This window comes from Chelonus insularis, unplaced genomic scaffold, assembly GCF_013357705.1.
Source record: "Chelonus insularis isolate UGA/USDA-ARS -01 unplaced genomic scaffold, ASM1335770v1 contig_401_pilon, whole genome shotgun sequence".
Classification (NCBI taxonomy): domain Eukaryota; kingdom Metazoa; phylum Arthropoda; class Insecta; order Hymenoptera; family Braconidae; genus Chelonus; species Chelonus insularis.
In genome coordinates this window covers 176,621-294,630 of record NW_023276558.1, presented here as the reverse complement: position 1 = coordinate 294,630, position 118,010 = coordinate 176,621, and the positions used below count along the sequence as shown (strand labels likewise).

At 27.3% G+C, this 118,010-nt stretch overlaps 1 protein-coding gene across 1 annotated transcript; it reads right to left on the bottom strand.

Moving 5' to 3' along the window:
* Positions 1-7,111: 7,111 nt before the first annotated feature.
* Sema1a (semaphorin 1a) lies at positions 7,112-115,922 on the bottom strand. Its single transcript, XM_035086527.1, has 10 exons — positions 115,596-115,922; positions 84,852-85,897; positions 17,988-18,084; positions 14,633-15,042; positions 13,082-13,170; positions 12,851-12,992; positions 11,785-12,133; positions 10,325-10,941; positions 9,977-10,187; positions 7,112-9,881 (listed from the first exon to the last, which is right to left on the bottom strand). The coding sequence occupies exons 2-10, from the start codon at positions 84,961-84,963 to the stop codon at positions 9,611-9,613; spliced, it is 2,298 nt and encodes a 765-aa protein (XP_034942418.1). The 5' UTR covers positions 84,964-85,897; positions 115,596-115,922; the 3' UTR covers positions 7,112-9,610.
* Between the last annotated feature and the right edge of the window lie 2,088 nt (positions 115,923-118,010).

Here is a 118,010-nt window from a genome sequence, read left to right as displayed (position 1 = left end):
AGAAAGATTGTTGCTCCAAAAATAATGAAACTTATGAGTAAATTAAGGAAAAATATTGAAATTAAAATGGTAATGTCTACAAATGTGTAATATTTGATACATTAATCGTAACACTGAGATATTTAAGTCGGTAGATTCTTTTCTGTAGCAAATATTGCATAAAATCAACAAGTAATGCCTAAAACAAATGATGAATAAATAAATGAGAATTATTTAAAGTTTAGTATAAAATTATTATTTAATATGTCCAACAAAAAGTTATCTATCGATTTTTAAATCTTAGCGTTACAATATATTTACTCCAAAAATGTATTTATCCATAATTGGAGAAAAACTATTTAAAGATTTTTAAAAATAAGCCTATTAAAATGACAATATTTTCAAGGTTATTAGTTACTGCGTACAATTAAGTGCAAAAAGAAAAGGGGGGAGGGAGATCAAATGCATAGTTAATCGATTTCATAATCGATGCAATTCTAGTAGAGTTGAGCTTTCACAATATTTTTTTTTTGTTAAATTGTTAAATATTTTGCTTCAATTATTAAGTGGTGTGTATAGTATTTTATATATAGATAAACTATTTAGTAAACTTGTGTTACTATACATTTAAACTTTAGTGAAATCCATTTTGAATAATTGTTTTAAAAGTTTGGTGTCATTATTAATTTACGTGAACCTAGTTTTGTTCAGTATGGTGTTTTTGTTTTTGTGTAATTATGTGCAAAGTCATTGGAATGGACTAGGCTGTTCAATATACAAGTTAACAAAACAAATTATGAGCGGTGAGTACTGATTATTGATTAAAGCTAATTAATAAATAAATATTATTAGACGTTTAATAATTAAATGAAAAAATATATTGCTTATCTAAATGACGATAGGATAGGTAATAGAGGTCAATATTAAATGATTTCGTAAATAATTTTATTACCTAATCAAATTTATTTTGACTTAATATTTCATAGTACAATCTATATTCTATATTGATTTTTATAAAATAACATCATAGTAAAATGCATAATGGGTACAAAACAAATGCAAGTTATCGCATGAAATAGCGATTAAAATATGAAAATTAATGAGAGATAAAAGGCAATTGTATGATGATTGAATTTGTGAATAATGCTAAATTATAAAACATAGTGATGCAAGAGTATGATTGGTAATGTATATATATTTGTATATAAAGTCTAATGAATTAATTGTATATATTGTACTTAATTCATTAATACGATAGCAGCCTCACTCTCTAATAGTACTAAATATAATAATGGTATAATGCAGTAATTATTGTTAATACAGGTTATTAACATTATAAATAATAAATGTCGTAATAATTGATAAACAATACTACAGGTATTTTTTGTTGTTTTACTTTTTTCTTTTTTTTTAAATGTTTATCATATAGTAATAATCACAATAGCGTATTCTGAAAAATAGAATAGGATTCCGTAGGCAGAGGGCTGAGAACTCAATGATTGAAAATTTTTTAATAACTACAGCATGTCTAAATAACATCGAAGATCAAAAGAACAAACGAGTCCAAGCAATGTATTCATGATAGAAATATGATATCTCGTGTAATTCATTTAACAAACTCGTATAGAGATTTTGGTTCTAATAACTTTTGATTATTAAACCAATTTATTACGATTTCTATTACACGTCTAATCATTTTCATTTTTTATTACATTTCTAAAAATTGGCTCGGTTCGCTCGTTCATTGTAATCAGCATCAAATACTCTAGGTGATGGACGAAAACATTTAAATTCATTCTTCTCTGCATCTCTGCCCAGGGAACCCGCTATAACAGGGCACTATAAACAGCAGTTCGTCGGTAAAATTATTTTATCCGACTTTTACAATCATTCCATTTTATTTTTAAATCACTATCGCTTTCGTACTTTTTTTTAAATTCCCTCTCGCTCTCATAACTTGCTTACTGCTCTCTCTTGCGATTACACACACGCCGTACTTTTTGGTAGAACCTTATTCAAGTAAAAACTCGCCCTAAAAATTAATACCAACTCTATAAGTACCAAGCGCACCATTATGATTATACAATGAATCATTGAAATCGTCAATGGTTAGCTTAAAATGTCATATTTTCATTTGTAGTGATGTGCGCATTTTTTGTATATTTCATTCATTTTTGGTATTTCTTTTTTGTTTACTATGATTTCAAATAGTTTTGTTGTCAAACAAAAAATTGATGTTACAATAATTGTTTGCAATATATAAATGTTCGGTCAAGCAGAGGCAGTATTACATCACGAGTCGAATGATTATGATGAAAATATGAAATATAAATTGTTATCATTTAAAAAATGAAGCATAAATAACTATAGAGTAGAGAAATATTATTTGACATTTTTTTCTATTAAAAATATCAGCTTGTGATATATAAAATGAGTTATTTCCGAAGGTATTTTTTAAATTGGAATGTTTCGCAAAAATTCATTTGATTATGAATTATGTGAAAAGATTTAAAATTATCATCATGAGTAGTATTGATTTTTTCTTTTATTGTTTATTACTTTTAAATAAATATATTCATTTAAATTCGGAAATAATAATTTCATATATAAAGCAACCCTGAAGCGATTTTAGCACTCTCATGTCCCACTATGCCTTGTCAATATGCTTCCTATGTCAGCATTCACTCTATATCAGCCACAGTAAATCACTACTGTATTCTTTCGCATATGATATTTTTACTGTATTTATTTAATTATTTTTTTTTGTATTAGTAATAAACGTGCCATGTCTCTACCTCAGCCTACTGCCAACTACTTGTTTTGCGTCGTTTTTTCGTTTTACCTCGTGTTTATAAATAGTACTGTATAATATAATTTTTACGTCATTATATGTAATATAATTAGCGGCAATCATTATATACTTCCATAAATGGATTTATTTAATCTTTTTTCTTTAATGTCACGCCACTATTTAATACGATCATCAGACGTATAAACGAACAAGTCAACATGCGAACACATAATTGTGCACGTTGGAATTTTTGTTAATTAAAATTTATATTTTTTTTTTTTAGTTTTTGAATGCGAAATACACGCACTTTATGCTCAATTCAAGGCCCCAAATAGCGGCTCTGAACTTTTATATTTGCAATCAAACCTTACAATGATTTACTGGCTAAGTAGAATACAAATTATTGTTATTAATAAAATAGTACATTTGTTTAATCCATTTATTTCAATCTAATTTTATGACTAATTAATAAAAAACAATTCCTAACTTATTAAATAGAAACATTTTTTTAAAAATTATACCATTGTAAGGTTTATCGGATTTATATTATTTGTTCAGAGTCGAATTCGAGATATCATTCATTAATTACACATGGCTGATCTTTCAACATTATATAACACATGTAGCTAGGACTTAATCAGTCCGGTCTAATAGTTACAGTAAAAAATAGCATAAACGGCACTGTATTAGGAAGAAGCAAAATACACATTACATTCTCATTATTTATCGTTGACGAATGATTTACTATTTTTTAAAAATTCTTTTATCATTTTTTCTTTGCTCCTCATCCATATTATTACCAGTAAAGTTATTATAATAATAATAATAGTCATTATTATTATTACTACTATTACTATCGTTATTATTATTAGTATTAATAATTTTTCAGCCCTATTTTCATAAAAAAAGGGGCTTATGAAACCTCCCATAGGAAAAAACATCAACGTTTTTGCCAAACATCGTTTTCGTAGGCAAATGTGTATTGTTTAATTATTTCTTTAATTTTTTTAGTTATTTTATTTTAATTACAACCACAGAAGAAAGTTCTATTGCAATTGATTAAACAGTCTAAATGTTAATTTTAGTCATTAGAAATAGATTAAATGGAGTTAAATGGCACCTTAATACAAGTTAAGGAAGAATTTATTTCTAGTATTGATAGATGAAAGTGAAAAATTTTTTTTTTTGTTCTTATGAAAATATAAAATAATGTCTTTACACGATTAGTTAAAAAGCATTAAATGAAAATTTAAAATGGATTCTATTACACGTTTGCAAGAAAACTTTCCTTCGTGTTTTCAACTCTAATCATTAATTCTAACTTTAGGTACTAATTGTATTTTTTTGTTTCAAATGTCTTATACATTTCATACAACTTGCCTAACTTATAAAACTATGACGCCTAAAATGATGAGTTAACACTATATATCATTAATATTCAGATCAGATAAATTAATTATTATAATCGTGTATGATCTCTACTTAGGCTAAACTTCGACGGAAAAATATATTTATAAAAAGTTATAATTTTAATATACGTTTCAAGCGACTCTACATATCATTTCTATCCCCCCTATTTATAGCTAAAATCCCGTTCATCAACGACACGCCATACATATTAATGTAATTTTAGAAGCTCCCGATAAGAAAAAGGAGCTAAAATCTATTTTTTTCATCTCCATATCATATAATTGTAATAATCGACTAAATCTCTCTATAAATACATAGACATATAACTCCAGAAAAAATATTGGAATAAAATGGTGCACATTAATAAGCTATATTTTATTGAAAGAGTATTATTATAATATTACGATTAAATATTATAAATATAATAATTAATGCTGGTATCAATGATGGTTTTTTTTGTTTTAGTACATGATTTCCTTATTTAATTAACATTAAAAGAAAATTATTGAAAACTCGTATCAATAAAATTTGGCAACAAGCATCATTTTATTCCAATGTTAGCACAATTTATCATTTGAAGCAAGTGTCCCCCAACTAGTGAGTCATCAACATGATAATTAAAAACTTGTTAATAACATGGACCTTCCATTTAATTGATTTGTGCTTGTCATATGAATATATGTGTAAGTAGCAATCGACTGTAATTATTTTTTTTTGTTGTTAATTGTGCAAGGGATCACTTTCTTATCGATATTTAATACCAATTTGTGCGACTCTAACAATAAATCATCACAATGACCAACGGTGTCTATTTTACAATTAATATCTTTGGTATCATGCCTGAGTTATTTTTTAAAAAGTGATTTATCAATTGAATTAACCTCAGTTGTATTATGGAGCTTTTAAAAATTTCATTTACCAAATAAACATTCTGTAATTTACTTCTTATCATCAATTGTAATTAATCTACACGTTTGTTTGAATTTTCTTTTAATAAATTAATTGTTATGTATTTAATTAATTATTAAAATTTATGCCAAATAAAAACTTGTATTTTACTTATTATTGCGATATATGAGCTTGATTTATTCAATAACTTTTAATTGCGTAATAAAAATTTATTGATATGTTTGCGACGGATAATTTTAGAGATATTCCTGAAAATAATTTAAGTACGATTTTATGATTAATATAAATTTTATTTCTATGATATCAAGCAGTGATTTTAGTGGAATTTTTAATGAAATCTAGCATTTTAATGGTTTCGATTATTTTATACAAGTGACATTGTCCAATGTTTTGATACTTACAATGACATTTGTAATAAATGTTAAATATGGAATCAATGAATTGTACTCCACTTTGAATAATAATTATAAAACTTCAATCAAGTTTCAACGCTTTACAAAATTATTTTTAGAAAATCGTTTGCTTGGTAAATGAATTTTTCATAAGACGATTAATATCGTGATTATAATTTACATATTTCGTATACAAATTACTTCAGGCTGACTTAAAACGGTTTAGGTCACTACTATTTTATACAAATACATCATTCTTATAATATTCACCGTTGTTATTAACAATTAATTATAATTTTTTTTTTAAATTTGTTTTGTGTTTCGTATTTTTGTTTTTTTTTTTCAATGAATTGTTTTGAATTCTTATTTTTACAAGACAATATTTTTCCAGATTCTTTTAAACATCTAAATGATACATTATAGACACAACTTGATGATCTGAGCTTGATTAAAAATGCATTCTGAACTTAATAGTAAATAACAAGTTAAAAAATTTGTACTATTGGTAAAAAAGAAAGTATCGTACATAGATGTGATTGTTCAATAGATACAATAACAATTATAAACAAATGAATGTTTGTTTGGTTTAAGGGTCTTTCAGTCTTTGCATTTGAGGGAAATTTTTTAAATAACAAACATTCATTCGTTTTAATCATTCAATTAGATCGATTTTTCAATCAAATATCACTCAATGAAATACTCCAATAAAAATTGAAACCACCGTAGTCAAATTGTGTGTGAAATGTGCGTGTAAGAGTCGAGCATAATTCAAGTTCGATTGTTCACAAAGACAATTGTTTTCTTTTTACGATAATAATAATGATAATAATAAATATTTCATTTCTGCTTATAAATAATTTTTACCAATTTTTATTCAATTTTAATATATTTGTATAAATGTAGGAATGAATGTCTATCATTGAAAATACATGTATTAACAGCAGAAACTTTGAACTAACTATTCTGAAAAGACATTTAGATTACCCTAATTAACTTGAGAATTCTTGATCAACTTTTATTCACATCCAATGTGGCACTCTTGGTGATTCTTTCGTGAATCTATTAGTTTAATAATTTTTCACATTTTTTTTCAAACAATTTTTATTATTTTTTCATTATCACGAATAATTGTTTCAAGATTTGGATTATAAAATACTACATGCTAGTGAACAGCACAGTAATTAAAATTCACAAAATACAATTACAAATAATTTATAATGAGTTTTGTTTCAATGTGATTGGCATAACATTTTTTTATTTTTTTTATAAACACCAAATATAAATTTTTGTGAACAAAAGAGCTTGTTATCGCGTGTGTCTATCTTCATCAAGTTATTGAGAGCTTGCATGCTTTAACACGGCTCTCATCCCTTTCTTACTCATTGTCTAGAAAATATCTCGTCATATAGATTATATCACATACGCGTTACTTCTAAACACATTGAAATAAGAAGCACTTTACGATAGATTCCTATGCACGCCCCTGGGCTGTCTCGCAGATAGATGCACTGAATTTTATTGTAACCATCGCAATCATATAACTTTATAATTGCCTTATATGTTGTCTAAATATGTCCTATATACATACATCCCGTATCTTTTATTTCTTGATACTCTTGAGTTTTTTTACAATTTTTTTTTTTTCATTTTTTTTTAATTTTTTAAAAAAATTTTTGGTTTTCTCTTCAATCATTACGTATATTTGCGAGTATCAAGGCGCGTATTCCTGAATTGTACAAACAAACTTAAACTAAACCGGCAATTTTAACAAGTTGAGATGTGCACTAAGTTAATTAACGGCAGCTATCTTCCAATATTAACACTGGTATATTTACGATTGTTATCAATGACAATCGTAACTTATTTTTTAAATAACGTCGCGATCTCCACAATTTCATGCGTAACATAACATAACAAGATGGTAAAAATTTGTTTTTTACCGCGGTACTTTTCATCAACTTATTTCGGTTCTTTTTTCGTCCATCAATGATTGGATTTAAGTCAGTCTGATATTGATTTGTTTCATACATGTAATAGCTAAAACATCAATACATTTATTTATTTTTTCGAAATTGAAGAAATCACGAATATTTAAAATTGGTGATCAGTTTGTAATGATTACAAAAAATTACATAATGTCATTTGGAAATAAATTATAATTTTGATAGTCTAAGTTTAAAATTAAATAACAAAATAAAATATTTTTAAATTATCACATTTCAACAATAAACTAAAATTTTCATTTTAAAAGAACATTAAAATATAGTACGGTATGTGCTTTTAGTCTTTCATAGTATCTTTACAATTGTTGAATAACTATTCAGTTAAGTTACAAATGTTCATAGTTAAATGTATAGTTGTTTCTTTGACAAAAAATAATTTGGTGAAAAAAATCACATAAAAATTGAAAAGTAAATTAAAAAGTAGCATATGGGTTTTAGAATCCTATAATCACATTTTATGAACAATTCTTTTTCAATGTTTTTAAACTTTTATTTTTCTTTCTGGTAAGAAAATTAAAAAAATATTGAGTTTGTATAGTAAAAAAAGCTTTACATCAATTTAGATAATTTAATAAATTTTCTGAGAAATGCAATCATTAACAAATAATCTAACATTTTTTGAATATATAATATCCAAAGTCTCTTGGAGATAAGATTTAATATAAAAAAAAGTTGAGATTCATTTAAAGACTAATTCCAATCATTTTCAGAGTTTTAAGATGATGAAGAGTAATGTAATTAAATGTACGTATATGTTAGCTATCATACAGTAAATTGAGTTTCTTTATACATATAGTAATATGTATAAATCAGGCTTTTACTCTCTATATTTGGTATGTATGACAAGGATATATTTATGGAGATTTAATTTTTCTTGAATTTTTTCGTTACTGCTTTTGACTGATATAACAGTAAATTTCGAGAAAATAAGCGACTAGTAACTTAAATTCACATTGACAATTACATTGTCATGAATAGAAAACAGTTAAAAATAATAATGTATATTTGCTCAAAACATTAATCATTAATTGACTTATTGACTTTCGCCTGCGGACAAAGTTTATTCAAGTTTTTAAGTGTATAAATTGATTATTGCATTATTTAACATGCTTATAAAAAAATAAAATAAAAATAATAATAAAAAGTGGAGATCACTAACATTTAACTAGAATAAATCGTAAATATTATGCTACATATTCGATTAAATTTCATTAGCACAAATTTAAATATCTTACAAACTATGATTTTCATCAAGCAAAAAAACATTTGAGTTTTTGAAAAGGACTTCTCGGAATGCTGTCGAGTACGACACAACCCGCGAACACACTGGGATAATTATTCGTACATGCTTTCGATGTACCATTGTGGAGCTGATTAGTAGTTAACCATCAATTTAAGTCAGGTAGAACATTTCGATACTCGAAATAATGCTCGATCATTAAAATGTTAACACTTCCTGCATCAATTGAGTATTTTTAGTTTAAAAGTTGATGTGTCAATTAATAGCAATAATAAAAAAAAACAACAAAAGAAATATAAAAATGTTATTTGCCGCACAGTTGACCGAGTAACATGAAACATCAGCCAGGCATTTCGATAAAAACTGGTTTCCCCTGTCAAGTGCAATAGCCGCCATCTCAAACATGGATGATATTACGTCTATATGATTTATAAAATATTGAAATTCAAACATGTTTTTTCAATAGCACACGAGTTATGTTGTAATAGGAAAAAAATAATTAAAAGCACATAACTCGTGAACTTGAAAAAAATGCCGAGTGACGGCTGTACATTTCGAGTATATCGTACGTTGTAGTACCGTTTCGCGAAGACTATGACCGGTAAATGAAACTGCATGGTGGTGTTGGTGGTGGCGGTGATCCGTCGTTAATCGACATTGGGAGTAAAGCTGGTGGAGGTGATGGTGTCGAGGAGGGAGGCGATGGAGAACTCGACGAGACACTTGATGGTGGCGAGGGCGACTCAAGTGTTCTTGCACCTGCCAACTCACGACTCGATTGTCCTCCTGACGTCACGCCGCGATTTCTTCCTGTTGTTGCATTGTGACGATTTCTTCCTGGCCGTCCTAGACTTCTGTGACGGCCACCTCCCTCCTCACTCGTTTCTCAGAGATAAACTTTTTTCACACTACGCGTAGTAGCGAAACCATCATTACGCCTATACGCATCACCTTGGTGAGACCTTAAGGTGCCAAAATTGTCTCTGGGACCACGAAACCCGTAGGCATCTGGAAATTGAAATAATGTTTCCGCTGGTGTGGGCGGTGGTTTTCTCATTGTGCCTTTTGGCGAGTGTAATTTTGGTGGCTGAGGCATCAACACCGGCTCAGCATACGTCACTTCCTCTTGAGGTAGTAACTTGGGTTCAGGTGCTAACCTATAATAGTCATAGAAATAATTTATTTTATGTCTTCAACTTTATGTATACTTTAAAACGTTTTATATTACACTTGAATTAATGATTGCACTGACCTATTAACATTCTGCCGCTGTTCAAAGTATTCGTATTCTGTATCGGGATAGGGTAAATTGTCGTCTTCATCTTTTCGACATTTACGACCACACAAATAGCCAGCTACAAAACCAACAAATAGTGCCGCTAGTGCTCCTGCAACTACTGCCATCACTAAAGTTTCCACTGAGTATTGAGGCACTGGAGTGTCTGCTGCTGATACTTCCGGACCTAAAAGTAATTTCCGTATCATAAGAAAACATTTAAAAGTTTTCAATTATTTTCCTTCTTCGTATTTTTTTTGTGCATCCAAAAGAAAAAGAAGAAGAAAGAAATAAGTTGATAAATGTATTATAAAGTCTATTTACCAGAATTGTTTTGCTCTTCATCTTGCATTATATTTATTATTTCTCCTTCTTGGCTGTCTTTGTTTGAAATTATTGAATCTTGGGGAAATTTGTTTTGATTGGCCGAGATAGCACCAACACTACCAGCATCTTTACTAGAAACTTTGCTTGGCGGGCAAGATGCATGATTGCCAGTTGCAACACTTTGAAGAAATCGCGTGGCGTCAGTAGCAGCTGGCCCGACTAGAGCTCGACATTTGCCTTCTTCTTTATCCCAGGCACAGTAGGGGTCTTGAAGAGCAACACATTCCCCACAAGATAATATCCTGTCACTATAACAACGATGCAATCTCAGCGCCTGGACTTGGCTGTCGGCGACAACTACGAGACGGCCGTCTTCTAGTCCATCTCCTGCTTGAGATGCGCGTATTACTTTAATTGCACGTACAGGAACTGACGTGGGAAATGCTTGAATCTCTTCAATCACCACCGGGCTAACACGTTCATGTGAGTCTGCTGAGTCAGCATTGATCGCTTTTATCACTTTTCCGTTGTCAGTTCCAATAAATAATACATCATAAGTTTTCCCTCCTGGCGTCTTCACTTGTGGGTCTACTGCGATTTGAGTAAATCTGTAACTATAAGTTCAAAGTAGGTTATAAATATGTTTCTTTAAAAATCATAATATGATTGAATATCTGGCAAAAATATTCTGATTTAAATAGATGAAATTATTGAAAGAAACTTTCAATAATATATTTAGAATTATCATACCTTTGATATTGAGAATTAATTAACTGAATTGTACAAGAATTGAAGGATTATTAAAATGGAATTTATTCTAGAGATTAAAGTTCTTTTTTATGTATTTTAAATATAAATTTTTTTAAATATGATAGACGAGTGAAAATATTCAACTGTGAAAGATTATAAATTGGTTGAATTTGACATGAAATCTATATTGATGTTAAAGAATAATTATTAATAAATTTTACAGATAATATAATTGAAATTTAAGTGATTAATTAAATAAAATAAATGAAATTTATTTTAGTCGACTATCTATAGAAAAAGTGGTAATATTTTTCGAATGATGTTTAAAAGTTACACCACAAGATTTAATTTTCTTATTTCAATAGTATCTTACATTAACTTGTTTCCAGATAATCGAGTCACGGAACTCAGAAAACGACTTTTGTTTCAAAGTACGATAACTCATTAAAAAGTAAATGTGTAAAAAGTAAAATCTTTCTTTCTGGCATCGTTGTTGTTTAGTTTTGAAAATTTAAACAATAAAAAAAAAAAATTGACAAAACAACTTGAAATATTAGTTGGCATCAGACATTACTGTCTTGGATGTTTTTTTGATTTTTCTAAAGCAGATATTTTCTCTCACTATTTGTATGTTATTTTTCAGAATATTTTAACCCAGATATCTAGTCACATAACTAAAAAACTGTATGAAAATTAATGATATTTACTGGAAGCTAGTACGAATGACTATAGGCTGGCCAAAGAAACTTGGCACTGATTCGTCCATTAGTGAATGAGTCTTAATAAAATTCAACGTCAGATCCGGCAGTGTTCGTGAATCATTAACACACTGACCAGGTCTTGGATCGGGTACTTTGGCACTCTGAACCGGCAACCAGTTAGAATTAATAGCACTTTGTTCTTTAAAGTTTCCTTCAAACGTGTCTGAAATATTTTGCAATGAAAATGCACAAACGGCAGAACCACTTATACTATTCACTGGCGTTGTAAATGCTCCATATATTAGTTGTGCTGATACACTGCCATATTGGCCAGAAATGAGATCAGTTGTTGATTCTTGAACATACCAAAAAATAGATGTAAGTTAGTAGCTATTTAAAAGAGAACTTATAATAAAAAAATTAATCAATCGTAAATTTTATTATCAAATAAAGCTGGGGGAATACAATTAAGATTTTAATTATGTTAATCAATATTTTTGAATATAAACGTTCATAAAAAGGAACGTAGAAAACATCGTGAATTAAATAACAAATGAAAAGAAATATTAATTTAATTTCCGTTAAAAGAGCCTTATAATTTTTCAAATAAATTTAATTTCCTTTTTATATGGTAAACTCTGTATTCCGATATTATTCCTAAATAATAACATAAGTTTCTGTAAATGATATTTAATTAAAAAAATTTTAATTACTTAGAAAAAAGGTTCATCACCATTTGAGTTTACTTTATAATATCTAATAATAACATAAATAGTTTAAGTAGTTGTATCAATGCTACTGATGGTAAAAGAAATTACATTAAATGAAGACCAATAAGATTGATGTAATTATGGGTAGAAAGGGTATATTTACCCAAAGTTTATTTGCATTATAATTCATTTTTGAGCGGTTTTTATGGTAGTTTTTTTTAAAATTAACTAACAAGATAATATATTTAACTTGCATTATACTTTTATCAAATAAATTAATTAATTAAATAGAGTAATATGATTAAATGATACTTGAAAAAAGGATCATAAAGAGCCGTTTTCTTAGAAAATTTAAAACTTACGTATTTCATTGAAGTAAAATGGAAAATCTCCGGTGATGGAACAATTTAGGCGAGACTTGAGAAATGAGGTCCATCTATTACGAAAACGATGAGGACCGCCTCGGTCATATTTACAAACTCTTGCTACTCGTGAATAAACAGCCTTAAAATGAAATATAAACATGTCATAATTTGTCATTTAGTTTTAAAAGTATTATAGTAACATAAAGTTAAATTAATTTCATTTATTACCTTTCCACAATTAATATATTCCACTGCTGTTTCTCGGAAAAAAAAATATACAAAGTCACCATGGGTCATCGAACTTACAAAATTAGGAGCTGAAAAATAAATGATAAATAAGTTTATTAAGTCTGTCGCATTTTTATTTTTAATGTTAATAAATTAACTTTTGAATTAATTAATCAAACTTTAGAATAAAGAAAAAGTTCTCAATAGAACTGTATAAGACAGCATTCTTAATGAAGATTATATTCATAACAGACAAACTGAGTAACTGAATCGAAACTTTGTTAATTTATTAATTTCACAGAATATATTAATTATCTTGTTACAAAAAGTTTCATTATGGATTAATTTATTGATTGTTATATCAAATTATGAGAATTTTAATATACTTTTGGAATTGCTCAATTAAAAATCATATTCTTTCTTCGACATTACACTAAACTTGAATATATTAGATTTTTGAAAGAAAAATCATACAAATTGTTTAAACAAAGTACAAATATTAATCTTTTTTATAGTTACAATTTTTTCCATGATAGATTGTAAAAATTACATGAGAAGTTAATAATTCAGATTCTATAGAAAAAGCTTTTTAGAACAACAAACTTCTTCTCTGCTTGTCTGACTATTGGCTTGTTTATTCTACTTATTTGTTGAAAGAAGTATTTTGCTTAATGGAATTCAATTGGTTTAATCAATGAAGTGCATTTTAAAACGAAAATTTTCAGTATAATTGAAGATATTTTTTTCAACAACACATTTTCTTTTTTTTTTAACAAAATCATGCAGCTTTGATACTTTAGAAAATAAAAAAAAATTTATTCATTTTATATCTTAAGAGAGATTTTTCGCTCACACTATTTATTTATTTTTTAATAAGCACTAATTTATTTTCCATCATTTTTTAAAAGAAGAGCGATATATATTACATCATACAACATTTCACGTCTCCGTAGTATGACATGATATTTTTCATCCTAAACATTTCGGATAAGAAATTTTTAACATAAAAATTGAAACAGTCTATGAAAAAAATTTAATATCATTAAATTCATCTTGCAATTTTCTGTTTTTTAGGACCATTTGTATTATACAATATATGTTTGTTCCAATTATGAAACATAACTTAATAAGGCAACATAAAATCTTTCCAACAAATTTCTACTTTAATTCATTATTTTTCAACACTCTAATATTTAAAAAAATTGTGAGCTTTTTCCATTGAAAATAATCTTTTTTATTTTTAAAATAAAAAAATTATCTTCGTTTGTAATTTTCAGTTGAATGAATAGATGGTTTAAAATGAATACAAATTCGACAATTATTTGGAAAAATGATAAAAGCATATGGATTGTATTATAGAGATTAGTTGATATTATTCTCTCTTACTGGCTTTGATTAATCTCTTATAGAAATTATTGAATGAAAAATACTGCAACGTTATCATGATTTTTTATAATATGTTAATCCATTTTAATAACTGCATTGAATATTTAGATAAAAGATATATTCTCATAAAAAGCTGATAAAATTCCCAAGTATTTTAATATTTACCATTTAAACTCATTGAATCATACTGTTCGGTTTGAAGTGGTTCTCGATATATAATTGGATCCATTCCTGAAAAATCAGCAACTGTGCCAGTATATAATTCGCCATCAACATACACAAATGTACTGTTTTGTTGTGGATCATACGGACATAATGCTTGACCCGTCTTCTCACTTGATATCGTATAATTTCCACTGTGCACAATGTAGTCACGGCACATTGGTTTAAATGCATTTGTTGCACACACCAGCAGATTTGATGGACCTGTCTTGGTTAGTATCCTTATATAATTCTGACAATTTTCCTCATCTTTTCCTTTCATCACACACATTTTTACATCCGACTCCACGGAGTACCACGTCAGCCTCTGCTGTTCGGTGAGATCAGTTAGACTTAAATTGTGCACTAGGTTTCTGGAACATAACAAAATAAATTATTGTAATAATAGAGTCATTTATATTAGTTACATATTTTATACATGAAGAATTTTTTGGTCAAGTTATTTTGTATCAGGTAAAAGCTATTTCTTGATAGAAATAAAGATTGACCCATTCCTGGCCCAACATTAAATTAATATGTTCAACTTTAGTTTTATCCTAGACCAGAAATGAACCAATCTTTGTTCTTGTCAGGAATGAAAACAATATCGTGATATCCTCAATATATTAGAACAACAAAAGAAATTGGTTGTATAATATATCAACGAGAAGACAAAGCATTGGAGGTATTATATGTATATGTGGCATCAAATGATGTTGGATATTGTCGAAAGCTTGAACCCGTTATTCAATATCTCGTATAGTTGTGTAATGAGTGCTTTGTTGAATGCAGTCGTATATTATAGATAGTCAATTGAATTTATTGATTGTTAAATCGATCTGAATTAATTCAATAATATTTTTCTATATAATCATTTCTACCAAGTGTTTAATTAATTTTTGTTTGAGTTATTAATGATGGATTATTATTGTTGGAAAATAAACAAAATGTTGTTGGATGTTTTTGACTAATAAACAGAACTATTGTCTCTATTTGTGTATTTTAAACATCAAACTGAACAATAAAAAATGTTTAAATACGAAAGGCTTTAAGAATAAAATGGAATGCTTCAACAATAATTAAAACAAGTACTAGAAGAGATAAATTGCATTGTAAGGTTCTGAATGAAGGATTCTATATAAATTTATTATTGGTATAGAATTCAATAAACCATTTTGAGTATTATAATAAAAAAAATAATAGAAGTTAGCTTTGTTTATCAAGGAAATTGTTTTTTTTTTTTATTAAAGCGTCCTGAAGTATAGAAGAAATAATGACTTTTATGAAGTTCATTTTTATAATATGAATTTATTATAATTGACTTCATTTGTACATAATGTAATGTAATAATCTTGTCATATAATATTTTTAAATTAATTTCGAACTTTCCATATAAAAAACAATATGTATATATACATACAAATGAACAAAAAATTTAATAAAAGATTTTTTAATAAGTTGAAAAAGAAATGGCATAAAAATGATTTCAAGCCAAGTACTTAAATAAAATAACGTAATATATTCACATGAAATTTGAATAAAACTCTCCTAGCATAATAATGAAAAGTAATAATGAATTATTTATTTAAGGAAACTGTAAAATCATATTTTTTAATAAAATAGGTGAGAATACATAGATATATTTTTTTAATTTTACTTTAACAACGATTAGATTTAATGAAATAAAATATAATTATTATTTTATTCATGATGATTCTGATTTTTCACTTCAACTTTTTTAAAATTATATTAATAAATAAAAAAAAAAATTATCTATTTATTCTGGCCTTATTTGCATTAATGTTGCATGCAGATTCTTCTAAATGAATTCATAATAACGTGCGGGTAGTTGATTTGATCTGAATTTTAATTTTGAAAAGATTTCAAAGTTGAACGAAAGTTTTAACGAGATCATTACAAACACGTTGAAATGTTGCTGAGTAGTTAAATAACAAGTACTCTACTTGAAAAATTTCAACAATACTGATGAAAGACTTATGTACTTTTGATAGTTTTTCTTTTAAATATGAAACTAGAAAAGATGTATAAACAATCAAATACAATTAATTCTAGTTATTTAATGATCTGTGAAGAATAAAATAAAATAATAATTTTTTTTTTACTTTCAAATAAATAAAGACACTTATTCGAATATTTAAATATTTCTAGATGGTAGGATTTAAAAAAAATAAGAGCTTTACTGGCTTCCTTGTGACAGTGATTAAAATTTCATGCATGATCGCTAGAGTTACTCTGTTCTAGTTATGTGTTGATTATATAATCAGCTTAGGGTGTACTGGCTGATAGATGGACTCCTTTCTCACTAATGATGAATCGATTGTTGAAATAAAAGGGAAGTGCATCTTCTGCTATGAATCATCTTCTGATACAAATTTTCATTCCATCATTACTTTGCTATTGAGATGAAGTTTAGTGTTCTTTAAAACTAAGTCATTATTAACACTTGGATTATTTTTCATACATACATCTATACAGTTCTTTATTATTAATATAATTGAACTAAAAAATATAATTATTTAATAAAATAGATCTTTCAATTTTAATTTTATTTTATTTATCGGTTAAATCCAGTTGTCTGTTAATTGTGGTCCATTTCTCTAACATATGACCTAGCCATCATTATCATCTCTAGCCCCCCTAAGCATTATTCGCCATATTTAAATGTCACGATTGTCATGACTATCTAGAGGCAGTGAAATTATCGCTGTTTAGATCCGAGTTATTATTAAAAATAACTAGATATATAGGTTATCATTATTCTCTCTAGTAAACTTTAGTTTATAAACTTTATTAATAATTGTCACGGTGCTTATTTTAACATGAAGTATTGATAAATGTCGGTGATAGAATTGATGTAATTGAATGTATATATTCAACTGACAGTACAAGGTCTATTTTGGTTAACTAATTTTAAAGTTTAGACTTGAATTAGAATTTTAATGTAAATGCATTATTCGGGTTGTTAGGAGAACTGGAATGTAAACTGTAATTGAAGTGTAACGAGTAAAAATTTTAAAGGAAAAAGTTATTATAATTTTAGAGAATAAATCTAGGTACTGCTGATAATAATTTGATGACTAATCAACTATGTTTTGATATCAAGATTAATTATTACTGTTAATCATCAAATAATTTTCGATATGAAATTTGAAAATTCCATTAACAATTCTGTACGATGTAGAAACATGCTGAAGAAAATGTTTCATTTTTCTTATCATTAATTAAAACATAGAGTAAATGATAAAATGATATCATTTGAATGTCTTATTATTAAATAATTATAAAATAATAAAATTACCGTCCGCCAACTAGGAGGTAGTTTCCATCTCGCAGCACCAAACGGAAGTAATCTGTATGGGTTTCATTTCCAGTAAACCTAAATACATCTTCAGCACCTGAAAAAAGAAAAATATTCCTTTTAATAACAATTGAAATGACTGTACAATAAAAACTATGACTATAATAATAATTGTAAAAATTTAAACATTTTTAGCAGTTGGTGTGTGGCGGTGATGAAATCGAAATTATCATTTTTATACGAACAAACCTCTTAGGTATGTTGGTTAGATGTAATTAAGGCCAGGGAAAAAATATTAGAGAAATCCTGGCACTGTTAACTCCTTGGAAAAACGAATTAACATCACGAACAGACATTGAGCTATACGAGCAAATAGATGTTGGCAAAATTTCTGACCTAGTCTACAATCGACCCCGGAAATTAAATGAGCATTATACCTTTCCATATTCATATTCGTTTTTTACAAACTAATAATTTTTTCCGTACATTCTTTTAGCTTTTGAATTTTATTGAAGAAAATGTCATTTACAGCAGACATTACTTGCACTATTTTTTTTGTTTATTGTTTATTATCGTCGTATAACTAATTTAGAAAGAAAATTACGTTTTTTCACCCAACTTTTTCTATGGTTCAATACTTACATATTTTATATGATATATTAAAATGTGAATGAACTTTTCAGAAAGTCATGTGGTGAAATGACGAAAAAAAATTTTCATTAGTTTTATAGACTAGAAAAACGTGTGTAATTTTACTATAAAATATTCTAGGTAATGTAAACTTTCATATTAAATTTTACAAAGTAACTCAGGTTAAATTAATAGAGAACGTATATGTGAAAAGTTTAAATTTTCACTATTACTGTAGCATTTATTGAAAGAAAAACTTGCAAGAAATTTTTTAGTCGTGTTTGAAATCCGATATATTTTTGATTGAGTTCTGAAAGATAATAAATTGCGGTTTTTTTTTAAAGGTTTTTAATTAAAATTAATTAATAAAATACTACTTTAAAAAAAAAAATATGTATAATAGCAACAATGAAAGAACAAAAAACAGAGGTAATTAAAAAAAAATAACAAAAAATATATATCAGGTTGCAAAAAACATAGAAAGTTAATAAATAGTTTAAAACAAAATTTACGACTTTTTAGTTGAGCAGAATGACAATACGTTTTGATTAAAGAAGAAAAAGAACAAATATGTTAAGCTCAACTTTGGTAAAAAAATTTAAAAGCTCAAACTTCAAGTAAAAAGGAGATATATTCATTTTTAAAAATTTTGTGATGCATAATTTACTAGGGAAAAGTGGTTATAAAGAACTGAGTTTTAAAAGAGCTTCTCGAAGTTTTTGGACATATACTAAACGCCCTAATATCTGAGAAAACTAATATCTTTGTTGTAAAGTAATGTTTGATTATTACTGTAATGGTCTGCTAAAGTCACTTTCAAACAATTTGAAAAGAATAAACATAAAAATGATTTCTTCAGTTTTTCTAGAAAAAAAATAAAAGTAAGTAAAGTTTGAAAGTCGAACAAAAATTGAGAGTAAAGATAAAAAAATAAAATTATTGACAAGACATAAAATTATCGACATCTTCGTGCACATGTCACCGGCAAAAAATCTATCACTTTTATGTGTTACTTCATGTCTTCAGTAAAAAGTATTTTGCTGATAAGGAAAAATTGAAAATCGCGGTTTCTTCTGAACAGCTTTATCGATTTTTTTTGTTAACACTGTGCATTAATAGTTTATCATCAATCAAACGAGATTACAGTATTGGTTTTTTTTCCACTAAATTCACATAAAAGGTAGTCTACCATGAAGCAAAAATCGACATTATTGATTTTTCTAGGAATGACTTCAATAATTGTGCTGAGATTTCAGACATTTATCAAAACATTCAGCAAGAAACTTGGTGAGATCCACCCCTGCTATTTATTTCAGTTTATTTTAGTTTTGACCCTCTGCAGTTAGACTACAGGAAGGAAATATCTCTTTTTTATAGTTCAGTTGAATTAATTTATGAATTATTTTATCTATTGTGTCAAATGATATTGGTATCATTATTTTTATTGTAACAGTTAACTTGGATTATTAGAAGATATAAATCTGTAGTGAATGAAAGAAACTTTAATATTATACGCCACGTGCAGTAATTAGTACATGTCTTACTTTAGTTTGACGAGGGTTTTTCGGATCGATAATTTGAGTAAATTTTGTAGTAACAAATTTTGAAGATTATTAAGGAAAAACTCGATTGTTAATAAACAAAAGAGTTATTGATTTTTATTTAATAATTTATTATAAAAATTAATCAATAAAAAATCGGTTTGATGAATAATAAATGAGCAAAATCATCATCAGCAATATTGCAGTGCATACGTTAATTAACTACTTAAAAATAAATAATGTAGGTAAGCCTCTTTTTAAAATTTAAAAACAGAACTATTAGTGGTTTTTAGTTAAAAAAAAAGTAATTAAAAATTAAAGAAGTTATTTCAATATACTAGAAAAATTTTTATCTTTTTTCCCAATCTAATAATATGTCATTTACGATTAATTTATTCCTCAGTTCATGACGTGACATATGTCCTGACTAAAAATGGTTATAAATAAAAAATTATAAATGATTTATTAACGAATGGTCATGACAGTGCTAATCAAAATATCTGCATTCCCACAACAATCGCAATATTTGTAACACTACATGTCATTATTATGACAGATAATATCATCATTATGAAGTAACGATTTCGAATAATCATGCGTGAAAGCTCAAATACGAATAATTTATTTATTCTCATCACGTTAGGTAAATTTAATCAAGGCTCTTATATCGACGTGTAATGCCATTCATATCTCTTGTAAAGTATATAATCTGATTATAATCAAGAGAGCTTTAGAACTAACACTTGTCTGTTTATGTGTTATACCATAAAACTAACAATACTGTTCAACCATTATATTATATCATATTTTATTGACTTTTAATAGCAATTCTGATTTAAGGATATTAATTTTATATGTATTCTATCCAATCCCAGCATTTCTTTGAACTAATTTATGGAAACTCAAATTCAAACATTTCTTTGCAACAAGTATAAAGTTCAACTTTCATATGGAGTAAATTAGAATTGCTACTTTACTTATTTGAGATCAAAAGAAAATTTTTTCTCAATAACAAATATGAATAGAAAAAATGATATTTTTTTGTAAGACTGATTTAATACAAGTTTATTCCATTCAAATAAAATGTTCAGTGTATAATATTAAAAGAAAAAATTAAACCAAATCATAATGAATAACTCTGTTTTAAAATAGTTATTATTAAAATTAATATTATGACTTTAGAAAATTAAAATATCTTTTGGATGAAAATGAATTATCTTTATATTAAGAATAATATCAAACATGGACATGTTAAAGCTTTTTTAATTCTCTAGATGATTAGTGAAAGTAAAAATAGAAAAATATTTTTATAAAATTTTTATTTAATAACTATTGAATATTTATAAACTTTTATATACTACCCTATATTCTATAAAGAATTTTTTTCGTTTGTTTTTCTATTTTTATGACATTTTTAGATCTCCATAACAACACCCAAGTGACATTATATCACGGTTACGATAGAAAATTGTTTTTTTTTTTTTTTGAGTTGTCTCTTATAGTGTGTATACTATTTATGAGTCGATATTCATAGAGATAACACAAGTCAAAGCGATTTATGTTGAGCTTTTTATTTTAACTTATAGGCTTAAGTAACAATGATTGCTGGGTGCAGAGTTGAATGATCAAGTTTGAATAGCGTAATCGGATAAGAGTTTTGGAGTAACCAATTTGATCAATAAATCTATATTAATACTGAAATTTATAAGCAATCAATGACAGTTCGTGTTTGAAAGATATCTAAACACAACCAAACAATTTCACTTATTCTGAAAATACTCTTCACTAATTTTTTATTTATTTATTACACTCAATCTTGATTAAATAACAATACTTATTAACTGGTATCGTTCAAGTTTCGATTGAATTAAAAAATATACTGATTTTAAATAATATCAAATTACATGATTAGAATTTTAAACAATTTTTGATCTTTATCAATTTGATATTAAATCCAGTCATTCATCTAGGTTATAAAACTCTGATACCCTTTACTTTCAATCGTCTGAAAATGTTAAAATACTATGAAGAATAGTTTTTTCAACTGAAAGAAAAAAAATCAAGTAGAATAATCTAGTTTTATTCAGACTACTTTTATTCAACTTACTACTCTGAACTTGATTTTACAGCTATCATTATACTTGGCATTATGTAGATAGCTTTTTGTTCTTCAACTGGTATTGAACGATCATAAGATTGATTGAGATGAGACACACGTCTAGGGGAAGAGTCAAGAAACATTGGGATGCGCGTGGTTTGAGCAATTTCAGTTGCAAAGTTTTGTAAGGTAGAGTTAGTCGATTTAGAAAATATCGAACAGTAAACTTTCTTCCCTTCTGTAGTGTTGTATATAGTTTCAGTTGCCGTCGATTCTCCCTTCTGCATCACACTCAAGCGTGTGCATTTTCCAAGTCGCGTCTCGCCAGTTCTAACTTCGATTGGATTCGTGTTTATGTATATATATATGTGTACATATAAATATATATATATATATATATATAAATGTATATATGTATATATGATATAACGTTGTACACCTGCCATCGAGAAGCTCCTTTCGTGCATGCAAAACTCTACGAGTTGGTATATTAATAATGTACCATAAGGCACTCGTGTGCTCCACGGAAACGTAATCTGTCCTTCCATTTCACCTCATTCATTCATTTTCCTTATTTTTATTCTGCCTATCTTGCACGTTAATTTGCACAATTTTACGAGGTTTTTTTTTCTTTATATTATTTATTGTAACGTTGAATACATTCAAACAGTTCCCCAAGCAATGAAAAAAAATATCAAACTTTTTCCTTCGTTGATGTATATTTCAACAATTTTCGTATGGAAAAAATGCCCTCTAAGTAATTGGAATACGTCGAGTGCATGTGTAACGTTTGATTGTGGACAATCGCCATTGTTTTAGTAAATATTGTTAACATAGTATTGTACGTTTATTTGAGAACAATAATAAAAGAATAAAAATATCTTTAATAAAAGTAAAGTAAATAATAAACATGTACGTAAATAGTATTTTTAAATTGAAGTCTTGTTAATGTTTTCAACAACTGATTTAAAAATAATTTCATATTTAAAATTCACTGTTAAAAATATTTATTAATTATAATTTGAAGTTATTTTCTTTTAAAGGATAGAATATTATTTTTAATATTAGAAAAAAAAAGTTTTAATAAAATTTTAAATAATTATTGTTTCTTTCTGAGTAGTTATGATTATTCTATTTAGGGAAATAAAGATTTTAATTAAATCTTTGAACGTAACTTTTTGTCAAAACTCTCTGTTTAAAACAGTGAGTGACTCATTCACTAAAGTTCTCTGCATTAAACAGTGTGCCACATTCAGAAACTATTGTCTTCAACAGTAACAGATTTAATCACTGTTTAAAACAGTGAAAATTTGTTCCAATTTTAAGAAAGAAATAGAGCTTTGTTTTCCAATTTAGTAAACAAGAGAAATGAGTTTAAGCAATAAATAATAAATTATCTTTTTCATTTGTAATGAGTTCCATGAATTGGTCTGTTACAAAGGGTGATATGATAAAGTACATTCATTTTTTTTTTCATTTTAATCTTTAAACACAACTAGACGGTACAATATCAATCCATAAAACAGTATAATATTAACTTGTATTACTACGAAAAATATATTTAACCATTGCAAAAAAAATTTTAACTCAAAATCAATGTTTTTTTTTCATTTTTTTTGTTTAACCTACTATTGATATTAATATTAATATTTAAATGTAGCACATGGTTAAAATTGAATTTGCAATCACGACAATTCCAAATAGATTAAACGTAAATGCCAATTTCATAGTATAAATTCAGTCTCGATTCCAATATCGATGTTTATTACTCGATATTTGAGATCTAAGCTAACTGAAAGGATTTTCGTACAGGATAATATTTGAATTGATTCCATTTCAGTTTATACTGATTTGAATATCAAGATATATTGTATGCGGTGAATTGAGTTTTACATTTTAAAACCACAAGTTTCGACATTTCAATAAGATCTAACCCAAAGGAATTGAGTAAATCGGATTGAAAAGAGAAAAAATAAAAAATCTTTCACATAGGAAAACAAAACAAGCCAAGTAAATACAACATTCTATTGTAAAATCAAAGACATTTTCCTCAAGGCAGGAAGTGAAGCCACATGATGGTTGGAAGTTTGTTTGGAGTTGGATTTAGGATGGCTCTAAACTTCGGTCAGAGGTCGTACCATGTACTGTCTCACGCTTAGATGACCTGACAGTATCGTAATGTTTCTACTACATCTAACGTCCACTTTATGTCTTCTTTACAATTGTTTATTTTAAAATTTACCATTCAAGTGAGCATATAATTAATTAGGACACTTTTTTTTACTACTTGTCCACCAATTCAGACTGATTTCGAATCTTCAATTACGTTGATAGACATCTAATAGAACTTCCAATGTGATGGAATGTCAATAAAATTGATGGAATTGGCAATCATATCTACAGATATATATATCTATATATTTTATAGAGATATTTATATAGCTATAGATAAAAGACTCAAGAACAAATAAAAAGAATAGAAGAGTAGTTTAAACTAACGGAAATAGACAGTCTGAACTTTCTGTTACGAGCAATGTAGTCCCAAGAGCACTGAAAAATGAAGAATGAAGAGAGTATCAAGAGAATGTTACTGCAACATAGTAATGCACTTGACTGGTTTAACAAATCGAAAGAAGTTTCATCATGTGATGTGTTAATTCATGTCAGCACGATGCAGAATGTTAATATGATTTTTTAAATTATATATATATATATATTTTCTCTCTCTTCCTTATTTATTTGAAAGAAGAAGTAATAATGAAATCAATCATCTTCAACTTCAATTAAGTGTCTACTCATTATTTCCAAACGTAATAACGATGATAATTATTAGTGATTATTGGTTATGATAATATTTATTTTTAATCAGGACTAGCGTCTACGAGGGAGAGTAATTTACTTTGCTGAAGAGAGTTGTTATGATATGTTAGGAGAGATTGTTCATATCAAGCTTATTTTGATTTATGTTAGATGGAACTTGGGATTGTCATTTTATTGTTTCAAAATAAACATTAATTTAATTAATTTACTCTAATGAATACTTGTGAATAATTGATAAGCCTTAATAAATCGAAATTGAATATTCGTCAGCATTGATAACAAAAGAATTCAATATTTAACTTTACAATTAAAATGATAAAACTTCTTTTGAAAATAGATAGGAATAATTCTACATAATTGTTCATTTTTGATTGATATTTTATAGATGTAAATCACAATTCTTTAGAATTAATAAAATAAACTTCTAGTAAACAATAAAATAAAACAGCTCATAGAAACATGTACAAACATAAAATGTCTTCACTTGGATCCATAAGTATACGTCTTTCAATTGAAAAAAGTACATTCGTGGTGTATTTGGTTTTAGGTTGAACAAAAAGAGAAAATAAAATGTAAGTGAGAAAGGTAAACGAGTTTCGACAGGTAACTTATAAAATACTTCCTAAGATAAATACAAAAAAAAAAAAGAACTGAACTAAAATATGAGGAAAAAAGGAAGAAAAATAGTATGCATTCTTTACTTGAATTAATGGCATATTATAGATTGTTTGTGAAAGCATTGGCTTTTACGACAGTCAAGATAAAAATAGAATTTCTGATTTCTTTACCATCACAACCATATTCTCTATGTCTTTATACTGAATCGTACTCTATCGATTTAATCATCTTTAATAAGCTTTGAATTGATTTACTGATTAAAAATATATAGTCAATAAAGAATTTAAAATAATAAAAATATTAACAATTAAAACTCTACTTTATTTGTGATTTTAATTACTGATTGTAAGTTTTTTAATTATCTATTGTACTTCTTGAAATATTATGGCATGAAGTGTCGTGGAAAAAATGGAAACCAATTATCTAGAAGTGAATATAAAATTGGATATTAGATTGATTAAATGGTGTAATGGTTCAATTGTAAAAGAGAAGAGTGGAAAGAAAAAGAGTGAGGATAATCTTAATACACTTAAAGATCTATCGAAAACCAATTAAGTAAACTCAGAGTAAGATAGAGTATGTCATTTAAAAGACAGTCACAAGTAATTCACATCATTATTCATCGTTATATATATATGTTTGGAAAATATGTTACTGAATTCGCACTTACTTAATTCTCTTGAACGAATGAGAAGCAGTTGATTGCTCTAATTTAGAATCTTTAGCAAATTATTTCAAGTTTAAAAATATTTTTAGGCCATTTTTTACCACCTTAATCATTTTAAGACTTTTTTATTTTTAATATTAAATTTATTTCTAATTTATTTATTACTTTGAAAGGGATTTTTTTCACCTAGTGCATGTTGAAATTAAATAAAACGTCAATTTAAATGTAGAAAAATTTAAAAATTTCTTTTTTATCGATGACATGCTGATCAGAAGCACATTGAAGTAAAATCTCAGAACCAGATTCAATAAATTGATCAGACACACATTTGATATTCTGATCAAGAACATATTTGACATCCTAATATTGACGGCGTCCGATGAAGCGTTATATTTCTTATCTGGACTTGATAGAGACGTCCGATCAGAATTATTAATTAAATTAAATAAAGAAATTTCTTGCTTTTATTCAAACCTGAAAGTTTTTATTCTATTTTTAAAAAATAATGCTCAATCAAGATCATTACCTTATTATTATAAATTCTAAGTTTCTTTTCTCAAAAATTATCTTATCATTTACTATTCTGGGACAAAAATTAAAAATTCCAAGTGAAGTTTCTTTTAATGATCCAATTGCATTGTTGTATATAAAAGATTTGACTAACTATAAAGATCTAGTGAATGTACAATTTATAATTATAGGACTTTGATAAATTTTTCTTTTGAACTAAATAAGTTATTACTATGCATATATCAAGGTAGATTGAATAAATTAGCCCTGTAATTATAAATATAGATTTTAAATGGTATGGTTTCAATGAAACTTTCATGCAATAAATAAATTAGACCCTATTTAATTATTAGGGGGCCTATTTACCTAGTAGAGCTATATCACCAACCACCTTCTTACCTAACAAGATTACCTTTTGCATTATACCTTTAAGTACTTGCTAGAGTAATGGAGAAAAACTTTTCTCTGGACTTGGACGTCTTCTCTTCATTGAGTTAGAATACAAATAAAAAAACTTTGATATTTATTTGATATTTATTCATACAAGTTAGAAGATATGTAAGATGATTGTAAACTGAATTTCCTTATTTCAAGGAACCTATCTGATGAATTAGAAACAATAACGGGAAATCGATCATTGAACACTGCGACGTCGTACCGGCGACGTCTCCGGCCGTAATAATAATTCGGATAGATGGATAGATGTTCCCCAAGGGAATGGAAACGTCAACGATGTTCCAATCCTGTTCGAGAATAATGCAGCAATCTGATGAACGTGGTCACGCGACATATACTATTGAACAAAAGCTGAGCATTACTGAAGTCTTCACAATCATACTAAATTGTTCTTGAGCCATCAATAATTTCAGTAACAACTGCTTTTATTAGGCTGTGTAATCAAGCATGGACTTTCATTGTACTATTCATTCTTTTCCTTCAAAAAGACTTCATCAGCTCTTTAACTTATCAATATTTTGACAACTATTGTATTGAAAGGTCCAGAATACTGAAGACATTTTTATTATTTTTTAGGAAGACATAGGTTTTAATGTTTATCAACATTATTTCTCAATTATGATTAGGAAATGTTTCAATGAAATACACCGTTGAGTCATATCAAACTTGAATACGATATATTCTAAAAACAATAAACAAAAAGGATGCATGAGTATATACGTAGGAATAAATCCATATTTAAATACAGTTGAATCACTTTTGTTTTACTAGAAATTGATCAAATCACTACTTTGACATATGTTATAGAAAAATCTCAGCAAGAACAGTTCAATAAGGTGTATTAAATTGATTTAGCCACCATAGATCATTTCAATAAGTTAGATTTTTATAAGAAATTTTCTACGTCTATATCGCTGAAAATAAGATATGAAAGACAAAGAGAATTTTATCTAAAATTCAAACATGTTCCCAAAACTACCAAAATAAAGAATGATATCATCAACTACTAGGAATTGAATTAATATGGTGATGATGAATGTAATGAATATCGAAATAACTATAATAGGTATTCAAATAACACATACAAGCTTTCATAAAATAAATTGAATAAAAGTAATATTGAGAGAAACTAGAGTTGAGCAACGATAAGGATACATTCACACAACTATTTCTAAAAGTTTTCTAGTAACCATTCCAACTAATCTCTTTCTTTGATTTAAGTGGAGATGTATGTTATATTTTTGTTCTACTCTAGACCGCACTTAGTTTTGCTGATTTAATCTAGTTACTGGGATAAAGTTGGAAAAAAGTTCAGATTAACGATTTTCAATTCAATGTGAATTATTTATTGATGATTGTAATAGTATTGGATAACCAATTTTTTACTCGATTTATTATATAATACATAAATTAAGTTGAATGAATAGAGTCAATTAATTATTATACATCGAAATGTACTTGAAAATTCATATTAATTATTGTTCAGGTTACTATTTGTTTTTATTGACATTTATTAGAGAAATTTCTATTTCGAATACCCATATCCGATGATAAATTTTAATAATAAACCATAACAAACTATAAATAGTTAGTTTGATATCACTAATAAAACAATGCATTCATCATGATTATTATAAAATTGGTGATTGGCACGAATAATTCAATTTTCAGTTAAAATTTGAAATGGAAAAATAACTAATTCCAATTAAAAATTTTTTCTAATTAAAACAATTTTTTATAGAACTATCAAATACAATCTAATTGGTATCGGTTATCAAATGACAATTTGATTTTTTTTCAAATGTCATAAAGCAATTATTATCAATAAATTAAAAAAAAAACCTTGGGAAAATGATTGTTCTATTGCACTGAAATTGGTTTATTATATAATAACTCATGATGATAAGATATCAAGTTCTTGGATAAAGAATAACCAACCCTCACTGTAATAGTTTCCTAGAAGTGAGTCACTCATGTTCGTCACCACGTGATCCACGTGACCAAGGGTAGAAATATCTTTTATGCAGAAAAATAGTTTAACAGAGTAGGACTGTAAGGGAATAATAAAAACTTTTGTTGAACTTTCAAGTATTATTTACAGATAATAGAAATTAACCATGTTGTACTTAATATGATACTTCATCAAAGTGGATGAAATAATTAGAGGTAATTTATGGCTACACATTTAGTTGATTATAGTACAATGTAAATTTTAAATCGTTTAAATTATTTCTTAAAGAGAGTAGTACCATAAAAGATAGAATTCAACATGAGGGTATGATCAATGCATTGATCAATAAATTACTTGAGCAAGAATTTTCTAAAGCTGAAGTTCAAGAACTAGTCTAGGATTATTAAAAAGTAAGAGCTTTAAAAGTTATATCCAGATCTGATCGTGTCAGTGATTGCTGTAAAAAGTTTTTCTGAGTGTATCAAAAATTATCTTGACCAATTGAAAAGAAAATTATTGCTTCTTAGTAATCAATAAAAATTAAATGAGTCATTTTTATATTATCACCATTATCAATCAAGTTTAGTTTTTTTATTAGAATCTAAGCAAGATCATCATTACAACGAAGCAAGATTTTATGACGAAACAAACTAGTTTATCAAGAATACTTTCTTTATTGATTACAACGTGATTGAATTCCATTACCATCTTTTTGAAAGTTCATGTTCAGACCTAATTAAACTAAAGTTGACATGTCAACTTAACAACCGTTCTGAGGTGCTGTCGTATGCTTCTGCAATACCTGTACAACAGTCTATTGTCATGATATTGCTTCGCACGTTTCCTAGTGGTCTTTGCGGCTGTTGCTCTGGGTACACTAGGCCAAACGGGTGGCACATGCTATCAACAAACTAGAGAATAATGACAAAGCGTCAAAGGAACATAGAGAAGGATTCAAATACAGTTCATCCGGATAGGTTCACGATTCTTCAACAGATCTGTTGTTTTAATATCAACTTTGGAACTTCATTTAAATGAGATTAATACAAAGTCGTGGGTTACTTTTGTGTAAAGTGAATCCATTCCTGTTAATTCTATAAATATATATTTGAATGAGATCTTTAATTCTTTGATGGTTCAACAATGATGGGTTATCAATTGAATTTAGATTCAGTGAAAAGTAGATCAATTGCTAGAAAGCTATTTCCTAAATATTGAGAAAATATTTTTGATATATCATGTTTTATTATCGAGTATTGAATTATTTTATTAAAAGACATCAGCTTCAGTCATTGAAGGTTCAAATAAATGATTTATTGATTTATTCTAGTTCATGATAGCTTGGGTCGAGTGCAATAATTAATCTCATGTCAAATCACAATAAATATCTCATCCATTTGTTCTATGAAAAGAAAAATTTTTCATAGAATTCTTAAATATTAATAATCAATGAATTATATATTTTAATTGATAGAATGGAAACAGTTTATTTTATAAATATTGCAATTGATTTTAAATGGCACACAGTATTTTAAGCATTCAATTTTTTTAATTAAATAGTTAATTCAGTTTTCAAATATTTTTTATACTTTCAGTACAAATTTTGTTTATTATTTACTACTATGATGTATGGATATTTTTTTTTTATTAGAGCTTTTAACCATTATTATTCAATTTTTAATTATATCAATGACTTCTTTTACAAATGGAAATATGAAGTTAAAAGGTATTAAAAGTCAAAAATGTATATGAATTAATTTTAATAAAATGGTTCTGATCGCTGAACAAAAATGATAGATTTTACTTCAATATTCAGTGATATTTCGAAAAAGAATTATACCCGATGAAATTTAATGTAATAAAAATATATCAGGATGATACAGAATGTATGGACAGAGTTATGGAGATTTAATAGATTTATTAAAATCGATTATTATATGAAATTTAAGTGAAATGATAAAATTTGTTTTGTATTAGAAATATAATTATTGATCAATTTTGACAACAATGTAATTAAGGTTGATTCTGATCAACTCACATTAAACTAGAATTTAGCATCAAATTAAAGAGATATTGCCAACATGTTCTACGTTTAATTTTCATGTTTAATGACTGGTTTAGCGTGCATTAATTGGCAGAATTTAAATCAATGTCAGAATCTAATTCAATCTAAATTGATATACATCTAACACATACTCATTTAGATAATTTTTTGGAAATAATTATGGAACAAATTCATTTGCTAGCATATTAACTAATTTAATTATTCATTAAGTAATTAAACAGTGCAGTTAAATCGTTTATTTTAGTCATTAAATTTTCTTAATAGTTGATTTAACATCAATTTGGATCAATACCATTTTCAATCCAATCAAAATGGTACTCATCAAATGATAACATTATTTTTGATACAATAATTCTGATTATTATCATGAGCTTTAAAACTTCAGATAAAAAATGAAATTTTTTCTCATTAAAAAATGGTTTCATGACAACAAAAATGAAGGAGTAATTTTGTTAGTCTCAATTGTCTATATAAAAATGACTGGTTACTTATTTTCATAAAAAATAATGGCAAAATAAAAATCATTGTAGTATATACAAGCAAAATTAGTCATAAAAATTCATTAAACGTAAGAATAAAAAATGGAATCACTCAAAGTAACAAATGATCTGCTATCAAACCATGTTGCTCTAAACTTGACAGTTTAAAGTGCAATATTAGACAAGTGTATAATTTGTGTAGAGTGACTTCAAAGTATCCATCTGGTAGCGCATGCGATTCACATATCATACGAACATTCACTTCCGGAGGGACGCTAAATAATCCTCTGGATAACGGAAGGACAACGATAAATTCCGACCACTGGACGCCGATTAGATACCGTACACGGGGGAGATTTCTCTGGTGGACAGACGCTTACGGATCTACGACATATAGACGAATATATACATATATATATATATATACTTGTGTATATGTACATACTCTATTTCCCACGTGAACCTTATTTGTCAGTTCATTGGAGACTTTGCTTTTTTATAAACGTCAGTAATCCCCGGAACGTTAACAAATTGAACAGTTCTTGAATTCTTTGATTGATATGAGAAAATTACTGGTTTTTTCAGGAAAAATCTAATGCAATTTAGATAGAGTGAGGAAAATGGATATCCTGCAATTTATTTCTACAAAAAAAAAGGGTTGAATTTACAGAGTCATAATTTTTTCAACAATTGGTATTTAAAATTTTTTATGCTAGGTTTTGAAGTTGAGTTTAAAGCACAGAAGTTTTAATGGAAGTGATAAATTTAAAATTTATTAAACTAAAGTAATAAACTTAGAAAACTATATTTTTATAAATAAAAGTTATTTTAAGATAGCCTTGAATAATTTATCAATTAAAAATATAAAACTCTAGGGGAATTAGGGGGAAAAAATTGCAAATTGAACAATCAATTTGGCAGGACAATCATTAATAAAATCAATATCTATGCCATGGGAAATATGTTACGTAAATGAAAAAAGAATTATTTTTATTTCTTTTAATGAATTCTAGAAATAATGCCATTGACAAAAATAAATTACTCGTGAAGAAAATTATTAAAACAGATCATTGAAGTTGATTTTGTTGTTTTTGTCACAAATTTTTTGGAAGAAATGTAAAACTGGAAATTAAAAGAGTAAAACTTGACAGTTATATTGGAAAAAAGAAAAAAAATGGAATAAATAGAATGGGAAATTGAACGGAAATGAAGTAAATATACAACTTTCAAGTTTGAGAGAAGAGGAATTTTCCTCAGGGACAAGAAAAAAGACTTTCAATTACTGCTGCAGATTCTTTATATTTCTATTGTGTAAAAGATACGGAAAACGATTCAATTGAAGTCTTAAGAAAACCGATAGTGACGAGGTCAAAAAATACAATAGGCTTTCCCTTACCTTTCTCACCTAGCATCTTGTTAGCAGACTATCATCTTCCACAACTTTGTTTTTGTATGATTACAATTATTGAGGTCAAAGTGCTGTCAGATTATGGATTTTGTTTTATTTTTTATTTATTTTTTGATAATATAATCAATAGACTTTTCTAGATTATTGAAATTTTTCGTTATATTTAGAGATTCTACATTTCTACGTCAGCTAGAAGAGTAAATTTACTCATTGTTATTATAATTGTAAGCACTTTTTAAATTTATAAGCAAGTATAAATGCATAAATGCTATTTTTCAAATCTATTCAGTTGGAAAATTTTTTATACGATTGTACCTAGTAGTATTGATGTGTTATTTCATATTATAATAAATAAATAAATAAAACAACTCACGATTTCATATCAGAAAAATCGTTATACATTTTCCATGTAAGGAAAATATTTTCATAAAAGATTGCTCGAAAAGAATTTTATGTATTGTAGTTTTTATTAAATACTTGAATATTGTTATTGTTATTCTACTATTTAAAAAATTATTAAACGTACATTTCTATTTAATATATTTCTTTGAAATAATATCTATCTATAAATTTAGTCAGAGTATTTTTTAAAAATATTTTTAATTGATTTAAATTAGTACAACATCAAGAAATTTTGATTGAAGTATTTTTATTTAGTGGATAAATAAAATAAGGTTTATTAATAGATTTATAAAATCGTATCAACATGCTTGTTAATGTGTATGAGTAATACTACAATATATAATCAAAATTTTTTCTGGTCCATTTGTTTCATAAAAGCACGAAACAATGATAAAAAGTCATGTTTATGAATATATAATCCGTTATCAGAGAATGATAAACTTGACTACAATTTTTTCCATACAAATTATGAACTTTTTTTTTTATAAATCAACTCTAGAAAAAGTTTAGAGGAGGTATTAAAAAAATATGTATATATTTGTTCCATACATGAAAAGTTTTAGACTAAGCTTTTTTGTTAGGTGAAAAAATTAATTAATAAAATTATTTGTAGAAGAATTGAAGTAAATAATTACTAGAATAAAGTTATTGATTAACACTATGTGAAATAAAGAGTCTTTAAAACATTAATGTTACAAAACCCTCTATGTAATTTTAACAAGAGATTATTATGTTCTTTAAATTTGAAATTTAATGCAAGGTAACTTGAATTTGTAATCTAAAGTCATGCTTAACAACGTCGTATTATCTTACAGGTTCATGAAACTTGAATTCCTTTGAGTGTATATATGTACATAAAATTCCAGACAATCAAGGATTTTCATTATAAAGAAAAAAAAAGTCAAGATTTCATATAAAATAGGATAAATACTGATTTATATTCAGAAAATAAAAAATTCTGTATAGAAAATATAATAAAGTAAAACTATTTTTAATTGTAAATATCATTTGTACTAATAATTATCTTGATTTCTACGCTTTCAGGTAAGAGGTAGAAGAATAATTTACAGAGAAAATTCAACTCTTCAATGTAGAATTCAAGAACTTACACTTACAACATTGATGGCCATTTTTGGAAAATTTTCAACATCATTTCGTTCTCGAGTAATTGCATCGTAAAACTGAAAGAGCCGTTTTGACTTCGAGCGAGCATAATTTGGTAAGTAAAAATCGTAAAACATTTTAACAGAAGTAAAATTAGAACTCAAAGAGGAAAAAGATGGAGATCGTTAATCTATCTACCACTTTTTTCAAGATTTTCCTTTTTATTACGTGATTTATTTTTTATATTGTATTATTTTTAAAATGTTTCATTCTCTTAACATTAAAAATAAATCCAACATATTGAAGAATTCTATTTTAATTTATTATTAATATTTACAAAGAATAAATTGAAACAGAAAAGAAGATAAATGTAAATAATAATAAAAAATTTATGATGTTTCCATTCATTTTTATCAACAATGCAAATACTTTTCAGAAAATAAACACAAAGCATTTGATCGAATTTAATTATTAAAATCACGTAGAAAAATTTTTTTTAAAAAATGGAGAAGGTTTTTAATAAACAAAATCTATACGTAAATATAATTTTAAAAAGTTTAAAAAAATTCCAAAGAATTCTTTAATAATTTCAAAGGAATATATTAATAATAACATGAAGATTTAATTATAACCAGCTGTGGGATACGTATGTCTTTTCGGCAGTAGCAATAAAATAAGGAATACGACTACACGCAACATTTGTATCTATAATGGTCCTGGTACAGATATTATTGTAGAGTTGAAATGTAGTGCGCGCATGTGTTGTTTAGAAAGCATATTACTTGTTCTTCAAAATTTACACAAGAATCAATATCGAAGAGTAGCTCAAGTTGATATATTTACGGTTTGGTGAGGTCATTCCTATCACCATATTATTACTTTGGAGTAGAAATTTCATCATAACAACAATCATCTATTCATATATTGAACGGTTGAGAGAGATATTCTTTCGAATAAACAAATAATGTCAACATTAAGTTGATTAATTATTGAATTTGTTTTGGCAAGGAATATCATTATCTATGGAATGTTTTCATCAATTTTCTATGCATGATAATTATTATCAACAATATTTCAATCATTTTTGCAAACGTGAGCTAAAAAAAAATTACGTTGATATTCATGATAATGCCTTCTAAGAGTAAAAATGGATAGCATTTATTATGTATTGAATAAATACCAGTTACATTGCAGAATTTTTTTAATAAAAATCAAAAACGATTTTTTTTTAATTGTTTGGTGAGAATAAAATGTGAGATTAAAAAATCAGTTCATTTACCCAGATTTTGGAGGTTTATTTTATTCTATAAAATTCAATATTTTTTGAAAACTATTTGGATAGTGAAAACAGTTAAAAATTATAATTTTTAATAGATTAAATTTAATGAAGATCTTATACGTTTTATTTTTATACAAAAGCTGCTAAAGATTATACCTTATAATATGCTCGTGTATGCTTGAAATAATAATTATTAAAATTTTTTTTCATCAAACCCAATGAAATATAAAAAAAAAATTTTATGAGAAAATAATCCTATCTTCAGTAACTGATGATTCATATTTTCGATAGAAAAATAATTACTTATAAAAAAAATAATATAAGAGACAATATTTTTTATGATTTTAAATATTTTTTTTCCATTAATATTTCGGTAGAAATTGATGATATTTTGAAATGACACTAACTAATTTTAAAATAGTTCCCCGTCAGGAAGTAATCAGTAGAACTTACCCGTTAGTTTATCTGTCAAATTTTACAGGCAACGAATCATATTTCAGATGCAAAACCACAACGGATATTGCCTACGAGCCAATTCGTAAAATATACAAACACATTCAAAATTTCTCTTCCGATTGCAAAAATATATGAACTCTGTGTAGTAATTTCGTTATAAACAACAGACAGTAAATATTTGATGCTGAATTGACAATAACATACTGTTATGAAAAATAAATGTACAAGTACAAATGGTTTTTTTTTGTTATTCCAATACCATTTGAGTTAACGTTAAATAAAATTGGGAAATGTGTAATTATTTAAATATACAGTGGCTTTTGTTGGAGTCTATTAAACTGTTTGATAATTCTTTCCGACATTCAATCATGATGTAATTCAATCATTCATGTAACATAGATCCATACAATCTATTCAATTAATTATCTCACTAATGATTATAATACTATAACACAATAAGTCATCAGAAGATGAGTGTTTGAAGATCTTAAAAGAGATACTAGAGTCTGAGAATTTTTCAAAACGAAACGAAGGAGCTCTTGAAAGCCAGAATGTCTAGTTAAGAATATTTTAAACAAAAAAGTCTGATTGCCGTAACAAAAATATAAAATTTTTTTTATTATTTTATTGAAAACGAAAAAAAAAAATCCAGGATTTATTTCATGTAATATAATTTTTTTTCTGTATTTACCGATATTTTTAAAATTCTTTTCAATGCATTACACTTTTACCAAAACATGAAAATATTATGCATATTTATTTAATTTTCAAAGTGTGCTTTTAACGTATATTAAAAATAAATAAATTCTATTTATTATGATTAAAATTTATTGATGATATATAAAACATATTTCTATTAGATAAAAATTTATTTGGTAAAAAAACTATATTTGGAATATGATTGATCTTATAGAATTTTCGACGTTAAAACATGAAAAAATCAGTGCGTAAGAAGTTGAGGGAAATTAGTAAAATAAGATAGCACATATAAGCCCATTCGCGGATCATTCAGTTATTAGCATGGCATTTCTCTAGTGAAACGAGAGTAGTTAATGTAAAGTTTCATCGTTTAACCTCATTTCCTTCGTCAGCGTTATTTCTGAAAAGCTTTGCGTTTATTCTTCCTCAATTAACTTTATAGCTCATGCGTCGAATATCACGCTTCAAAGCAAATAAATACCGCATACTGTTATACTTGAGTGTTATCTTTCAAATGCATAACCAATGTTAGATAAATATGTTATGTTATTGAATAAAAACAATCACTTGTTCTACCCCGAACTAAATTAACACATGAATAAATATAAATAAATATCTACACGTTAAAAGCGGCTTTTACTCATTTTCGGTCACACACAAGTTAATTGTGTCGATTAGTTAAAGTGACATTTAAAGCCAGGCCAAATGACCAAGACAAAGTCATATAGATGTATTTGTTGAAGTATGTTAGCTACAACCAATTGTGGAAATTACCTCGGTTGGTTTCACGCCGACACATTATCCGAGAGCTTGAAATTTCTCATGAATTGTCCTTCTGGGTAGTCTATGTACGCAAGGAGAAACTTGACAGTCGGCGGAGGTCACTGGCAATACGGTATTATCGCTTTCAATTCGTAAATTGGATTGGAACAATTGCAAGGGGACGCGGTATGTGTGCTTGGATTGCTCTAAGGGCCATCTCTGAGTGTAGCATAGTGTGCTCGCGGTAGAATTCCAAGAGGGACTTGACAGAAAGGGGAAAGAGTCGGCAGCGCACAAGGGCTGTTCGATCAATAATATGCCGCAGCGCTACCTCGTATTCTACCGCTGCTGTTATACTACTGCACTGCTTCTCTGCAGCTGGCCCCCTTTTTTTTCTCAATCATGACTCATATCACTTTCTTAGTCTTTTTTCCCTGAGACACATTGCCTTATTTTCATCCAACTATTTTTCCTTCAGTTCAAATTGTTCTCGCAAAAGATGACCGACGCAAAAACCCACCTCCCTTTTTTCTTATGCCAAATCCTTTCGCACTTTTCACTTCTGACACTTGAGAAAAATCGATGGATTCTATTTTCAAACCAATTTAACATCATCCTATTCATTTTTTGTCACTCATCTATTCACCGTGATTTTTATATTACTCAGTTGAGCTGAATGATAGGTTTATTTAAATAATTTTCTAATAAAGTGGAACTTTCAGTTGAGCTTTTGATATTCGAAGAAAGATTACTTTTTTCAGTTTTGAAAAAGAGATTGTCAGCTTGGAGAGTTTTTTTTTTAAGTATGCAAACAAAAAATGACTCATTAATTAAATTAACAATAAAAAGGTAAATACTTTTTGGCAAAAATTCATTGGAAAAAATTTAAGTTTAAATTGATTCGTTTTTTTTTTATCTAAAAGACCTGGTTTATGAATTTTATTATTCTATTTGAAAAAAATGTATTTATTTATTGCACGTTAATATTTCAATAAATACATTTGAAAAATTCTATTGAATTATTTTATCTATGAATAGATTTTTTTTAACACAACATTATTCCTTCTTTTATAAAAATCTATTCACAACTTTTTTTCATTTTCAATTTGCTAAAAAATTTTCTGAAAATCAATACCTATTCGTGACTTCAATATTTCTCCATATAATAGGTTAATAGGCAGTTGAAAAATACCTGTTATGGGTCTCGAGTGCGAGTAAAATTTATTGCTATTCAAATAAATTTTTTTTAATTTTGCGCCTGTTACTAATAAAACACGATAACTACAATGTTTATAAATTGTATAACTACTTTAATTAATAAACTAAATATAACTTTTAGAATTGAATCTATTCATGTTATTTGAATAGATTATTAATAGTTATTGACTAGTTGACCAAAAAGAAATATCTATTTTTCATGACAAACAAAAATTTAGTTTTCTGTATTCTACAATATCTTGAACAATTTGTTCAATATGTTGACCCACCAGACCTATAAAAAGTGAGGAACGAACGAAAATGTGAGTGTCATGGTTAAACGCTTAGAAATTATGGCTTTACGTGATAAAATTACTTTAGATCTACTTTTTTAATGGAAAAAGTGATGAGATTGAGATCTTTTTATTGCCTGCTTCAGTATTATTGTTGACACTTTTTTAGTAGTTCTGCCAACGTTTATGTCCAATTTTTGGTTGAAGAAAAAATTAATGATTCAGTGATATAAACATGTGGTAAAATTATTTTTGAAAAAACTAACTCAGGTTGTGAAGAAGTTTTTTTTTATTTTAAGGACGATGCTTTTTTAAAAAAGCATACTTTTTTGACGTAAAAGTTACAGTTTCCAGAAATAGTTGGAACAATTTGTACAAAAGATATATTTTAGAAAATTATACTCTAATTAAAAAAAAAAATTTCAATTTTTGAAAAAAAAAACAGTTTTTGATAAATTTATGCTAATTTGAAGGCGTCTAAAACGATTATGCTTCTTTCAACTACTACGTAATTTACATTTAAATTCACATTTTCACCTCCTTCTTTCAATAGAACTTTCTAATGATTCAAACTCCAAATTACGAATATATTTCTATTATTTTTATTTTAATATAAAATTTTTATTCTAAATTAAACATCAGTTAATTCTTAGTCATTTTCATTAGTCTGCAAACTTTAATGTATTCGTTTATAATTGTAATGTTTTTCATTTACATTACTTCTTTCATTACATATATATATAATAATTATTATTATTATTCTGCGTTTAAAGATAAGGAAATCCTCTCTTCTTACAGTACCTAAAGTTAATTTTTTAACTGAGAAAAATAATGAATAAAAAAAAAAACATTCAGAGGTATGCATTTTTATGTTACTTTTTTGTTGTAGAGGTTAAAAAAAAATAAAAGTTAACAAATTTCGCGTATAATTACATAATAGTATGACACTAGAAAAAAGAAGTAATTATAATTAATATCCCTACTAAAAGTATAATTTTCATATTTTCTTTTTTTTTTTTTCTAAGATAATAGAAATGCTTTAAACTCCTGAATTTAATGAAGAAATACTAAACTAGAAGATTTAAACAATTATTCAATGTTAAAAGCTTGTTTGTTTTTTAATTGTTATTAAATTTTTGAACAATTCATAAAAAATTGAATATTATGAATGTGTATTTGATGAGCAAAAATATTTTTTGTGTCAATTTTTTAAAAGCACTTTTTTTTTTAAAATCATGTAATAATCCTAAAGAATATATTTTTTATTTATTTATTTGACAGAATAGGTTTCACTATTGAAACGTATTAAGTAACAGAAAATCTATTCACTAGGAAAGACTAATAAATTCCCTATAATACTACAGATGTATTCGGTAAAATGAATTCAATGTCGATATTGAAAATGTTTATTGAAGCGTTTAGCTTGTTGTAAAGCTGTAAAGAACGTACAGACTTCTCAGTACACAAGTCCAACTTGCACTTGACCGGTTTTTTTTTTTCGTTACTAAGAAAACTTTTTAGAAGAAAACAGCTACTCTTTACATACAAATAATTTCTACAGAATTGATCAAAATAAATTGGGCTTTTTTTCTTATAAATAAAAGAGAACTTTTTGAATGTTTGTTATTAAATTGAAAATATTTTAAAAAGATTCCTTAAAGAATTCACAGAGTTTCAGGTCAAGCTTTACAACTCCTGGTAAAATGAAGATAAGAAAAAGCTTGAGCAATGTAAGCACAAATACTTTATATACATATACAAGATTAGTAAATTTAACCAAGTTTCAGAGCTCTATGGATATCCTAGAATCCCATTTAAACCGTCTTCGTGTATACATGTAATCTCAACAAATTATTTAAATAAATATACCCCTAATTTTGAAATTGTATTTTATCTTTATATTTATTATTATGAGTAAAGCTTAACAAGCTTTCATACTAGTTATTATTCCTCTTTGAATAAACAATGAGTTTCACATGAAACTTTACTTATGCCTCCAAATAGAAAGATATTTACAATAATCTAATGAAAAATTTGTTTTACCTTAGTTACATTGATATCAAAAATCTCTTTATCATTATGCTGCTTCAGAAGCAATTGTGTATCAACTATTATTAATCCTTTTAAGTGAGTTTAAGTCATAAATTAAATATAAGTTTATGCATAAAATTTTCATGTTGTTGAGTTTCTAAGAAACTTAAGGATTTAAACACGTTCTTTTTTATTTACATAATTAGGGTTTCTTAGTCTTTTACATGAAAATAAAATGTTTGCAATGAAAAGTGTTGTTCATCTGTCTGTTGAGATAATTTAGACTTTCTGTGAGTAAGTCTAGTGTTTTTTAAATTAGCATTAATGAACTTTTAATATGTATTTTCTTCTTTCAACCTTAAACACAAAACTTTTTTTTTATAGAGAGTCATTTTTTAATGAATAATAAAAGGAGAAACCTAATTTATGATCAATGAAAAATATTCACTATAAGTTATTTTAAAAAAATAGTTTTATTCGTTATCAATTTTAGTTTCATTTTTACACATATATGCGCTATACTTTGTTTTATGAGAAAAGTATATTCTTTCAAAACATAATACACAACTTCATGAAATAAAATATTTTTTATGACTTCTAACAATATTGAAAATTCCTTAAAGTCTGAACTTACTTCATGCACACGTATTTATTATCAAAAGGTTATTTCTGGGCTTTCAAGATTATGTAAAGTACATGAAAGATCAAGTCATGTGTAAAAATTATAATTTCATAAAAAAAAATCTTGTTTAATGTTTCGACAATGATACGACATTCACAAGCATGATACATAATAAGGATAAAATTTATGCTATATCCAATATTGTCCAGTGCATCAGGAAACTCCATAGCTATTGATATGTCAACACAACATAAGGGTGTACATTAATTAATTTGTCACAACACAAAGGATAGCACATGAAGCGATATGATAAAAAATCTTGGTATATACATGAATTCTGAATACATATTTAATCATTTGACTGCTCATACTATGATGAATAATAATAATTAGCGTTATATCAGCATCAGTTGATGATCAACGTTGCAAACAAAGTGTCATTTATATTAATTAATTTTATGAAATGCTCAATTGATTCTTATTTTGTTGATTGATGAAAGAAATTTAAATTAATACAATATTAATTTCATTTTACCGAATGTCATTATAAATTAATTTTCATGCTATTTTTATTATTTAAATTTGCAATTCGAGTAGTTACAATTTAAAAAAATATATTTTAGTGTGAATAACATCTTTCACCCAGACATTTACCTAATCTTGAAGTGAACCTAGAAATGCCACAAGTCAGTAAATATCATGGAATTGTACAAACAAACATCAAACCTACGAGTGTTGGAATTCCAAATTGAAAGTACATTGAATTTTTTTCCAATATTTACTATTAAATGCTTTACGCAGACATACTATGAGAAAGGATATTCATAACATCGAACTAGAAAAATAATTTACTAATTGAAATAAATGAGAATATCTTGTTTTTAATTGTTTTAACTAATCGTTTAATTTAATTGCTTGTATTAAATGTATACAGTTTAATTTAATTTGAATAATCTGAAAACTTGAGATAAAATTTTAATTCTTGTTAATTTTAATAATTCGATGCATTTAATTTGCAGAAAATTATAAGATTTAAAAAAAGAAATGAATATAAATTATTTTTAAAAAATATAAAAAAATTCAAAATCTACAAAATTCTGAGGAGTATCATTCTTATTCCAGTTCCTCAGCTTCATTAAATCCATACAAATGCCTTGACTCACAGATGATAACATCTACATAACTATACTCTAATTTCAACTACTGAAAGTACTAAAAGATAGTGTCAACTGTAAAAAAGCAGTAATTACTATTGATTTTAGAGTCGTAAATCTGTAAAACAAAAATAAGACTTTTTACAATCATTTATCAGCTCTTCGTTTAAACACGTGTAAGAACTGGATTTTCTACCATTAATTTAACCACTCGTTCATTTCATATATACCGTTAAAATCTTTAGAAAAAAATGAAGTACAATTGATCGATTTTATTTTTTACATCTCAGTTCAGATAAAAAAACTTCAATTAATTTCCACTTACTGCTGAATAAATTACATGTTAATACTCGACTAGAATATCACAATTCCTGTCTTATTAACGTTTCAAAAAGAACACTTTAATGCGAATAAAAATCTTTATCAGGAAAGTTATTATTTAATTGATTGGAATTATGTATTTTTTATTCCAAATTACTTCCACATGTTAAAAAATAATATTCTTGCTTGGATATATGTATATTTTTTTTCAAGTTTAAAACAATATCTTGCATTTGTTTTAGATTAAAATGAAATTCATTTAGCACAGCAATAATTTTGCTATATGATAATTTTATTAGCAGAGTAATAAATTCAGTAACAAAGCAATAAATAATTTTATTATTTGCTCAACTAAGAAACAAAGTGGCCATTAAATGATTTTTAATTACCTATAAAGAATTACAGAATAAAAGTGGCCTATTTGCAATTAATCAATATTCTGACCTATTTCCACAAATAAATAGATTATATTGCTACTCATGAATACCGATAAGTAATTGAGAGATAATATTGATTATTATTTTACAAATATTCTTTAACTTTATGATAATTTATACAAGGTATTTACTTGGGTAGTGGCAAATACCTGAATTAGCTGTTACATTATTTAATCATTTATTGAGTAATTAGTCTGAACATTAAAACTTTTTGTTAGTCAAAAATATAAATTAATATAAAATTTCATATTTCAACGTTAAGTTTTTTTAGTATAACAGTTTTTATTTCGAATCATGTGTTAGTTACATAAAATATAATTTCAAAAACACAGAGAATAACATAAAAATTATTAATTACAGAATGTTGGAGTGGAGTATCTTTTATTTACAAAACAAAAAAAATATTCAATCCACGTTGGTGGTGAATTGTTTGTGGTTTTAGATAAATATTGAATATATATATAATTTTAATTTTTGTGTGCTTTTAGTTAGGAAAATATTCAACATAAAATTCAATAGGTATGAAATAATAATGATATTTTTTATTTGCTCGTTGAAGTATTAATGTTTGTTTGGCTACGTGATAGATTTTGGTTGTATGCAATACCTGTACCCTTCACTTATTCAAATAGCTACTGGTCGGATTAATAACTAAACAGTTACCGAAAGAACATCGATTAATTTATTTATACCAAGTTATTCAACATTTTAATGAGTAATAAACATTTCATTTTATTATTCATTTATGCTAGAGATGAATTAAAAGCTACATCCATTTCTTATGATTGTTTAATAACATTCATTTTGTTTTATGAAAAAAGGATGGATACATGATGGAATGTTTTTATTAAATATTTTAAATTACAGAAATATATATATAATTCAGTCCTACCATATGTTATCTTCGCGAATCCGGTAGGAGACAAGTTAAGGTAGTCTCTTTCCACATAGTATTTTTCGGGTATTTTATCGTGACTTTCACATTTTTCTTTTATTGTGTAGTTTTTTTCACGAGTCTAGCAGTTTTACACTCTTGAGGAAATTTTTTAAAAATAGTCTGTATGGTGTATGAAAGCAATTTGTATGAGGAAGTATAACTTTTTTTAGTATGTTAATTAAATGAAGATTTTAATTATGTTAATGCATACTCAAGTAAATTTATTTACTCAACAAAGGGATTTATAATAATGAAATCCTTCCGAATCGTGACAATTTGTAAAATTCATTGCAATTAATTGTTAAATTAGTGTCAAATAATCATTAAAATTGGTAATCTTCAGGAAATTTTTTATAAATGTGATGAAATATTTTTGTGAATGGCAACAGTGAGTCTTAAAAATTTCCAGTGACACATTTTTTTCTCACGTCATGAGTATTCTTAATCTTACCGCGTAGTCTTACACACTGAGACGTGTCAGAATGTGTATTTTTTTTCGTCAGGTTTGATTCGAAGAAATCTAAAAATGGCCATGTTGCATGTTTAAATTTTAAACTCTACAATAACTCCATAAAAAAAATATTTATTTTACACATTGTGAAAATTAATAATACAATTGAAAAAAAATTGAATCTATTGTGTTCAGTTATAAATAGTTAATCGTTCATTTTGCAACCTAGTATTTTTTTTTTAAATTTTGTATATTATTATTATTACTTTCGGAATTGATTTGAAAATTTGTTCAACAAAAACGGAGTATTTTCAAATAATTAATGAAACAAATATTGAAATTGTCGGTTATAGAAAATATCGAAATACATAAAAAACCTATTAAAAACGCCCCGAAAAATACTTGTTTTATGTAGGGGAAATATGATGAAATTTATGTGGACATAACCCAACTGAAAATAGCCTGATATATTCCACATAACTCTGGTAATTAAAGTATTATACAGTAATATATACGCGTCATATCATTTTTCATGTCTTTAAGCAGTAATTCTGTATGTCATGCGTTAGATAAAGATAACAAACGACATCTAAATGATCGAGAGTAACCTTAAAGTTTAACTACATGAGTTTTCTTGATATAAAAACTAAAAGTCTCATTGACTTTTTAACAGTACAGAAAGGCAATAAAAAGCAAAAAGTGTGTATCGTAAAAGATGAAAATAATATAAGGTTATAGTTGAGAACTGCATACATAGGTACATGTTAAAAGAAGTGACTAGAAGGAAAATTAGATGCACAGTGAGCTAAAAGACAACTTGAAATTATGCAAATAGCTCATGAAAGTCTACTAGTAGTTGTGTGAAAATATACATCTGGCCTGTGAGCTTATCGTAACATTTAACATATTTTCTGGTAACTATGCCTGCATAATCTCGGGTCAGTGTTATGCTGTATCTCACAATATTTTTGTATTTTCAACTACTGCATGGCATTGTGATATAATGCAGTTAACATCTAAATGTTATATAAATTTGCATTAAAATATATGCACAATTATTTTCTTATCTCATTTGAGAATTATTATTATACGTTTTCAAACTAATTACGTTATGAACAAACTATTCCATCATCATTAATTTTATCCACTTGACTTGACAAGCATATTTAACGATTCTAAAAATGTCGAGAATTAAAAATGAAAAAGTGTCCTTCGTTTTTCCTTTCCTCCAACTATGAATTACATTCATTTTAAATGATTATTATTAATAGCTACGAATGTGAATAATTTTGAAAATTAGTTTAATGTGATTCATTGCATCTTAAATTAAATTTATAAAAGCGAGAAATAAAAAAAAAAAAAAAAGTAAAAGCTGTTGGCAATTTTGCCGACCAAGCTGCGCGGAAAATGACACGCGTCACGTCACTTGGATAACTTTTGCACGGTTATAGATGTGGGCGTTAAGTGAAAAGTAATAAGCCGCACGAAAGGTGAATGCGCCATAGGCAACCCCTCAACTCTACCTTCCCCCTTAAACATCATTGAATTCTCTGCCACGTTTCTTAAAGGAGCACGAAAAGACGGATCGTCGACCAACTTGTGAGGAAATAAAGAGGAAATAAAAAGCAGTGAAAAAAATAATAACTAAAGTTAACGAAAGTAAAAGAAATTAGAGTATACTTTATTATAACAACTCGTCAATCATTTCTTTTTCGTAATATTAAACTTCAACAACTACTTTAATAACTTATTGCAATTCTTCATTTTAAATTGTCACGATTATTATTGAGGTGAAAACAATCTGGGCATTGCTATTAAGTTAATCGGGTAAAATTGTCATGAGAAGGAATGTTATTGTTCATTTTTTTCTTTTATCTGCGAAATAATCGTGTAATTTAACACGTAATTAAACAATGAATAATATCTTTCTGGAAAATTGGTATTTATATTATTATCTGATCAATTGTAATAGATACAAGACAAATAACAGGATACATCTATACATATATATATATATTCACTATTTATTATGGATTTCGATGGTTAAATTAAATGGACGATATGATTTTGTTGAATTAACAATTATAGAAATCAATCATTGATATATTTTGTGGAATTCTCTTATTTCAATCTAATATATTCGATAAAATATTCATTTAATATAATAAATATTTTTTATTTCATGAACTATTATAATAATTTCGACAATTTTCAGTAAAAAAAAAGTTATAATGTCATCAAAAAATTCAATCAAAATAATTTTATTTTATATAAATAAAAAATATGATTCACAAATACTTTTTAAATTTCCATTTAATGGAAATAAATAATATAATGTTTTTATAATGTAAGGCCAAAATTTTGCACTGTTTTAATATATAAAATAAAATTTGACCTCGTTTTCTCATTTTATTGTTATATAAATATGTTTATTAAATTTATTTTAAATTTTTTTGAGACATAATAAAATCAATTAATCTTTTTCCTTGGTGACATATTAAAATATTAATATCAAATAATATTTATCGATTATATTAAAGTTGATGAACTAATATTCGATGTATTTTTCTTCTAAATTTATCGACATAAAGTTAGTTGATTTTTCTTTAAGAGAATAAAAAATATGATAAAATATAAGAATGGTTAGCTTATAAGAATTTATTTAATTAAATAAAATTAATAGAGATAATGGCTTTTCTGTGGTTGATAGTTGAAAAGGTATTAAAGTAAATCCAATCAATAGTTATAAAATGTGCTACAGATGTAACTTGTTGATACATGAAAAGTACACTCGTGATGATATTATCCTCAAAGGAATCTTGTACAACTTACATAATAGTAATTTAAATGTTAGTAATTAACCCACTTCGTTTTTATCTTTTTACATATTTTATTTTTATTTATTTTTTGTAGTAAATTTTCCATTATTCTACAAAATTCGATTTTTTTGATTGCCTTTTTTCCATATTTCATGTAAAGCTATTTCAATTCATTCACTAAACTTACTCTTAACAATATGTCGAAATTGGAGCTATTATTGTTATGAATTTCAAACATTTTTCCGTGAGATTTAATTTCCATTTACTATCAATATCAAAAGAAAAACGATAGGAATTTTTTAAAAAAAATGTCAATTTTCACGAACAGCATTCATCTATGCTTAAAAAAAAATAAAAAATTATATAAATATTATTCGTTTGATTTTTATCACATTTTTAAGTGCTTTGATTAAAAAGTAAAACTTAAATTATAGGTAAATAAAAACATTATATGCACGCTTTGAATTCCACGAATGTCTGCTAGATAAAAAAAAATAAAAAATATTTGAAGTATTTACGAAAAAAAATCATGCTTTAGAAATGAAAATAATATTTATATACAACAATGAACATATATGAGTTTAAGAAAATGATATTTATCTAGGGAATTTATTGAAACTGTAAATATTGATAGAATGAGATGTGAAGTAACGTGTTTACAAATACGAATAAAATTTTAGTGATCTCTAGAATAGGAATGTAGGTTACTTATATATAGCATTGTTTAGTAAGTACGAAGAAATATTGTAGTTACAGCAAGCTCGGGGAAAATTTACTTTATTGGTTATACTCTCAGGTAAGTCTACTGTTGTACAAATTCGTGGCGTGACAATGTAAGCCTCTTCCATTTACTACTAAAACTTCTTGCCAAGTGGGCCGTATAAGAGTGATATCACACGCACGTATGAGAGAACAATGCAAAGTTTCTGTTGGAAACTACACGGAAATATCGGCAATTACTAACTGATGATGATAAAGAATTGAAGTTTCTATTAACACTACATCCTGGATTGATGTACTGAAAACTCAATTACGGTCTTACCAAGTTTTATTTCACAGCTGCAGATTAAAAAAAAATTCAGTTGTCAGGAAGTAAAAATAAAATTTTTCAATCTAAAATTGGTGAGAGATGTAGATGAATAAATATCAATTTACTATCTTTATGAAACCTTCAAAAAGTAATAATAGTAAAAATAGAAACTCTCTGGATAAATATTACAAATATATCTTTCGATAGATTAATAATTGAAAATATTCAATAACAGACGATGAAAAATCTTAAAATAGAATTTTATCAACAACTGATTCAATATTAGCTATTAAAATTGTTGAGTCATTTTTTCCTTTTAACTTTCAAAATTATAATAAAAAAAAATTAAAAGCTGATTCACTTCAATTATTTTATGTAACATAAATTTGATAAAATCATATTAAGAGATTTTTCTAATTGACGCATTTGTTTTGAAAAGCAATTCAAACAGTGTTGGGAAAATTATACGAAAAAAATTCCCTATACATATTCAAGTTCACCCTATGCATTAAAACTAAACCTTGAATAAACGTAATGTGTAGTTCTGAGAATATTTGAGAAGGGTGATGCTAGATAGTGGAATATTTTTTCTGGGTTAAACCCTATTTAATGTCAATCATATTGTAGTTAATGGCATAGTACAGCTTGCAATGCCAGGGAATTTTCCCTGGTAGATATTCTTCGTGGGCACTGACAGTGCTATAACCGACTTTTCCGATTGGTAACTAAACGCTAATGAGAAAATCTGATTAGACTTCCGATGGGGGATATCACATTTTTCATGATCACAACATTTGATCAGAAAAATTACTCGAATCCTGAAGTGTCAAAATAGAGAAAAATACCATTTCTTTGCTCTATTGATAAAAACTGTTTAAAATAAAAGCTTCATCAATAAACAACTTCAGTGATACTTGTATTTATTGGGTTTCTGATATAGATGGTGAAACATTAGACTTAAATTGAGATAAAGTTTTATTAATGCTGATAAAAAAATTATAACTTTAATGCATTATTTTTTAATATCCTATTGTGTTACATAAAGATAATATAATACATTAATGCATATTTTTCAATAGTAAATTTCATTTATTAATATAATAATAATTAAACAAAATAGTAGCATCGTTATTTTATAAATTTATGTGTACCTCAGCAATGAAATCGAGGTATAGATTATTCATTATATCAAGTATACAAAATAATTAAATTGAGTTAACTACAATGAGGTTTTGCAGCTTTAATAATAATGTAGGTCAGACTTTCTAGTTAGATTTTCAATATTTATGCTGCGTAGATTAAATTGAAATTGGTCAGGAAAAATATGTTGAACTAAACCAAGTACAGATTATTTTTTGATATCAGCTTTATCGAAATAAACTTTTGTCCTGGTTTATTACTTAATGATCGATAGTTGGTTGATTAGTATTGCCTTTTTCTTGGACGTCATAAATTTCCATTATTTATTTCATTAAAATTTATCTATCATTAATATAATAACAACTAATTATTAACAATTTACTTCTAACAAAATTTTCTAACAAACTTGTCATGCTATATTTTTGGAGATTACATTTAATACTACATTGTGTTACGTCGAGCTTGAATTGAAGAAAAAAAATAAAACCTGGAGAAGAGATCTCTTAAGAGAACCCAGGAACATTTTTTGGTGATAGCTGGGTAGAAATATTTCAAAGAACCATGGGTTTACCTTCAAGAGACCCTTCCTTTTTTGGTCGAGACTTGAAGGAGATGCTTGTAACCATCTTCTTCTCTAAGGACATTTGTGAGTATAACATTTTAGGTCACCTGGTGGTGGTTGGAAATATCTCTTAGGAAGTAATCCTCAAGGAAAGTGTTTCCACATCACCTGGTGGTGCCTAGAAGATATCCTTTGAGGTTTCACTTGAGGAGAATGTTTCTGAGTCACCTGATGCGGCTTGCAAATAGCTTTAATACTTCATCTGGAGGGAACTTAACAATTATGATGATGAAACTAAAGCTAAAACTTGATATAAAAATTTTAAAAGAAGTAACTTGTTTGGTTATATGACTATGTAATAAAAATACATTATTTAAAAATGATTTATGTATTAATTTGGCATAATTGATAAAAATGATTATTTTTAAAATAACTCATTCATTTTAAATCTACTCTGAAAAAGTTTCTTCATAAATAATAACCAACTTAATGACTGGATAAATATTTATCCACCTGATTGATAATAAATAAATGATTTCCATTAATATGTGACAATTAAATTGAAAAATTATAGATTCTCTACAGCAAAATGCACAATAAATAAAACCTCTAAAGTTAGTTGATAACATTAATATTGTATACATTTACTATTGATTTTTTTTTGCAAATTGAATCTCGTAACTCATTTAATTAAAAGAATGACAACTTTAATTTCAGATATTGAAATCAACATTCATTTTAACAGAATTAATTGCACAGTTATTAATCTTGGTCGACTTTTTGACCTTTTTTAAATAGATGAATAATCGAACATTTCAATAACCAAGAGAATGGCTATTGTTTGATGAAACAACATAGCTTATCTACTATGTTAAGGGGAATGACAAATAAGAAACTACTTCTAATACTATAAGCACACGTGAGCGTGTTTGATCAAGTGCGGGTTACCAACAGTTAATCGGAAATGAACTATTTTGATGAAAACAATGAATTCACGAAACACTTTCAACAAGTATCCTACTTCACTTGTAACGCTCAAATATTCGAAATATCTTCAACAACATTTGATGATTAAATGCCGCTTTTGTTTCACGTATGTTGTTGAAGTAATCAAAAAAGTACTTAACTCAGTTTCAGAGATTGATTATCACAAAACTCGAGATAAATACTAAAACGTTGCTGTAGATAAAATTTATTGCTTTCAATAAGTAGATATTTAACAGCATGAATAATATTTGCAAATGGATTCAATTTGTTCGAGGTAAATCCTTACAGAACATCGACTTTAATTTGTTCACAGAATTTATCATTATCACCAAGGAATTCCTTTTCTTGGAAAACACTTACTGGTAATTTGGTAATTTTGTTACATTCCCAGTAGTACATAGACAATAATAAGACAAATGTGAGTGTTTTGATTGGATTGATGGATACAATCGATATGTATCCATGTCTAGAACATGACACATGATCAGCTTATGAGTATCGATCAAGTTTTCAGACGTCTTGTGTATTTCTTATCACGCGGATGTATTAACTATGAAGACACCAAGAACGGTTCAATTAGAGTCAGACGTTCATAATAATCTATACAACAGAATTGAAAGGAACACAATTCCTGCCATTTAGGCATCGAACCCTTCTCTAGCATAATATAAGCTTACATAAGGCATTGAGGAATAACATGGAACAAAGCCTTAGTTATATATGTATATGTGTATACATGGCTACCCTACAGAGAGTAGCAGCACTACTGTCACTTCCCTATGTGTAGATTGTATCCTTATACTGTCTGTCCGTCACGCTAGATGGTTAATTTCGTTTGCGTCGAGCGAATTATCTCTTTGTCTACCCAAAAACTTTAATACATCACATATGCACATTAGGGTTTGGAATATTTTGAATAAATGCACTTACATGAATGTACGTGGATAGTAATTATTATGTTGGAGTAACTTTATGGTGAAATATTACAAACTATACTTGATATTATTTTTTATGAAAATGCCCCATGACCGTTGGAAATACATTTAAAAGTTGAAATAGCTTTTGGCACATGCAGAAACATTTAAACTTTTCAAATGAAATAAATCTTTGATGGTAATGTAAAAAATGTTCCGATAACTTCGGCCGGAAATAGAGAAGAAATAGAAGAACATAAAGAGATAGGTAGATAAAGAGGTAAAAATAAAAATACATGACTCTTGTGATTTCAGCCAACGATTAATCTTATAAACTTGAAGCCTCTCAAGTAGAAAGATAAAGAAGTTGTGAGGTTAACAACTTTAACGTAAGAATAATGTCAAAAACAGACATCGTTTTAAGCTAATAAAATTATTTTATATTTCATCGGACTTTTAATTATTTTATTAAGTGCTTCATTCATTGTTTTTTCGTTAAAATTACTCATAACAAGGGAATTGATGCTTAGAACATTCTTGAGGAGTTATAATTTCCTTTTTATTTATGACATTTTCTTTATTATTATTAGAAGTAATTATTTTTTAATGAGCCACCATGTGAGTTAGAACTTTTCTATTACTCTTTGATTCTTTTCTATTTTTGACAGGTCAGGGCATTGAAAGACAAATTGCACCAGTTTGTGGTTTGGCATAGTTTTAAGAATTACTTTGTCTTCTCTTTCTATCTTTGTAATTTCCTTTTTTTTATTTATCCTTTTTAAAGAACAATTATTCTTTTCTAATTTTTTTCATAGATTGAAAAAAAAAAATTTCGTTGTTTGTAAATTCGAATTTTGTAAAAAAATATTTAATCGTAAACAAACCTTTTACATCGTCGTGTTTATTTGGTAACATTGTTTATTAAAAACAAATATAGTGTTTATTTAGAAAAAAAAAAAACAACAATGAAGAAGAAATGGTAAAAATTATTTTTATTGTAATAAATAAATTTAAAAAAACCTAAAACTAATAGAAAACTTTAAATTTCTTTTATATCTATCTCTGAAAAAACTAAAACTCCAACCAATTAATTTTTTTGTGAATTTGAATGACAGTGACACTGCTGCATTGTTTCTGATAACTCATGCGAAAATCGTGTATGTCAGATTTGTAGTTAAAAGACAGTGAGGTATAAATAGTGAACTAAAAATGCATGGCCTGAAACTTTCTGTCATAAATATTTTTTTTACATCTCCGAGGATAAATGGAAGATTTGTGAAGAGATTCTTTATCGGGAATTTTGTTACTTGGGATTACCTCAAGATGTATTGATCGACCGTCCAGTGACTAAAATTGTTCCAACTATTCTTGAGAAGTTTAACGAGGTTTTGTTATATATGATTAAAGCTTTAGACGACAATATCTCGAGAACAAATTGAGTAATTCCAGTCAACAAGGAGTCAATTACTGGATTTTTAAAAAAGTTGAAAAATAAGAAGATTAAAAGTGTATTTATAAATTGTTTTAATTTCAAAAGATAAAGTTGAGTAAAATAATTCTTTTTAATTCCTATAAAAATACTTGAGTTAAAAAATATCTTCAAGGTTCTAAAGTATTTATTTATTTATTTATTTATTTAAAACAGTTATATAGGCCTAACAGCATAGCCAGACTAGGTTCACAGATACAAACAATAAAAATACAAGAAATAAAATTGCATGAAAATCAAGTGTGAGGTACATTGAACCAGTATTGAATAAATCGTGTCAAAAATTCGATTGTGCTGAGTGGAAATAACTCTTCACATTCAATTATCACTGATGATAATCAATAATAATTGATTAAGAAGAAATATACATTTGTTAATATCAACAATTAATATTTTATAAAAAAAATGTTTCTATCATAGGAGGTTTTATCATTGATCTAAGTTAGAAAAAATATAAATAAACTTGTCATGACCTTTTGAATAAGACTCAATTATTACTTGGAAGCTAATTACTTTAGTCTCCCCAAAAGAATGTTGAAATATTCGCTATCATTAACGCAACTTATCAACTTGAATCCCTTTCAACTCATTAAGAGAATTATGGTAATTTATCGACACAATCATGAGGTATTAAGATCAATTATATCTTTGATGATAATAAACATCCATTAATTTTCATAAACTTTTTTATAACACATATATTACAACTTCTACACTATAATGCTGCCTATTTTTATAATAAATTTTTGACGCTAGGATTATTTATAGTTAACGTTACAGCAAGAGCATTTTTTAAGAATTGAAGGGTAGGTTCGTCGGATATAAGTTTTCTTAAAATAAAAGGGAACCAACAACTGGAAAAACTTTTCTTCGCCACCCTTGTCGTCTAAAGAATTTATATCTCGAACATTGTGGACTATTATATATAGGTATATAGAGTTTGCATGCTTGAAGAAAAGTTTTACTTTCTCTCCTTAGAATCGTTGAAAATGAAATAAAAAAAATTTCCTAGGTCAAGGTTTCTTTTTTGTACTTAGTGTTCATTTTTGATTCTCGTTGGTAGTTAGGAACGAAAAAATCTCGGTAAAAAGTAAGGTAAAGTACATTTTCCAAAGTTTTCTTTCAACCAAGAATGAAGAGATAAGAGTACCAAAGATGTGTCTAAAGACACTTGAATCACATCTTCAAGTTGATGTTAGTAATTCACTTAATGGTTGTTTCCATTTGGTTCGATAGGATTTTATTACTCGTACTTGTCAGTATGTAATAATTGAAAAATTTTTATTGTATCTGAAATGAATAATCAAATATTGACTCTTCAATATTTTATATTATTAGTGTTTGTAAACAAGCAAGTTAGATCTGGCCTCATCTCCTTTAAATAAATAGAATAAACAGATTATAACAAATCTATTTTATATTTTTAAATTAATCTATTTTTTTCGTTTCAAAGATAAAAATAGATAGGGAACATGAGCGCAAATGATACACTGAAAAAAAAAATCTCGTTAAATGGAAGAATTTTTTTTTTTAATCAATAAAAAGAACTTGGGAGATTTTCACGATAATATTTTATTCAGAAACACACTTTGTCATTTGTTTGAACGTTACGAAAAATTTGGAAATAAATGACATTTTATTTATTTGATTAAATAAAATGATTTTAATAAAATACTCATAATTACCAAGAAATATTTTATTGCAACTATTTGAAATTTCGATGTTAATGATCGAATAAAATATTTGAAGTAAATTTTTTTGAAATAAAATTGTATTTTAATTGAAATGTTTAAATCATATTTTTTTACTACAAACATTATGTACATTATATAATTAAATGAATATTTGTACTAAAAAAATATAAATTCTGTTTGAAAAGTAAAAACTCATATGATATAATGATTTCTTTTGATATAACGCTTTTTACAGATTTTATACATTTAATAATAATAAAATTATTTTCAAGTAAATAGAACACTTTTAATCCATTTCAACTCATTTCTAGCAGTCAACGGTCATGTGTCTGACTGTACTCAGGTTATTCTACTTGTGATGAGTTTCTATTACATTTCATTATATTTATATACGACTGATATTTTTGTTGATAAGAAATGTTATAATAAAGCAAAATAAGAGCATCTTAAGACTAAAACAAAAAAAAAAAAACAAATAAATTATTTTTTAAGTATTTTTAATAATAATAATATTGTGTATATTAATCCAAGACTTATTCCGTTTTTATAATTTCCATCATTTTTTTCTTCACGTATCAAGTTGATGAAAAAAAAAGCTTCCATTAATTTACTCTATGTTCTCCTTGCTTTCCAGCTCTTTAATCAACTTGTAATGTCATTATCTTATTATTAAATAAAATTATAGCTGTAATTACAGTTTATAATGAGAAACAATGATTTTTCCTAGAGATAGATAAATAAAAGAAATCAATTATATTAATAATTTGACCTTCATATTTTTTACATCAATGATAGTTAATTTTACGAAACATTCATAATTAATCATCTAACAATTCAACTACCAAAAAAAAAAAAAAAAACTTTTTAATTTTTGGCAACTTGTAAAAATGAGATGATATGTCTTAAAACCTTAATTTCTGAAAATTTCCATCTTTCCCTCACGATTACTTTGCTCAAACTTCAACATAAAAGTATCTCTCCCCCATCGCAGTTACTTCAAATCTTTCATAAAAGCCTTAGCGATTTAAAGTAAAATATCTAACTTGCATCACGGATTTAAGGTACCTCTCAGTACTCGTTTCGTAAGTGTAAGTGTGACAGTGAACTTTATTACATTGCGGCGATGTCGGCGATTGGCCATTGCATCACCACCACCACTATATCTACAAAAGAGAGCATTTTAAAGGGATGAAGTATGCAGTGAAGGAAACCGAAAGCTTCTCACTTTATCACGCGAGGATACTCCCAACACGCGAGCCTATTTCAATGGTAATAAGTCGTCGACCAATCATTGAATATGCTAAATATGTATGTGTATGGATAAGCTATATCGGCACAGACGTGCCAATCAATTAGTGACGTGATGGCGATATGGGACTATAACGGCAGCAAAGAGCAAGGGGAGAATAGAAAGCGAGATCATGTAGTGACACGGATCACTAGAGAACTGAAGTGCAACTTGGGAGAGGATACGATCAGGGATATAGAGGCTCTCCAATGAACGTCAAATTCAGGGGGATACAGGGATTTGAACCGCGATTGCATTCTAAACAAGCAGTGATCAACTCTGTGGTTACACTGGCATGGTAAGGCTACATCATAGGTCTAAATAACTCCAATCTTGCGGTCACAATCCAATCTGATTAACATTTACAAAATTACCATTCCGAATTTAGTGAAGTATTTTTGATTACCAAGTTCTGCAACTTCTTTTTGTAGATCAAAGAAGAATGTTAAGTACAGTGTAGAAATAAATTTAAATTATCACGTGGTTTAGCATACAAAGGGATGCTCTTAGTAACAGACGGATACTGAGAGTGTAATCAATCGATAAACGACGTATATGCATCTTGAATCTTCCTGAAGCAAAAGCCTGTTATTAAGCAAAGCAGAACATATGGTGGATGAATACTAGGAAACAATATACCAGACCATCCAATGTCGGCATGCACTCCTTAATCCTAAATCCAAGAGGGTCGAGATGCGTAATATGCTATTGCGCAATCTATTCGGCTCATCAAACTGGCTAACGTAGTCATCATCGTCTACTTAGTTTGTCGTAAGCCTTATTGGAAAATACAGTAAGATTTTAAACTGACTATTAAATTTAGAAGGGGTCAATTTCAATGGATCAAATCATTCAGAAAGTTGTCAAAAAATGCTTTCAATCATTTAATGTAAATAAATAGACTCGTGAAGCCAAGCATATGATTATCATGAATGGACAGATATTAAACACATGAAGTGAATAAAAAAAAAGCTGATGCAGGAAATAAAAAAAAAAAATGTAATAAAATGATGGTATTTTTAGATTTGAAATAAAAAATGTAAAATCAATACCAAGCACGAACAATGCTCTCTTGAACTCAGAAAATGAACTAACACTAATTTATACAGGCAATTCATCAATTAGGAATTCAATGTAATTAAAAGATTATTGATCATTGATTACTAGTCCATTACCTGCCTAAATGCTCAGATTATTTGCTTAATGTATTTAATGCAACACGATTTAGTGTAGTAGGTAAAAGCATTTGTAAAACAAATATTAGAGTGGAATATAGTATAGAAAGATCTCAAAAAATGTGTTAATTCAAGACTGCAGCAGATGTGGTACAGACAGCTATTGAACAGGTGTATCATGGATTGGATCACCAACTATACTATGAAATAGCTGTCGTGAATAGCGAAAAAGAGTATCGAACTACGTAGAAAACGTGTATGAGTATTATCTTCTATTGTACACTTAAACAAGAATTGAATTCGTAGAACAATTGGTCAAAGAAAAATCAAATAGGATACGATCTTCAACATACTCTATGGTATTGTAGTGAATAATATTTGTTATAGTTTTTAAATATGTATTTTAATTAATCAACTGAGTTTGTATAGAAAATTGAAAAAAAATATTTGCACAGTTAATCAGATTAAATGGAAAGTAAGCCTCGCTTTATATAGTTATACATTTCAAGTATAACTCTTTTAACTTTGAGAACTGGAGTTAGTCGAGTAATTGCCAAAAAATTCGCTAATTATGGAGTTTACTCTAGTCTCATTCCTATAAAGAAGAAAAGTTAGATGAAACTTAATCTCGATTAAGCCAGCATTGTAATCCACACAATGAGTGACTGGAGAAAAAGTTTGAATCAACGCTTAAAAATATAGAATAATTAATTCATTATCGTTCGAAAAAAATTTTTTTTAACTGCAATTTGATAAATCGCAGTTAAAATTAGGTCACTTTTCATTTTGTAATAATTTATTCCAATAAAAGATAGCTTATTTTTAAAATTAATTCTCTTTCTAAGTCTAATCTTTAATTTGGGTATGATTTCCAAAAATAATTTCTATTTAAAAATTTCTAATGAAGAATTTTTTTTGTATCAACAAACTTTAATCGGTTAAAAATGTAAAGAAGAAATAGCAGAGAATAAATCTGATGATTAAGAAATGATGAAACAATGTGACATGACAATCTTTTAATGAAATAACGGGAAATATAGTAGGAAAAGTTATTAATACTTTTTTCAATGAATCAAAAAAAAAAACAAGAATTAACTTGAAGTGTTTTTTTTTTTTGTAAATAGTAGCAAGAACTTTGTCATTTGTTATCTAACTGAAAATAGGTTGAGCTTAAAATTTGAAACTATAGAAACATCAACGAGGTTTTTTTAGTAAATACTGCGGACACAGGAAAATGGGTGCGTTCTTTTTCAATCAATGCTATAGAAAATACAGTACAGTTTAAAGCTCGATACTCCTATATGTTCTATGAATACATGAGTGTACTCTCCGTTAATTCTTAGTGGATTAGTTCATGAAAATTAATACACAAGTTTCACACAGACCACCGGTGTACAGTAATAATAGACGATGTGTTATTTGTGAAAATAAATGGAAAATTTTCCATCGGAAAATATACTATGAAGAGTAAATATATTGACGTTTATTTCCGAATTTAGTTTTTTAGTTTTAGGTTTCCATTGTGATTTTAAAATATTGGTTATTCATTCACTTAGTTATTTATTTAATATTTAAAAACCTCTTATCATTCTGAAAAAAAAGAGTTAATTAAATATTGAAGGCCAGAGTAAAAAAAAATTGATTTAATGAAGAGAGAATTTTTTAATACTCTAGACATTTGATTGAAAACAACGAGATTTTTTGACATTTCTGTTGTATTTGAAAAATGTTGTAAAATACGCTTGAAACATTTAGATGTAAATGACATGAGTTTTATGAAAATTTGATATATGTCACTTGGACATGAAAAAAAAGTTAATTTAAATTCTTCTGAAGTGGATGAAAAAATTGAATTTTTGATTGAGATTAAAATCAACCATCTAAATATACGAAAATTTCCAAATAATTTTTCATCAAATATTGAAAGTTTAATGACATAACATGTCATTCGATTATGTGTCTAAAAGTAACTTGAAATTGATATTAAATTATTTATGCTGAGATCAAGAGTGTTAACTTTTTTCAATTGAGGTCAACTTTGAGTGATTAGTTTTAGCATTGCTAATAGAAAAAAAATCTATTCTTTGAAGTTAATCTCATTGAATGTAAATCAATCAGGAACTTGTAATTGATGATTACAATGAAGTTTATTATTATATTATTAAAAATCAAGTATTTGAAATGAATTTAGCATATATGCATGTTTCCGTTGCATAATGCTTCATATTTGCCTAGTTTAGTGCAGATGTCGATCGTGTTGTGAGAACAGAATAACATTTTGGACTATCCCTAATTACAGAACCAAATAACGGAAATTAACATTACAGCATCAAGCAAATGATAATTTATGTTTGTGATGTCCTGTAGTAATGACTGCATGATGAGACAACCGATACAACGTATAACATTGTATGCAACCGGAGTAGAGTGAGTGAGAGAGAGAGAGAGGATATACATGCAGCAGAATACACCGGAGGAAGAGAGCTCCTATTGCTCGCTTTGAGAATTCGATCAAGCGGTAGCCGTATAATTTGCGTTTTACGCTCGAACACCGAAGAGCATAGCGCGTGTTCAATGCGTCCATAGTGCGTTGAAGTGTAACTTTTATGATATGCTACTTTACTCACAACTGAAGGTAAAGACTTCCTACATTTCTCCGTCTATTTTTTCAATCCATGAAGCACGAGTGCATCGCTTTTATTGCCGAGAAAACTATAATAATATGTCGGATACTACACTTTCAAGAATACTGCTAAGATGATGTCGAGAATTTTATTTGAATCGAGAGATGTTTTATGTTCAGGTGGTAATTTTTTATTCACAGTAAAAAAATTTTTTATTTAGACTGTACATATTTTTTTTAATGAAATAAACTTCATTTGGAAATTACTTCTTAAAGCGACTGAAAATTGTAGTGTTTTATTTCAATGAACTAAAAGTGTTTTAATATAACTTCATTCGTTTAATTAATATTATAGTCATGTTTAATGTACTTAAGAATGTTTAAAAAATGACTACAATATTAATCAAATGAATGACGTAATTTTAAAACACTTTTAGTGCATTGAAATAAGACATCTTTGAATTTGCAATTTACAATGAAGGATCAATGAGCTTTGTTTACATTCAATAGTAGTTGTTGACTGTAAAAAAAGACATGCTAAGAAAATGTATGCTACTAAATTTATCGAGAGAACAATACTTGTTTTCTTGATGCCTTCAACTCCTCCTGTATTGTTGTTTGTTGTTTATGTGAAAGTAAAAGGTAGAGAGATGTAATCTATAAAACTTTCAAAATCATCTCGAACAGTTTATTTTCAATTACCTATAAAGAAAATCTTTTGTTTCGATTTGAATTTATCTGTGTATTGACTCGAAGATAGAAGTAAACTAAGAATAATATATTAGGTGATTTATAGATTTCTTTTAGATTACTTGGAGTCAAGCCAAAACTTCATGAGCAACCTCAGAGTTATTACAAACGACTTCAACGACATTGCCAACTATCAGGTAACATTGTTGATATCTTCAGTTACATTCGTTGTTCATGAAAAAAAAATATTGTATTGTCGCAAGAGGTCAAAGGTCTGTTTCTTCCACAATCTTGATTATTTTTGTGTTTACAGGAAAAATCTATGGAAGTAACAAATTGAGTCTGTAGTTGCAATAAAAGAAAATCTCTTGTAACTATATACAAACCTGTAACGACAATGGGATCGGAAAAATTTCAAATAAAACTGACCGTAAAGTAACCGTATGCTAGACTTTCAACGTGTTGTGGTAACAGAATATTCTTTTTTTAGAGTACTTTTTAAAATGGCATGATGAGCTATCTTTTATAAAATTGTAGTCAATATCAGATTCTATTATTCATTTTTTGATTTAAATTAAACTTGTTCAATTTATAATGCTAGTCATGTCATGTTTAATAAATGTTTTCCAGTACACAGCTTTACAATAATAAACATTCATACCTTTTTTATAATAAATATTTTCATGTAATTACTAAAGTAGAATATGGAGAAATTAATTAAAAAATGTTTAACAAGTAATGAATTAATAAAAAATAAGTAAGAGAATTATTTTTAATAAAAATAATTTATTCAACTTTTTTTTATTACAGGTTGTAATGAAAGGAATAAGAATAATCGTTAATAAGAGCAGCAATAATTTCACAAATAAAATTTCCTCATTATATTAATAAACCCCAAATTTATTAGGGTGTGGCTACCAGCATTATTTTTACCCTAATCCAAACAAAAACTAATATACTAGAAGGAATAAAAGAAAAAAATTACACAATTCAATGTAAAATATAGAAGTAACGACTTTTACTTCAATTGTCGATAAACTTTCTTGCTGTAACATGTCATACAACGACAGTATTTCATTTTCGCCTACCTTTTATTTACATCATCGTATTTTTTCGTTTAAATCATGTGTCAAACTGCACAGCTTCGTTCTAACACTCGCCATATTTACCCATTACATTAATTGTGTGTAATTTTTTTTACACCTATTGTTTCGATTTTCATTTGTGAGCTCGCTTTTGCTTTTTTTTTCATTTTGTTCATTTGATTTTTATAAAAAAAAATTATCGTAGTATTAAAAAAAATGGTGGGAAAAAATTTGTTTGAATAAAACTTTTGATTGCATTTTCCAACATTCCTTTGCTTATATATATACATAAAAAGTGAGTATATTCGCATAACAAAGTGGTAACCAATGCATGTATTTCCGCAAACATCAGATCCTGACGTATACGGGTTATCATATGTACTGGGCGTTGACACGCAACTGTTGACAGCATATAAAGGTGTATACAATTTAATTGAGAAAAAGTCATTCAAGTTTCAAGCTTTTAATGAGTTTAGAGTAGTAATAAAGTTCTCAATCGTAAAATATTGAAGAAAAAAAATCTGATTAAGGTAAATAAATATGAAAAAGGTATTGAAGTGTTAAATTATTTGTTGTCTCTGTAGATCTGATAGATCAAGTGTGGTAACACTTCAACTCATTATATTCACGTATGCATATGTATTACTATCACTATTTTCAATTTTTACATAAATACATAAAACATTTAATTCTCTCTTTAGAATGTATGCGCATTGTTAATTACTTTTTATATGCATACAGACTTGTTATTTATGTTTAGATGATGTATCAGCAGAATCATCATTACACTAATAAATTAATGTTTCATTTATTATTTGGTGTTTTTTTTCTTTATTTAAATTTTATTATTTACTTAAAGTTAATTTAATATGATTCAATTATGTAGAAAAATATTTAAAAGTATAAATAAATGAATTAGAAATAAGATAAATTTGTTTACTAATTGAAATTTATCTCAACAAATTTTTGAGCAATTTCAGTGTTTGTTTGCTTTTTTGTTACAACAAAAATATTTTTTTTGTTCTATTCTGACTTTTAAGAAAGTTTCGTGTATTAATGGAAGTTAGAGTCCAAACTAATAGAAAAGTTATACTTTAAATAACCAATAAGAAAACTTGACTTTTTTTTTTGAGTTTCTTATAATGTGAAATTGAATGGATGCTAAAAAATAAAATTACAAAGTTGAAAAATTAATTAAATTTATTATAAACGAATTAAAATATATAGTCAATGGTAGGGAATTGACGACTAATCACGTAGTAACCAGTATTTCGATATAATAGATGAAAAGTAATTAATTCATTAATGGAAGTAATTATTTATTCACTAATCTGACCTATTTGTAACCTTATTGATCTCAATCTAGTCCAAGCTTTTTCTCAATCATGATGATTTTGAATGAAATAATATAACACAACTGTTAACAGAATCATTAGTTTAGAAAAAATATACATAATGAAATTAATGAAATAAAGATATATTGGTGAAAAACTGTAAGATATGAAAATGAGCATAACTTCTATGCTGATAATGCTACGGGGTTGATCGAGGACTTAAATGAAAGATCTCGACGAGAGGAAAAGAGTCAACATTTTGAAAATCATAATTGGACCATAATTTAGGCTAAAATTGGAGCAAGTTCCCGTTTTACCCCATTTTAGGAGTGAAATAATTAATTTTTCTAATGTTTGACCTGATTCCGCATTACTACGCATCAAGACGAAGAGAATGAGTGGTCGATCATCAAAATCGGAGTACCTTTATTTTTCGACCCCAAAAAATGGCAAGTGGTACCCCTTTCCATTTTTTTTGGCCAAAAAATAAAAGTACTCCGATTTTCGAGTTTGACCACTCATTCTCTTAGTCTCGATGCGTAGAAATGCGGAATCGGGGCACCGCCCAGAAAAATTCACTTTAACACCCTTAAAAACGGGGTAAAACTGTATACAAATTACGAATGATCATCCCTTTGGCTTTAAACCCCTATAAGTCAGGAATGGATAGTCCAATAACTGATTTTAGACACGTTTTAGAAACTTTAAAATCTTAGCTAAACATTAATATCCATGAAAAATGTTTAAAAAAATTCTTTCACCCTTAAAATGGCCGAAATAGTTGGCAAATTCCAAGAAAAATGTAATTGTTTTTTATATTTTAGCGATTTTAAGGGTGAAAGAAATTTTTTCTGATAAATTTATAGATATTGTTAGATAGCTTAAATTTTCAGGTTTCTGAAACGTCCCTAAAAATGATCATTGGACCGTCCGTTCATGAGTTATAAGGGTTTAAAGTCAAGGCGATGATCATTTTTAATGTGTATCCAGTTTTACCCCCTTTTAAGGGTGTTAAAGTGAATTTTCCCGGGCGGTGCCCCGATTCCGCATTTCTACGCATCGAGACTAAGAGAATGAGTGGTCAAACTCGAAAATCGGAGTACTTTTATTTTTTGGCCAAAAAAAATGGAAAGGGGTACCACTTGCCATTTTTTGGGGTCGAAAAATCAAAGTTGTCCGATTTTGATGATCGAGGACTCATTCTCTTCGTCTCAATGCCTAGAAATGCGGAATCAGGTCAAACATTAGAAAAATTAATTATTTCACTCCTAAAATGGGGTAAAACGGGAACTTGCTCCAATTTTAGCCTAAATTATGGTCCAATTATGATTTTCACAAATGTTGACTCTTTTCCTGTCGTCGAGATCTTTCATTTAAGTCCTCGATCAACCCCGTAGCATTATCAGCATAGAAGTTATGCTCATTTTCATATCTTACAGTTTTTCACCAATATATCATTTATTTCATTAATTTCATTATGTATATTTCTTTTGTAAGTAGAAAACATTAAAAGTACATTTGGAGTAGAGAGAAAAAAGTTTAAAAAAAAAATTGTTCCCCAATCGTTCCCCATAGTCTCACCATGGGAACGTCGGGGAACTTCTGGCGAACGAAATTTTTTTATATGGGAATTTTTCAGTTTTTTCAAATCATCTCTTGGGCTCTTGTTTATTATTATTTTACAGTATATTCTTTCTATGGAAATATGTAATAAGATTGAATTCCTAAAAAACATATCACAATAAAATCTATGATCAACTTACTCATGATAAGAGAGAAGAATTTTCTAGATTACAATTCACATAACAAGGCCATCACCAACTCTTTCATCAAGATAAGCCATCAAGAATAAAAGAAGATGATGATTTTCAGGAAACACCACAATTATACTTGAGAAATGGCAAAAAAAGGAACTTTGGTTGATTAGACGATAGCAATAAGGGGAGATTGGTGGTTGTTGACCCTAACGATTGATCGTAGAAACCACGAATTCAGGGAATGTCCACAAAAATAGATAGAATGAGAAGTAAGCCAAGTGACTAGAACAAGTATACTTAAGGTTATATAGAAAAGCCTAACGAGCTTTTCTAACATAAATGCAGTAGTAGTACTCCTTCATACATAATACTAAAGTATCTTTTTGGTTCTGTCTCACCATTCTAGGAACTTACCCTTCGTAAGGTAAATTTTACGACTCCCAAGGGAAGAGAAGACGATACAGTTTAACCGGTCGCTGTCTAAGTTAATGTAAGTACACATGACCGGAAGGAAAGTGTAAGGCAACAAAATACCGAGAAAATAGACTATAAGTTCAATAATCTCGTTGATGTTATAGAAAATAATGTCTTAGCTTTTACCAGTTGATTTATACACTAGTTCATTTCTCACGGATTGTTAAATCTTTTATTTTATTCAAATAAATTTATTGGTATATAATTTCAAATACTTACTTTAAAGTAAAAATTTTTACCCAACTTTTGGCTTGTTAGTTTGTTAGCAATATGACGGTAATTTTGACTCAACATTTTCTTTCAGTATGTCTTTCTTTTTTTTTTTTAACTCATACACTTTCTGTGTATCTAGATATTAAGATATGTAGATGTATATTTGTTTGGATTCACGACTTCTACATCTTAACATTCAACAGTAAAGGAATCGCACTTCTGTCGTCTGCATGTATATACTGTATATCTTATTTGCACATATTGCTGTCGCCACGCATCACGTACCAACATCAAGTTATAGTTTGACGAATGGTATGTCTAAAACATACATTATATACATTGGAGAATTCGATCGAGGAATATAGATGCATACAAGGATGAGCATAATGATATAGGAGTTGAATGTAAAGCCAAATATGAATAATATGAACCGTGTTTCCATATTAATAATCATCGGTTGAGAATAGCAGCTGGAGATGTGGTGATGTGAAATACTTTTAATCATGTATTTATATTGATGGTTAATTAATTAAAAATTTTATTTATAATTATTATGGTTTCTCATAGGAAGAGGAAAAGGAAATGGAGTGGATTTATATTCATTAAGTTGTTATGAATAGGATGCGATATTGAGGATAATTAAATTTCAAGAAGACTAGTGGCATACATCAAAATTAATCAATTTCCTTTTACTAAAGAGAAGTCAACTTCAAGATTTTTTTAATAATCTATTTCTTTGTTTGAATTTTATTGATTTTATATTTTATTAAAATCTGAATTATTCTATTTATTGTTGCCTGCGAAGAAATAATTCCATAGATAAAGTAAATTAATATTTGTGATTATCATTATTAGATAAATTATATAGTGAGGTAATAAACTGAAATTAATCATTAAGCGTGATAAATTAATAGTGGCAAAGAATGTTCTCAAAGACCGATAAAATTTAATAACGAATTAGGACCTAATATGAATCTATCAGAAATTTATAATTAGACATATTGATTGACCAATATGAATTGACTTGTTTCCTATTATTTTTTTGAGTAGTAATTTGAATCAAGCTGTAATCTGAAGTTCTAAACATAGTCTTGATATGACACTTATAGGAAAGTAAATCAGGACCATATTCCATGACTAGCCAGGCTCCAGAATTTGATTCAACACAGTTGAAAATGTAGAATTCATAGAGAAAGACTTATTCATTGGGGAAAAATCTAATGAACAAATGGTTAATCAAGTGAGTAAGAAAAGAAAGAAATGCTTGACATTTTAAGAATCTCATCTTTCATAATATAACATTTAAATCAATTATTCATGAAATGAACTTCTTGGAATGATATGCATTAAAGGAAAAAATAAAAAATTTTCTAGAATTTAGATGTTCATGGGGAAAGTTTCTAAATTTCAATAAATTGAATGAATGATTAAAAGTCGAAGGAATAGTTAGTGAGTATGTTTTTTGTCATTTTGATTACTTGGTACTGATGGTAGATAATTACAGCAGATAAGAAGAAAAAGTCTACAAAACGTTGACTAGGACAACTGGAAAATAAGTTGGCGTGCATTTGACTTTCGGATCAGGTATCGTGGTCGGAAGGACACGCGGCAAGAGCAGACGCAGGTGGAGTAAAGAGCAGGAAGATAAAGAAAACTTGAAACAGACTGAAAGAGTCGGAAATCTAAGTGAGTGAAAGAGAGAAAAAGACAGTGAGTGAGTGATTCAACGCGAGACGTTGATAGGAGCTGCACTCGGGTCGTTAGAGCTCCTAATGAGAACCCCTCGCGTTTCCTTTCTACTACTATATCCCTCCATCATTTTTTTTCTTTTTTTTTCTTGTTACCAACCACATCATTCTACCTCCGTTTTTCTTAGCCCATGCAATTCCAAGTGCAAGCTAAGCTATATGATGTTCCTCCAAGCTTGATTTGCTAACTCTACTCATCCTTCCAATCCTTACAAAGGGTTTAGGGTCGAAAATATACTCAGTCTTTTGAACAAAATGTCACTGTAAAATGTATCGATACATTTTAAAAGGGAAATGCAGAGTTGGAAGTTCTCTGACCCTAGGGAGATTAGACTGGAGTTTTTTGCTTTTAATGTTGATACGGTTTACGAAAAAAATACCATTTTCCAACGGTGATATCTCCAGGATGAATTAATCAATTTTACTTTTAAATTTCTTGCTTGATATATGATGACGGTACATGTTGGCAGAAAAATGGAGATTAAAAATTTATTAATTTTTATGCAAGTTTTGAGAAAGAAACAATTTTTATTCGTTTTAAAAAAGTCGAGAAATTTAAATTAAAAGTAGTTAATTATTCAATAAAAATTATCAAGTCTCGATAAACTTTTAAAACAAATGTTATAATTATTTTTTTATGTAAAAACTTGATCATTATTTTATAGTTAGCATTTATTTATGTAAAATAAAAATTTTTCTTTTTTTATTCATTTACAAGTAAAACGAGAACTTTAAAAAATACAAAACGATTGCTTAATTTATTTTTAATAATTACAAAATGTAAATTAATTTTATACTCTAATTAACATTTAACTCCAATTAATTCTTAATTTACCAGGAACGTAACTAAAATTTACTCAATATTCCTACATGTATTTTTTAATGCTGAAAAAAGTCAACGAGTTTGGAAGGGTAACGAGGATTTAAGTTACGCGTTTAACAGATGAATAAGTGCGAAAAAGGGGATGACAATCCAACCAGTGGAATTCAATGGAATGTCGAGGGTTGTCTGCTCAATCACTCAATCGACGCTGTAGAAAACGAATTCGTTCTTGCGCACGTTTCTGAATTTTCGATACCATCAAAGATTCGTAAAAGAAGAAGAAGAAGAAGTGTAGTTAAAATTCTTCAACGTATATACACTAAAGCTCTTTACAAGTTTTTAAATTATTATACAGATGGATCGTGTGGATATGGATTATACAAATGAATGTAAAAAATAGCCAGAGTGATGGGGAAATGAATTCAGTGATAATAAATATAAAAGAGGAAGTTATAGGTAGTACTGGTAAGAATCCTTCGTACATAATTAATGAGAGAAAACTGCAAAAATAACATCTGCACATTTGTATAATCTTTGAAGTTTAAGATCAAGTACAGATATACAAGTTTAAGTTATTTTCATTACAATGATAAGTAAAAAGATCAAATGGAAACAGTTAAGTTAATTTCACTTTATATTGCTGGAGTGTTTCGTCAAGATATTCATATTTTTTATACTTCCTTTGATAATAATGTCATTAAAAACAATATACATTTTTATGAGATATGAGTCTATCAAATTATACTAATGAATAAAAATAATCAACTTAATTAACTTCTTCTTCTTTGTTTGGAGTAATTATTTATCTGAAATTATTTTCAACATCAATATTACTTCGATGATTGCAAATGTTATTAAAATTAGAAATAGAATGAAAAAAATGTTGATTCAATATTAAATATCAAATATTTCAAAAGTAAATTGGATTTTTATTGGTATCAAATTATCTAGGTTAAGATGATTGGTTTCAAATATTGAACATTGGAGATGATTGAGGGTAATGATGCATCCAGTGGTCAGTTTTAAAATTTTTAAAAAGTCGCCAAGTTTTAATCGATTCAATATCGGATTTACTCTAATTTGAAACTGATTCAAAATTATATAATAAAAGTGTACTACTTAGAAGTGAGTTTGGGAAAAATTTAATGCATAAATAAATAGTATCAGCGGAGCAGACTATCAGTGAACTCATTTAGAACAAGTAGTAATTTAAGAACTGTGTTTGTTTTTATACCTTTTCTTTTGATAGGATGGACTTACCTTAATCCAAGTTTTTTTTTGCTGTTATTAATTCTTAAAAGGTCATTTAGAGTTTTCAAAAATTATACGACATGACATAAATTCTGCTAATTATCTTTTAATCATGACTATAGATTTTATCAAATAAAAATATATTGAATTAATTAAAATATAATTAACACACTTTGAAATCAAATAGTCAACTAAGAATAGCAAGAGTTTGTCTATTAATTTTACAAACAAGAAATCTAATAAAGAAGTTGAAATAAAAATGAAATTTTTCAACTACACTAGGCTAATAATTTATTTATTGACTCTATCTTTGAGTTGGCAAATAAAAGTATCTCTCCAACTACTCAAGTTTGTAATAAGAAATTTAGTATTTGTTACAGAGTAACTTTCCAGCTCATAAACAACTAAAAGTTAATATACAAGTTGAAGATGCAGCTTTTCTTCGTGTTTATAGAAATGATATGTTAAGAAATTCAGATCTCATTCATCAAAGTGTCTTAACTAGTATAAAAGCTATTATCACTCTGAGGTATACTATTTCACAATACACGCAAAATGAAGATAGATAAGGAGAGCATCACTTCAGCATCGTAAGAACTCTCAGGAGAGAAAGTTTCATTACAACCTCTAATTGTCGTTAAGTGCAAATGCTTGGATTCATTGTACGATATCAGAAGAACAAACTATGAAAACATATCATTTCTTAGTTTATAATTCTTGTTTCCTTTCTATTCGATACATTAATAACTTTTAAGAAGAATCAAATAAAATGAGTCAAATGATGTAGATTTAAAAATAACTTTTTTATGATTAATATATTTATTATATACAAATTATTGATATTTAACAATATATTGTTTTTCATGAAGTTAAATGAAAATTGTTTATATTTATTCATATCGTACTGAATAAAATAAATTCACTGCATAAATATTTTCGAATGTCTGTAGTGTAATAATTAATAATGACAAGTTATAAGTAAAGTTGATAAAATAATAAAAATACTCATAGTTGATAGACAAGTTAATAACCCATACTACTTGAATATGGATACGTGAAATATTTAAAAACTAACAAAATGCAGATGATAAATGAATGTGGTAAAAACATAACAAAATATAAAAATAAAATTTGTAATGAAGTTTTTAAAGGTAAAAAAGATAATTATAAATGACATTTTTCACTTTTAAGTACACATATTTTTTCGTTTCTTTTTAAATTTGTACTCAACTGAATACTGTATGTGACAGCGTGACATTGTACAAGAACAGTTAAACGGATTGTTTTATGCCTTTTATTTTTAAAAAAGTGTTTGACAAAAAAAAAAAAAAAAAGTAACAATGAAAAAGTATAATTAAAAACATAAAACAATTAAAAGACAAAGCAAAATTCAAATGAACAATTGTGTAATCTTTCTATCGTGAGATATTTTATTTTATTCTGATCATTTGATTTTGAATAAAAAAAAATGGCCATCTGTAAAATATACAACAAATTGATATGTAGAGATTTGACTTATGCATCAAAACACTCATATATTATTTATATGAAATTGAAGTGCGGCAGCAAAGGCCATGAGCAAAAATAAAGAAACATAGAGAGTAAAATGTGAATATTTTTTTATATATGAAAATATGAATATTGATAAAAAAGAAAGTTTGGACAGAGGGTCTAGATGTGATGTGGCGCGTGAGTCGAGGCGATGGTGGATGAGGATAAAGAAGAAAAATGTAGAAGAGAAAGATAGTGAAAACTAACACGTTAACTAACGAAGCGTGAAGCACGTCAGACCGGACGTCTGGCATGTCGTGCAATCGGTTCGACGGAAAAGCCGACGTGGTTTTTGTTCAAAAATATTCACAAAGCTTTTACACCGATATATAGAGTTATATATCCACAACAAGTGTTTGAAGAATTTCATAATAAAAAAAAAACCTTGTCTCCGCTCTATTTTCACATATCGATTGTGTCAGGTCATTGACTTGGATCGAATGTGTGCTTGGCGCTTGAAGAGTTTCATCTTTTATCCAGCGTAATCAATTTATTGGATATTATTTTTATACAGTCTCTATCATAGTCCTGGATAGATAACACCATCAAATCTTTGATTAATGATGTGACGTTCAAAGAAACAATAAAACGATTGATAATTTTCTTTGTGATCATCCTTTTCTTTATCATCGTCAATTATTTATTCCTTTATTATTCTTTTACTCTTCTGAGATTTACCTTAATATTCTACTTCTTGCATCGATAACTTATCAATAGTTTATAGAATTATTCTAAGCTAATTTTTTCTACTTGATAAAATATTAATTTTTAAGTTAACAGTTTTGTGAATGATCAGCTGAAATGCTATTTTATTTTTAGATTATTATTATGAACAACTAAATTTTGCTTAATTAATAAACTATTGAGGTTTCTATTTTAAAAAGAGTTAATAAAATTAAGTGAACATTGACATTCTCTAGAACTATTCAATATGAATAGACAAGCATTTGGACCTCATGAGTTGAGGAGAATTTACATTGGAGAGTTACAATATTCTCTCCATTAACTCAATCGAATATCAATTATTAACCCAATGACACAACTTTATCAGTTGGAGTACTCCAAATATTAAATGATCCTCTAGCTAGTGAAGTAATAAAATAACTTTTGATAATGTGATTTATTTGATACATAAATTTTAATGAATTATTTTTCAACTAATTGAAATTGAAATAATCAAATAATGTTTATGCATGATTTTTATTAAGAATTCATATTAATTAACTTGATCGTCAGATTGGAAAATAAAATAAAGTGAGTCTAATTTTAAAGCTTGTTTTACATGAAGAGGACAATTTGACCTCATTTTTTGTTTTTAAATTAGTGAATTCATTCTTAATAAAATGGAATATTTTTAAAATTTGATGATGTTATATTTAAATTGAATTATTTATTCTTAATAAATTCTGTGAATCACTTTGTCTTTAATAATTAAATTACATGTTTATTCGATACTTTTAACTTAGTAAAAATAACTCACAATTGATATGAAATAATAAAGTTACAGCTTGAAGTAAACGCTTTCAAATTCTTTTAAAAATAATTTTATTAAAAATGAATCTTTCAAAAATAGGCATAAATGAATTAGTAAAGTATTGATAAAATTGAAAACTTAAAAGGCTTTTTAAAGTATAGGTCAATCTTATATTTAAATAGCTTTTTTTTTATAAAATTGATGCTACCCTTTATCAATATGAATTTTTAATTAAAAAAGATTTTAAAAATAATCTGAATTATGAATTAAGGTCGAAATATTTTTAACTACACAGGAAAAAAATAAAAGATTTTTATTCTGCTGTAAAAAGAGAATATTTATTTAGTGTATTCTGTTCTTTTGAACTCCAATTGATTCTGTTCCAACCCCCAAAAGAATTTCCACTAAATGTCCTCGCGTAAAATAAACTAAATAACATCCAATTTAAAAAAATATCTCGCGTATCAAAGTTTCTTGAATAGAGTTGAAATAATGGTCGCTTTAAAATCCTAATGCAATTTGTGATGGTTAGAATTTAATAACAAACATAAATGCGACAGGATTTCCTGAATGTCTTCTATTTTTTTCTCACCTCTTGCTCTCTCCTACAGTCAACCCCTAGCATATCTATATATATATATACACCTTAGACTCAACTAAGTTGTGCCGAAGGTAGAGAGGAAATAAACGATTTATGTCTCAAGGCGTAGCACCGAAAATTGCCAATAAACCATCTCCTCTTCGATCTCCTAGCGAACTCGCCAATACGATGATAGAGTAATCTGTATCGAAATCAGGTTGTAAATAATGAACAAAGTATAAATTTATCTAGAAGGTGTAAACTAGAATTTCCTAATTATAAAATAAAGTACAAAAGTGTATGAAAGAGAATAATTTTAAAAAAAATTAAATAACATAAAAGAACAAAGTTTGCCGCACTAATTAAATGAGTCTTTTACTAAGCGGATTGTGATTGTTGAAACCAACTAAACGATGTGAAAAAATCGCAAACAATACAGCGATTAATGCGACGCTACTACGGCAGCCGTTAGAATGCAAAGTGAAGAACAGAGAAATGTTCTTCCGGGTAGAAAATAGCAAGACCCTCAAGGAAAGTTGATGGAGTCGTTTTAACCTGATCCTTTCCCTTCATCTCTATTTTTTTTCTTGTGTTATTAAACCACAGTAGAGTAATGTAGATGAAAAAACACGAGTTAAAGGACTAAATAATTAGAAATACACTTGAGAAAATTCAGTTTAAATGTAATTAAGTTTTTTCATAAAATTATAATTAGACTTGAGAATCCAGTATATTTGTCTAATATGATTGTCCCTTTATGTTTGGTTATTTACTTTATTCTACATCATTGTGTAATTTTTGTTGTTTTTAAATAAATCTTCCATATTATGTTATTCTATTCACATAGCTAAAGCTAAATCATTAATTTTTTTTTATTCCCATTGTTTGCTGATCCTTTTGCGTATCACCTTTTGATCTCCTTCTATATAAAATTTTTCAGTGGATGTTTTTAGGTCAAGTTGAATTCTTTAGTTACCTAAGGCTTTGGTGAGAGTGAGTCATGGGGAAATCGTCGATGACTTTATACTTTAATACATAGAGGGAAGAAATGCTATGTATTATGTACGTGTTAAAAAACATTATGAGAAAATGAAATGGCATTGGAACTTCATCCCTTGTAGATAAGAGTGGATCAGACAAAATACCACGCGGCTTATCCGTTGGACATTACAAAGAGACTTTACACTCAACATTCGCGTAGTCACTTTTGAGGCATCACAATTTTTCCCTCAGAATCGATTCTCGAATCAGTAGCATGTGCATCAAATCCCACGCTATCCTATGCTGTGTAAGTATGTAGAGGTGTATATATGTATATATAAATTTACCACCAAAATAAAGGAACCCCGTGGTTTTCTGGTGGAATTTTTTTTGTCTCCTTTCTCTTTATCGGTTTCTATATCGATTCCTGTTGAACTCCCTCAAGAACTTTCTTGTGCTTTTACACAACCCCGGTTCGAGGCTGCAAATCTAATCGTAGTGAAGTATCACAAAGTTATATATACACATACACAAGCTATGGAAAAAGAGGCACGTTAAAAGCTGACATAGACCCACATGCTACAATTTATCGCCTCTGGAAGCTGAGAGATATTACACCAAAGACCACGACATAAGAGGCGTTGAAAATCAAAGTCTTTGCTACCATGATACTTTGTATCATATATTCTTTAGGATGATGATGCTGATGTATAGAGTATGTATTTTTAATGCTGATTTTATTTTCTTGAATGATTATTTTATGTACATGTTAAAAGATTAAAAATGGTAAAATAGTGAATGCTTGCCAAAAAATTTATTACTCAACAAGACCCTGGGGAAAAACTGCTAGACCTAGACTTTTCCGCATGGAATATTTTTGACGTTTCGTTGATATATGTGACAAAAATTTTGTCTGATGATATCTCAACATAGGTCGATCGATATTGTTTGTTTCCAGAGTTTGCTGTATACATCTCAGATTTGTGTTGATTTATAAGTCTAGAGCTCTTATATCATTTTTAGGAAATTTTAAAAATGTCGCTTTACATTTTTGGAGAAGCGGTGAATTTTTTTTTCTGTTTTTTAATAACCAAAGAATTATGTTTTGATGATGAAAAATATGACAGTTTATTTTTTTTCCTTCATTCTGAAGTGGAACATGCAGAATAGAGTTTTTAAATAGAACTCAAAAATAGCAAAACATGTATATTTTTTTTTTTGTAACATCTGCAAGTTGAATAAAAAATAATAATTTCTAAAAGATTGTGGAACATTTAAATGTTGTTTAATCGCATTTCCAAGTGAAGTGATCATAAAAAAAGATATTTGAATTAGCTTTATTGTCTGCACCCACTTTACATTGAGTTCAAATCAACTAAAAAGTTCACTCACATGGAAGAAATTTAAAATTTTGTCGCAAAAGGAATTGATTAGATTTTGATGTAAGGGGAATCAAGGCAAGATGCCCTTGTCCTTAGGGATTTTATATATTTGTAGGAAAATCAATTGCCAAATTCTTTTTTATTGTACTCAATTTCAAAATATTTTTTCATGTTATATACATCTAGGATTGATCAAAGAGAATTTAATTCAAACTATAAAAGACATTTTGATTAAAAAAAAATTATAAATAATTAATAACATGCAATGCAAATCAATTTGCATGAAAAAAATGCTGAATTTTCAACAAATTTTGCACAAAGAGTCTTTGTACTTATAATTTAGTATTCCAACGAATTATTGGATTAGTATTATTAATATGTACAAGCAAATCAATATAATAATTTTTTTAACCAATATATAAATAGTTAAATGTACTTATTAACTATTCAAAAATATTAAAATAAATTACATATATTAATAATTGTAAGAATTTTTTTACAAATCGACAGAAAATTTTTTAAATGCAGCAAATCTAAGCTTAAATGTTGAAACATTAAAAACTTTATCCAGCTTATGAATACAGAATTTTTTTTATTTATGAATTTTTTTTGTAATCTAATAAATTAATCAGAATCAATACATGTGCATTTTCAGCCAAATAATTACATTAATGCTAATTTAAATTGCAAATCTAGGGGAGACTAGGAGCTAAGTGGGGTACTTGGAGCAAAGTGAGATCTGCTATCATCTAATTTAATGCAGAACAAATTTTTTTTTTACATTAAATATGTTTAAAAAATTTTTAATTTCAAGTATACTTCCATTAAAGTTCGAATTATTGAAGTTTTATTGCAGATTTTATTTTATCGTAGCAACACATCTAAACTCAAAATAATCTAAAACTTCAGAAGCATAGAAATTCGGTGTAAAAAAAAATATCTGAATTCCCTAGGCTGCCAGAAGAAAAAATGAGATAAAAAAAGTATCTTTATCCATAGCTGAAATAAACCTTCAGGTGAAGTAAAACATTTTAATAATTATTGTAAATAAAATTCTGTAAAATCGAACTTTAAAAATACAAAAATGTAAACCAAAATACAACAAAGTTGATATGCAACTGACGACAAAAGTTATAAAACAAGGTACGAAAAATGAGGTAGTTTCGAGACAGATGTTACAAATTTAGTAATCGTTTGAAAATGTAGTAACAATGTTCGGTATTAAAATACTGCAGAGGACTTCTTTACCACGATTACCACTAGCACTTCTCTCTTTTCCTCTCAGCCGCGTTCCGCAGTGCTGATGGGTGACCCCCGAAATACCGCGTGCATAACTTTGTGCTCTCTTGGCTCACCACACCGGGGTATTGATCGCTATTCACAGAAGCAAGAGGTCCAGAGAGAGCAACGTTCGGGTTTTCCCGTGAAACTTCGCCGTTGACTCTCTTTTCCTCTCGTTCTCTTTCTATTCACCCCCCTAAAGTTAACTCCACTATATATGTATATCCTCATTCTTTCTTTATTTAACACTTATGCAATCCTTATACTTGCTCTCACTCTCTTGCTGGCTTTTTCAACATGGCGACTATCTCGTCACGTGAGTTCGTAAACTCCAGTGTAGTCCAGAGCTTCCGAGGGATGATTCCCGACCGACACTCACGCTTATTTCTACTCGTTTCTCTTCATCTCTTGCCTAACACACTATCCATATTTCGTTTTTCCATTTTTCCTCTCAGTATGCTCAACGTTACGTCTTTTCTCGTTTGTCTATCCGTCCGTCACGTTCTAGCCCTTCCTTATCTTCTTTTCATTTTATTTCCACTTTATGTCCATCTACTACTATACTTCTCAGTGCAACACCTAGCGCGACAACCAATACCCATTGAACTATGTTAACAATCTCATGGCTCAGAAATACATACCACTATTTAGTGTTTAAAGCAGATACCTGCTGATATGTAGTGATATATATGTATATCATCATGTGTCTGGATATACTATATATTCCAATACCTAATGCACAATCCACAAATATCAGAATCGACCTCTCAACCGATATTAGGCTTTCGTTCCTTCGTCGAGTGCATAAGGCTATGCATTCTGGATAGTAATGTGAAGCGATGTATGTAAGATGCAAATAAAAATTGTTTGGTATCGGTGGAGTTGGAGTGACGAAGCATTTCGGACATGTGGAAGGAACGATATTGGGTTGCTGATAAACAATGAATATCTGGTGGACATACAAATAAATAGGAATTAAGGGGTCGAGAAATCGATACTGGGATGCTGAATAAAATTTTTCCAATACTGATATTTACGGTAACATTTTTTTTTTTTATTACCACTGCAAAGCTTGTTAATAATTTATTTAATTTTTTTATAGATTTTTAAATGTATATGAGAAAAAAATATTAATTAATTTTTCTTCAATGTTTAAATACTTTTCCCAGAATTTAATTAATCATTTATTAATACTTCACATTAATTTTATATTATTTTTATTTTATAAAGTTAATATTCATATGAAGTACTAATTGATTAAATTTATCTGGTAAAAAATGATTAAAAAGTCATCAGTAACCTATCGGTGAATAAATTAGAAATATTTAAAAATTTATTTTTAAATAATTAAAATTTTTTTATTCATTTATTATATCTGGGATATTTGAAAAAATTAAATATTGATCGAATAAATTTTTTTTATAAAAAAAGTATTTATTAAGTATTAATACACAATATTAAACCGATAAAATTTATTTTATAAAATAATGACTGAAATTTTTAGCGAGATAGAAGTATTGTTAATATCAGTTTATTTGGAATAAATTATTGAAAAAAATTTAATCTAAAATATAAAAATTCCGGTAGAAAAATTAATATGCTTATCGTAAGAGCAGGTATCACTTTTTTGGTCTATGCATGAAAAATGAAATTAAAAGGTTGGAAAAACATTTAATCTCGGATTATTTTTTTATACAGCTGATAGCTGAGTTAGAATCATCCAATGATGAAAAAAATGTAAATTAAAAGGCAAAAGGCGTGTTATAAAATGCCATTTCCAAAATTAGTTCAAAGCATTATCTAACTATATAGTACCCTCTTATCTAATCAAAATGAAATGAATTTTTTTTTCTTCTTTTAGCTGTCTAATTTTTCGTTTCGAATAGAATTTAAAAATGATATTTTATTCCAAAAAACCAGAATGCATTTTAAACTTTAAGAAAGTTAGATGTTGAGAATCAAAATAGTGTAATAAAAAATATAGTATAATTTTTTGAAGTGCAACTGCACTTTGAGAGAAAAATGAAATTTTTAAAAAATATATTACATATTAAAAATATTGCGAGATAGTAAAGAAATTTTTTTAAAAGCGTACTTCATATGTTACTATTTACTTTTACCATATAAAACTTCAATACAATATTGTATATACCTCAATATCAAAGAATTGAGTTATACTTCAGTTACCTTTATTTTGTAGAAATTTTACCACGAACATTTTCTTTATGGAGAAATTATTTATTTACTCAAACTATATTCTTTTTTCAATTACATTGGAAGATACTATCTTATAAAAATTCACATTTATTAAAAAATTTATTACACCATTTTATAGCTAAATATAAAACAAAATGCATATGGATATAGTATAAAAATAAACTCGTTATATTATTATCTAGATTCAAAAATGTAGTATAAAATTTCATGTCAAAAGTGGATGTGAATATCCTTTTAGTACAATAAAGGATGAATAAAAAAAGAGATCTTTTAGTCTTTCTATAATAACAAACTTTATCTTCAGAAATCTTCTTAATACTTCTAACAAATACAAATATTTTTTAATACATTTTAAATCGCTAGTGTTTTTATAACATGGTAAAAATATTGCAACATTTTGTAAACCCTTTTTTGATGAAAAATTAAATAAATTCAAGAAATAGTTTTAAAAAGTAAGATTTCTTTAGTTATTAAATTTAAATATTGAAAATAAAAATTGTAATTGATGTTAAACTGCTTACTTATTCTACTTAAAGATTTGTTTTTTTTTCTATCAATAAGATGATATTATTGGAGATAATACCTTAAGTATTTATCAGTTCTTAATTTTTTGCAACTACTGATCTACTTAGTATCTCAAACAATACCAAAACTTTTCAATACTTTACACATCTTTGGGATCCCATATCAGTAATGCGTTGTGAGTATTCAATGACTATTGAGTATAAAATAGAAGAGAGAAATATATAAATTGCACGAACTAGAGGAAAAAAAAAATTGATGATTGAAAGAAAAAGGATAAAAAAAGTCTACTAAGCTGAATGAAGTTGGGTTTGGAGTGTCTTCTTTGGCTAGTTCTCTTATATTTCTCTTCTATTTTATATCCGTCTATATCGGAGTCGATATCTCAAGCACAATACACCCATACAATATATATACGTTTTGTGGTTATGAACGCGATGAGAATTGGCGAGAAGAGCTTTTCACATTTGGAGCAAGTTGGAGAGTTTAAAAAAATAAAGAAATCTAAAAAGATGAGGTTAAGAAAGCAAAAGAAAACAATAAAAAAAAATAATAATAATAATTCAAGCTGCTGGCATTACTTATCTTGCTTGAAGATTTTCTTATAATTTTTTTACTTTATACTTTTCTATGATATTATTTAAGTTGTTTTTTTCTTTCATTTTCTTCTTCTTTTTTACGACATATCGGAAAAACGAAGGACGAACACTTTTATCCCGGACAATAGGACAATGCCAAAGATAACCTTCTCACTCTATCTAACTCATCGTATGTCTGGTGATGTCTCTTACGTTTCACGTTCCTTGGCGTCATGTCGGCGTAACTACGATTCTCTATCTTTCCATTCTCCTTCATTTTTCTTTCATGTATTTTCACGTCAAAGAAAAATGACAAAGAAGTATGGTAAAAAAAATCAAATTTGAGAAACGAGACATTCACTATGTGTGATTGGTGGAAAAATAAATGATTCACGCGATAGACGTCAATGACGGAAGTGTAAAATGATGATTGAGTGAAAGGATAAGAGCCTTACAGCCATGAAGAGAAGTAGATTGAAAATACGTGAGGAAAAAAACTTGATCAATGAGACGACGTTTACATTGACAACGTAATCGACGAATTCACAGGATCTAAAAGTGTTTTCTAGAGGTTAAAGTGGTGGATCGAGTTGAGTACTTACAGATATAGACACATTTTGCAATGAGAAGTTTTTTACCATCATGGAAAGCACTTGAAGATATAAAAAAAGGCCAAGTAAAGGAGTTGAGAAAAAAAAATGTCTATAAGTAAAGAGATAAGTAAGGATAAAAACAGTGCGAAATGATGGAAAAAAATAGGTTTAAAAGACGTAACATCAGCAAAAGACAACGACGACGACGGATTTGTATCGATCCTTAGCTACGCTCGGTAGCACACGGTCGATTAGACTGGGATTGCATCGTCTCAAACTTTACAGTAGATCAAGAAAGAAAGGCAAGGGAGAAAGTAAGAACATGAGAAATAAAAGGGCGTGGACAGGTTGTGATGAAGCCAGATGAAAAGTAAGAGGATGAAAAGACACGTTCATTGTTAACTTCACCGAGAGAGCGATAACCTAAGAGAAGAAAAGCTCGAGACGAATTGAGCGCAAGCGCGTTCCGCCATTATTTTTTTCTATATCGACTTGTCTCCACGTGGATAAAATTTCACCAAGAAAAACATAACAATCATATGTTTCTAACTCTTTAATAACCCTACATACTATTTAAAATAAATAAAATTAAAATTCAAAGTCCGTTTTGTTTGGTTACTTTGCTTTTCCCTTGCCTCGTTTGATCACACAAATACATGTAATACTTGCACTGGGGTTTAGTTCCTAAAATTGTTTCACTATCTAAGACTGACTAAACTTGAATTATTCATATATTTCTTTTCGCAATAAACCAATTTCGATACGAACAATTTCACAAAAAGGATCAGCTACGTGGTTGGACTTGGATTGAGAAGATGACGTCGAGAATTAACGGTCTAGACTATGAAGGTATTAGGGTATTTTCCTGTCTCGTTTGCATTTGCCTCTGAGATAAATATCATTTTACAAATTGAAACAATTGCCACGTGGCTCTTTTTTAGGACGAAACACTCGTCAAATCACTCATGTGAAAATTTACTCCGTGTCTTGGATGAAGGGTGGAATTTTCAATTGGTCATTTTCTTAAATCTTTTCTCTTGAATTGTTTTTTACATTTAAACTAATTTAAAAAGCTATTTTTGAAGAAAAATCTACCAAATCTTTTTATAAAATTAAATAAAAAAACTTTTAATAATATTATTTTTGTTATCCTTAGAATAAATAATTTTAAACTAATAAGAAAAATCAAGATAATTAATCATAATGTGGAATTATAATATTAAATATTTATTTTAATCGTAAAAAATATAATTATTTTGTTATAACATATAGAGTAAAATTTCAAATTATAATCCATAGGCTTTATTGTAAAGTTTTAATGATTAATATTCATAACTCGGTACATCATATGATAAAATGTGTCTAGACCATTCAACAAATATGCAAGGTATTATAATAACTGTCAAAAATTCATTCATCAAAACTATAACAAAGAACTCTACATTTATTTAGTTATTTTGTTAAATTATACGGTCTTCCACAATGTAAATCAAATCAAAATAATAACCTGAGCTGTGAAAATTTGTAGAAAGATAATACAAATATAATTTAAAGTCTTCATCTATCCTGATTTAGTAAAGATATCCATTTCAATCGTAATTTAATACATTACGAATGTCTTAAGTGAAACACTAATCCTTTACACATTTTTGAAGCTTTTGCTATTGTATTACTTGAGCTTTCATCATGATATATATATATATATATATATTACTTTACAACCTAAATATACATCAGTGTGTAAGCTGTTTTTTCTTTCAAAAAAGTATAACCATCAACTGGCAAACAATTTTTTCTAGTGACAAAAAAAGACGTGTCAACCCTGTCAACGATAAAAGGCAGCCACTCGATCTGTTTCAAGTACACCCTTGGCAACGCATAAAAAGCTTCATGTGCACACAAGAGAGAAAATGCTACTGAGATATAGAGACACTATTTTTTTAATTTTTTTAAATTCAATTTCCTGATATCACTTACGTTCATAAGGTTTAAGAAAAATTAATGCATATAATAATACACTTGAGAATAAAAACTGACAGGAATTTTCTATCTTGCCGTAAACTCATCATCTACATCACTTGATGCATCATTTAGATGGTAAAGTTGAAAAATTACCTAAGAAAACATTGATTGACTTGACAAAATAAAAAATATTTCAGTTTATTTTTAAAAACGAAATTTCAATCTTGGGTTTAAAAAATTCTTCATGACTTATATTTAATATTGATTAATACTTAGGTATTATTAAAATCCATCGTTTTTGTTTATATTTTTAATTTACTAAAACTACCATTTTATTCGAAGAAATGTTTTGATTGTGGTTCAATGTCAAATAAAAAAAAAATACTTCTTCAATAATAAATTTTTGCCTTTCACAGCCGAGAGCAGAATCATGTTATTTCCAAACATAATTTATTATTTAAAAAGGAAAAACCAGCTTAAACATTCGACAAAGCAAGCCACCTTTCATTAGTTCTTAATAAAAATTTAACTCGAACTTTCTTTCTATATTTACGAAGCTTTTGTGTTTAATGAAAAAAGTACTTGATCACAGCTATGTATAAGTATGTACCAAATACGTATACATATATATACATATTGGAGCTTACGATCGATGCCTTTTATTGCTTAATGGAAATGGCTCGTTATCGATTATTTATTCAATAAAATGAATTTCCGCACGATTTAATAATTATTTGAACTTTACGAATTAAGAACTGTAATTAAGTCTGATATAACCCAACCAACATAAAGAACAAAGATGTATTAGATAAACAATGTTAAAACTATTTAACTCCATTTATTCATATCCGTAATAATACCGCTTAATGTTTATAGTAGTGTCAGGTGTAGACAATATGCCACTGAAGTTACGTCGTAACGAGGTGATGATGTATAATAATTGCACAGGTATACATTCACAAGGGTGAATGTCACGTGCGAGACACTTGGTCTTTTATTCTCAGGTCATTTGTATCCATGACGGGTTGCAAGTCAGTATAACAAAGGTTAAGAAGGATAATCGGGTTCTATTTAATAGCATCATCATTTTTTGTCTTTCAGTAACATTTTTTATCTACACTTGTTTGTTCATTTAACTATTTTACCTTACTTTATTTATCTCTATTTATAAAACTTACATCATTTTTCATATAACCACAATTCCCAACGAAAACAAAGTATACTAGAAATTCAATGCATAATAAAATATGTACACTTACCAAGCTGCACATACATCTTCGGCCTGATGTTTTCCTGCCACGCGGCAATAGCAAAGCCAAGCATGGCAACAGCCCACCATGAGAGCAAAAGTTGCACGACGGCCGGCCGCATTGCGACCAGTAGTCACGTGCCCGTAGGACGCGAATTACGAGAGGTTAGGTTTGAGTATGCGTCGCACGCACTCGCGTGCTCTAAAAGGAATGGATTGGAGAGGGGTCCAAGAGAGGGAAGGATAAAGAGAAAAGCGGAAGGAAATAAATGATAAAGTAATGGGGGAAAGGGGAAAGATGGTCAAATGCGCGTGTGCAAGCACAACGCACAATCACGCGTGCCTCTGATAATGGGTACGCGCGTGGGTTCCGGTTCTTTCACTCGACGAGCGTGGCCGTCGCGACGGTCAAGAGGTCGCTCGCAGCAACATCCGTCCGGCGCGGGTGCATGTCTCCTTCACTCTATACGATTGTCGTTATATTTTTGCACTTTTTTTTATTTGTCACTTATAAGCACTTTATGTCACTAATTAATCCTCTAAGTTTCACACGATACACTTTCACACCGTATAATTAAAAAAAAAACAAATCTCAAGTTGGCAACGGAGAATAAACCGTAAAAGGGAATTGAAGACGATCGCAAGACGATGACAAGTGAAGTTTTAGGCCATGCTAGAGATTCGTGTTTGCGCCATGAAACGTGCGCGTCAAGAGTTGCGCTGTTGTGTCAAAAATCACCGGTCATACGGAGAATTGAAGAAATATTGTAGATATACTGTTTTGTATGGGGAATTGTAAAAAGAAATTGACGAAAGAATTAAACGAAAAGACATTCACTGGTTGGGATTGTAAACGTAAAGAACGAAAAACAGGGACGAAGAAAATGTACCACAATAAGACTACAGTTGAGAGATTTTGTATTCACTTGGCTTTTTCAACAATTTGAGTTTTTATCGTGAGTTTTTTTTTTTTATTTTTAGTCTTCTGGGTGTCTCGTTATACCCTCTTCGTTGTTTTTGTTTTCACTGCGATGAACGGGCTTATACGCCAGCGATCTGCAACAGAAAAAAAAACAATTTTAGTGTTTGATAAAAAATAAAAAAGGGTGAGAAATATGATTAAAATTGATGAATTCTATATATGTTGATTAAACATTCGAGGCATGTGTATTAAACTGCACCCATGGGATACAGAACAGACAACGATGGAATTAGGCTGTAGATACGCTAATGCACACAAGAGACAAACCCATCGCCTATGTAACGCATTGAGTGGGCTTATTGTTTACTCCAGTCATGTACTCGCAGATATTACGGAAGTCGATAAACTCAACCGAATGATCATATTGTTGTGAGTTAGATATAATTTATACATAAATACTACGATTATATATAAATATATGTAGACATGTACACATGCATGTTGCGAGTATGTGTGGAGGGAGAGACATGAACGTATCAATATGTCTTTTGAAATGAAAAATAGTAGGTGATTAATGGGAATTAATCAAAGGGGGTTTTTGGTGAAAAAAAAACTCTTTTACCTCTAAAATCATTTGTAATATTTTATCAATCGATTTCACCGTCGGTCCTGTCATCTACTGATATCAATTAATCCTATAATCTTATGCAGGCTTTGAACAATTTTATCTTAAGAGCAAACGCGGGTAGGATTTTATATAAAATTTAAACCCACATACTTTGATTTAAAATAGATTACGTAATGACGAAAAAATGATTTGATTTATTTGTGATAAAAAAAAATTAATGTTAAACTTTCAAATTAAATGGTTTTTAAAATTTAGAAATTCTATTTCACATGGCGAAAATAGGAATAGTATTTCATTTAGATTAAGCAATGATTGTGGATTTAAATTTGTTGTAATAAGGTTAATGGTGATAAACATAAATAAGTGAATGTATCATATTGAGAGATAAATTTTCAATTTCAAACTCTCCAATCAAAGTAAATTGTATTCACAAAAGTATCCGCATGAAACCAAAACATTCTATGTAAACGTTTATCTTGTAACTATGTCATGAATTATACAGATAAATTCATTTATAATAAAATGTATTACAGTTTAGATATACTATCACAACTTAAATACAAATTCCTTTGATTATTAAAAGGGTAATTTCTCATTAACAATTATGTTGTGAATACTAATTTACCATAAGTTTGAATTGTAAATTGCATTTTATCCCAATATAATACTCGACACACTGAAAATTAAAATTAAAATGGAATTTAGTAATTTTTTATAACAAATATAGAGTCAAGATAAAATATTTTTCTCCATGGATAAATCATGAATTAAACTACTTCATATCGTGTAAAAAAATATGAAAATTTTTATGCAATTTTCACGCACTTTTGACGTTTGAAGTTAAAACAGCGCGCAAAAGTACGTTTGCTGCTCTTCGTTTATATGCATATATATTTTTTTAATAAATAACTCGAAAAAGAAAGAGCTTGTCGTCTGCTCACAAGATGTAGTATTTACCAAAAAAAAAATAAAACACAAAGATGTAGCATCATATACGTATTATTTTTATATAAAATACATAAACATATGAACAACCTATACGTGTATGTGCATAAGTAAATATATCTTGACATGTAACAGCTTATTGTAAGGTACATATGAGATTACGGATAACGTATGGAGCGTAACCATTTACGTACCACATGTATATATAACTAAGTCCCTGACTTTATAATATATTTCTTCTACGTATGTTACAGTTTGTATCCTGTTTTTTGCAACCTCATCTCTACGTTTGAGTTTTAGCTACAATTTTCAAAGTCTTCTGCTTATAGAGGCATGTGTATTAAAGCAGTGATAAAATTTTTTTTTTTCACTAGAAATACCTACATACGAAATACACCATTTACATAAAAAACAAAAAATTGTGTGAGAGGAAAAACTTTAGAAAACATTGTTTCAGGATATTTTTCTTCAGTTATTATAAAAAAAAAAATACAGAAAATACTTGACAATAAATGATACAGAATTTCATAATAGATATTGAAAGTCAACTAAATACAATCTCTTCCACAAATCGGTGATCCTTTATTTTTGTAATATCTTAATTAATAAGATATAAAATATAAAATAAATTGAACAGACAAATTGATCATCTTTGATCTTTTCCATTTGATTTAACCATTAATATAGGAAAATTTTATTCATAACTGTACAGACCAAAAATAACTATAAAAGTCTATACCACAAATAAGGTGGAAATAATATACATATATACGAATAGATATTGACTTTATGCCGTAAGAAGGGTTTCTATATAGGTTATTCTCAAAATAACGTCGATTTTATGTGAACTACATAGTATATATGCTATTATACACATCAACGATGTTTACACAATGTCTCAAGGCACGTGTATGCAGCATGGCTTGTCACTGGCTGCATGGACATTGACTCTTACTACTTACGGAAATGAAGCACATAATAATGAAGGTTTATCTTCCATTCTCGTTCATCTTGACAAGAAATACTTCAGTTTTAATCACAATTTATGTATATTCTAAGTATTATTATGTTGTTATAGCAGCAATGTCAATAAGAATGGTAATAAAATATTTATAAATAATTAAATTTATTTGTTTAAACAAAATGATGGATTAACTGACTTTTATGCTTTATTTATACTAAGAATAAAAAGAGAACTATTTGCAAGATTAAATAATGAAAAATATCAACTGGCAAAAAAGTAAAGTAACAAAAAAAAAATTAATTTTGAATGTGTGTAAAGATATTTATCCATCAAAATTACGGTAATGATGTTAATGAGAATAAGTGGATGAAAAACATAACTGTTATATTAACGTCATTATTGCTAATCACGATTTATTATCCTACAACAATTGGTACTACTTGAATGCAATTTGATTTCACAGTATGAAACAACAATTAGTTCAGTACTGTTGTAACTAACCACAGAAAATTTTATTCCACATTTGTAACTAAGCAAACTCCCACATCAAACTATTAGGTAACAATTAGTTTGGAAATTACTAGAGATAAACATTAGCTTAATTTCATAGTGAATTTAATGTAATATTATTTATGATTACATAACGATATGATAACTTCGTATCAAGCTTTTTGTAGCATTAATGAAATTAACATAATTCGGTAACCAGTTGTGACAACTTATAGCAAAAAAAAACATCGTTAATATTTTCCACAAAAAGCTCGAATAAATACTTGAAATTAGTAATAATTTAAAATAAAGTATAATGATTGTTTCAAAAAAAATGGAACAATAAATAGATGATTGCAGTTAAAATTAGTACGAGGTTTGTTTTCTAATTAAACAACAAGTATGGTTTGACTTTGGAGTGCTCATTGACGATTTTTTTTGACGATATAAAGTTCTTTAAATTTTTTTTAATAAATTGTGATTGTTAATTAAAATAAGACAAAAGGTTTATGACTTATTTAAATCAAAATTAGTGTATTTAGAGAGAAAAATATATTTCACATACTGTCAACATTGAAATATTAAGCTGAATAATGCGATAGTATTCATGACGAAGCTGCTATTCACAATGACAATGGCTGAAATATTTGTAGTATAAAGAATTTATGAACATTGAAATTCAGACAAAATGTTCTTGACCCGTAAAAAAATGCCTTATCTCACTTGCCTCAGTCACCGAAAATTCGTCGAGAATATAATTTGCTTTATTATATTTATTTTTGCAGTAGCCATTCACAGTCAAAACTGTTTTTAACGTGAAAATAAACGAAACAAAAAGCATGAATTTACGAAAGATAATTGGGTCAATATACAGAAAATAAATCATTTGGTGTGAAGATGAAATTTCAATGGAAATTTAGAAAATTTCACGTGGCTGGAAACTTTATCGTTAATATAATACGAGATTGAGTTTTGACGTATACTCAGGATAATATTTTAAAAAACATCTTAACAGATTTAATTCATCAATCTATACATATAAACAAATGCTGCAATATCTGTCTGTAATATTAATATAATTTTTATCTATTGAATTTAAAGAGTAAGCATATTATTAAAACATGAATCAGGGTTTTTAAATTTTTGTCTATTTGTCCGAGTTAATCTTCAAAATGGCTGAATCGATTGTGATAGAACATTACAAATGAGTAAAGGGAAATAACAAGAATGATCTGAACTAAATTCTATCATAAAAATATGGATAAATTTTTCTGTGAAATTGAAAAACTATTGATAAAATATTAGAAACGATGTAATTTAAATTGTTTATTTAATATATAATTTCTTTAAACAAAAGTATTTTTTCTACTAATTTTAAATAAATAAACTATTCCTACAATGATTTATTAGTAAATGTCAAAAAATTTATTTAATGCTACATTTTTATTAATAAATTAACCTCTATAATTGTCTGAAGTAACTTATATCACAAATTAAAGATTTAACATCATAAATAAATTTCTATGAATAGCTGGAATGCCAAGAGTGCCATATTTCGTGGGTTTTTCTACCGAGAAGCAAAAAAGAATGACTAAGAATATTTCAGAAATTTAATAAAAAGATTTAAAATGCTTTTTACGATGTTTGCAAGAACTTGGTAGTGTCAAAGAAAGGAAGAGTTATACCAGAATCTTTTGAAACAAGAACATCTTAATTATTCTGCATCTTCTGTTGCCAATCAGTACAAAAAACACATTCCTTATGTCTGTTGTGATAATTACAGAAACGTTTCAGATGAATGGAATTTTATTATAGTGTAAAAAAGTAATAAATGAGGTACAGTGTAATGAAATAAAATAATTATGTTTTTTTATTAAAATAAATTATATTTTCTTACCACGATCCATCATGTTATTAGTTTTAATTTTAAATGAAAATTCCAATCGATCAATAACTATTTTGGCATATATGAAATTATAAATGCTATAAATATTAGCAATATCACAAAAGTCTCTCAATTGAAAATGTAATATTTTTAACTTCCTATTGTGAAATTATTGTAATGGAGTCGATTTTTCAAATTTGTAATTTTATAATATCTTTACGTTTTAAGATTTTTGAAAGCATGTTAGAACGTTTAAAAATGTATGTGTGTGCGTGAATGCGTGTGTCAGATTTTTTTTCGTTTTCAATATCTATAATAATTGCATATTGTTTATAATAATAGCAATTTGTTATAAACAAAAAAAATTAAAAGATGATAAAATTACTGATTTTGATAAATGGAAAATTCATCGTGACGGCACAAAGTAAGCTCCTACTTTTTTTTTTTAAATAAACTATTAACATCACTTCAATTAATACCCAATCAATATTTGTAATTAAATATAAATAATCAGAATAGAAATAAATTAAAATTTAATACAGACGAAATGAAATCACAATTTTAAAAAATTGCAAAAAATATAAAACTCAGATAAAATATATGCATCTTATTTATAAAATAATTATTACAAATAGTTAGGAAACTTGGCACTCATAATAATGAAAATAAATGCAAATAAATTAAACTTTGACTAACTTCATATTACGAGTGCAGTTAAGTTAAAAAAGAGAATTTAAAAGATATTATTTATCACAATAATAATTTATAATATTAAATAATAATAGTAATAATAATAATGAAAGTAGAATGGTCTAATGTAGTTGTAAAAGTTGATTTTATTTCTCAAAGCTCGACGTTTCACCACTAGAAACAAAGCTTCACCAACAAATGATCTTAATGAAGATAAAGTGAAAAGTGTTTAATCCCTGAATTGTGTTTTTGAATCAACTGAATGTAAATCCTCTTGAGTCATCCTTTTTACCATCAGCCTCATGAAATCTTATTTTGTTACATATTTCAAATGGCACACAATACCTTACGGAATAATAAATTTGATATCGATGCAATGAAGTTGAGTCGAATTATGATGCATAGCAACAATATTCCACATGTGAATTTCAGCATAAAAGATGCATAGTATGTATTATACATAATTCATAAATATATGTATATATCAAATATAAAAATACAGTAAATTCAAAAAATATCTTAAAATTATTTTTAATTAGAAATATATAAATTTTAAATAATAATTGGCATAGAAATATCCATTTAAAATTCGATAATCGTATTGCTTTACTTCACTTCCAACATATAAATCCAATGCTCTAAGTAATACGACGTCTATAGACATTCCTTGCATTCTCATTTGAATTGAATAAATTAGTATATTTATTAGTTTTGTGAATTTAGAAGGTATTGAAAAATAAAGAAAGCAAGTATATTCTAATAGTGGAAGAGAAAAGAGAATTAAAATTATCGATAGACCATGAGAAAATAGTATTATGCATTATTTTATTTCATTTGAATAGAAAGAGAATGTTTGATTAAAATTTATGTTATTGGAGAAAAAGAATTCAAGTTTTTTATAAATACGTTTTTTATAATGGTTAGAAAATTTATGTATATTGTTAACTACTGGTCTTTTTGCATGAACAGTAGAGCTTGATTAAAAATTTATTTAAAAAAATAAATAAATTGAACGATCATTAAATATCTTCTTCCTTCAAAGATAATCCTATTGGCACCACTTAAACTGTTAAAAACCAATTCAGATATTTGATCCCATATCTATGATATGACTGCAATATCTCACAAGTTGCAAAAAACAGCATATTCATTCAAATTAATCAGAAGTTGGTAATTTCGATAACACTCAACACTAGAGATAGCAATAAATCATATTTTACCTTTGGAAATTGAGTTAGTTTCTGGAAACTATCTAAAAGCAGTAGTAGATATCAACAACACTGGCAAATCTATAAATCTATATACCAGTCAACTATCTGTAGTATTTGTTGAACTAAAAGATACTAAATAATTTCGATCAACATGAGAGGAAGAGAAAAACGAGTCCATTAGTAAATTTTTCAACGTAGATGTATGAATGCATCTAAAGCAATGAATAAAACAGACAACAAGTTATAAATTTGCATACAGGTTTGAATGTGATGAAAATTTAACAACAAGAACCAGCCATTAATTTTGGTACAAACTAGAACTAGCATTAATGCTTATTGATAACATGAATGCGTCGTAAAATCTACACGCAATAAAGATTCTTTTTGTAGATGCTCTCTTTTAGACACAAGTAGTACAGGCAAGTGCGTTGGTATTGCCAGGATCGATACACGGAGAAAAAATTCCGTTAATTTTTATTTAAAAATCCATACAAAAATTACCGTGCTGCTCAAGAATGTGAGTTCAAACTTACTGAAAAGTAAAAAGTAATGATCAACATACAAAAATTATAAGTTACATAAGAAAATGTATCATTCAGTTTTTTGAAAATTACTTTGGCAGCACCAGAAAATTTAGTGTTCCACAGCACCTGAAAATTTAGTAACGTTAGCTGTGATAACTACGTAACCGACAAACAATTTTATTTAAGTTTAGTGATAATTTTTTTGGTTATATAAACAAATAAATAAATAAATTAGGTTCATTGATAATTAACTTTCTTAACTAATTAATTCGTTGGAATGAAATACGGCACACGTTTTACAATACTGCCCCCCCCTATCCCTACGATCGGGATCTTACGCAGAAAACCTGTGTCGTCGATACAACCACCCGGCTCTCCGAAGAGATCTTCCTCTCCCGCTCACGGTGGCCCGAGAAAAATCATATAAATGACTTTTGTCTCGGCCGGGACTCGAACCCGCGACCCATCGTGTGTCAAGCTGACGCTTACCCATGAGTCCACCGCGTCAATCCGTTTAAGCTTATCATAAATTGTTAAGATATAACGTGTTGCCGCCAATATTGAATCGTAACGAAAAATATGAATGTCATCTTTGTTTACAATATGGAAAAAGTAACTATAGCACTGAGGGTGTTCACACAATCAAAAACAAAAGCCGTAAGATGTACGCATGCGTACAAACCAATTTTTAACTTATTATGATGTTAGTATGCACGCGTACGTCTTAAATTGTACGTTTTACGGCTTATGTTTTTGATTGTGTGAACGGTCTTACAATACAAAGAAAGATTGTGTTGGACCGATAATTCGAAGATTCCCGACCCAGCACGGAAACTCTCGAGAATAGAAAAAATTATAGGAGAGCACCCGAATTTTTCCTACCACACGGATCATAATAAATTATATACAGATTCTCATTTTTTTCTAGTCACTTACTAATTTTTGTTTAAAGTTTGAATAAAAATTAATATTTATCGAATATTACCGTGCTGCATAAGAATTTTTACTTTTACTCTTCTTAATAAATATTGAATCTATAATAAAAATTTTAAAAGGATTACTAATTTTTCTTTGAAGGTTGTCTTAATTTTTTAGGGAATTGACATTTGCGCGTGGATTGTTGTGCTGAGCACGGTAATTTTTATTGGAATTTTTTCTCCGTGTAGTTGGACATACAACAGAGAATAAACTTGGTTGAGAAACGTCGGGAATGCGGTTTACCGTGTGAAACAAGAGAGTAAAAGAGAAATATGCATTCCCATCCTCTTTTCATTCTGAAAAGGACCACATGATATTATATATACTGAGATTTGTAGATTCGGCTTTACATGCAACCAATCAATTTTCAATTATTACATGAAATTCATTTGTAATCGACAAACTACTAGTTAACCTACCACACTTAATTATATTCATCAGTCATATAAAATTATATATTTCTATATCATTAGTTGGTGAAAAAAACAATCTAAAGCTTTACTTATTCATCAAACACCGAACACTTATTTAAAGATTAAAATATTATTAAAGAATAAGTTTTAATTAAAAATGTTATTTCTCTTGTTGGAAAATTTTATAGGATAATTTTATTAATGATGTAATCAAATTTGATTTGATTGTTAATCGAAGAGAAGAGAATTTGAAGCATAATTGCACTTCATTCTGATAATGCTGTTATTTATCTTTAATTAAGTAAATAATTATTAATTAATAAATCCGTAATGTATTCATTTTATTAATTAAATAAAATGTAGTATGAGTTTTTGTAATTACTTGTAATTAAATTTTGTACCAAATTTTCTTTTTAAATTATTAAATGTATTTGGAATATATTGATTTTGACATTTAAAAAAAATTTTAAAAACTAATAAATTTCAGGAAAATGATGTTTTTTAAAATTTTTCTTATAAATATTTTAATATTTTTTTTGTATTGGTTATGAAAAATGAATTTCAATTACTACAAAAAAAAATATTGAATATTTAACCAGAACCATATTTTAAAACTTGTCCAATAATTACTGCCCAATAGAAGTAAACTAAAAGTACTGAATAAAAATGAGGTTATGGATAAATAATAAATGGATTATGTACTATTTATTATATCTAGATGATCAATTAAAACAGCTATCCCAGTTATTTACACATTTGCATATATAACTGCGCCAAATTAATTGCAGAATAAATTTGATTTTCTCATTAATGCGTTCAACCTAATTAATGCTATAAATTCTATATTTTACCAAGTTTTATAACTGACAATAAAAATTGTAATTAATGAATCCATTTTCCAATTTCTGTTAACCAAAGTTATAGCTACCATAGAAACAGCTTTTAACATCTAACCCTTTGTATTAATGAAATATTTCTTATTTTAATTAATCATAACAAAAAATCTATTATTAAATCATATTTATTTATTCAGCTAAATTTTTTTTAAAAATAATTATTCAAGAAAATGAAACAACAAATGGCCTACAATCTATTTTAATTTATTTTTGAGTCTATTCTCGATGTCCTAATGATCACAACTATGATATTTCTGGAAGCTAAGTTGCTGTTTCATTACAGTGGTCTATTTAGCACCTGTCTAGTTCTATCTAGCTTAGAATGAAATGTATAATCATGCTTAATCAACTAACAGATAGATGCTGTCTAATAATATCTGGAGTTTGATTTACATATATAGTGTGAGATGGATCTTCTTGTTACATAATCCAGGTATATTAATCAAGGAAGTTTACGTAGTCCACTTAAAAATTTCAATACCTTCCCGTTATCTTTCTAGTGGTGATGACTGCGTATCGATGATAGGAAGGTAAACATCAGTCAATATAGATCGTAGAAATCGATATTGAGAATTAGACAATCTAGATTATATAGGGATATTGTCTTAGTACAATCGTACTATCAATCATTGTATTGGAGAGAATAGGGATGTTAAGTATTGTTGTTATTCATTCAAGTCTTGTTTGAATAAAAGCATTAAATAATATGACGATAACGTAATTCTAAGCCTTTTGTTTATTTTAATCAGAGATTTATTATTTAGAATTAAGTTGATGCATAATAGTCTTTTGAATTTATTTCATTAAATAAAACAAAACTATATTTTGTGTAGATAAATTTTATTTTGCTATCAGAAATAGATTGCTGGATAAATTAATGCTTTTAATTCATTAAAGTAATTGTTTAGAAGAAAAAGGGAAAAGGCTTCACTTTAGAATAGGGTTGAAATATTTTTTTTTTTGTGTGTGAAACTGATAGTGCTGAGGGTGATCTGGTTTCATTACTTAAATTAGGCTCTACCACATTATGGATTTTTCTTCAGCTATTTACTTTGGAAATGCAAGCTTGTTATTTTTATCTAAGATGTTAATTTTATGCATAAAATAATTATTGATATTAAATAGGATTTTTTTCTTTCAATAAATTACTTATCAATTACATCGAGCAAAGTTTTTTATAAAAAATATTGATTTTTTTTTACTCTTAAATTGATGATATGATGATAAAATAAAATCATATCATTACTTTACTGAATATAAAATCACAAAAGAATATTTATGTTGATAAGATGAAGGCAAACCAATAAAAACTTCAAATAAAAATTTTCTTTTTTATTAATAAATAAATTTCACTGCAAAAATAGTGTCACCTAATGTGATAATAAAACATCTTTCTTGAGGATAACTTCAAAGGGAATGCTTCAAAGTCACCTTCTGTCGTAGTAGACTTACACAGCGTCCTTTTCAAGAATAACTTCAAGGAAAATAGTTTCAAGTCATTTACTAAAACACTGCAGCTCTTTTTCCAATGTTAGTCGCCAAGAAAATACTTTAAAACTTCTAGTGTCACAACAGAATGTCTCTTTTACAGGTAACCCTGACAACCACATGATCTCGAATGTTATTACAGCCAAACTAACAACATACCATCACCACTATTAACATTTCCAACAGAAAATTTTTTTTAAACTAAAAATAATAAAAAGTTTTTAAAAAACAACCAATTATTGAATTTAATAAAATACAATCTCAGTAAATGAAATAAATAAATAAATTTAAAGTATGAATTTCAATCAAATGAAAAATTTAAACTGTCTGATTAAAAAAATAATTTATGATTCATTTCAAAAACAAAGGTAATGATTTTCATTATTTATTTTATTTCCAATAAATGATTATAAAAATATTGACGTAAAATGAACAAGTTTAATTGTTTGTTACTCATTACCCTTAATAATCTAAATAAAAGGATTTAAAAACGATCATCATTGTTTGTTACCAAGAATATTATCCTATGAAAAAAAAATAAAACACCATAATAACATTAATCAACAAAAAATTGAAAATAAAAACTCCATCAGAGCGCTGAGCTTAATTTTTTTTTTTTTTAGTTTTTAGATCTCCAATTTTATATAATCACTGTGATAAGCACCGTTCAAAACGAACCCAGTCCGTACAAAAACAAAAAAAAACCCCTACCAAAAGACATGTCTACCATTATTTATACGATTCACGATAAAATGGTTATTCAAATATTTTTCCTTTTTTTTTTTTTGATAATGTATGTAATATATTTTACTCACCGGATGGGATATACATGTACAATTTAAACGTGAATGAATTGTATTTCATACATACAATTCACGGTCGTCAGTAAAAGTTATTGCTTTATTTTCGCAGACTACACATGAAATTGTGAGAAATGATATTTTATATCCGAACAGTAGGTTTTACATTGAAAATTGAAAGGGATCTAAATGATGAGAAGTTAGTGTTAAAGTGTTTAATGAACTGTAAGCACTATGTCACTGAAGAAGCGTTCGTGACTGGAAACTGATCGAGTTTAACAAGAAAAAATCAATTTACTATTTTTCTTTTACCTCTCCGTGATATCGTGGAAAACAGTATGAAGACATACACGTCTGATTGTTAACTAATCGAGCCAACAAAAGTGTCAAGATAAATAGATTTGAAATTTTCATTATTTCTTGAACGTGATTTACTTTTTAATGGCATGTACGAGAATGGAGTTGCATAAAGAAAATAAACTCAGTAAAAAGGCTTTATCTTTTCTTAATTTTAAGCATAAATATGATCCAACTTTTTAGAGAATACTTTTACTAATGTAAAAAAAAAATTAATGATGTTCTTAAAAATGTTATCATTTTAACATAATTATTTTTGACTATTAAAAAAATTTACAGTTAAAAATTTGATGTAGCAAACGTTATTTAAATATTTGCACAAATTTATCATTATTAAAAATGATGATAATTAAGATTGTAAAAAAAAAAACTATAATTTATTTGATGAAGTAATTTCTCAAATTTACCCAAAGTTTAGATGTTATATTTTATTTAATGAATAGTGAAAAATAAGTCATGTTAAATATTCAATTAAAACAACAAAAATATTTCTATACAAATATGGGTAATATAAATTCTGGTGAAATTCAATTGAATAGCTTTTGGATGATCTTTATTCACTATTATTCTTAACATAACAAAGATTTAATTGAACAAAAAAAAAATGCGTTCATTCAAAACTAATAATATTCTTGAAAACTGATGGATTGAATTGTTCAATATCCATCATACTTCGTTATTTTCATTATTTTTGTTATTATCTATTCAGTTATAGCCAAAAATCGAAAAATTATTGAAAAAATGTTCAATAAACAATAATTTGACTTATAACAGAAATTTTAACAATATTGTGAAAGTAATAAAAACTCATCCAATTATTTGAAAGTAACAATACCGATATTTTCATTCAAGTTTCATTTCTCATCACATATTGCATTCAAATAAAAAATACTTTATGAATAACTAACTCATACTGCTGATAAGTAGTTTGAAATATTTAGGTATTTAATTCAAAAATTTCCGTATTGTAATTTGAAACTCATTATTTGTAAATATTTATCTATCACTAAATCAATGCAATTTCGTTGTAAATAAAAAGAAATTTAATTAAAAATAACCAATAACGAAAGTAAAGTGGATTTTATTGGAAAATAGGCAACATAATGAAATTTTTACGTTGAAAGAAAGGCTTTTACATTTCATTGAACGAGTCAATAGATTGAAAGGAGAAATAACTGAATAAATAAATATTTCAATGGTATTTTTTTAATTCAACATTGTTCACAAAAGCAATAATTTAAATATACATTCTAAAATACAGAAATACCAGTGTGTTTATTAAATCAAGAAAAGAAATCATTTATATTAAAAAAAAAAACAAGGCGTTAAATAATCTGCAAAAGTAGGATGATTTCCGAAAGTGCATTATGCTTTATGTTTAGTACAATTTCTGTTGCTTGAAATATGAGTTGAATTATGACAATTTGAAAATAAAAAAAATAATAAATGAGACAACTTTGTAAAATTGCACAGGCATACAAGTCAGAAGAATGAAGAAATGAATGAAAAAAATATCAGACAAAAGAATAGAAATATAATGGAGAAGGAATTTATTCAGATTTTATAGAAGCATAAGAAATGGAAATCTATAATTAACTTCTTAAAAGTGATAATATTGACCATGTCTCGAGTTTAAATATAATGGCTTGTAGAATAATAGATAATATTTCGAAGCAACTGTCAGAGTTCATTAACAAGTGACAGTGTACTTAATTCAAAGTTATTTTATTTTTACTTAATAATTGATAAGAAGTAATGGAAAAACTCAGATAAAATGTAAATAGAATTGAGATAAAGTCTTATTTTTATTATTTTTCTTATTAAAAGGGTACTCTCTTTTGAAGTGTCTAAAGATACCTTCAACTAGATATTCCACTGGTGTTAACAGTCTGTTATTTTTTCACATTTATTCGCAGGATTGAGTTTGTTTGACAATTTAATATTATTATCATAATATATTCAATTTATTTAATAGTAATAATTCAATAGAAGAATATTAGAAGTATTAAAATAATATCAAAAAATAAAATATAAAAAATTTTTTAGAATCAAAGGATGATTTACGTAGATTTGATAATTTCTTGTGATTTCAAAAATTATTTACGGATAAATTTTAGAGCAAATAAAGGACTAAAATTGCTGCAATTTTATCTTCCATTTCCAATTAATTGATAGTAATTATTAAATGTTAAGAACGTTTCTAAGAATTCTTCTGATTACCATTCCTCAGTAGAACACACACAACGGACCAATCTTTGACTTAACACTGTACCAATCTAAGTTACCCATGGCCTAGTGTTGGACAATAACTGAGCCAGTCTTGCTTCTTGCTGGGATTATTCCAACAGCTATCTATGACCAATGATCTGCCTCAATGTTGGACTTGGTCTCTGTTTTTTCTATTTGCTATCGTTATCTTCAACGATTGCGGCCCTAAATACATAAAATTAATCGATGAAATTGAATCTAAAGACTCATCAGATGAATAATCTTAAATGAATCATAAACTATACAAATTAATAAGCGATAAACACAATTTCGATAGACACTAAATTCTAAATTTTCACTTTAAATTAGATACATGGTTATCTTTGGTAGTATTGAAAAGCTGCTTGTGGGGTTTAGTATACTGCAGTTGCTCGTTTCCTAACTTAGAACATTGTCGTACACCAGCAACCTACTACGAGGCAAGTCGAATGAAATACCGATTCGCTTCCGGCACAAGCGGAACTTCGTTACGTCACTTCCGACTTTGAGAAAGCAAGGCGAGAGAATGTAGTGTCTACTCGTCGTACTGTTAGCTTCTTTCTCTGTCTCTGTTCTATCTATTAATTCGTGGTAAATTTGACTTTAAATATATACGACATTGTGGAGATATTAGACATCAACTAAAAGTTTTCTGGCGTCTAATAAAATACCGTGCTTCTGTTAGAGGTGCAACTTTACTCAAATAAAAGTTGAATTAATGAATTTACACTTTTTTAGCTTTACACTAGTTATACAAAAAATATGTTAATCATTTGAGTTTTAACTATACAAGTAGAATATGTGAAAATAATAATTCATTCATCATTTCATAAAATTGTTTAATTCAAGTTTCTACAAAAAAAAATTTTTTTTAAAAATACCACGCTTTTGTTGACCATTTTTTTTTATTCTTTAAACATCTCTAGCTTTATTTTAATCAGAATTTTTTTACGACATACCTTTTCTAAGTTATATGAGAAACAGTAATGCATGAGTTTTAGACTCCAATAGAGTAAATGTAGAAACTCGGACGTGAAAACTCATTCATTTGTCTAATAGAAATGAACTCACATTGAAAGAACATCATGAGAAGATTTTTTAATGAGTAACAAATCAATGCATTGAAAATAAAAATTTACTCAAAACAATAATTAAATGATTTCTGTTAAAATGAAATTCATATTTAAAAAACAAATTATTTTTAATAACTACAAATGAATGAATTTTACAATTGAAATTGAAAAAATTTTTCCAACATGAAAATAATTTTACCATAATTTTATTAAAAATGTTTTCTCTTTAGTCGAGTGAACAAAATCAAAATAAATTTCATCATTAATTAATATTTTAATTGAAAATAATTTAATTACTGATTATTGTCCATTAAAATATGAGTATTTTTATGAATTGATTGAATGTGTATATTTCACACATGCTTCAAATATTTTTGAAGCATAACTTGAATATATATGTATATTCATTGGAACTGTAGTTCAATGAAAATAAATATATCGAAAGTATGACTGCAGACATGTCATTTATTTTTATAAAAAGTATAAATAATAGATTAAAAAAAACTCAAACGGTAAAAATCATAATTGATGTGACTGTACACCCACATTTCGATCTATCTACATCCGGTTAACGAGTGGGTAGGTCTGGATGAGCACAAAGGGCGAACAAAATGCATTACTACATACATACATACAACTTTGAATCATCAGTTGTGTTAGTAGCATGTAAGGGTGTGGTACTACTATTGCTTGGATACTCGAATTTCCCTTTTATTTTATCTCTCTTTGAAAGCAAAGATAAAAGATCTTACGATAAAAAAAAAAAGAAGATAAAATCAACATTAATTTTTAAATTAACAAAAAAGATAGCTAATCAAATATTTTTCGAGTAAAATCATTTTTAGTAAAACATATTTTGCAAGATTTCTTCTTTTCACATTCGAATAAAAATATTTTTTTCTTATATGAAATAATTTTTTGTAATATACACTGTTTACTTTTCAGTAACTAGTTTTACTGAGGTGTGCCAAGAATTTTTAATTAATTTCTCACTAGGATTTATTACAACTATCATCAAATATTTAATACAACGTTTAAAACTCTTTCATTTAATAACATAAAATAAAAAAAATATCAAAAAAAAATAGAAATTCTAGAAAAAACTTTATTATAAAAATTGTATACACCACAAAAGAAAATATATCTTTTTTTTGGAATAAAACAAAAAAATATCTTTTATTCTTCAAGTGATGAGAGACTAGCTAAAAAATGGTCTCCTTTCATTCTAATTATAAAATTCCAAAAATAAAAATGATTAGTTTCCAGATGAAATTAAGAAGAAGCAACTCAAAAGAAATTTAATTAATTGACTGTCGGCCAAGAGATGGAATAATAAAGGGAAGTAGGAGTGGCTACTGCAATGTCACAAAATATCTTCCTTTCTTCCCAACGACACTCGAGATGTATACTACTTTTCTTTACTATATATTCCAGGCGCATTCGAAAGTCCTTTTCTTGTTCATCTTTTCTCCTCTGTCACTCTATATTCAAGATACAAAACCACACAATCCACATCCACTCAACATCGAAATTTGACTCTTACATGGTAGATTCCACATTCTTTATTCCTTGATCAAACCGAGTAACTCATTTTTATTTAAAGTGGTAATCAAAGTGGAAAGGAAATTAAAGACGTCTACAACAAATAGATATATGTTAGATATCCTGTGAAAATATTCCCAGGTTATCGGGTTATCAGCTTCATCACATGTATCCTGACAACTTTTGTCGTACGATCAAGTGAACGTACGCTTTCATTTGTTACACGCGTGTGCATGTATGTAGAATAAAACCAGGCCACATATCGTGATCATCATAGAAAACCAGTGTATATACATTGTACAAACTATAACGTTTAGATTCTTGTTGCACACGCAATGTCTCGTGCAAAATTGAAGCAAATGGCCCGAAATCGATCGATATTTGTTAAAGAATCCTCTTTTGTATACTACAGCAAGAGTATTAAATTCTACAACCAATCAATTGAAATGGTTTAATATGAAATTGCTCTAAATAACTGTACATGCATCTCAAATTGTTACAACCTTTTAGCTTAAATTTTCTAGTCTTTTTTTTTGTAGGTTTAGAACTAATTCTACCAATTCCAATTTCGTTTAATCCCAGGAAGCTGACCCAGGAAAATTTATTCACTCGACATCGCAAAAAATTTTTGTGTTTTTGTTAAACAATCTAGTGTGTCACATTTGTGGGGTTTTGATAATTGAAAGACTCTATTGGAATAGAAAACTATTTTTTTATATTTTCAGTATAAAACTGATAAGTACAATTATTTTATTTGATTTGTGCTCTAATTTAATTAATTATAAAATACTTGATGAAAAAAATTTATTAATCATCACTGATGAAAATTAATTCGAAGTTAAAATAGTGAATTAAATATGAAGAATCGATAATTTTATTAAAATTAAAAATATAAAAATTCGTTTAGACAAGAATAAAAAAATATTAGAAAACTATAATCTTTAATTATATGCATAGTTTATAATCGTTAGATGAGGCTAATCTTAAAAAAAATCTATATAAATTTTTCAATAAATAGATTAATATGATAAAATAATATTGATTAATATGGTTTAAGAGCTGTAGTTATGTTCATAATGTTATCAGATATAAAATAATTTCATGAGTAAATAATTTTAACAATGTTGTCATGTAATACATTCCAAATTTATTCCATTTTTTAGAGTAAATAAATTATTTGATAATCACTGTGATTAAAACCACAGACATGAATATGTTCAGTACTAAAATGAATGTTAATTAACAACTTTTTTATTGATTTACAATTTATAAATATAAAACTTTTAATAAACTATGGAAAATTATTTAAATACTAAGATTCATATTATTTCTTAATCTGCAAACATTTTTTTTTATTTCTGAGTAGAGTAATAGATAATAACTTTCCAGAAGCACAGTATGATACATGTAAGTAATCTGCATCACCTTAATATGAAATGTTATGATGAGAGAAATCTTATCAAGGTTTTCTTCCAGTGTAATTATAATAACATTAAACCTAAGCACCAATAAGACAGTTATGACTCTTTTCCACTGAAGAGACTTCACATTCTATTCCAGATAGTGATAAGGCCATATCATTTCTTCAATGTAATTACACCATGATGCTGAGAAACGTGAAAAATGCTGTAAAATCGTGTTATCCATAAGCTCTATTCAATATCATACCATTTGTAATATTTCATCCATCTCTAAATTAAGTTATAACTTTTATTTCGGATTTAAAATGCACTTAATTACCAATCTAAAAAACACCAAGATCATAAACTTTGCTTTAAAATCAAAGTAATCAATACTTTCCTAGAACTTTGCAAATTAACCAATCCAATTTTATTTCTATTAAAGAATCCATTATAGAATGAACTAAAAATATAACTTGGCTGATTTTCTTTAGTCGTAAAATTCACATTGGAATTTCCTTTCAATAGACTTTCTCGATTCAACTCCAAGGATCGAACAAGATCATGACTACTACTTGGTATCATTATTCGAGAACATACAATGTCTCCACCAATTTCTGTCACAGTTCATCTTCAACATACTGTAGAGCACATAATAGACATAATCTCTCTCACATGTTCTAACCACCTGGCTAAGGATCAAGTACTTATGCTTCAACATCACTACCCATTCCAATGATGACCAATTTTTACAGATTATCGTTGCTACATTCAACTGCATATAGCTGATATAAAGGAATATGAACCAATGGCAGTTAGTTCTTTGTTAAAATATCCCAAAAAGATAGATACATCAGTAGATAAGTCTGGTAGTCCAAAGTAACCACCAAATTTGTCTCCAATGCCACATATTGAGAACATCCTTTGTCTTTCCCTTAGATCAGATGGACTGTGTCTCTATTACACTCAGGAATCTAGGAAAACTAGGGGTCAGACAAGAGGTCTCTATTATTTGTGATCCCACGTAGTCTTTCCAGATGTTGACAAAATTCTTCTGGATGGTGTTGACGTTCATGGTTTACTTCAACTCTCCTACGATGTCTCTGAATAGTCAATGAATCATGGCTTGATCAGACTCTTGAGTTCGTGATTCTTCTCAATAATCAGGTGGACATTCAAGATTTACTCCCTATCTCTTTTATGTCTCTGCTTCACACAAATTTGACCTATTTTTTATAGCTCATTGATTATGATGATATTTAAATGATTGGTTTTTATGACATGATAGTATGCTGTAAAAATATTCCAATAAAAATTTCACTTAGGTTTGATGATCTTTCAGCAAGATTGAAGCGTTAAATACTTTTGGTTTATTGGCTATGTGGTTAGGAATTATTGAAGATTTAGGTAAATATTAATGAAGAATCAATGAAAATATTGAAATTCATTTTGTGTAATTTAATTTTTAATTATCTGAGGTTTAATATTTCATAGTATCAAAAATCTGTCGAGTTGAATTATAAATTTAATATATTTAAAAGTAAATTACATATTTCATGATTTTAGTTTATAATTATTTTACACCCTTGAGTTCAATTAATTATCATTTAAATGAAAATGTAATGTTTAATGATTGCTTTTAGTATGGGAACCCATGGATTCATCTAGAATATGAATATGTTTTTAGCTAGATTATAAAAAATTTATCATGACTTAATTCCACATTCATTACATTCGTATCACTTTTTTATAAGAATTTTTTAATGAAAATTTTTGTAAACATTTTTATCCATATCAGTATTAGAAGTAAAGTTAGCGAAAAATTTTTTTTCAATTCAAGAATTTTTTCAATATATAAATGGAATAAGCTCACTTTCCTTTCAAAAGCACAAGTTTCACAGCAAACAGCTGCTTTTCAAACATCATAACATAACTTTAGTAACCTACCCAAACATTCAGAAGAAAAACATGTATTATGTAGCAAGAAATTAAATTAAGCTTTTTGTAGTTATCAAAAGTGCCTTTAATATCTCTAATTCATATTGATATTTATTACAAAATAAAACTGTTTTTTTTCCATTAAAACAATAGATTTATACATGAATAAATCCCTCGGCTAAGTACACGGGAATGTTCATTAGTATAATTGCTATAAAAACAAATATTAAAATCACTTTCAAGCACAATTGTAATAAAAAAAGTTAAATGAATGTATATTTGTTAAAAAAGATGTTCTCTATTTGATTAAATTGAAAAAAATTAATCTTTGAAACAATTGGTTTTTTTTTTTTTTTTAAATTATAGAAATATATAAAATAATGGAGCTTAGTCGTGACAAATTAATACCAGTGAGTAAAGATTTTTTAAAAAAGCTGTCATCATCCTACGCAGAACCTTTGAAAATTATCCATCAACTGTGAAAACTACCCTGGTAATACGGGCTTGTGAAAATTTAAAAAAAGCTGAAAAATCAACAAATGTCAGATACATTCATCGGTTTCAGTTTTATCGACAGTTTACGTGTGAAAATCAATGACAATGAAAAAAAAATTTCAAACTGAATGCCTTTTATATTAACTTGCTGTGATTATAACAATCAAGTGTCAATTTGTGATGATTTCAACAAATCACGTGATGTGCAAGAGAAGAAATAATATTTGAAATATTAAAAATTAAAACGTTCAATCAAGTAGTCATATTTAAATAATCTTGTTCATGGTAATAAAATTTTCACTGGGTCTATAGTATAATTTTAAAAATTAATTTGAATAAATTTTTTATTGTACATTTAATAAATATTTCAAAAATCACTTAAAATATACAATATCAATAAAAATCTTACAATTAATCATTCAAATAAATCAATATTTACTTCGGATTAAATTATGAAGATCAGATTGATCAAAAGAAAACAATTGCACACGACTTAAAATTGCACGTGTTTTTTTTTCATAGCTTTAAATAAATCTGATAAAACTGATAAATAACCGAGCAAATAAAGTGCACGACAAGCCTATACTTACAACAATACTATGACACGTGCATTAAAATGATTTATATTATAAAATAATCCAACAAAAGAAAAAGAAGTAAAAAGTCAATTCCATCATAGTTTCACAGGTAGTAGTAGACCTCTACATCATCTAAAACAAAACTGAAGTATGTCTAGACGAATTTTTCCCGTGTAAGATGATTAATCACACTTGAGCACTTTTACCTATTTTTTTAAAAAATAAGGTTAATCATATTCATTATTATTTTTCTCAACGATGTATTAATAAACTCTAATAGAAAGTCATGTGTATATAATTTACTAATTAAATAAACATAAATTAAAACTGATATAAAAAGAATCGAGACAATAAATCATTTTAATGAAAGCTCCGAGGATATTTTATTCCATAAGCTATGTTGGATGTAAACAATACACATAGAGCAAAGCAATTAAAAATATTATATTTCGTAGAGCTGTAGCTTGTAAGCAAACAAAACCCACTGGCAGTGAAATAGAAAATTCACCGAAAAAATCGTGTATGAAAAACGGCAAAAAAGAAAAATATGCAATGAACGAATGAATGAAAAGAATCACTGGTATGGGATTTACTTACTTTTCGTATTTTATGTGAGTTTTGTGAACAAAAACCTTCCCAAATGTACTCAGTATGTTGAGATATTTTTATCTCTTCGTTTTAGATTAAACTTGCCTCCACAGCTGATAGTAAAAGAAAGCCATTTGCTATGGATAAGGAGGCGCTAGCTAAGCACTTGACTGTATATGTATACTATAACAGAAGGCATCGAAGATCTAAAATGGAGAGTAGGGTTCCTAAACGTCACCCGGTTTGACTTCCGGAAACGATAAATATACAGAATCTCTCTCGTCTCTCACACCATCATCACCCTTCGTCTGCACGTGTGTACACGACAAATGTACGTTAACCTATCGCAGTAATTGCTTGTCGATTGTTGCTTTGAATCTCCTGTACTCTCCTTCTCTAACTCTCACTTACTTCTCTTGATGATGTATTCAGCCAGTAGAGAAAATAAAAGCTCAATGTATTACAATTATTAATTATAAGAGAACCCAATTTCTAGAATATTGAACTCGTGAATAAAAAAAAATCCGTCACACTTGGGAAAATGGGTTGAAATGTCGACAATCTCTATAATTGAATTGTGTCGTGAGAAAAAAGATTTTTCCTTTCTTTTTAATTAATCATGGTGATTAATATTTAAAAGAAAATGAGGTAAAACAGTCACTCTAGAGTTGTATCGATTTGTAAGAGGTATTATAAAAACACTTGAAAAAATTCTACAATACTTAATTGTAATAAATAAATTATTTTTCATCAAACAATGTAACTTATTGATAATTAATTAAGTACATCATTCAAGTTTTAGTCTTAGTATCAGTGTACAAGGGTTGATAAGCCTTGTTAAAAATTAATTAATGAATAAAGTGATAATTAATAGTATTTTTTCAATGACTAGCAAGGTACTGAAAGATAAAATTAATTATTGTTTTCTTTTTAACTTACAGTAATTCATTGCTAGTGATTGGTTTGATAAAGAAAAATTGGACAAATGAAATTATTAGAAGTATTATTACTGGCTTTCATTACATTATAAGTTTGTTATTGGTATTTTTTTTTTATATTTGTTCATTTACTTCTTTCGTTGAATCTTAATGCAAGAACAGTATTTTAAATTACTTCTAAAAGTAATAAAATGAAATTCTGAATAAAATGGAATAAGTTTTCTATTTATTTTGATGTCGTACTTCAAGATCTGTCGATATCTACTTTTTTAACTTCTTTTTTGTTTCGATTTTTACCCTGAGGGGTTTTTTTTCTATTCACCACTCAACAATCTAGTAGTAACTGACAGTTTGAGTATATAGTAACTAGATGCTCTCTTTGGAATACTCTACCCCCAACCCTCTTCGGATGTTAATCTTCACGCCTAATTAATGTGCAGGACTCTGGTCTGCCCTTTTAAGAAAAATATATATCGCTTGTACACGAGAGACCAATATTAATTTAATAATGAAATGCAATACCAATAGTGAAATAACAAGGGAAAAAAAGAAAATTGAACAAGCATATCATTTTACTGTTAATTGATTAACAATTTACTTTGAAATATATTTTTTAATTATAAGCTAACTTGACTTAACTAATTGTATAATTTAATACATGAAATATTATTTAATAAATCCTTTGAATTAGTGCATAAAGGAGTTGAGAAAGTTTTATCATGAGAATTTCACTGATAAAATTTAATTTCCCTTACTTATTAAAATTATCTTTGTAATGGATTGTTATTAAATGATGAATATCTACATAATTAATAGTTTAAGTTATTGAAAAATGCATGTCTATTAAAATTAATAACTCGAAAATTTATGCATCTATAATGATTCTTGACAATAAAATTATAAAGGACTGTTTAACCTGAATTTATTGAGATTTAAATAATGATATTATGGTGATTTTTTCTAAAATAAAAAATACAAGTCATTTTAAAAGTAAAAAACATCTTTAAAAATAATAAAATATTCATGTAAATTCTACTCCTAAGGATATAAATGATATATGTATTCAAGCTCAATCTATTTTTAACAACGACACAACTTTTTGTACTTTGGAATATCTACACAAAATAAAAGTAGTAAAAGAGAAAAATGTACATTTAAATTTAGCATCACGATAATTCATGATTTATATTCAATTACCTCAAAGTTTAACGTCATTACTTATGTTTGAACACATATAACTTGATCAATAATGGCAACTATTAACTGTGAACTGTACAAAAATCTGAAGAAATCAGCATATTGAGTAACTAAAAATAAGAATAATCGTCATATTTATAAGAAGATTTTGAAATATCGACAAACTCGATACTTGAATTGTATATATAAGTGTATATAGAGCTTTGTAAAAGTTTTATCGCGAAAATTCCACAAAGTGGAAGGCACAAATTTTATTTACGATCAAGTAAGCGCGAAGGAGGCGAGAGGAAAGCCATTTGGTTTATTCAAACTCAAGAAGGGAATCGTAATACTTTTTTGTTATTTTATTTTTTTATATATATATACATATACATATATACTTTTATTTCCATCATTTTCTTTTGTCATCCTTTGAATTTTTAAACTCCTGATAAACTAGGTCAAATATCAAAGAAATGAAAAATAACGTAAATTGAAGTTATTGATTGTCATGTAAGTTGGTTGTGCCATCACAAGATTGTCAGATGTCAACTGTCCTTCTTCTATTCCCTGAGGCTGGATTACAATGAAGTTATAAAGTTATTAAACCACGAATAAGTTTTATGGGGCTCATAAAATCATTCAGATGTGAAGAAAATTTTTGATGGATATTAGGTGAACAAAGAAAAAGGTGGAAAAGAGATAGTATAAAAAAAACACATTTTTAAAGGTACAAATCGAGTTAAAAATACTTAAACCTCAATAAACCCGTGAATATATTTTTTTTTTCTTTGTGACACTACTGAAATCTATTGATTCAACGTAAATTTCAATTTAGTTTAAAGGCTAGATTCGCAACCAAATAAATTGGTGAATAATTTTAACATTTTTTTGCATTTTACTTTTAAACTCTATTTTACATTTAAAGAACATAAATGTTCTTGAATATTCAGTAATTAATTTAATAATAGTCGCATTTTTAATAAAAAAAAACCATTTTCATTGTTTTGAGAAAAAATTAGTCAAATTCTTAAAAGCTAAATAAATTATTACTTATACCTTATAAAATGAAGCTAATTAAAATTAATTTTTGATTTCATTATTAATGAAATAAAATTTTCCATAATTTTATAAGTAATTTATTAGATTTTTATGAATAATTTCTCGCTAAATTATAAAAATTATAAAAAGTTACGAAAAAAAGATGTAATTTTTTTTGTCTTTCATTTTTTACCATCGAACGAGAATTTTAATAAAAGCTTCATAATTTAACTTTTTTCATAATTTTCTTGAATATTGGTAGCTAAAAAATTAGCCGGTTTTTATTAGGTGCCTTTACGTTACTAGATATATTTTTTCAATATTTTTACTTAATTAAAAATTGTTAGGATTATAATAATTATTATTTATTTATTGTATGTAGTAAACGGTCATAACGAGATAAAAGTCGTTAATTAGTTAAAAGTACAATGCTATCAAAACATTTAAATTAGTTAGTTTTAATACTTCAAGCGTAAAAAAATAAATATCATAATTATTTTCTTCATTCTATTAAAATTGTTTCTTTAATGAGATGATTTGCTAAATTTTCAGTAAATTGAGAATAATAAAGTGCTGGAAAATAATTAGGAATAAAAAAAAAGTTTTTTCGTTATAATAAACATGAAAAGGTAATAAATTTTAATATATAAATAACAAATATTTTACAATCTAATTGATAACTATACACTGAGAGAAGTTTAAAAAAAAATTTAACTTCAAAATTAAATTAAAATATTTAATAATAATAATTAAGCCTCGAAAATTTTTTAATAAAAAATAATTTTAATCTTTAAAAGAGGACTTTTTTTTTGGTAGAAGTATAAATAAAAATGGCATTGAAGATTTTTTTAAAGGAATTTTAAAGCTCAAGTTTTTATAACTCAAGTGAATCAAACCAAACTTAAAAGCTTCCAATTTAAAATAAGCGAGCAATTTTTCATAAAAAATTTTTCCTTCAACAACTCTTTAGAAACATAAACGACAATGAAAAATGATTCTACCATTGTAATTTTCCATTCGAAGACGAGAATTTGAGAATTACAATGAAAGGATATGAATGTTATTTACGATAAAAAAAAAAGTCAGACGAGTAAAAGGATTGAATCGAGACACTCTAGTGTATTCGCTTGACTGCGATTGAAATTCTTTCAATCCCAATCAAAGTCCTATTTTCCTTACGACGCTTGGTCAAATAAATGTCGAAGCGGATAATGGTAATAGGTTTAAAAAAGAAAAACTATAGTTAGATAGATTTATATAGAATAGATGAACGAAGTAGAAGAAGGACCATAAAGAAGAACTGTCTAAAATATTTAATCGCTGAAAGATATAAAGACAATAGTAATGCTGACGAATTAATCTTAAAAATGGACTTCTGGTTGGTATTGCATCCGCATTGCGGTCGCGCGAAAGTGTCCTCTCTCCCAGCCATGTTTTAATAAATCTGTCAAAAACCATACTCATACACATGCGCAGTTATTTTCGGTTTATAACCATGAGTTTATATAGCCATTTTATTTCAATTTATTTCAAACAAAATATGTGAGGGTGATACAACCAATCAAGCCCAAACGTGTTGACTGCGTGTAAAAGTCAAATTCACAACATTTAGAGCAATTGCTTTATGCTTGCAGTTATGGTATAGCCAAATTGAAAAGTAAATACTCGAAAAAAGCCTCCTATTTTATTGGAAAATTCATTTTGAAACAAATCTACAATACATATTTTGATATTAATTCTCGTGAAAATACATCTTTTCATTTATTATTACATTTTTTTTTAATTTAAATTTTAGTCAGTGGATGAAAGCAATTACTACTTTGATCATTCAAATAATTTTTTTGTATCGTGAATACTAGCATATTCAGTCAAATTCACACTTTTATTTAAATCAAATGAAAAATATTTTTGTCTTAAAACAAAACTAATAATATCTCATTCCATTGTAGTTATATCTCACGTATGACAAATAATTTTAATTAAAAGAATTTATGAATTCACTATGATCCAATGTTGAAATAACTCGTCTTTGCGAATTTCAATATTACAAAGGCACGTTCATTGATAGCATCATATATACGACATACTTTGTTAAAAAAAATTTTTCTTATTCGTTTTCCTTTTAGTCCGTTCAACGAAGAAATTGCTAGTCATGACACAAAATAAATTCACTCAGCAGTAGGAAAATTGTCGTTTGCTCTAACGCTATGTGATGGAGATGAATTTTGTAAACAACAAAAGATGATTGTATCAACAATATCAACAATGACTTCTTTCAGGTGTTCCTTTTATGTGAACGTGTATCATTTATAAGATAGAAACTAATCATTCATTGATTACTCTATAAAATACTTTGTTGTAAGTCATTAATACAAAAAAAAAATAGATAAAAAAACTCTAATTGTAAATAAATAATAAATCAAATAGAACAGAAGATGGATAGATTTGTACACTGGAATTAAAATGATCGTATTTTTTAGAGGTTTAATTTGTAATAATTGAAGCGTGAAAGTGATTGTTTTAGTGTACATCGGTTAACTGATAATTGACAAAACGGGTGTAAATAAATATAAATAAAACCACAATAAGTGATGTTATTGAGGATATAAAAATTACTCTTAGTCGATATATTTTCAAACACCATTCAAGTTTTTTTCAATAAATATAACTGACATCATATATATAGATAGATATATATTCAACGTGTGAGTTAAAGTTTTTTAAATAAAAATATTCCATTTAAATGAATAACAATGAAAAAAAAATTATGAACAAATAAAGAAGTTTAGTCAACAAAAATACTTTAAAAGTAATTGAAGCTATTTTATAAACGCCTGACACAATTGTTTTTGTTTATTACATTTTAAAAATGAACAACAAAAATTTTTCACATATTTTGATTAAAAAAAAATTCAAACATAGTAAACAATATGTTATTAAAATTCAATTTTAGCTATTGTTTGTCTAATTTCACTTAAAAACACAAAATAGATTTTCATTAAAAAAAAAATTTGAATCACAACTTAATATTTTATTTGTGTTTACTGATTGATGGTTTTGTAATTGAAATGAAACAACAGGAGTTCATGAAATATAATAATATTTAACAGAACCAAAATTTACTTTGTCTACAACTATTTGCTCCATTCATAAATAAATTCAATATTCACTCGGGCTTTTAAGTAAAAACAAATAATTCTCCCGAACATTCATTAATCATCTCCCCTTTATCTTAATTCCAGCTTTTCAATTATTCCGAATTTCAATTCTCCATCATGAAAAAATAATAAAACATTTCCGGTGACAATATTATTATTCGTGGAATCATTAGACCGTTTTCCCTTTAAACTATATCTCAGTGAAGTGAATACATAGAAACAAATCACCCTAAATAACAGCATGATTCGTGACATAAAGTATTGTTAAAGTTCTTCACGCTTTTTCCTGTTAATTTCTATCGATTGGTGAATGATATTATTTCGGTTAGACTCGCACATAGCGATCTCCAATAAATGAGAGATCCCGTTCTTCAATCTCGTGACTTGCCGCGATTGTTGTCGGACCACGTCGTAAATACATAGTGCAGTTAATTTATCCCTGTCTTTCGTTTCCCCGTCACGCTGGCACACCAACCGAACATTGAGTCAATGAGGTCAGCGAACTAATAAATTTCTCGTTTTCTCTTTGATTGTTAATTCATTCAATAAAGATCGAATGAAAATGTTCTCTATATTTCACAGGTCAATTAAGATAGTCACCAGGGGAATCGTTAAGGAATGATACATCATTGGCATTTACTCTTGAAAGTCAACCAGACAAAATTGAATGTCAAAAAATAAAATATACATTTATCAATTAGACATAAGTCTCTACAATGTGAATTGAAATAATCTTGAAGTCAAAGTATATCTGTTTATAAGCTTATAGAAGAAATACAGTAGTATATACAAGTCCTTTTATTTGCAAATCATGCCAGAGAAACTTCATAGAATAGGGCATCAATTGTGCAATTGAGAGAGTTCTTTGAGGTTCGCAGATGCGACGTATTAACGCCAACTGGAATGAATGGATAAGCTCAAGAAGGGTAGCAACTGAGACGTATATGTCCCTTGTATCTACAATCTAAATTTCGCCAAACCACAGTAGTTATACACCCCCATGATGTAATGGAATATAATAATACCATACATGATGACATTATATATGATAATGAAAGAGAAGAATAATAAAAAGGAGTTTGGTATAAAGACGTCTGTAAAAAAGTTGGATTTTCTTTTTCATTTCTTTGCTGAGTAATAATTTGATTAATTACAAGCCAGGAAAGAAAATCCCAGGATAAAAAGAACAAGGATGAGAATAAAGAAGGAAAAAAGCCTGATATCAAACTGTAACCTATATTATTCACGCGACGAAGGCTAATGAACTTTGAAACTTTAGTACATAATGCATAATAGAAGAGAAAAACTCGAGACAACTTGGAGTAATTAAAAAATTTACTAAAATCATTAAATATGTGTATTTATTATTGTATATTTGCAAACAACTCACCGCAATGCAGGGAATTCCACAGTAGAAACATACAGGGCTTCCCTCCTTTGAGAAAGTCGTGAAATGAGGGTTGAACAAGGGCTGTTCGAGTCCAGAAGCACCGCATAACCAACAGCTTCGTTGTTCTATATCACCATACTAATAGGCAATTAACACTGAAAACGTACGCACCACAATTCTTTGCACTCACTCAGCACACATTTTCACACATTTGTCCGCTGTAACTACGCTTTGCCACGATAAATATTCACGAAATGATCAAATTCTAAATACGCAAGGCTTTCCGACACTCCAAATCAATGTGTGATGTTACCTACTTCTCAGCTGTCTTTTTTGAGTCTGCGGATATCGCCGTGCATTTTTCACCACCTACTGGTGGATTTGAGAATCACACGCAACGCCATCTTTAAGCGCGATATTTTTTAATAAATTCAAATCAAGACTTTTTATTCATTTTATACATATTTATATTATTAAATAGTTATATCTAATTTATACTTGTCCATGATTTTTATATATAAAATCTCATTTACTTTAGAATGATATGAATAATAAAATATAACAACTATAAAGTTCTTAATTACTTTATTAAGATACAATTTTTAATTAATGTCAATTGATATTTTATGCTTAAAATTTTTTATTTATAACTTACAGTATTTTTGTATTTTAATTTAATAAGATAAAATATGCAGTATCTTATTATTGCAAGACAATAATTGGTATGTATTAATAAACTAATTACTAAAAATTATGTTTTCAAATTCAGTTGGTTAAAACTATGTGTTAATCACTTCTATCATATATTATTTACACACAATTATAATTATATTTAAAAAATTAATATATATTCATGGAATAATGGAATGCCAGACGTCCTTAGCATTTCATTATTAAGTAAAAATCAAATAATTTATTTATTATTTGATACATAATTTTCATTTTAATATATTCTAATTTTATCAATTTTAAAATAATACAAATAATCATTTTAAGAAATAGTTTTTTGTCGTGCAAGCCTATGTTTATTGAACTTTTTCTAATATCTTGAATTGATCAACTTTTTTTGTTGAATTTATAATTATTTTATGCATCATATTGTATTTTGATTAAGAATCTCATAAATGCAATATTTTTCTTATTGAACATTATAAAAACACTTCAAGGCTTCGATTGACTTCGTTGACTGAAATTTTTTTTAACTTATACAATGAAAATTATTTAAAATATTATACACCTATTTTATAATCGTAATAAATATATTATTTTATTCTGTTGAAGCAAAGGTGAAAAATATTAAAGAATCTGTGTTTCTATTAAATTCGGAGAATAAGTAAATATATGGAATGTTGATATACTGTTTTCATATGCTTAAGGAAAAACTTGAAAATTCACTTATCAATTTAACAAAACATGCCGAAAAAAATTCATAGTTTTTGAAACATTCTTGCAGTCAGTCTTTTAAATAATATACAGAAAGCAATTTAATGACCTTTTAATATCGAACACTGAGACATTTGTTTTTACCATTTAAAACTATAAGAATGCTTATACATGTAATTATTTCACCTATCTACTTTTCTGCATGCCCATGAATTCAGTGAATAAATCATTTTGTTGCTTAACCTGGACGGGACTCATGTATTCGTATAAGGCCCAATGATTGAATATTACCACAATTAAAGAAAATAATAAACATTTACGTATAAATTCAATTTAAATTGATATCGTGAATTTTTTAACTCAAATTCATATTGCACAAAAAAATTAATTAATTGAATATACACTTGATTACGTAATGTTGAAATAATTAATCTATTAATATCATGTAAAATTCTATTACAGTCCCAAAGTATCCCCGATAACTATTAAAATATTAATAACATTTCAAAAAATATATATTTTATACTAAAACATGAATTGGTAATACATAACCAGTGTTATTTATTTTACATAATACATGTTTTTATTAAATTTATGTCAATTAGCCAGCAAGAAGTGACTTGAAAAAAGTTAGTTATAATTTTTTAATATAAATTGCTTCTTTTGTTTGTAAAATTGCTTTTAAATTTAGATTCATCTCATTCTGAAATTTATATGTACAAATAACGATTTTTTTATATCAGTTAAGATTTCACTCCTTAATTTTTTTAAGCATAAATAAAATACCTTCAAATCGTTTCGACCATTTAATAAATTTCAATTATCTATCTATTAAAAGCATGTAAAATTGTGTTACAAAAACATTAAATATTTTCCATGCCACTCGATATAATACGTTATTCTGTAACAGTACACATTCTACTTTTATTGTTACTCTAAAAGTCAGCTCTTTTTTGTTAAAGATATGTACAGATAAGTTAATTTTTATAATTTCGTTATCTTTTTCGAATTTATTTAATTTGGTAGCAACTT

Excerpts from the sequence above, each read along its gene's own strand:
- Sema1a (XM_035086527.1), bottom strand. The coding sequence starts at position 84,963 with ATGCGGCCGGCCGTCGTGCAACTTTTGCTCTCATGGTGGGCTGTTGCC. Across the intron at positions 15,043-17,987 it reads TACCTCCTAGTTGGCGGACG|AAACCTAGTGCACAATTTAA; the intron begins GTAATTTTATTA and ends GTTATGTTCCAG. Across the intron at positions 13,171-14,632 it reads TGATTCAATGAGTTTAAATG|CTCCTAATTTTGTAAGTTCG; the intron begins GTAAATATTAAA and ends TTTATTTTTCAG.